The sequence below is a fragment of the Pithys albifrons genome, chromosome 3, assembly GCF_047495875.1.
Source record: "Pithys albifrons albifrons isolate INPA30051 chromosome 3, PitAlb_v1, whole genome shotgun sequence".
In the NCBI taxonomy this organism is placed as follows: Eukaryota; Metazoa; Chordata; class Aves; order Passeriformes; family Thamnophilidae; genus Pithys; species Pithys albifrons.
The window spans coordinates 91,811,211-91,933,106 of NC_092460.1; the positions used below are offsets into that span (position 1 = coordinate 91,811,211).

The following is a 121,896-nucleotide window of genomic DNA, read 5'->3' on the forward strand; positions in this document are numbered from 1 at the left end:
CAATCTACAAACTCTATCTCCTTTGAAATTTAGACTTAAAACAGATTCAAAGCATTTCCAGTGTTGAGATCAGGTTGTATAAGGCAATACCTTGATGACATATCAAATATGGATCCAGAGAGGAGAGAGGGAGAAGCATAAGTGCTGGGAATGGATATGAGCCTCTTTTTCTGGTAGAAAAATTGTTAAATAATTTTATTGTTCCCGTATCATTGCTCACTTCGGCAAATGGGACATAAATGGAAGGAGACAAAACAACTGGTCAAATGATTACATAAATGAAGAAATGCTTTGTGCCTACAGCACCTCAGGCCTTCAGGATGGAAGTATCAAAGCTTCCATGTGGAGCCAGTAACTACCAATGCATCTGATACACAGGTCTGTTGGAACTAAGCTAATACAAAACAAGTGAGCAACAAGGCAGAAACACTGAACAGAAATGTTTCCTCTGGAATATTAGAATAAAGTAGATACAGAATGTGGTAGGACCTTATATTTAAGAATATTCTCAGTTTTTCTTACTTAGTAATATTAAAAAAAAAAGTGCAGCAGCAGGAAGCATCGCTTCAAAGCTCAGCAAATGGTAAACAAAGTTTTCTTTTATAGAATTAGACCAAAAATCATAAGCAACAATCAAAAGTAAAAAAAGTCTTAACTATTTAAGCACAAAGTATAACTTAATTTCTTGCACATCAGATAAATTGATACTTGTGTGTAATCCTGTGGGGTGATGTTTTAATTTATAAGCCTTTGCTTTATTTACTTTTTCCCCAAAAAATTTGTTTATATAAGCAACACTGGAAAAGAAAATCATAAAAATTTAGATTGAAAGGAACTGGCCTTCATAAAAACTCGCACCACTACTCTCCCAGGGGGTAAGTTGTGACTGAGCAGCCAATGGTTTCCTGCATTTCCCTTGTCCCTCCTGAATAAGAGCAGTACATTTTCTGTGACCTTAGAAAGCAAGTCTTCTGCATCGCATACCTATGGGCCCACATGGTCTGCTCTTTGCAGCTAATAACCCATTATTTTGCCCTTAGCATCCTTCACTAGTTCCAAATCAAACCAAACCTAGGTTTAGCCTTCCTAATTCCATCCCTATGTGGCTGTGTGATCCTTCTACATTCCTTATGGACAGACCCTCCCTGCTTCTGCCCTCTCTGCATTTTCTTTTTGCTTTCCCTCTGGGATCCCCCATTCAGCTAAGCTGGCATCCTGCTGTTCTTCACAGGGAGTTTCTCATAAATAAACAGTTTTATACTACAATAGACTGTTTTTCACAGCTTTCAGTCACAGGAGTAGATACTGACATCAGTTAAACTGCTTAACTCTGCTGAGTTCAGTGAAGGTACTTCAGTTTGTGCCAGCTCTGAATCTGGGTCATTCATAGAGTTTTAATCAATTATGATTCACAGTGAAGAAATTGTGTTGTTCATGAAACACTGTGCAAAATGAATTTGCAATGTCTTTTATGCAGTACTTTGGCATAAGAGTTGATACACTGAAGCAATGAAGTAAGACTATGTGATTTTATGAGATACATGATTGCATTTTGCAATATGTTCCCTAGGTTGCATTTGTGTGTGTATGCGTGTGTGTGTTAGAGGATTATTGTATTACTGTGGAATACAACTCCACTTATTAATATAATTATTTGTATTTTAATTTAAAATTTAAAGTTTGGTTTATTTTAAATTCATAGAGTACCTGTAAATTTATCCTTAATATGTACACATGTGCTACTTCCTTCTTAGCAACATGGATCTGCATGTGTCCATGGGCATAGATATGAATGATCTCCTCAGCATGCTCAGAAAACGGAAAATAGCTACATATCCTCCACAATAATTTTTTCAGTCTATAGCATAATATAGTATTACAGCAATCGTGGTTTTAGCACACAGTTTTTCATTTGAACAAAACAATAATGGTTCACAGAATTTTCCAATTGTAAAATGAAGTATTCATTGGTATATAATGGATCTTTATATGTGAGAAAAATACTCAGTGTCTCTCCCTATTAAGTTGTTCTATAAATTTCTTTCTGTTCTTTGCAAAACCAGGGAAAAACAGAACCTGAAGAGATCATATTCATACTCACCATGTCTAATTGCAATTTTACATCATACTAATTTTACTTCTGTAAAAGTTTCAGTATTATTATTATTATTCCTCTATTAGCTGACATCACAACATTGATTGTGTTGACCGCAATGGCAGCCTTGTGTCTGTTGGGATCAGATTTAATATAAATACTCAAATCTACCACTCTGGCAGTAAAAGAATACTGAGATCCAGTTTCATTGCTCAGTGTAATTATTATTTATATGTACATAGCAAAGTAAATAACTGTATATTTCTACTGAGGCAGATTTAATTATGGACTAGGATAAAAACGTACTAATTTAGCATTTAACATAACTATAAAGTGCAACTTTGATAAAAACTAGTTTCACCGATTTTTTTTAGACCATCATTTATTGTTATAATTAGGTAACCAGTTCACTGTATTAAATTAAGGTGTACAGTAATAGTTTACTTCAGCTTACTGAAGCTGGTCACTTCTGATATTCAAATACCAGTTTCCCAAAAAGGGAGTCTGTGCAGCTGTTGTCAAAAACTTCTTTGTGTAAACACTGGTAGTCTGTTCATTAACACAAATCTCTTTCACAATAAATGCGTCAGTACCTGTGGAAAAGCAGGTCAATATATAAATTCATATCATGCTTATACATATCTGGAGGAAGGACAATGCAAAACAGAGAAGAAATCTGAAATAAATTGATAGATGGGTGAATATAGAAATAATATGAATAATAACAATTTTCAAAATTGCCTTTGCAGCTTTCCAGTCCTGAAAGGAGAATGGTTGTTTATCTCCTGCCTGCTTTTCTCCCAGATGTACCTTTATGCATTTCTCTGAACACATCACATCTCCTGCCCTGACAGTGGTAGCAGCACCTCCCTGTGCAGCATGAGCCTGTGGGTGTCCCTGGGGACAGATTCTGCATGACAGCTGTGGAGCCTGCTCAGCCTCAGCCCGGGGCTCAGCACAGAGCTCTCTGTGACACACTCTTCGAACAAGACTAATGTTGCCAGAGTTTTGGCAGCTCGACCTTAACACTGTAACCTCTCAGCCTGCACTCCTCATCAAAAAAAGACCCGAAAGTGCCCTAAATTATCTAACAATTGCCCTGTGTCCAGAACCATTTAGCTAGTTTAAATCAAAACAATTCCCCCCCCCCACCACCAAAAAAAAAAAAAAAAAGAGTCACATTAAAGTAATGGATGCTTTGCTCCTTATTATATATACAAGTATATTTCCAGGATTAATATTCTGCAAAAACATATCAGCAACTTACATGCTCACTAGCAGGCAATTAGAGTTGGGGTACTGTAAAAATACATCAATAATTTTATTGATCCCTGATGTTTGCCTTTTATATTGTTATTTAAAGTACTTGCCTCAGTTGGGAACTGTCTTCTTCCACAGTCTGGGGGAGCGTGTGTGTGGGAATAATGCCCTTATGCTTAAAGGACTTTTGTGAACAAGATTGGAGCATAGTGGTTTATTCCTAGACAAGTAACTGAGGGAGGAACCTAGAAGAAAATGAGTTAATGAATGGACTCAACAATCAATAAGTTAAAGAAGATGATAACAGGAATTTAATATTCTTTTAGATGGTATACAAAGAAAATTATGATTAATTTGTGAGTTATCTTTTCAACTTGCTTTCCCACTCACACAAAAGAGCTTTGGGGTTTCTGGAGTTGTAACTCAATGACTGCCACTGTTTAATTTTACATAAAGGTGCAATAAGTGAACCTATTTCCACCAGCCCTGTTGGAATCACTCCATTTGGCTTATACTTGAATATTTGAAATTCCAGCCAAAATGCAAACTTAGTTTTCCTTTTTAAAGTGGTGTTAAAGACATTACTATTTAAAAATCTTGTATTGCTATCATCAGGTACAGCCTACCTGTGAAAAGATGGTACCTATAAATGTGCTTATAACAGGGAAATTGAATTTTCTACATTGCTAACAGACTTTGGAGAAAAGTACATTTGGTCAAGTCGACCAAGAGGATTTGGCATGAAATACTATAGGATTTTTGAGGGGGAGGGAGAGTGAGTTTTGTTGATTTTTTTTTCATACCAGGTGATATTTTTCACAATGGGAAAACTCTGTATGACCATTCAGCTGCAAGGAGGGACAATTTACATCCTCTAATTATTTCTGAGGTTTGCAAATTACTTGTTTGTAATAGGATCCCTCTGTCAGATAAATAGATCATCAGTGTATGTTAAAACTGCATCATTGCAAAAGTGTCAGAATTGTAATTTGTTTATACTAAATATTTTGCAATAATTTAATCATATTCATATTTTATTCAGACATTTAGCACTTGCAGATTATTTTGAATAGGATTTGTACTGGACTTTGAGGTGGGCTATGTACTGACTTATATTTGAAAAAAATGCAGAGTTTACTCTCCTTGCATCTAAATTTCATCAGATAGATCCTACATGAGAGACCCCACTTCTTCTATTTTGAAAAGCTTGCACCACTAATACATACTGTAAGGTCCTTTCTTCTACAAAGGCAGTTACAGACATGCTTTATTTTGCTCAGCTTAAATCTGCATCATTTGACTCAGCTGGACTATTTACACAGCATAAGTTTAGATAAACATACAATTCTTTGCCAGGCTTTGGTTTAACCAGATACATAAGTTTCTAATTCATCACAGTTTTAAAGTTCACTTACTTTAATGAGTTACTTGTAACACTTAAATTATAAAAATAGACAGAAAGCAAAGAAGTGAAATCCTTCAGACTTAGGCAGCTGCTTGGCAGGGGCAAGTTGCAGCAAACTGCTGAAGTCTGGAAAAATTATAATAGGATGACAAAAGTTCCCATGCTTTCAAACATTAGACAGTGTTGAATGGATTTTCCTGCTGCCATAATGATAATTGGTAGATAGAATAGGTTATCAGAAATCTGTAATATTAAAATTATATTATTATTCCTCCTCTTTCATGGTTACAGGAAAACATTTGTTATTGATGATAATACATTTAATTTAATGGATTATTTTGGAGTCAATGTAGAAGTTATGGATATCTAGGAAATGATCAGTTTGTAATTCCATATGTTTAATATTAGAACAAAGTGCCTCACACTGGTACTCTGGTAGATGTCACTTCACAGTGAATTAAAATTGCTTCAGACCTCAAGAATCAAAGAAGAATTGAAAATTATTCAGATATATGGTCACACTCACGGATATAATTAAAGGTCTGTCAGCACTTTCATTACATAAAGCAATTTTTAAGCCATTTATAAGTTGGCCATGACATTTTGCTTAAAGTTGGAAATAGGCTGTGAGTTTCCTGCCTGGAAGTGAAATTTTGTTTCTTATGAATCTAATTGGAATCAGATTATTTTCTGGTGTTTTCTACCCACTACAAAGGGGTTAAAGAACATTGCCTGGCTTTCACATTCTTCCTACATATGAAAACCAGCTCTGTACTTCAATTCAGCACCTTGCAGATAATTAAGCTCTACCAGTATACAGGCAAATAAAACTCATCCAGGGCACAGGCCAGATCACTGACCCACAGACATGTCTACTGTTTAATGTACAGCCATGGAATGGGTTTTTCCCACCTCAAGTAGAGCTTTTCCAATGTTCAGAAGCACTTCTGGGGAATACCACAAGTTAAGGGCAGTTTGGACTTAGCTGTGCCATTTTGCAGGTTTGGGGGAATGAGTGTGGACATACTCTCAATATACTTTGCAGAGTCACATGGATCAAATGTGTTTCCAGTTTAGTGTGAGCTCACCATACTGTCTGGTACATGGGGGCCTAGGACCACTTCAAGATACCAGTCTGGTTTGAGCTTGATTATAGATAAGAAGAAATCAATTTCAACAGGAGGTTCAAAACACAGAATAAAATTTCTCATCTATTAATACCAGGATATATCCAAAACACATTATTAGTTAGGCAGAGTTTCAAGAAAATCAAAGTGTGACATTATGACAGAATTATTTAAAGTAGGACAGGTCACAGATATGCTGCTTATTTGACTGTTGTGAGCTTTGGAGTCCACAGTCAAGATGAATGTATGCACAATCACTGCCAAGTAATGCACTGAAAGGAAAGTGCTTGCTCATTCCCAAAAGAAATCTTGAGATTGTTCAAGAAGTTAAAAGATCTCAGCATGCCCATTTTCCATCTAGACAAACCTTTTTCAGTGTATGGAGAATTTCCATCACTTCTCTCATCACCTTGAATTGCATCTCAAGTGGAGTCACAACGACTGAAAGATAAGCAGTACAGCCTTTATTTATTTATGAGCAAGTGTCATCACAAATCAGGAAATATGACTGAAGCATTTTAATGTCATTAGTAGTCAGAACAGTTTTTTAATCATAAAACTCACAAAGAATTAAATCTTTGGTTAGAAGATTACTGTAGTCTGTTCCATCTCTACAGCTGCATAAGGCAACCAGGTGCTCTCTGAGAGAAACCGTTGGGAAGGTCAACAATATATGCTTAAATAAGACAGTCCAAAAGCTATCAAAAGCAAAAGATTGATCTGTCTTATAAACATATGCACAGTTTCACACTTGCTAACTAGAAAATAATAATTAAAATTGATACACTGTTACCAGGTAATCTAAGATAGAAGGAAATTATTTGATTGCACTGAGAATTAATTGCTGTACATAAATTTCAGACCAGAAATAGAACTATCATTGTTGCTACCGGGAAAAAAAAAAAAAAGAAAAAAAAAGGAAAAATAATGGAGCATGCTCCTTCTGAAAAAAAATAAGGATAGGCACTTGCTTATAAATTGGGAACAACATAACAAAAACATAATCCAACAAAATTATGCCAAATAAAAAAAAAAAAAGCAAGCTAGAAAAGAACAAAACACATTACCAAGGAACCCTGAAAATGCAGCCCTTTCCAGAGATGCTTTACCCCCAAGGCATAGTGCAAATACCTCAAGACTGAGGAGGACTGAGTTAGAACCAGAAGGATGACAAGGAATGTTTTGCCTTGAGAAAAACCACATTAACCTGGATACACCCTTACGGAGTAGTGGTGATGTCCTAGAGGAGCAAACAACAGAGCTTAGAAGGGCAAATCTCCATTGTGGATTACTTTGCCAATGAAGCTCATTAAACAATCAGTGAAATACGAAAATTTGGCTTAAGACTGTCATTCCAAGTTACTGGAAACCCCAGATCTAGTGAATTATGGTTCCATCTGCAGTGATTGACTCTCAGTGAGTTGGAAGTAAATAAAGTGTCTCTGTCTTAGGCAAATAAGCCATGTAGGTTTTTTGCTATTTTTCCAATTTTCACAAAAACACTTCATGCAAAATGCAATGTTGATGTTTGCCTGACATTTTGATGTCACATGTTGATTGTGAGGTGACACAACAGCAAATTTCTGAAAAGGAAGAGAAAGATTATTGTCTGCATTGTTTGAAATAACAGGTAGTTTTGCAATGGAAGGATACATTTCTTGCTGTCACTGCCTCATATTGCTGAAGCCCTTTGATGAGGAGAAGCAATACCATCATAGTTCACAGAGTCTGTGATCTAATAGTACTTCAATGAAAGCCATTATGAATAAATAAATAAATGAGTACATAAACCAGAAGAGATATTATTAAAAATTCTTTTGAGATATCCTGTACAGAGACAAAAACCAAAGCATAACACTAGACACAACGAACCATTGAAATGGAAAAGGTCTACTTTGATTTCCTCAAGACGAATTTCTGGAATGAGGAAAAAAAATACTAAGGACATCTGAGATCTGGTCCTGAGACTACTTAGGAATGCAAATGATCCATGCAAACTGGTCTTTCGAGTTTGGAAGAAAACTGACAGCAGAGGAATCTTAGGAATAGCATGGCTTCACCTTTCCATGGCGCAACACTTCCAGACACATTCTCAAATGATAGTAGAGACAAAGTGAGGAAAAGGAATATGGCTGATGCTGCTGGAAACAAGCTCTTTTTTTTTTTCCTTTGGCGTAATAAGAAGCTAGCAAAACTCTGTTCTACACACAGGCAGCTATTTTGGCCTCACATCATTGAGGAATAGAGTAGAACAAGACAACAAGTTGAATTTTGAATTCAATATTTTTTTCTGCATGCATTTTAAAGAAAAAGAGGAACATTATTGATTCCAGGAATTGCTCTTAGTTTTTTCAGCTCTGTCCTTTGGAAATTAAAAGAGATGGGGGCTGTAGAACAGAGTTCTAGCCAGTATGTACTAAAGCCAAATAGAGTTAAACTTACTGACTAAAGAATCATTTGTTTCTCCATTAAGCTTACGAGTCTAAGAGTTTTATGAATTTATGATGGGGTTTTAGGAACCACCCAAGGTAACTTAGAGAGTCACGTGTGCATTTACCATGGTACTGTGAAAGCAGACACCTTAAAATGTGCAGATTTTGATTTTCAAGTAAATTGTTCTGAATTCTACCTTTGGGAATATATATGTTTTATTACTTCACCAGTTCTAGTATTCAATGAATGTAACACATTACTCAAATAATTATTTTTTAACACAGTTTATAGATAATAAGATTTCAGGCTCTTAAATTTCTATCATGTGAAACAGCTTAGGAAAAAAAAGGCATGTTTTGACTCTGTCACAACCCCTGTGACACAGTGATTGGACAATGTTTTCCTTTTAAGTCTCTATAACTTTATCCCAAGTATGATATTACTAATACTACCATCTTTAATAAAATGAAACTTCAGCTTAAGCTTCATGATGGTGTATTCCAAAATAAATCAGTTGCATTGCATATTCTTTCTTAAAGTAAAAGTTCAAGCTACTATAGAAGTAATACCCCTGTATTGCTGTTGATAATCAATTATTTTCTTCCCCAGTCCTTAGCCAGTTTAAAGCTATTTTCTTATTTTTGGGCCAACAGGCTGATTGGCAAGAAAACCACACAGCTGCAAGGCCTTCTGGCTTCAGCTTAAACTCTGAGTGTTCAACTCTTCTAAAAATCGGGTCAGACAGCTGAGGTCAGAGTCTGGACTGCTATCAGTTCCCTACCTTCCTGGTATGGACTGTGTTAAAGAAAAACTCAGACTAGATGACTGAAGAAGTCTTCTCTGGTTTTAAAGCTTGTACAAGTATTGCTAACAAATTCTTTTGTTGTTTTGGATTTTGAGGATTTTTTTCAAAACGCAAAGACTCGAATTATTTTCTTCAAGGAGGAAGCAAGTGTAAATAAAAACAGCATTCTGACTTAATAAACTGATTTACATTTTCCAGGTTCATGTAAATGATATTGATGTGAGAGGTCATCCCAAGGTCATTATTATTATGTACAACTAATAGGAACTGTTTTACCAGAACACTTATGAGCAAGGGAAGCTTGTTCCGTTTGTACAGAAGACTTCATTTTCCTGAAAGCTTTATTTGGGAAAATATATTTGTGAAATAAAGTGATTTCACTTGGAAAAATGGGAAATTTATGCTTTGTTGTTGTTGTTGTTTCTTACTTCACTTATTAAATTAGTCAGACACAAGTACGGGGAAAATAATTTTAGACGTATAAACATGAGAAGTTTCTCAGATCTGTAAATATGTCCAAAAGCAAAAAGCTGGGATTCTTTGCTGAATAAACCATGCAGACTTTTCTGTCAGATAACCTAATATTTTTCAGGCAGTACAAAATTTTTGCAAAGCAGAAATTATAAATTCCAGCTGTTCTGCTCAACATTTAAACTGTTCTCAATTCATGAGCTAAACTGAGATACCATCCAGTATTCTGCCCCTCAAGTTCTGATTTCTAGATTCTACTTTCATTTAAAACATAGCACCACTGTGAGATGCACAGCAATATGGGAAATACCTTGATGTGTTCTACATCTTCAAAGACTACCGAGAGGGCAGAATCATATTAAATTTCTTTTTAAAAAATGACTGCTTCATTGTAAAGACCGGATACTTCTTGTTTAGCTAAGCTAGAAAACTTGAAGGAATAATAGGCTGCTTAAAACCAACCAAGTTTGGGACTATTGCATGTAACTTGAAGAAATATATGAAAGAAGGCCTTTAAAGTGAGCTGTGTACCAAGAAAAAGCAATAATCATTGGGATTAGATTGTAGGTCATATCACATGCATAATGTACTTCAGATCCACTAGTCTGTTTGTTGAAAGTGACAGTATCTACCAAAATGCAACACAACATATGAGTTCTGACTAGATAGTTCACCTTCTCTTCCCAAATTGCTCTCCATGTTTAGTGTGTACGCATGCATTTCGTTACAGCATTCTCATAAATAATTTTTTCTGTGGGATCTTAATCTCTGTTAGATAACTGCAACTTCAGATTTACATTTGCATCTGCATGTTTGCCCACTAAGTTAACCAAAAGTAAATAAAATAATTCCAATTTCTTATTGTCTTAGCAGTTTGAAAAACACCGTTGTAAAACCAGATAACATCTCACATCCTGAAACAAAATAGATGCTTGTTAAAGGCAAAGTAATATGTTGAAAAGAGTGGTTTTGAAGTAATCTGTGAAAATAACACTGAGATTATGTTTCATCTCTCTATCAGGAAGAACTCCTCAGGCACTAGGAAAACCAGTCTTTCTCATTTTAGTTTCACCTCTAAACTCCAGAAGCATGAACAGGATTTAAAATGTCACCTTTAATAATTTTTTCCTTTGGTATTAGTTTTTTATTGTAAATAAATCTTCAATTTTTTCAATATTCCTGGCCTATGTGGTGATAGATTGAACTTGGCTGATCTGTTTCCTATTGATTTGGTCTTATTGCCTGTCCCACTCCTGACCATCTGACCTGCTTTATTCACTTCTGAGGTTTAGCCTTATTAGCACAGCTTTGCAGCACTGCTATGCATATCACTGGCCAGCACATTTGAATTAATTATGTTTTCCTGAGAAGAAATGGGACAAGAAACTAGGCCAATTATTCACTGTTAACCAACAGAAAACATTCACACTAGTGGTCCCAAATGTTCCCTGCGCCTCTGTTTAAAATTAATCCATCAGAAAATCACAGGGAGGATGCTCAAGACCCTCCTCCAATTATTTAAAATCATGTCATTAAACCAGACAAATGCTGGCACTGCAACTCAGCAGGCGCTAATTTAACCCATATGCTTTGGGACTGTTCCTACATCCTTTTGTCCTAGCCAGAATTTATGCATGAGTTATTTTTTTTTCCTATAAAATAAAATAGTATTATAAGATCACCAAATAATTTTAAGCCCAATGGATTCTAAATGGAAGCTGGATAAATATGAAAAAACCTTTAGCTCAGCAAAACACATAATGACTTCTTGGAGGCTAATGTTATAGAAAGGAAGATCCCAAAAGTGCCAAAATTCTGAGGACTAGAACACAAGCATGGAAGTCCAGTCACCATGGAATTATGTTCCATAATGAAAACAATCAAGATAAATTCTTACAGACACATGACAATATTCTGGAAATACCCTACTAAAAATATTAAATGTGTGCCTGCATCTCAGTCCTACAGTTACCTTACTTTTTTTTTTTTTCTGAGCAACTATCTTTCATTTATTCATGCTATTTCTTTTTCATTTTTTTGTGCTTTGTCACTTTTTTAATATCTTCCTATATTTCCCCTGTTTTCTTTCTCACATTATTTCTCATTCTTTGCCATGTTTAGTATACTTCCTTTGAAATCTGTGTATGAGAAAAGGGGCAAAGCATGTTAAAAGTTTAGCACCATTTGGATTTGTATAAAATTATGTTGCCATTATGCAGAATGTGGAGTGTAGATAATCTATACGTCAACTTTTCATACTGTGTTAATTACAACAGGAATGTTAATTAAATTATTGTTTATTTGTATATGACTTACAAAGGGCACTGAGTGATTTGTGGTATTTGGAAAAACCTTAATAACGACTAAAAAGCATTAAATTTTGTATTTATTAAAACACTGATTAAAAGAAGAAGAAAAAAAATTTTCCAGTGTAGTCATGGCAGTGACACTGCTTTGTTGGCCATTTTAAACATGGTTAAACATGTTTCAGTGCAGTAATACCAAAAAGACGATGTGGGAAGAACTTACCTGCATCAAAAGCATTTATTGTTTTTATTTATGTTATAATTGTGCCTGTGCATGATATAAGAAGTTTATATGGGTATTTTTTGGGGGAGTTATTCTTTTTGTCTCTGTCACAGCAACTTACCATCTGGAAATGCTAAAAGTGCATAAAAGAAATAGAATTTATATGCAGAAACAATAACTCCTTCTTCAAACTTTCATCAATCTGTGCTATGCTTTTGAATACAAGTTGCTCTTCTCAACTGTCATTTGCTTTTTGTTTTTGTAGTTGTTCATCACCATGAAACTAGTACATAAATCTGTGAACACTTCTGTGTATTAATGAGCACTTCAATTGATTAAAGAATAGGTCTCTTTACAGGAAATTCAAGGGATGCATTCGGAATAAAATAGCTTCCTTTAGTTTTGCAAGCAAATTGGGAATTGTAAAAATATTTATTTAAGAAAATTCAAAATTGCATACTACTAAAGCAACCTCATGCCTTGGACTATGGAATTTTCTATGAATATGACACACATATCAATGTCATATAGCTGAAAATAACAATGAACTTAATAAAGGCTTGGTTACAAAATACGATGTTTGAGTCCAGAATATTGCTACCTCAAGGGAGAAGTTCCCTCAGACACAGACTTTGGAATCTCATCTTGGGATAACCAGTCTTTCTTTTGCTGAAAGAGTTTCTAAGCTCTTGCAGCCTACTTGCCAGTAGTACATTCCTGAAGCCTTAACTGGCTGCCTTTACAAAGCATCAGGTGACCATTAGTCTCCTCTCACCCTGATAGTTATGCCCTTGCTGGTTGACATGCAGGTACAAAAGGCAATGACAGAGGAGACAGGAACTGGACTTAGAGTAATTAACAGGTATTTCCAGTCAATTCCATAGGAAATCCCCAGAGGAGGACTGGCTGAACCAACAGCATGGAAAGCTGAGGAATGGAAACCTTACAGAAGTGGCAGAGGGGGCAGAGGAAACAGTTCATACTAGTGGAAGTTTGGAGGCTAAAAGGGCACAGACTGTGTAAGTGACACACTGTTGATGGATGGATGGATGGATGGATGCATTTGCAGAGTTCCCAGGAAACATCAGACAGAACAGAGAACACCTTTAACTGCAGATCTGCAAGAATGTTTAATGATTTTTTTTCTCCTCCACTATGAGTCACGGGTGGAACAGGATGTTGGGTGTGATCTTACCAAGGCTCTCCAACATGTGTTCCTGCACAGTTTTTCTGCTCAAAGTGTGGTAGCACTAAGAGACCTGTGCAGTTAGGAACGTGAGGATACAGACCAGCACTGAAATAGTCCATAAATGGGTCCTACTGTGATAACTTGAAAGTTACTGATTGCTTTAAAGAGGGGAATACACTGGGGAAGCAAATACTCCAGGTCTCAACCAGGCCAAACTATAAACCTCGACCAGATATCCATTTTCCTTCACAAACTCAGGGAAAGCGTATGTTACTAACAGGCTAAAGGATTTCCCTATAGAAGTGTTTTCCCCAGGTAGACCATAACAGAAAAAAAAAAACAAACCAGCACAGAATGTTTTATTCTGTTAGTTAAACCACAACTGAAAATGTGCGGAGCTACCAGAGCAATTAATGTGGTATAAGAACCCATACAAATCAGAATAGCAAAGCTATGTGATAATTTATACAGCTTTTCTGAAAATATTTACATTTCTCCCCTCTCCTCTGAGCAGCTGTAAAGCATTCTTTCATTCCCTTCCTGTGCCTAGTGAGATCCAGGAGGGAAAGCATCCTCAGCTTTGCCTCAGGGGACACATGGCAAGACACACTTGTGTGATATGCATATCTCCATGAAGATTGGTATGTATTATCTAGTCAACAAAAGCTCCTTTCACAATTAAGGAAAAGAACTAGGCACCCCAAAAATGAGATTAATGAAATAAATAGGTTATAAATCTTACAATTTTGTATTTCACTTCATTGACTATAAATAAGGCTCGTTAAACTCAAAATCTTAAAATCAGTTGAACAGTTCCTGTCATGTGTTTTCTTCTCCCTCTCTGCCTGGTACTTCAGGTTTTTGGCAGAATCCAATTAGAGGTGGCATTGAATGTCTTATGGCTCAGTTGGAATCCCAGTGAAATCAACTGAAGGTCTCCCTCTGAAATTGTATTTTGAATTTGTTATAGTAAGCTGTTATTTTTCCAAAGAATCTCCTCAATTTCAGTTTTAAGGACTTTCACAGTAAAAATGCATGTTAGTGTATGGTTCTGGATTGAGAACATGCTTATTAAATATCAAATTCTGTTGTTTTGCAGCTTAGCTGCAAAGTAAATTTCATATAGAAGAACAAGCTCTGGAAATCACAGGAGTAAAATCTTTCTGAAGACTTGCCACTCCTAATGTTGAATCCTCTTTTCCACAGCTTTTATTGCACAATATACCTTAAAGCAAAAATGACCTTTAAAATCAATAGAAAGAAATAGGAGGAGTTCAACAAACAAACCATCTTTTTGTAACAAACATTGTTCACAGACCATTTTGTAGTCTTACTTTAGGGTTTGTTTCATAACTCAAAGCTGGTTCAGAGGTTCTACAAATCATTCACTATCTGGATCCACTAAAAAGAATGTAGTTGTTTTAGCTAAAGAATGCAGCAGAGAAAAATTAAAAACAAAATAGTTAAATGAGCAACATGATTTTTTTTCCTTATGCCTTATAAAAAAGTACTTTTGAAAATAACATACTGTGAGTTAATATTAATCATATGAGGAGAGATCACGTAAACAAGTCTGTCTAGTGATCTAGTTCCAAAATTCAGAAGGACTGTGAATCCTGTTAAATTTTCATTTTTATACATCCAAACCATTTTTATAATGTAACATTTATTTTTTATAATTCTCAGAACTATAAATCATTTTAGTTTACAACCCTTGAGTCTCAGGATTTATGGATACAGAAGAAAATCTGTTTCCTATTTGTATCCCCTACTGTTTGGAATTACATGCGAGCAGCAGAAAATCTGTCCTCATACAAATGTGATAACACAACAATATATGAAAGTGCCCTTGCTTAGGTATGACTAGTCAGGCTCAATTGGGCAGATCTGGTGTGTTATGTTATTTGAACTACATAACGATAAATAAAGTTCTTGGCTCACAAGAAGACGAATGTTATTACAATGTACATGGGCCATATACTTCATTCTGTTTCTGATTTGTGCCTGTAGATCATGTAAGACTCAAAGGTTGAGGATCAAGTGTTCCAAACTTAAATTTATATTACCTTTATACCCAGTGAGTTCCCAGTCTGGGCACAATTTGACTTAGGGTGTAAACCCTTTTTTTGGTTCAGACCAAAATTCTATTGTGCACCTAAGATACTGTTTTCCAAAAGAAACAGCTAAGCATTCATCAAGGATTTCTCATTAAAAAAAAAATCAAAAGATTCTCAGCATCCTATAATTGAATGCAAAGGAGCTTGCTGCTTTTTAAATACAGCACAGAGTCACAAAGTAAAAGTACTCGCCTTTTCTTCATTAGTGCAAAAAACCTCCAAACAGCAATGGACCTAAATTATTAAAAAGTTTTATTTCTATCCTTATGAATTTAAAAAGAATATGTAATTTGGAAGAAAATGTGTGTGCAGTTTCTTCAGACTTTGACAGAACTAGATTTATAGTGTTATACAAAATCAGGATGTTTCTGCAATCACTGAACTCCTTCATAAAGACATGTGATCTTTTACTGGCTGAAAATTTAGGTCCATGAGCAAGTAAGATGCCAATAAACATAAAAAATCTATTAGGTTCAAACAAGTGTAGTGAAGACAAAATTAATCTCTGAAGGCAGCAACACACACAAGAGAATGTAAGTCTCATTTTACAGTCTCTTTTCCTGAGGGATTTCATAGAAAAAAATCCGAAGTGGATATTTGAGATTTGTCTCAATAACATTTCAAGACCATATCTTTAGACTTAGACATATCAACCGTCCTCCTGCTGTGAGCCAAAGCAGTTTCAGAAGAGCACTGCAAGCTTTGTGTTATGGGTTTAGCCAAGTAGGCCAAAAAAATTAGGCTTTAAAGTTCAACTCAGTCCTGATTGACTAGGTCAAGGGAAGAAATGTAGGAATACATGACACCAAAAAGAAAAGTCTCCTGGTTAGGGGCATTTTCCTCTTTTAATAAGAAAACTAATACCTGCCAGGAATGTTAGCAGGATTTACAAGGTCGTGACCGTACAACTACTTCTGTAGGGCAGTTCCATGTGCCTGCAGAAGTGCTACTGAAGGCCAAGAGTTGCATTCAAGCACAAATGTCTATTCAATTGTCACTACATTGCAATTGCAGTATCTTAACAGAAGAGAAAATTTAAATGAAAAATGCCCTTTTTTTCAAACATAGTTAAAATAATTGACATGTTCATTCATCCACATACATAATTAGCCAAAAATCGATTCTCAAAGCACACTTTATCTTTTGCAACATACACCCATTATTGTGTCCCATGCTGAGTGAATGCCCTAATACTTACATTGAAATTACATTCCTCTTCAATAATCCATCTGCTCAAATGAGGTGCTCAATGTTCAGATGGCTCTCAAGTTCATTCTGAGAAACGTAAACAGCTACAACATCTTTCCAGGGATATCCCCCTTATTGTTTACAACAAGCATTTAAATGGTCTTCTGTTTATTTGCAGCTTTTCTCAGGGAAAATGGTGGGAAAAGGCCATGTCTGAGCTACATAATGTGCACTACACAGACATTTTGAAGTCCAGAAATCCCTTCTAGAGAAGGCTTATATCACATCAGCTTAGCATTTTCCCAGGAGTTCTCCTTCCAGGCATTTTCAATGAAAAATCACTGCAAAATGTGGAGTTCTGTTGATTACAAAAGATATTTTTTCAGCAGTTTTCATAACTTATTTCAAGACTTTCTTCAGGATATGGATCTCTTGCAAGAACTGTACAGACAGCTACTGAAATGGTATACATTTCAGGAATTAATACTGATATGTCTAGGCCATAAAAAAAAAGAAACAAGTTTGCCTAACTTTTCAAAAGATTATTACGTTATTACATTAAAGTTGTCAGCACTGGCTATAAATATTTTTTTTGCAAAAGATAACAAAACTTCAGTTGATTTCAATGAAATTAATTTAAAAAATGGGGTTGCAAGATAGGTTTAAAATTACAGCTTGAGATTAAAATCCGATTCAGAACAACCTGTGCTAGACTGTTTCATTCATCTTCAATCCAAAGCAATGACATGTGATCCTTTTATTGAGAGAAAAGGGAAATACCTTCCCTTTTTAGCCCAAAAGCCTTCCTTTGATTAGTACAGTGGACTTATGCCTTATTCTGTTTAATTATGTTTCACAGAAAGAAGAAACATTAATAAACACCCAAGCATAGTTGTGTATTGTCTGGCAAAGGCTATAAGTGATTGAAAAATATGAATGTATCAAGAAACACTTAAGAGCCTGAAGGCAAAACTTAGTGTTGTATTGAGTTATATTCATTCCCTGAAGATCACTGGAATTGTTTCACCTTAATGTCTCTTAGGACACAGTCAAAAATAGAACAAGAAGGAGGAGCTAGAATGGACCTTCTAGATGCCTACTGGAAATTAAGAAATGGTCCTTCATGTACGCCCTTCAGGGTAGATGAATGTGTATTCAGTCTGAAGACTCATCCTATTCCTATTTTTTCATATATCTCCTTTAGATAATAATTGTTATAGAAAATTTTCCTACTGACTACCATGCTGAACAAATAGTTTTTCCCTGTGGCGTACCCTGTGTCCATAGCCTTTTTTTCTTATCCCAAACTGTACTCTATAGCTCAGACTATTTTTTTGCCCTTGGCACACTGACACACTGCTATTTTTGTCCACTCGGTCAGGTGCTATTAATGCAAGATTCATCCATTTCATATGAATAAAGATACACTCTGCCTGCCCAGATAAACATTCTTCATTCATGGCAGTGAAAGAATTAGCCGAAAGCATTCAGATGATATCACATTTACCAAGTGGCAAAGACCATGTGAATTGTGCAAATAAAACAGAAGGTGCCTATAGTGAGAGTTTGCATAGCATACTTGTTTTTTGCACCCTAGAAAAATTCTCCAAGCCAGATCTACATTGGCTGCTACAGGAGCTTGGCTTAATACCTAGAAAGAGAGGCCAGGGCATTTGTTCAAACATATCCAATACCCCTGGCTCTTAGCACAGCTACAGAAGATATAGCCAGGCCATGTTTTGCAAAGCAGCTGTGAAGTGAGCGGTTATGCAAAAGGCATGTGTTCTGACTCTCATCTTGGCAGGGTCGATTTCCAGATCCTCAATTCCTTTGCACTCCACCTAAATAAATTCAAGCTACTTGAAATTGATGTGACTAGACCTAATTTTTCTCAAGATACTAGCTGAATAGTCATGATGAAACACAAGAGTAGACATAGTAGCTATAGCAGCATTCACTGTTTCTTCCCTGCCTTATAGCATGCTATGGGATGTGGCCTTTACTTACCATATTAACACACCATCCACTACTGATTGTGTCATTTCAGCTTTACTGTCTATAACACAGGAAACACAAAGCTTATATAACACAAAAATAACACAAAAGTTATATTTTATAAATTTTATCCTCCTTGTACACACACTTCTAATTTTATCACACTTTTGTTCTACCAAATACACTTTGAAGTTCAATCTTAATTTGCCTGCTTGCACAGAAAAACCTTGTTTACATTCACATTATTCAGAAATATCATTAGTCTGAGGAAAGCAATATAGGTATTTAGATTGTCGCTCAATTTTAGAGGCACGGAATTGACTTTGGGCTTCTCAAGACTGTCAAAGAGGATGAAGAAGCATGATTCTACTTCTCTGGGTATTTTAGGGTGTGCTTTTGTTTGCCTGGGGTTTTTTTGATATTTTTTATGAAAGGAAAATGAGCAAGATTTCGGTGAAGCACACTACTACGATGGCAGCAATTTTAACTTTCCCAGAAATTTGTAAATAATACTTTATCACTATTTACTTATTTACTTAGCTTAAAAAAATTAGTAATATTGGCTTAAAATGTCTTATGGAAAAAATCAAATTCAGAATGTGGCTTTTAAAGAAAAGATATTAAATACAGAAATCAAAGATTTTTTTTTAAGTAGTCTCATTAAAATCCATCAGAACTACTAAGAATTAAAATAAAATTTATCAATAATGTTTATATGGAAAGAGACATTTCAAGCACTGATAATGAATGTAGTAGGTCCTTGTGTTGCACAATTCTGCATGACAACTAAGATTCTTTCACAGTGGAGAAATTTCCAGGGAGTCTATAGTCAGTGTAGATGTTTTATAACATTTCCAGACTCAAAGCTGAATATTTGCTAAAGGTTCTAGTTAGGGAGTGTATTGTCGTAGGCATAGCCAGAGGCTATCTTCCAATAATGTATTTTTGGAAATAATTGTAAGCATAAAACCCAAACATCTTCACATTATTTTTGCCAGTGTTCTTTTTTGTGAAATCTGTGTGAGTCTCAATAGCAGTCAAGTATAGAAACAGGTGAGCAGATGAAAACAGTAGTATTAATTCTCACTTCACTAGCAAATTTATTTTATTACTGAAGTCCTTAACTAAAATTTATTTTATTAAAGCACTAAATAATTTTCAGAACAGAGGAAATAATTTACATTTAAAACCAAGAATGTGCTTAAAAATAATAATTTTATCCTTGAACCAAAATCAAGAAAATATTGAGTCAAAGTTCTAAAATTGCAGATCTAAAAACTAAAACATTCCAGAGACTGGGATGAAAATCTCATTTATTTTGAAGATAGAAAGACACCGGAGTAAAATAAGATTTGAGCTGGCAGAAGATTTCCAGACTGAAATGAACATGTGAGGAGTGACGTAAGAAGAATGAATAGCTGGACTGAAAACATATAGGATGAACAGCAGCTTATAACACTGTCTTAGAAACAGAAAAATTCATCTGGGCTTCAAAGAATCATGATGAAGAAAGGAGACAAATTTAAGATTTGTTCAGAAGAAATGACATTTCAGCAATGTTCTGAGGTGGTTCCTCAGCCACGATTCCTCCTCATATTGTTCTAATTCTGCTGATTTTCAGCAACAATAAACACCTGCCAGAATCAACCTGAAATCTATTTTGGACACAAAATATAAGATTCCCCATGGAGTTAAAAGAACAAACCCCCAAAAATGCTTTTAAAATTTCAAGAACCATGATATTTTGGATTCTATCCATAGGAAATGCTGGTCTTTTTCAAATATGTGAGAGCATTTACTGGTATTAAAAAGCTCTGGGAATTGTCACTGTCACGAAGGAGATTAGTGTCTTGTGCTCTTCTTATGGTATTTTCAACTTCTGAACCAGTCTGTGACTAAATTTCTGTAATGAAAAACGTTTGCAGTACTAATGCTGACCTCATTTGTCTCTTAAATGCTAAATGAACTTTAACCTTATGAATCTAAAATTTGTTCTGTAGAAACAAAAATCTGATAATTTATACACAGAAATGGAAAGTATTGGACTTACTAGTATCCAAGTAAAACACTGTGGAGCAGAAAATGAACAGGTGATAACACTATTTGCACCTCACTTTTTTTCCCTTTAATCTTGTTACAGTCCTTCCAGCAGATTGATTTTCAGTTACATTAACAGAATGCAAAAGAACAGTTTCCTCAGTTTTATTTACTTTAGAAAAAGAACCAGAGTTTTGCAACTAGAAAAGCGTGAACCTTACCAGGTAAAATGAGGCGGGTTTGAATATGAAATAATGCCCTATTCTGCATACTTCATATTTCTTAGTAATTGTTATCAAAAATGCCTTTTAGAATTCAAGATAATGTGGAAGGATTAATTAGTTCCCCCCCAAAAGAACTGCATTTTTAGTATTAAAGCTCCAGTCATCCTCTTGACTGTTATTGAAAATGTCTGTGCACATACATTATTGAGAGATGTGACCAGGCACAGTGGGTACAAACAGAAACATAGGACGTGTCACATGAATTCCAGAAAACACTTTTTTCTTGGAAAGATGTCTGAACACTGGCAGAGGTTCCCAGAGCAGTTGTGGAGTCTCTCTCCTTAAAGGTATTCAAAAGCCTCTTGGACTTGACCAGCCAATGTTAGGTGGTCCTGCTTGAACAAGGAGTTTGGAAAAGATGACTTTCTTTGTGATTCTTTATGATTTTGGGTCTATCCTGCGTTTATACTTCTGTTTTTCCACCCTTACTGCAAATTTCTATTTGCTCTCTGTTTCCATAGTGCTTTAAAGGGAGTGCATAGCTAATAATTTCTTACGGCAATTCTTTTTCAGACATAATACAAAATTAAAAGACAACTCACTCCCTGTATCATTTATCTGTCACCATTTTCAATATCACAAGCTGTATTGAAAAGCCTTTAGAATGAGTAAAAAGTGGATAATTCTCATTAGGAAATTCTGGTTTACTTTGGTTTGTTTTTCAAATATACTTCATAGGTCCTAGAGTAAAATATGAGCAGTGCAGATACAGTTTTATCTGCCTCTTGTTTCTAGGTCTTCTAAAGCTCTGCTTTGAAAAATGTTTCAGAAGTTCAGTCCCAAAGGAAAATATTATTCAAAATTCTGGTACTTATTTTAACATTTTGCATTGGAAATCCTTTGAAAGTTGATCTGGACAGATTTGGAAAACTGGCCAAGCTGTAACTCTGAGGTTTTCCTCTCTGTTTGCAACATGACAATTAAATTTTTACCTTAGTAGTTGATGAATTTTGATTAATGCTAATCAATCTCATTCTATTGTTAATTTTTTTTTAAATATTTTACACCAATCCAGATTTACCCTTATCTAAAACTTTAAAGAATGGACAAAAGGCCTCATTTCCATTCAATTTAGCTTTAACTGCTATTCATTTATTAGGTTCTGTCCTGAACTGTTTCTATAGCAATAATAACTGTACAGAGTTTTTGATATGGTTTTCCACTTACCCATGCAATATTATAGCAATGAACTATGCAATAACATAAACAATCTGAAGTCACTTTAAATTAAATCAGTAATCCAGGAAAATAACTAGTCATCTCAGTTTCTTCTAATTCTGCTGCCAGTGCTTCATTACTATGAGCATTAACTAACTGAAAGCCTTTTTTGAGCATTCTCAAAGGCAAGTCAAAATCTGGATGCTGATTGAGTCTGAAGTTTCTCCTGTGCAGAGAATAGGTCTCAGTGGGTTATGTTTGAGATGTGCTAGCAGAAAATGAGTGGGATATTTTAACACTTTGTCTTACCACTTCATTAGAGTTATAGACATTGCAGAAGTGCCCCTGAGACAAAACTAATGACCAAATTTTCACTTCTATACCTAATTTACCTTCAATAACACCCTCCTGGCCAGGATGTATACCCAGGGAAACCCAGCTACACTTGCTACTAAATGTTAATACAATATTGTCCTGTGACTGACTTACAGCATCCCAGACAAAATGCTTGCATAGGAACATTCTCAGGGCCCTGTCCTAAGAAAGTCCCTTGATCATTTCTTGAAAGGACATGATATATGTGTCTCACAAAAGGCAGGCAGGGTTTTTTCCTCTCAGAAAGCTCTCATGATTCATATTTCACCAGTTACAGAGAAAAGGATTTGGGAGGAAAGGCATCACCATTCACATGTTCCTTCAATGAATTAAGGATCAGGTGCATGTGGGGTTTTCAGAAAACTCAAAAAATATTTTTTGTGAATTACTTTCTTTTCCCATGAAGAAATCATTATTTCAGGTTTTCAGTTCATACCTTTCTATGCCAGCTTCAGAACTGAACATGTTGTTATTTGTAAATACACTAGCACCCAAAAAAAAAAGCATAAATAAGTGCACTTAGAAAATTTACAAGCTTTCCTTGAGAACTGAAACATGATTTTCCTTTATAACAGTATTTGAAAGGCTTTCATATGCATGCCAGATATTTTGAAAGTTCACACTCAAAGATGTAATTTCTGTGGAATATAATTAAACAGAATAAGGCATACGTTTACTGTACTAATCAAAGGAACACTTTTGGGGTAGAAAGGGAAGGTAAATTTCCCTTTTCTCTCAATAAAAAGGTTACATGTGATGGCTTTGGATTGAAGATCAATGAAATAGTCTAGCACAGGTTGTTCTGAATTAGATTTTAATCACAAACTGTAAATTCTAACCTATCTTGCAACCTCATGTTTTAAGAAAGTAAAAATTCAGGAAGTAAGAAAGGCTCATTAAGGGAACTTTTGTCTATTTCTGCTGCCAATTCTGTGTAAACATATAAAAAGTTTGCCTTACTGAAGTACATTGTGGTGGAATAAGAACATGTTCTGCTTGATCATGCTTGTGGAATGTTTTTTTGGGTTTTTGGTTTGGTTTTTTTTTTTTTTTTTTTTTTTTTTGTAAGAGAAACTATTTTGGAAGCTACATTCATGGAATGAACACAGATTCCAAATCTGTCTCTGTCCAGTGAGATGCTAATCAGAAATATGTTTAAATGATTGATTAGAAAGAAAATCGGGAAGTCTCTCAAGTCAGTGCTAAATTCTTGCAGATTTCCAACAACTTGCTAAGATTTTTTACTGCCAACAGCAATAGGATCATAAATTTGGCTTAGTTCTGTGGCAACAGGTTTGATCTTACTGAGATTCACTGAGTTAGTGATAAATACAAGTTCAGCTGTAACCTTAGAGAACAAGACAAACAGACTGGAGCAAGTTAGCACCCTTCTAAAGGCAGAGGAAGGTAATGACATCTTTGCAATGTAACAAGGAACCTGCCCATCACTGTTGGAAGCTCTTCCCTGTAGCATTACTTGAGTCCCTCAGATGAATATTTTATTGTGTGCAAAGACACCTTACTTTGTCACTCATTTTCAGATTGTCCAGCAGAGTGATAAGGTAAAAACTGCCTTCACCAACACAGTTAGATCTACCAAAGGTTTTGCCCCTGATTTTTTTACTGACTCTTTTAAGTCCCCTTAATTTTAATCCCTTTTTAATGTACCACTTTTTGTATTGTTTTTCTAGGTACATACATCAGTTGTGACTGCAATTTTCACACAAGGTTCTGATGACAGGACAACAAACAAGAAAAGAAATTTCCAATTTGATTTATGCAGAGCTGTTCTCTGTTCTATTACAATAAGGAAATTAATAAAGACTCTTTTAGTTTGCATATCCTGGCAAACTCATTAAGCCCTTTATGACAATGTGGGACAGAGTTGTGATGTTTATATGCTGTATGTTTGACCCTCATTCAGGTACAAAGAAGTTAACTTCCAAAAGGGAGACTACCTAGCCCCTCTCAGTTAAAAGTGAAGACATACACCAGGGACTTGCAGCAGAAAGAGAGCAAACTGAAGCTGGTTCTGTCGTCTCCAAGACTTTTTTTTTTATTCATTCTCGGAATAGCTGCACTTTCATAAACAAGATCAGTTATATATTCAGGGACTTGTAGCCTCAGATATAAAGCACTTGGACAAAACGAAGTACACTGAGCTTGTGTTTCAAGGAAACAATAACAGCTTGGGCCAGCTCAACATGTACTATTGGACATTTTTAAGCATAAGTTACATTTTTGTTTGGAGAGATAGTTATTTTCTACCTTCAAAGTGCAGCTAAATGACCCTATTATTTTCAGAAGGGGAAAAAAAAGGTTTAAAACTGTATTCAAACCTTTTCCTGCATGACATACTCAGAACAGATGAATGAGAACTTACATTTACTCCTGCTTCTTTTATATGAAATTGCTTAGAAACAGAATACAGTTGAAACAAACACTTTAGTAAGCTCCTTGAAATGACCCAAAGCCAGACTTTTTTTGCTAAGGGGCTGCAAACACTTAGGTCATATTACAGTTGATAGCAGTTTGTTTTGTTTGTCTGCCATAGCTGCAGATGACAAAGATCCAAAAGCCATTGACTTGAAAAGGTTTTGGATTGACTATGAGGAAAGGATTTCCACTGTAGATAGGAATGCTAGAAACATAATCATTTAAGGCTCCAGTTTCAGAAAAATTATTCCAGCCTCTGTCTTTCTCTCTCTCTTGCACATGTATACATTTGCTCAGGATCAAATTCTCTCTCCTTTGTTAATGGTAGATAACTGTAAAACCACTGAAACCATTCAAAGAGCAAGGTGTAATACAATGTGAACAAAGATTTAAATACGTGCCTAGAGGTGGAATTTTCCCCTCAGGCCTTGTTGAAAAACTATCAGGCACACTCTCAAGTGAGGTCAGCAGATTACGACGTGTTTTTATGTACAAGATTGTCATAAAAAACCTCACTTGTATTAATATCATATTAAAGACTGTAGTCAGGCTAGAGAGGGCTCCACGGCTGGAGTGTGCCAGAACTGGCATTGCACTTTCTTCCCCAGAGAGAAACAACCTAGCCTCAGGCTGGCTGCACTTTTCCAGACTATAACTCACATGTGCAGAGTGACTGGTCCAGACAGCACTCACCAACACATGCATGTCTCAGACTTCCTGAGAACAGCTGAACACAGGATTAATTCAGTTACCAAGAAAAGAGGACCGAGGCATAGCAGCCAAGTAGCATGCTGCTATCATTTATTTTAAACTTTCGAAAGAAAAGAAATAATTTAAGAGAGCCAGGGGTGCATAAGAGGAGTAGAGTGATGGGGAGGAAGAGAGAAAAGGGAGAAAGCAAAGGGAGCTCTGGCACAGTCAGTGAATCACTGGGGTTTTTTTCCTCTGAACAGAAGTTCAGACTTACCATTAAAAACTTAAGATCTTCTGAACTGATAACCTAAGTATCCCAAGGAGACGAACAGTAATTTTCAGTTTCTTTTTTAATTTTTTTTCTGTGATAATTCAAACAAGTTATAGTTATGGGTTTCATTAAATCCACAAATTTGTGTTAACCAGATATAATCTATTAAGATAGCACATAAATAATTTGCAACAGGAAAAAAAATAGAACTTAAACACATTTGACAAGCAAAAAGATGAAATTTCAAGCTGAACAAAATAAATGCAATTTACCGAATTACCTTAGGTAAAAGAAATTGAACACACATGAAGTAATTGAAACCCTAACAAGGTGTCTTGGTGCATCCGTCAAACCTTGCTGGGGACTCTGGACAGTCAGATGCTCTTCCTGGCTCTGTCGCTTGCTGGATTAAGATGGCCTAGCCAGTTCTACTTGTGTCAATTTACTAATGCCATTTAGCACTGATGGCAGAGAAATATTACACAAGATATTTTTCACTGGAAACTTTAAAATATCCGTTCGCAAAAAACAGCAGATGAAATGGATGTTGTTTTATTGTGCACGAGCCATGTTGATGGACATGAGGTACATGACAAGCACTGAAGCAGACAAGCAGAGGAAACCAGAGGCTGAAATCCATCTCACAGCGACACCTAGATTTTAATGCTAAAATGTGAGTGAGGTAAATAAAGATCTAGTAAAAGGAATCTGGACAGCTATTTGGGATGAGACTCATGCATACGGATAGGGAAGTAGTGCCGTTGGACATATTCTGGGGTAGCTCACCTCGCCAGAATGATATGGGCGTCCCAGAAGTGCTGCATCATATCTGCCAGCTCATGCAACTGACAAAGTGACAACATCACATGTCCAAGTTTAGTCAACTGAATCTTGCCCTAAATAAGGGTTTAATTTGAAAGATGAGTTGAATAGTCCCTAGCTGTCACTGACTACATGGTATAAAGACTCAGTTCACCTGTCTTTATTGAGGTGTTTAGTGCCATATAAGGTGCCTTAAGGTGTCCTCCTTGGACCCCAGCTGATGTTCCCGAAGGGCACAGTGTTTCCAAGAGTCCTGTATCTTACCTGTCTCATCCATGTATGAATTTGGGAACCAGGGCAACCATTCTAAATCGCACTGGAGGCTTGTGTTACATTAATAAATGCCAGTGATGGCAAGAAATTTGTGTTTGAGATGCTGATCTTAGATGAAAACTTGTACATTTAGATGCCTCAGGCTATGAGTAGGTTCTTATTTTCCAAAATCCGGTAGAATGTAAACTTGGGACAGGTGTCAAGTTTCTCTGCAAGGACACTGAGGCAGGCCTGTGAAAGTGAAACATGAGGAACCTGCAGCATTAGGGGATTGGAAATCAAAATATGCAGCTTGTGGCAATCATCAGTTAAAAAGCAATAAAGCTGTAGTTTACAGAATTAAAATCATGTCTGCAAATTTTACCTAAAACCTCAACATAGCGGCAAACTAATTTTTCATGTCGGAACATAATCAACTCATTGACTAATGACAATTATTCTTTCATTAGGTCTTTTAATCAATTCAATTAGAACTCAAAGTAAATAAGGTGGGAATGAGTCTCAAAATGTTACAGTTTACATACTTTAGTTCATAGATATTTTCCATAATTTTAGACAGGTAATATTTCTTTTTATTCAATGAAAGCTTCTTCTGAAATATGATTTCCCACAGCACTTTTTTTCCATTTTTGAAGTTTCATAAAAATGTATGTCAGAAGTGTACTCCCATTCTTGTCAACTGTCTCAGTAAAATAAAGAGAATGGATTGAGAGAACTTTAATAACTTGTGCTCTTATTCTAGACATTATTTTGGGAAATAACACTATTTGTAACCAAGGCCTTCTAATTAAAAACCAGTGTATCTATTGTATCCTGGTGATAGTTATATTACAAAGAGACATGCTTTCAGTACTATGAACTACATGCGGATTAAACATCTGCCTAGTATTTATTATAGCATTAATAAAAAAAATCTATTAGACCACCAAATTATCTTCTTACAAAGCTGAGAGATTCATCCCCTCTCTAGGGATTTTCAGATATTAGACTGATGCAATATTTGTTCTTGGCCAAGTAAACTCTCTGCTCCTTTCTTTGTTTCATTATGTATAAATATGTACATGCAATGTTTACAGACTGTGTACAGTAAGCAAGGCCAGGTCTGATTCACAGCTGTGAAATTAATCATGCTCTACATACAGGGGATTTCAGAGAAAATTGTTTAACATCAGTACTCTGACTCTTCACAGTGTTTCTTTTCTTGTGTGATAAATCTTTAAGGCCAGGCAGCACGACTGGTAAATTAAATCCACGATTATATAACAGGCTCAAAGAACAGAAGATTAAAAGGAAAAACAAACCAAAAAACAAAGCAAAATCCAGGCACAGTAACTTAAAACATATATTGAAACATAAACATAAGCATTCAAAGCATAAGTTAACAGCTTAATGTGTTAACTATTTAGAACAAAAAAAGGCATTTTTTCTTTTAACTATTTCTTTTGGCAGATAGGAGTGCACAAGAATTGAAAGTTTGAATTCCTGCCTGACATGTGACATGAAACATGTGACATGAGACATGTGACAGGAGCCCAAATGGAAAAAAGGTCAGTTGGTACCTCTTAAAGTGTGAATCCAGATTAATTTGTGAACAGCTTCCTTGCATCATAACAGCAGAAAATTTTTTTTCTGGTTCATAGCCTGAATTGCCATTTTTAGAGTTGAGCCATTACTGATTTTCTAAAATTACTTTGACTGCAAGGTGGCACAATAACAAGGGTTTAAAATTTGTCTTTCTTTTACAACTCAGGGATCTGAACACAAAGAGAATTTTTCCGTAAAGTAACATCTATATCTTTCAAATGTGGAATAAGTTCTACTTCCAGATATGTCATGTGGTATTACTGAAAGGAAATCAACAATCAACATGAAGAACTAATCAGTGGGATTTATTGCTAGCAGCTCATAACACCATAGAAAATACAATGCCACCGGACCTATGGGACTGACATACCCCCAAAAAGAACAGGATCCCCACAGCACTGGAATGACACCAGACAATGAAGACAACTGCATCCTCCAAATTGGTTCTTCATTTTTTGCCAAAGAGATCTTGAAAGACCTCTCCAGAGACTTCAGATGCAGAAGTGGTGGATGGCAGAGTCACTGGCAACTTGTGCAAAATATGTTCTTCCATCTTCTTTTTCACCCTTCCACTCAGGAAAAACATTGCTCAGAAGTCCTCTGGATCAGGGGCTGTGCTCCAGTAGCCATCATATGTGAGACAGGATAATAAGATTGGGAGCTTCAGAGATCTAATTTATCTGTATTGCCCACTCAGCAGGTTAACTCAGATTTGATAAAATGAATGGGGCCAGATCCCTCTGAAAATTCTGAACACTTGTGTACTGAGCAAAGATCCTGAAGTCACAGGGCTTTTACATTCCTCTGCTTGAGATCTACATACTAGGTCTTCCCCAAGACCCACGTGGTTAGCAACTTGCTAAGAAATCCTAGGAAGAGATCAGGCAGTTCCATCTAAACCAGTTTGTACTGACTACTGCAGTCATTCCTCTCCTTAAGAACAGAGTAAAATTTCTTCTGCTGAAGAGGTTACCAGAACATGGGATCCTCTCAGACCTTCATTACAGCACTGTCTTTTACTGAAAACAAGTTGGGCATAGAAAGACAGATGTGAGTGTCCTGACTCTGAGTATTATGTAAAATGGGGAAAATCACTTCTCTGACAACTGTGTTTAAGGAAAAAGAAACACCAAAATTTTAGCACCTAAGTCTGGAAAAGAGTTTGAAGGACTAAACTGTAGTTTCATATACTTTCTTAACTGCAACCTTGAGGTGTACACCAAAACACTCCTGTGAAAGAATCTCACAGAAAACTGCTGCTTTGGCACCTCCTACCAACAGTCTTAGTGCTGTTGAACCAGTTTTCAGAGCCTATCTCCATCTGAGTACACAGGGTAAAGAGCAGAGATCTAACCCTCATACTTATGGCCCCAAAGTTTTAGGCAGTGCAGTGCTAAGCTGAACTAACTCCTAACTCTTCCCTGAAACTTACCCATTGAGCACTGGACTTTAGAAACTCTAAGCATTTTAATAAACTAAAATTTTATGAGTCCTCTTTTTAATACTTATTTTACAGGAAAATTGAGATTCATGGTTGCAAAATAGAGTGGAAAAGACTTTTAAAAGAAGAGTAAATCATAAACTTAACAGCTGATATTTGTATAACTCATTGTTCTTTCTGAAGGCATAGGCCCACATAGGGAACAAGATATCATTAAAAATAACTTTCCATTCCATCTATCCATACTACTTTCAGAAGTTATTGCTTCAGACTTTTTCAGCCAATTTGTACAGAAATGATGATGTGCCATACAAAACAGCAATTGAAACATACTTATGTTTTTGGATCTCAGAAGTTAAGTAGGTGAAATCATCCTGTTTTAATTACAAAGCAACTCCTCCTCAACTATGTTTCTTATGGTTAATGTTTTCCCCTAATAAAATGCAAAAGATTATTACTAGAAAAACTTATGTCATTTCTTGACAAAGGAGAAATACATTTCCTGTCTACCATGTGTCTAAACACTGCTCACTTGTCTTGTTCAACAATACCACTGAGTCAAAAGCAGCTTTGCATAAAGAAGGATTTGACCTTATTTAGGTTTCTGTTGAAGAAGATATTTAGAGAAAATGAGTAATATGCTAAGAAAAGTTAGTCTGAAGTCACAGGAGAAAAAAAAGTGGCTTGTAGCAGTCATCTTTATGGTAAAAGTACATTTCATTTTATTTAACAAGAGTAAGATGAGCGACTCAGAATCACATTATGTTTCACATTACACCAGAAATATCCCTATAAACTGAAGAACTGTCCTGCATCCTACATGTCAAGCACTCATTACATGTTCTTGATTCACACCTTTAAGTGCCAGCTGATAGAGAAGACATCACGTCAAATGTTTCTTGTAACATTTGTAAAAGCTCGTATCCTGAGAGTGTCATTTTTGGGGCTCAGAAAACACATAATTTTGCTTAGAAGTGCTGACTTCTCAATTGCCTGACTTCACAAATGCCATGGGCATTCATTCAGAAGGACAGCTGTCAGACATGAAGGAGTTATGTTCTTTTCTTGACGTCTGTCTTGGTGCCAGAGCATATATTCAGAGGCAAGAAACTTAGTTTTAAAGCTTCTTAAAAAGAAACTCCACTAGACATTTCCTTTTCTCAAGAAGAGGGCCTCACCTACCAAACTCTTGCCTGCTCCTCCTCGTGGAGCTTTTGAAACAGCCTCTGTTTGCAGCTGGAGCAAATAAAACTTACTTCTCTAGATTCCTTCCTCTTCTCCCACACTGTTCACCTCAGAAGAGTCTCTCTGCCTGGTCTTACTGCTGTGTTTTACATGATTCCTCTTTGCATAGCAGGCAAAAACAATCCTGGAGAAGGAAGCAGAATTTGTAAACCTTTGCTGATGTTCAGAGGGGAAAATCATATTCATGTCTTCACATAAAATAAATTATTGAAGATTTCTCTGAAAAACAAAATGTTAACACTTCCAGTAGTAGAAAAAACACTGATCTAACTTTTCATAATACCAGAAACAAAGCTTCAAACATGGTTTTGCTAATGACATTTTAATCACAGAATCATAGAATCATTTAGGTTGGAAAAGAAACTTAAGATCATAAAGTCGAACTATGAATGTTTGTCTTGATTCATTTTGAAAGGGATAGCTTAAAGTTTTTCAAGCTGTGAGTCCTAATCTCAAATACGGTAAAACATATGAGCAGCTGTACCACAAAATCTCTTTTTCCCTCAAACATGTTATTAACAGATGTCTGCCTCCCGCACATTCTGCAAACTGCTTACAGGTGGCAAAGAAATTGTTTTAAAACACTGTAACAAAGACTGTGAGTAAGCTTGTACCACCTACCCAAAGAGATCTTTACAGATCCCCAGAAAGTCATCACAGAAGAGTAACACGGGGTATTAGAACCAGAAGGTCATTCTTCAAGAAGGGAAAAATGCTTTCAAGTATGAGAGGTGGAATTAAGCATAAACTCTGGCAAGTCAAGAATAAGATAGGCCAAATATCACTTTCTTATATAACTGCACAAGGGATAAACCCCATGAATAAAACTTCCTTAAACATATCAAAAGCTGGAAGTACAGCCAGTTTGTCTTCAGGGTTGATAGTTCACATAAAACTTAAAAAAAATGTCTACAAGAAATATCTACAAGATGGAGTCATAACAGAAACACTAAGTGAATTATTTGCATTGATGTTCACTATAGAGTAATGCAGGTAAGCTCTGATGCTGAGCCTTTCCTTATGGCAGACAAATCCAAGGAAATAATTCAAACTGAAGTTTGCTTAGAAGAGTTTAGAGTTCTGATGAGTTTTCTAACATTGATAACATGAAGAAAGCAAAATAGGCTTTCCCTTGAAAATTCAAGATCAGATTATATTTGAGATTTTCAGAGTTGTTTGCATCAGCTTGGTTGCTGAAAGAATGAAGGTGCTGAATGACATGGTGTGTTTTCAAAGAATCTAACAGGAGATATTCAGGAAAATATATGCTACTAAGTCTCTTTTTTTTTTCTTGGACCGAGCAGCTGAACTGCATAATAAACTGCATGAATAAATACAATGTAACAGGGAATACACAGTGTGAGTTTTCATGGGAGAAACTGTACTTTGCTGTACTTACTTACAGTGAGGGAAAAAGAGAATTACAGGTGAGCTCCTTCATAAACTACACCTGGATTTTCAAAGAACCCTCAAAGTTCCTCATCAAAATTCTTACCCTAACAGAGAAGGTTTCATCAGAGATTAAAGGTCAGTTAAAAGCTGGGAAACAAATAATGACAGCAAACAATCTGAAATGTCACTAGTGCCAATGTGTGAAGATCTGCACTTCAATGCATATGGCTAAACATAAATGGTCTGGGGTGAAAAGGAACATAAAAACTTTGTTGATAACATCTTTTCAAGACAATAATACCAGAAACTGACTTTGGAAAGTTGAATATGTTAGATGATACTGGATGATTAAGAGGTGAAATAAAAATGAAGCTTTGATAAATACAGAATATTTAAAGTTACCCATGGGCTTTAAATAAACTGCTCTCAATGAGGAAAGCAATTTTTGGATCACTGTTATTTCTCTAGAATCACCAGTTCAATGATTATCAGCAATCAGAAGGAAATAGAATGCTATTAAAGACAAAAGAGGAAACCATGTATGACTGTAGAAATCAAAAATGCCTTCCATGCTGTGGAAAGTATTCCTCACCACTCCACTCTCCAAATAAATATAGTAAAGCTGTGAAGGTATAGAGAGCTGTGACAAGGATGATGAGAGGAAAGGGATGCTTTCCACATGAGAAGATTTTAAATAGTCTAGAACTCTTCTGAGAAAAAATGGGATCAAGATTGGTTTGACAGGCTGTAAAATCATGAATAGGCTGGAGAAGCTGTCTGGGGAATAATTCTTCTCTATGTTTTATAACATGAGGATGAGAAAGGACCAGGTAGAATTATCAGGCAGTAGGTTTGAAGGAAGTAACTGAAGCACTTTTTCACACAACACCTCATTATACTGTGGAACTCACTGCCACAGAAAACTCCCCATGCCAAAAGTGTAAATGGGTTCAAAAACACATTAAACAAATTAAGGACTGGAAGATCCATCAAAACCTAATAAAGCTGATGATGTGGTGTAATCTTCAGTTTGAGAAACCCCGAGAAGAGATGGATTGGAAGTTGCACAGCTGTGCAGTTACCAAAGCATTTGCTGACCAATATCAACAATATGATATCGGTACAGATGAGTTTTAAATCTGACTAAAACCAGATGTTTTTAAATTCTTGAGTTTTGTCATGGTTTCTAGTGAGTTCCCTCCATCCTGAGCACAATTCCTGAGGTATCTTACCGCCGTGTCTTTAGAGTCTGTACCCATCTGACAATTTATTTGGGTCTATGTTTTGCATATGCATGCCCCCATTCCTCTTTGATGCTTGAACTGTACCTATGAAGGGAAATCAAAATTCATTTTTTGTCAAATCAGTCCAGTCAGGACCACATTGCTCCCTCTGGAAGTAAATGTCCCTTTCCCTTGACTACCTAAGTTTTTAAATTAGGCATCTTAGTTCCATCATAACAGAAAGATATATCTTGATTGCAGAGTTTTATTTCCTTTATTAAAAGAAAAAATAAAAAGAAAAAAAAAAGAAAGGGATGAGAAGAAAGATGAGAAGGTATCTAGAAACAGAAAGGAAGCTATGAACAGTAACTTATAAAAGAAGCCAAAATAATTTCTTATTATTGTCAAAACTTGAACTGCTCAACAATATCACGATGTGGCACTTTTTAAACACGTAACACATTTCCACGCATGAAAATTGCAGTCCTTAATTTGATATTTAACTCACCTTTTTCTGCCTTCTATGTTTCAATATATGAGTAAAACACTGAATTTTTTTTATCCATTAACCCATCTGAAGAGAAATGCTATAGAATGGGGAGGGAAAAGTCACAGTTTACAAGGAATTTAGCTGAAAACACAAAAATGTTGGGGGGGGGGGGGGCAGGGGGGTTGGAAGGGGGACATGTTCATATTTTGTAGAGAAGATTGAACAATCAAGCACTTAGGTATGCCATCAGCCCCATCTTTTCCTTTTTGGTCAGCACACCACTGTATTCCTATGCAAGAGCTCAGAAAATCATATGATTCTGTCCACCAACAGATTTATTAGTCAAAAAAGTATTCTCTATGAATTAGAGTATCTTTTAGCTTATTGTATTTTCAAGAGGACTAATCTAATTCCAACCCCACTTCATTAGACAACTGGTGAATCAGTGCTTCAGAAAATGTAATTTTTCTTCACAAAGAGCCCTACACTTATGTCATGGTATTTCTGTCAAGGAATGCAAGAGAGGCATAAGCTTTTGTATAATATGTTGTCATACTTCATAGGCAAGTCCAGCCTCATCCAAAACAAATTACATCACTCTCACAGACTCTGGGTATTCATACCCACTGAACAATTTACCTGTATCTAGAATTGTGGACCTACAGAAGTCTCTTTTTGGCCCTAAAGCCAGTTCCCAAAATCTGTCGCCCATAAATCAGGTAATATCTTAAATTATTTCATGTATGGTTATAATTTCAAACTATGGGGAAAAGCATTTATTTACAGAAAAGTGTCTGGATAATCACAGGCTCTGTACTATAAGCTTAGATATAAATTGAAGGAATTCCCCCAGACTGGGGCAGATTCTTTAGATGCTTCTAAAGAAGCTAAAATGATCTATGTTTGAAAATTTTAAAATGTTAACTTTTTTTGTTTGTTTTTTTTTTTGTTTTGTTTTTTTTTTTGTTAAGGAGATTGTGTGAGAGACATTCTGCCTTTGCTATGTCAAAGTGAAAAAAGGTATGCTTTGATAATAACCTGCCTGTTTTGTTACTGGGATGCTAATACTTTGTGTTTCAAAGAATTTGAGATTGAGAAAAGGTGTTCCCTTTCAGTACTCAAATTTCATGACACTCTTCTAACTTTTTTTCCCCATCATATGGGAAATCCCACTCAAGGGAGAAAATATATATGACTACAACTTGCAGTTACTTCAAGATGACAAATATCATGGTGAAACAGAAGAAATTTCCCATTAAAATAAACCACATGTCAGATTTCAGCTCAGGTTCAGCTGGATCCCAGCAAAGGAAATATGCCATAGTTGTAGATCATGGAATAAATACATATCTGCTTTACTCAAAGTGGCCCATAGAGAAACAAACAGAAATATGAGCCAGCGCTGACTATGAGAAAGAGCAGAAAAGCCTTCAAAGAGCAGGTCATCTCATGCTTTTACCAATGTACCCCTAAACGAAAGAGAACGAAAGAGATGCACCCATCTCCTTGTCTTAGGCAATGCTTAATTACCCTATACCAAAATAAGCTGTGGAATTCAAGGCCAAACATAGCCAGTGAATGCTGGACCTCATGGTGCTTAGGGTATTCCCTGTCATCGGATATAAAAGTGCTAAAGAACTGAAGTTTACCACAAGGTCCAGCAAAAGACAATGTATTTCCTTTGCCATGGCTAAACAGACTTCTGAAGACCTTTGTTTATCTAATTTAAAAAAAAAAAAAGTTTGGGTAGCAATAAAATAAGTGGAATTAGGGAAGAAAAAGTAATACAAAACACTCCTGTCACAAGTTTTTAACTTTCTCCATTCTTTAATTAGACAGAACTGGGAGAAAAACTACATGCTTAGTGTTCAGGTTAGCCCCCTTGGACTGACTGTATCCCCACAAACAAAAATATTGAAGTGCTTAGGAATATTTTGATGGATTTTTTTTCCCTAGTACTTCAATGTTTCAACAAAAGAAAAAAGTTTTTTTCAAAATGTATTTATTAACAAATTTTCTTTGGGCAAAATTTCATTTCTATCAGGAAGAAAACTGAGAGTCTAACACTATTACTGCTTCTACCTCCTCTATCTTTCTTTCACTCCCCCTTAATCATCCTCCATTCTCAATTTCATAAAACCTGATTTTGTCGTGACTCAGACATTCAACTAAATCTATACAATGATTGGTTTCAGGTCTGCCTGCTTTGGTGTAATTCTTTAGCTGCACACTGGGGAATAAAGTATTCCAGAAAAAACAGGTGAACTACCCTGACATGAGAAAAAGTCTTGAATGGCTGACAGGGTTTCAGGCCTGATATTCAAAATAACCTGGCCCTAAGGTTCATTTTTTCCTTCTTGTGTGAAAAGTCAAGATTAATATTTTTCCAAAATATTCATTTCATGGAGTTCAAGCCCTAGTCATGAGTAAATTATATAGGCCTTACAAGGTCATCAAATGTTCTTTTCTCAGCTGAAGTAGTCAAACAGACTATAAGGAGTTCTCCTGTGAATGGCACCATCATCACCCACACACGGTTTTGCAAAGAAGTAGGAATGGAATGCTGAAGGGACTTTAATCCATATATAAAGCTTCCATTCCAGTTAGAACAAGCACAATATAGTAACAGAAGTAACAACAATTCTATTTGTGATCATCCTTAGAAAAAAGACAAAAACGATAAAAAAATCATCCTGTGTATAGTTATATTTCACTGTAAAACTAAATAAAATAATTTCTGGCAAAACTGAGTTTAAACAAAAGTCAGATAAGTCAAAATGACTATTGGATATACAGTGGTTCTTCAATACTCACTGACATTACTGCAAAGCTATGCCTGTCAATAGTTCGATGATGATGAAAGTGAACACTTTTGTTATGATGTTGCCTGTCTATTTCTTTAAAAGATCCATTTGATAACAGTTTTACCATTGGATATTTTTGTCACAAACATACACTTGCAAGAACTTCTATCGAGATATCTTGGGTTTAAACTTAAATGGTAAATGTTCACTTAATTTGTGGAACATTATGTTTATTACATTTTAAAGCATACACATGCAATTGCTGAACCTTTTTGGATCATGACTGGACAAATCTAAGAGCCAGGTTAGATTTAAATATAAAATAAAAAAATCAAGATTTTAAAGTCAGGAGCAATAATAAAACACAGATTATCATATTGCATTTGTCCACACACAGAGATCTACTTCTAAATAAATTGTAGATCTTGCTGAACCATGAGTGTGTAGATCACTCTGCTCAGTGACTTTCCCCTTTAACATTACTGCTCCCTTCATAAAACCCTTTTAAGCTGACTTCCAAACAAAAAATACGCATTCTTTTATTCTTGTAATCTATAGTTTCACCCTATCTTAATAAGTAAACATTTAAAAACTGCTTTTACTCTAAAGTCCATAATGCTCCAAAAGACTTAAAATTATATACTGACTGAAACCTGTTAAAGAATGAACATAAAGCTACATCTTTCAGCTTTCACTGCATTCCATGATTTTCTGTATTTCCTGAATATTATGTGTGATTTTATTTCTAATATTTTTTTGGAAAATTAGTATGAATATCCTGCCATAATATTTCATTCTCTTCCATATCCCACAGACAGTAGGTCACCTGTCTCTCTTTATTCTCTCCCATATAACTTAGCTAACTTAGCAGTTATGCAAATACCTCCTTCCTTACCCTTGTTTCACAGTTAATAGCTATATTTTCTCCCCACAGCTCTAATTCAGAACATGTTTAGTAAACCTTGGAGCAATCTCTTTCTGACTTTGACCATTTGATTCCTGAATAAAGTCTTCTGTGTTGAAAATCCTGTTTATTCAAACTATCTCAGCTGCTCTAGTAAAGGCATTCCCTTACAGGAACCTGTCTGTCTCAGTGAGGACATGAATTTACTAATAAATTATCTGAGTTTTGTTATTCATTAGTTTATCATTTGTTTTTAGTTCACTAATAAAAAAGAGATGCAATGCAACTAGAAACTAATATAGTGCTAGTACAATGTGGTTAGCACAGTATGGTTGGCAACTAATCACATACCACTAAGAGTAAGTAATTTGTGACTTTGAGAATAACCACTGAATTTTAATATATTCACAAATATAATGATTGCTGGTAATTACAAGTAAAACCAGAAGTAAACAGAAGTATACAGAAGTTAGTAAAAAAAAAATTAGAAAAGAAAATACTGGCTTTTTAATGAACTACCCAGCTGAGCTTAGGCTATATCAAAATGGAGGCATCACCATTACAATTGTAGATGGAGCTGTATGATTTCACCTTTTTCAGTATTATATTTCACAAACCCTTTGTTGAAAGAAATGGCGTGATGGAGACAGAAGTGATGAATGCATTGAAAAATTGCTTCCTGTCATAAATGACTTTATAAACCTACTGGGAAATTTTTCATGTCTACATCTGGTAGATGGTGACTAATGCAGGATAATCAAATTAGAAATCATTCAGCCAGTAGGGACTAGTGACCACACGAAGGTCCAGTGACTAAAGCAAGATTAGAAGTTGATATGTGTAAATCACAACTGATTCTAATCAGAAGCAGATGCCTGATTTCAGACAGGTCTTCACAGACAAGATGTCAGAAAAGATTAGAAATAAGTGAGTAGATGGAGACAATGAAATGCAGACTACATTATAGTGCAAACAACTGACAGAATTCTATGCAAGTAGGTATGCATATTTTAAATGCACAGTGTCCACAAAGAATATATATTAAAAATAACTCTTTTCTACCTGAAGACAGTGTAATTTAAATGAATAATATTTAGTGCATACAACATCTGTAAGCACATTGTGAATATGTGAAGTAGTTGAATTAATTTGCCATATGAGATAATATACTCATTCTCTGTTTTTCTTTGGGTTAGAATCATTAGATTTGAGCATTTGTTATTAATTTACAGATTCTAAATACACTTTCGATTATTGCATGTTTATATTTATCCTAAATAATTCTAAACTGTGTTACTTTAAAATGTCCCTACCAGTGAGTATCAATTAAAAATCATAGATTAACTTCCAAATAAATTTGTTATTTATTATCTCATTATTTTGTTTCCTTTTGGAAATTTTACTGCAACTCATTGAAATTATTTTTATAATTATTGACATACATTTTTGTTTTTACTTCACAAGTCCTATTTAGAATATGTATAAGAACCTGATAAAGAAAACAGAAGTTAAAAAAGGGACAGTATAACTTTTTTGCATTTTAATAATTTTAATAATTTTAACAATTCATTGTCGTAGTTTAGGATTACTAGATACAGATATGTTTCTCCATCAGTACATTGAAGAACAAATGCTAAACATATAGCAACTTCTTTTATTACCTTATTCACATAGGCACAGAGAATGAAATATAATGAATTGTATGTTGTATTACACAGGTTTGAATTTACGAAGTGCATCTTGCATAAACATTGCTTGCAACTGTATCTGGAAGGAGATGTTTTGCAATGGAAGTGTTCCAAGTGCTAGCAAAAGACAAAGTACACTCTCTACAAAGCCATGACAATACTTTACCCATAACAAGCACCACAGTGGGCACTGAGAAAAGTTTTACTTTCAGATAACTGAGAGATTTTAGAAAAGTGATTGTGAAAATCCAGAGCATAGGTTAATTTTACTAAATGACATATTTGTATGATTCCCCAATTTTTAGTTATTTGATGTTTTTGATTTGGTGATTTCTCAGACTTTGATCATTTGCCAGCTTCTCAGTCTGAATATTCATTTGACTCATTGCAGATCTCACTTTTTGATTGGCCAGCTAAGTCTCACTTGGCTCCATCTCTGTCTGGACTATTTTACAAATTACATTTGCTGATACTTATTTGTAGTTGTCTACATAAATTCTGCTCTGAATAGAGACCTAGACAAACACATGCACAAACACACTACACTGACATAAATGGTCTTCTAAGCCAAAGAACAATTTAGACAAAATAAGAGCTGGAGGATATTAGTAAAAATGTGAGTCAGAGGCTTTCCTGCAAACTGGATGGGTGGGTAAGGTTAATGGGAACAACTGAGCTTACAATAGTTACACTTTTACTTTCACTGACTGAAAAGGGCTATCAAATCCACCATCTTTCACAGAAAGGTTTTTTTATTGATTAATAGTATGATCTTCAACATGGGTTTGGGCATAACACAAAAGTTTGTTTCCACTGTCACATTTATAATATGCCTTGATTCCTTCTTGCAGGTAACAGTGATGACATTTGAGTAACAATTCTGCACAACTAAGAACAATGTCAGTAAGAGCAAGTTTTAAATGCTGGCTGCTGCTAGACCAAATATGTCATGTACACTAAACATAGTGTCACTAATCCACGGATGAAATCATACCCCAGTGCAGAAAAATAGGAACTTTGACTTTCCCAGATATATACAATAGTTTCCTAAAGATCAAGAGAAATGGTTGTACTTCTAATGTTGGTATAATGACTGATAGAAAAAGAAAAGAAAGAAATTTGTGTAAGTGTATATAAGATATACTTAGAAGGATAAATTCATGACTCAAAGCACATGTGTAATTACCATCTAAGCCCTTTTCAGCTTCTGAATTCAAACATCAAGAAGCAGGATAAATTAGCAAAGGCAGAAAGTATATAACACACACTCAGCAGACAGGATTTTCAGGCAGGAAAAAAACTCACTCTTTTGTTAATTCTTTGAATCAACAACATATGTTGTTTACTTATTGTTGCATCTTGCAGAAAAAATAAAGTTGGCTTCAGCAAATAATGAGCAGATGAATTCTGAAGAAAGAGGACTCTGTGGCTAGAATTGCGAATACCAGACAGTAACGCCATTATACTGTGGGCTTAAGGTTTTTCCACAGCAAAATAATAGCCTGCCAGGCAGACAAACAAATTAGCTGATGATGGACCTCCCTTCCACAACTAAGCTTTAATCCAAGACAGACAGTTTAACTAATGAGGAATCCTCTTGTACTACAAAGATAATGTGAGAGTGGTGTGGAACTGATAAACAGTAAAAAAGTCAAGTTTTTGACCTTTCTCAGGAGTGTCTTTGACATCAGCTAGATGAGAATGTGAGTGACTTACTTTTGAGTAAGTCTCAAGTGATCTAGCCCCTAGAAAGTCTCAAATAACTTCCTTAGTCATGACAGGCACTTCAGCCTGACTCACAGAACAGACTAGCCTGTAAGTTCAACTCCCACTTAAAATCATTAGTGGTTTGAGTTCATCTCACTTAGTTTTAACCAGCTTAAATGTAGGGGTCTAGCCTAAAGTAGACAATTCCATGATCACCACACAAGCTCTTAAAAATCTTTCAGTTACTCAATTTTCCTTTGGAAGTCCTTAGAATTTTGCTCTAAGACATGAGCCCAATTGAATAAAATATCATATATTATCTTAGTGGCTATCTCATATTTTACTGTTTTGGACTCACAAAACAGGAGTTTTCCATCAGCTGGCCATCAGCTTCAGAACATATACAAATCCTCATGGAAGTGCTGAAGGATAAAGTGCTGCCCTTCTTATACACAAAAGTTTTGCTACTTGATCACTAGGATGATGGAGCATTGAACAATTTATTTCACTTCCTTTACATTACTGTGACTAAGAATTAGTAAATGTTCTAAGTATGAAGCTCTTTGAAGAGAGAGCAAGAAGAGAAGGCAAAAAGAGAGAGTGAACAGAGTCTTTCTCTCATCTTCCAACTTTTCCTCAAGCTAGTGTAATTACCACAAAAAGAAATGAGTAAGTCAAGAAGTAGGAGAGGTTTTTTTGCCCTGAAGTCTGTGGAAACATGTGTGAAAACATATCTTAAATGTAATGTAATTCTACTAATCATAATTTGCATGACAAAAGTACATTAGTACTGATTGAAAACAAAATGGACAGATTTGTGGATAGAAAGTACATGTTTTGGGGCAGATGTGATTTTTACTTCAGTTGCCATTGCATGCAATTTTATTTCACTTTGTAGCAGCTTTGTGAGAGGACTTACTTAAAGAGAAATTACATTATATAGAAAAGCTTCTTTGCCTGTAATTTTTTTTAATTCCACATTATAAGACATCGCAAACAAACAAATGAAAGAAAGAAAACAAAAGGAGAAACAGAGAATGGATTTAAAATAAAGACCACATAATCAGAATCTTCCTTCCAAATCAGCCCTTGTGTGACAAATGGCTTAGCATGTCACTCATTTTTCTCATGGAGTTGTGGTGGATCTTGACTGAAGAAGCTTCACATCCCATTCTGATACTTGGGGAGGAACACCGTGAGAAAGCAGTAATAGTTGCTTCGTACAAGAGATTAACTGCTGTGATGACTTTACCAGTCCTGGTTTGCATGACTTTGCTTCAAATTTCTGAAGACATGTTCCAAGATTCCTCTTAGCCTGCTGCTTCACTCTCCTTTAGATCTTGTGCTTATGAAATTTGTGAATAATTGTGATCTGTCCTGGCTCACAGAGGAGGCACCATATGATTGGAAATTGGTGAACGTCACCCCAATCCACAAAAAGGGCTGCAAGGCTGACCCTGGCAACTGCAGGCCTGTCAGCCTGACCTCGGTGCCTGGCAGGGTTATGGAGAAGATCATCCTGAGTGCAATCACACAACACCTTCAGGATGGACAAGGGATTAGATCCAGGCATCATGGGTTTAGGAGGGGCAGGTCCTGTCTGACCAACCTGATCTCCTTTTAGGATGAGGTGACCCACCTGGTGGATGAGGGGAAGGCTGTGGATGTGGTCTATCTACACTTCAGCAAGGCCTTTGACACTGTCTCTTATAATATACTCCTGGAAAACCTGGTAGCCCATGGCTTGGACAAGTGTACTCTCTGCTGGATTAGGAGCTGCCTGGAGGACCGGGCCCAGAGAGTGCTGGTGAACAGAGATGCATCCAGCTGGAGGCCACTCACTAGTGGTGTTCCCCTGGGATCAGTGTTGGAACCAGTCCTGTTTAACATCTTTATTGATGATTTAGATGAGGGGATTGCTATCATCATCAGCAAATTTGCTGATGACACCAAGCTGGGAGGGAGTGTCGACCTGCTGGAAGGCAGGAGGGCTCTGCAGAAGGATCTGGATAGACTTGAGAGATGGGCTGATTCCAAATGGGATGAAGTTCAATAAGGCCAAGTATCAGGTCCTGCACTTTGGCCACAACAACCCCCTGCAGCGCTACAGGCTGGGCACAGAGTGGCTGGAGAGCAGCCAGGCAGAAAGGGACCTTGGAGTACTAATTGACAGGAAGCTCGACATGAGTCAACAGTGTGCCTGTATCAAAAATAGTGTGGCCAGCATGACCAGGGAAGTGATCCTTCCCCTGTAATCTGTGTTGGTGAGGCCACACCTTGAGTACTGTGTTCAGTTCTGGGACCCTCAGTTCAGGAAAGATATTGAGGTGCTGGAGCGGGTCCATAGAAGAGCAACAAGGCTGGTGAAGGGACTGGAGCACAAGCCCTATGGGGAGAGGCTGAGGGAGCTGGGGTTGTTTAGCCTGGAGAAGAGGAGGCTCAGAGGTGACCTCATCACTGTCTATAACTTCCTAAAGGGAAGTTCTGGCCAGGTGGGGGTTGGTCTCTTCTCCCAGGCACGCAGCAACAGGACAAGGGGGAACGGGCTTAAGCTCTGCCAGGGGAAATTTAAGTTGGATATCAGAAAAAAATTGTTTACAGAAAGAGTAATCAGGCATTGGAATGGTCTGCCCAGAGAGGTGGTAGTTTCACCTTCCCTGGAGATTTTTGAACTGAGGTTGGATGTGGCACTGAGTGCCATGATCTAGTAAATGGACTGGAGTTGGACTAAGCACTGGACTTGATGATCTTGAAGGTCTTTTCCAACCCAATCAATTCTATGATTCTATAAATTAAGTTAAAAGTATTAAATAGTACAGGCTGGAAGAGGAATTTATGGTGTGTTCATTATTAATTGAGAGGAGGTGATAATGTGTATCCCACTTTATGATTTCCAGGAAAAATGTATTCCCTTGCAGTTACAGAGGCACTACTTGCCCTTTACTTCTTCAAGAATTTCCAGAGAATATAAAGTGGATGAACTATGACAAGAAAACAAAAATGTAGTGTAGATATATGGTAATTTTTTTTTTTTTAAGAAACCACCTACTCAATTGAATGTGATTTTAAAGGTCAGAACATGGGCTGTTGAAAAAAAAATCTACTTCAAGATATTTCAGACATAGACAACAATAAATAAAACAGCTGAGGGCCCCAAAATATAAATGGTTTCTCCAATAATTGAAAGCTTAAGTGTTTTGAATGACTGAAGGAGAAAAGTGTCTTATGAGTCTAAGGTAAAAAGTTTGGTGCAGACAGACCGTAATAGTAAAACCTGGGAAGAAGTAATTTTTTGTCTAGAATTCCCTAAAGAGCACCAGATGAACTGCAAATAGAAGAATTTGCACTAGAAAGTGGCATACATGAAAAAGAAAAGTAGAACTTTGTTCTCAACATATATGCCTTCCCTCAGCTTATCTGATGTAATTGGGAAAAAATATTTTTATTACGTTTTGATCCACTGGCCTTCGAGTTCTGAAGCTGCCTCTAGATGCTGTACCCTGCTGTGTACAACTGAATTAAATACATAAACCTAGTCAGCTTAAATCTGTCAAAAATGCTTCTAGAAACAGGCTGTGCTTGCAAGGACAACAGATGGAAAAAGCTTTCTATTGTAATGAAATAATTTACGCCCAAATCATTCAATCCAGTCATTCAGTTCTGCAGCATCATTTTTCATAAGACACTTCAAGATGGAGTCAGTCTACAAAGGGGTTTAGAAATGAATTATTATGGTTTTAAATAACCTTTTAGAAAATGCAGATTCTTCCTTCCTTCCTCATATATACATATTCTGTGTTCTGCTGAAATTCTGCCATACTCTGAGGCAACAGGAGTTGGCTGTTATTGGAGGACAGATACAAATGTTGATTGTCCTCTAGATGGATAGAACATGACAAATTTTGTTTTGATCTGCCTTGGGGCATAGGAGATTTCAGTTCTTGTCTTAAAAGGATGAAATGTGAAACTCTTGATGTGAAATATATTGGAATAATTACAATAACTGTCTAATTATACACGACACGAAATAAACCTCAATTTCAGTACAGTTCAGAAAAATCTAATGAGGTCTGATGTTTACACCTATTTCCTGGCTCCAAGCCAAGTTAACGTTCTCATCAAATCTCACTGAATCAAATCTGGCAGGATCAAAATAACTGGCATTATAGTAATACAAACAGTGACAATAAAGTTTTGTAACACAGTATTGTTATCCATATTAACATTAAAAGCAAAAAGTTTAGCTGACTTTACTATTTTTTTCTACTGCTTATGGTTTTTGCCCATATTTGAACAATTTGGGTTAATTCCCTCAGCAATGTTAATACACAAGGATGTCTTACTCAACTGGAAAATGGAGAACTGTGGCACAGGGTGAAATAAATAATTTCATTGAGTTAGGGAAATCATAGAATCCAGAAATCTAAGTTTTGCTCAATAGTATGGTTTGATGCACCTGTACTCATCACTGGCACCTGACAAACCAGAATTGTTGTATTGGCCAACAACCATATTCTGATGGGGAAGGATAAAAGAAGCAATTACATTGCCTCTCCCACGTAAGCACCATAAGGCTATCTGGTGCTGGTAATACAGGACAAATCAAAAGCAGATGAAATCCTACTGTTATAAATGCCATATCAGCTTGGACCAAGATCTCTAGAACACACTACACCCAAAAGAGTAGCTCTGTCTTCCAGGCAGCTTAATCTTGTTTATGTAAATTCATCTCAGGTTGATCACAAGTACTTCTGATCATATGGTAGTCTTGTATATACCAGCTAAAGGTCTGCTGCAGTCCAGTTTATGAGAAACCACACTACAAATCTGTCTAAATGTTTAGAGAAATCTGTAAAGTTGTATCTTGTCATAATTGAAGCCGATTTTGGTGGTGGACAGATATCTGCATTTAGATTAGGTAATTATGATCATTGACTGGTCTAGGTCAGTGCCTACACAGTGATTCAAGCATGAGATCAACTTCTCAGGGAGGCAAACACTCTCTTGGCTATTGGATTCTATCCTGAGCAGAGCTTGGAGTCCTGCACATATGAAGTCTTGTTTTGTAGATTTGGATATTTCAATTTCTATTTAGAGGATACCAGTAGGGTGCATCCAAAGTTAATAGGGGAGACAAGTATTTCCTGTTATTTTAATGTATTCTCAATGGAAAAAGAAATACATGTACCTTAGACTAGACTATTCCCTGGTGCTACCTGTTACAGGTCACACAGCAGACATTTGATTTCAGTAGCCTGGAACATCACCTGTAGGTCTCAGAAGTGTTTATTTGTTTCCAAAACTGTTCAAGAGATCCAAGTAATGACAATAGAGAAGCCTAGATTATCTTTCTTCCCTTTGCTGGGGCCAGTAATTTCAAACTGGAAAGGAACCAGGGCCTAAATGAATAGACTAGGCACCACCCTATTATAGTATTACACAGGAAATCCTGGAAGGAGGAATTCAGGACTTCGGTTTACAGAGAAGGCTCAGGGTCCTTCTCTGGGAGGAAAGTTCCACAACTGTGGATCAACCTGCCAAGTCTCAGCATAACCAATGCCATGTCAAGAATAAGCATATGCATATGAAAATGGAAAAATCGGTCTGGAAACAAACTAGTAAAGTGATTTTATGCAGAAATATGAGGAAGAGGTTAAAGCTAATCCTAAACTTTCCATGGGCTGCCAATTCCCCCCTCTCTGTTAGAAGGAAGTATTTCTTTAGGATTCAATTTCAGAGTTTAATACAGGGATTCAGACTTGATCTGGGTATTGATGCATTCACAGAAATGAACCCGAAAGAAAACTGTGCTTCTGTGTAGTTGTGCTGACCCATTGGCAGATGTGTGTGGATAAACTGTGAGGAGATTACCTGTAATAACCCAAACCCTCTGCTTTGCCAGCCTAATCTTTCCCACTAGATCCTTGCCCCTGTCTCATAGCCAATAGTGAACAAATACTTAAATCCCAGAATGGAGTACTGACATTATTCTGTAGTTTCAAAGTCAAGTATCAGCATAGGCTGTTGGAAGTACAGCCTGAACAGGGGCTGAGCTTCATTAATGTCCAAATTGATTTTCAAGGGAAAATATGCTGTAATCCCAGCAAAGTTGATTGAGAGTTGAATACAAAAGTTAATTTTGGACAGAAACCACGGAGGAGGTGGGGGGGGGAATCAAGCAGAATAGAGACTTTTGCAGTCAGAAGGGAGGTTTTTAGCTGGGGTAAATTTATTACCCCTTGGAAATCATATGCACTGTTGCCACTGTTTGTCAACTATATCTTTGGTATTGTAGACTTGATTTTTCATATTATCAGGAGATTAGTTTGGGAAACTTATATGCATAATATAGACATTTTAAGAGAACTGTGGAATATAATTCATAGTTACTGGAGGCATCATTCTTGACCCAACAAGTCCGTGGAGAATTTTAAGACTGCTAAACACTGTTTTATAAACAAAGTGAGCATACTGAAGATACACTACAAATTGAATTAGTATCTTTTCCTGTTTGCCATATTAACTAAAACACAGAATTAAATTTACACCAGAAAACTTTATAGAAGCTTGGCAGAAACATCGTACAAAACCCAGAGGGATTCAGAGTTATTGTCCTATGTAATACAATGAAATACATTGGTCATGATTCAGAAAACATGATAGAAGACTGCACTGACCATGTAATTCAACATATTTAAGAAAAAATAAGAAGCAGACAAAATAGTACTCCTCAGTGAGGCTAATTTTACTGTTCCAGACAGTAAATGGGAATAATAGATCTGTAGAGGCAACAGTAACATTTTCATAACTTTGAGTGAAATCTGACTGTTACACTGTTGGAACTAAACCATAGTTTTATGAACACAAAGATCTCCATGGATTATTTCTTCCAAAAGACTACTGTATGTTAGCCAAACAAGATTTCTTCAAGTACTGCGTTTTATATCACTGTGTGTGCATGTTTGTGCATATGAGTGTCTGTGTGTGTAGCTTAGATTTTTTTACAATAGTCTCACTGGGAGAAAAAGCTCATTAATAGTATCCCAGACACTACAGAACATCTTACAAATGAATAGGTATTGTTCTCTTTTGACTAACAGCTGCTTTCAGTTTAAGTAGTTTACTGCAAATAAAAGCTCTGACAATCCAGATACTTTTTGCTCTCAAGGTTTATCTCAACCTGCTGAAGACTAGATAAGGGGTTGCCAGTTTTTCTGCTTCAAAGGAGACAAGAGTAATTGGAACTATAAACTGTCCCATTCATCATTAAAATGCACATTTTTATAGGACTACAGAAAGCATCTGTATCTTTGCTAAGACAGGGCATGCATTAGACAGATTTAAAATGAGACTGCTCAATACAGCAGATCACTTGTCTGACATTTACAGATGTTAATGTGCAGATACTTGCTTCAGGAGAGGAGAAAATAACACATGCTTAATCAGAAGATTATTTCACAGAGTGAGGTCCTCATCCTGCATTGCTCTTTCCTTTAGCTGAAGCCAAGGGCCCTTAGTCCCTCAACAGAGTCATTCAGCACCTTCCATGATCAGGCCCTATAACATTTTTCACTACAGCTTCTCTCACTTGTGCCTTGGCATAATGACAGTTTTGTACAGCTAGATCCAAGACCTACGCAATCCTGAAGATTATTATAAACACTATGCCTTGGCCAAGTCTGCCAATTTTTCATTTCCACAGTCCATTAACAAAAAGTGAAGAGTACCAAGTGACTAACAGCCCTGGTTTGAACCAGATGTACATATTTTCTAATGGTCAATTTGGTGGAATCTTCACTTCCTTTTTAATAGCTGGAAAATTTATCAAAGAGTGAGACAGTTTTAAAGTGAGTTAAGATTGCTCCTAAAGGCTGGCATTATCATCAGAATTTATAAATTCTTCAGGTTTTGCTGGAGACTGAGTAAAAAAATCAGTTCCTTTTTCTTGTGCTCAATAATTCTAAAACTACTCCCTGCTCGTTTCCAGTTGAATACTGTTAAGAAAGTTGTCTGATAAGATGTCCATTAGTTCCCCAATAAAAGATATTTTAGTGTTATCATAAAAGATGATTTTGGTTAACAAATCATTGACAGATAAACCTATGGCACTTGTAACAAATCTGGAGTTTTCTGACAAGTTTTTTCCATTCAAATGCTCTCTCTGCATATTCTACAAATAGTGGACTTTGCAGGACATGTGAGTAGCCTCCAGTAAGCAAAATTACTTGGTTCATGAGAATGAATAAACAAGAACTAGTTCCACAGATATTTTGATGATTTCATATACTCATGTTTAGGTGAGTTTTCTAAGGAAACAGGATCACAGAATCACAGAATGGTTGAGGTTGTAAGGGACCTTAGGAGGTCATCTTGTCAGCTTCCCCTCTCAAAGCAGTCACCTACAGCTGGTTGCCCAATTGCTGTCTGGGCGACTTTTGAGTATCTTCAAGGACGGAAACTCCTCAACAGTTCTGGGTAACCCATTACGGTGACCAAGCACCCTCACAGTCAAAATGTGTGTTACTTTACTCGTGTTCAAATATAATTCCCTGTATTTCAGTTTGTGCCCATTGCCTCTTTTCCTGCCACTGGATACCACTAAAAAGCTTCTCTTTTCATCTTCTTTACATTCTCCCACATTCACTGATAAGATTCCCTGTGGCTCTTTCCTTCCCCAGGCTGCTCAGTCCCAGCTTCCTCAGCTTCTCCTCGAACATCAGATGCTCCAAGACCTGAAATGTGGTTTTGTCCCTACAGCACAAGAGGCTATTGATCTGCTTTGCTGTGATGGTGCATTGCTGGATTGTGCTCAAATCCCAATGTTCATGTAATCTTTCATGGTCCATCTTTCTCTAACAACTTTTGATTCCTCTGATCATATTCACTTTAAGGAAGAGTAGCAGTCTCCAAAACAATTACGTTTCAGCACACACAGTTATGGATCACTCTCATAACTGCTCCCTGTTGTTTGGTGAGGCAGATTTGGTGTTACCACATAAAAAGATATTTAAGGGAGACACATCCATAGGAAATCAAGCTTCTTTATTTCCTCTGTTAACAGAACACCACCTTGTTAATTGCAATTACATGGGCTACAGCCATACTAGAGCCACACTTGCCATATCACTCAAGTCTACAATCCAAGAATACGTGAAAATAGCCTTTAAAATTAGAAGACTCCTGAAAGCTTTAAATAATACTAGGAAACTGCTCCTAAGTTATTCTGTAATCAATATTGCTGCTTACACTTAATAATATTAATGAGCTCAAAACCCAAAAGAAAATTGTATGCTTTACTATAAGTTTCCGATAGCCTGCTGTAAAACTCTATGTACCACTCTTTATATTAGAAGTCCTTCTAGATAGCTTTGTCATCAGGGTTTTTTTAAAATGTTTTTCACCCTCTTAGACTCTTTATGACAAGAGTCTATTTTATTTGGTTTTCTTGTTTTTATGTTTTGTACTATTTGCCTGTGTGAATGTGGTTTGACTTGTTCCTTTTCTAGACCCCAAATGTATTAGTTATTTACATACATACTGAGACCAAACTTTATAATAGCCTTTGATACTCTTACCTGAGCCTAGAATAGATTTTGGCTTTGAAAAATCATGTAAAAAGAGAGCCCCTTTCATTGTTCTGCAATTACTTTACAGATGTACAAGGCCCTACATGTGCCTGGCACTTCATATATCTAAAATCTTGGGAGTGGTTTGTTGAAGGATGCTAAAAAAAATCCATGCTGAATTTCCTTTCTTCAAAGAGCTGTTGCGTGGTAAGATTGAATGAATTTTAAAAGTCATTTTAAGATCTGGCAATATGAACAACATTGGCATATAGTTTTTCAGCAAGATGAAATATGCATGTGGAAGAATAAAGGAGAAAACCAAGATACTTGCAGTCTAATCCATTTAGCAATCTGTCTCTAATTTTAATGATGTATTTGTCATTTTATTACTCATGAAATGTCATTTATATGAAACTGTCACTATGATATTAGAGAGGAACAGCTTGTGTTAAACTGTACAACATCTTTGCCAACTTTCGATGTTAGTTTTATTCTACCTCTTTAAAATTTCCCTTACGCTTTCAATTCAGCTTGGATATATTACTTCATGTACCAAACTTTTGTATATAATGACTTTAAAAAATATGTGCATTTCATCTTGGAGTGGATATATCTACTACCATGTTTAGTTAACAGTAAGGAAATCATTCTGAAAATCCATGTGTTAAAATAGCCCAGTGTGAAACAAAAAGCCTACAGGATCCTGAAATATCTATCATAATTTTAATATTAATATCAAATAGATGAATTTGTAATCACTTACAGAGATAAAGAATAAAACAAAAATATAATAAATCAATCATAGTACATTTCCTTTTCTATTAAAGATGATTTAAAATCACTATCTTCATGTCTGGCAATCTCTGAACTGGAAAAAAGGTAGGTTTATTTTTCTTGGTTTTTTCCATATATCAGCAACTGTGATATACTGTCCATTACAGTTAAATCCAAAACAATCACACCTAGTTAATAAATCCAAAATTTGTAACATTTTCTTCAGGAAATACAGACAAACATAAAGGCAAGACTTACTGTGTTTTTACACATATAGGGGACTTGGGGTCCTGCACCAGTTTTCTCATGTTTCTCATGTTCTGTTCAATATTTTTGATGTAAGTAGCCAGGAATAAATAAAACCTTACAAATCTTAGAAGCATGGATTCCCCTATGTCTTCTTTAGTAAAATGAAGGCAAACATCTGCTAATTACCTTTCTGTGGTCTTGTGAGGACTCAGGAGAAACCAGTATCTTGAAGAGCATTTTGAAGCATTACTTGTAATAGAGCTTCAGCATTGAACTCAACACTGATATCCAACTGCAGAGGAGCGGACCTAAGAATGTTTTGTCTCAAACCCTGTGTTACTACAGGAAAGGTGACTGGAGCAAGCGGTCCCCTGGAGGTGGGACAGTGCTGTTCTGACCCAACTTCCTGGTCCACCTTGAGACTCATGCTCAGACCCCACCCAGCCCCAGCTCACTTCCTGGAGAAGTGCATATGTGAACAAAACACCTGAAAAGTCTAATTTACATGAGAGATGTGCACCAGGTAAACTTTAAAAGAGAGCAGACCGAACCCCCATGCTCTCTTTTTCCCTCTCTTTTCTCTGACTCTTTCTTTCCTCTTGCTTTCTCTGTTCTTACAACCCCAACTCCAGACCATCCATGCAGCAGGACCAATGTGGGATCTAAGGCCTGGTGATATTCTTGTTTTCTGCCCTTGATTTGCCTGGGCAAAGTATGATTAGTGTACCCTACCCCATACCCCCTAGAGGAATTTGTTGTGGAAGTGGGGAGTTTGTGGCTGGCTGTTGTGACTTGTTAGCCAGCAGTGTGTTGTGGCTTGTGTGCCTGCACTTTTTGAGGAGTTTACTGTGGGAATTGAGAACTTACTGAATTGTACTTAATTAAGGGCTTGTTCGCCTTCACTCTTATGGAAGTGTGTTGTGAGAATTTAAGGGCTGGTTAACCAGCACCTTTGGCCAGGGCAGAGAAGGACAGGCAGCAGGGAAGACAGGGCAGTCTGGACATCAGGCATCTTCTTGGGTATGAGCCTGATACTGGGATGGGCTAGAACAGGTGGAGACAGTGTCCTGCAGCCTCCCTAGGACAAGGACTGACAGTTCCAGGTGCTAGAGTGGTGTCCTGGGCTATGGGCAGGATATGAGGAGTCCCAGAGACAAGTAGGGACATGAGGGCTGCTGAATGTGCTCAGGGTCTCAACAGACAGTCAAAGATAAAGTGACTCTTGTCAAGAAAGAGGCAGAGAGAACTGAATACAAATCAAATTCTAGTTTAGTGATTAAAGGAAAGAAAATCTCAATGGTGATAAAATTGGTACATATATTGATTGCGAATATTTAAGAACTTATTCTTCCTCTAGAAAGGAGTATATCCTCAAGTTCTTCTACATGAATCCTCACTTGTCATCATTTGATTTAAATCCACAAATCTTTCATGCTAATCTCAAAGCAATTGCCTTGTTTGTTAAAATGTGGAATTGAACTTCACTAAAATGACTTAGCATAACTTCTTGAATATAATTCAATTGGCTTGATCAAATAATTCACATAACTTAGCTATTTGTAGTTTTGTTTTTTTTCAATAGTACTTTTTGAGCCTTTTTAAACCTTCAGAATTCCTTCTGAGGATGGACCTGAGTTTAATGTACAGAAAAAAAAAAATTGAAAAGTCAAGATTTTAGGCTTTTGCACATAAACAGATATACTATTACTCTCTAATGTAATCATAAAGGGGTGTTGACCCTGCCACATGTGAATGTTTTGGGCTTCATTCTGATCTTAGATGAAGCATTTATCAGATACAGTTATCGTCATGTTATAAATATATCTCTATATTCAATCATATAAATGTCAGGCCTAGTATACATTCTGTCATTTGTAATTCTCAATCCTGAGAGATGTGTCTAGACAAGTAATATAGATGCTGCAGAGATAGAAAATCTAAATTCAGCTCCATAGCACAGGCCAGTTATAGGTGCTCCCAACAGACTCTGAAGTAATTGGACTGAATGCCATTAAAATGCAACCATATTAAAATGTGCTCTGCATTACCTTTCAATCACACAAATATATGTAATAAGGCATCTAATAAGACTCTGAAGACTAAACCGTGAAACCACATCTATTTTCACAGGAGTCACACAAACTCTGGTTAAAGCAGAAGTAAATTTCAATGTGTTCTGTCCTATACGGTTGCCGTTGTTGAGCCTTTGAGTGTCATTTTAGGCTGTTATTTTGAAAAGAGGAATTAGTGGCAGTCACTGACATTTTTAATGTCATTTTTGGAAGTCTTTTTTATGTTTATGGTGTTTCTGTCTTAATCACTGTATAAACAAATCTCATCCCTAACTGGAATCCTTGCCCACATTCAGCCAAAGTCCCAATGCTTTATAAATTCACTGGATTTTTTGCATCTTCAAAGGCAGGCTTTTGTCAATGAGTCTTAAGTTTATGCTTGAAGTTAAACATATGTTTAATTATGGTCCCAAATGAGGACCTAAGTGCTTTGTTACAGAGTTATCTATCCATGTTCCTATTATGGTGCTAAATAAATCATAAGTGACAGTCTACCTATTGTTGCTGAATTTCTATAGGCACATTTGGTGCTTAGGAATATTGTCCATGCAAGAGGTTCTTTCTCAGCACTTTGAACATTATGGCAGAGTTTGGAAAGCATGCAAAACATGTTGATGTGATATGTGGTGATAACATGTACAGATTCATCTCCTGCCACAAATTTGATGGTTCCTGCTGTGAATTTTTAAAATTGGGCAAAACTAAATGTGTTATTAATCTGGTTCAACTATCTTGCACACTATAAACTGACTGCTTTCTCTCATGCAACTTTCCTAAAAAAGAGTTATGTTAATATTCACATCAAAGATACGCGGATAGGATAAATGCCCATTGTTTGGAAAAAAATCCATTTTATTCTTTTGCTCTTCCATCTACCAAAGCTTTACCCAACTAGCAGTCTCTAAGAAAAACATCTTATTTTTTTATTTATCTTCATAATTTGACAGACTGCACTGCATCTGCCCAGACAGAAGAATTAATCAAAAGAAATATCTTTGTCAAAATTTGCCATCTGGTTTTGACTGCTACATGGCAGTGGAAAAGTTCTGTAAATACATTAATTGAAGACATTTATGGCAGCTCTGTATCATCAGAGCCATGTAGCCGTGACAAAATCCAGTGCTGAGCAAGACCTTGAAATATTTCAGCTTATTTTTATTCTTCACATCATCATGAAACTGTTTCTTACAGAGATCCTAACTACAGAAATTGCATTAAGTTTCAGATTGGTAGTAGCCTCCATCCTTTATGATTAAACTGACCTATCATCTGTTACAAGAAGTTACATGATAATAGAATCATAGAATTATTTATGTTGGAAAACGCCTTTAATATCACCAAATCTTAAGCAAGGTAACAATCAGGTACATTCTATTTCCTGATATTTATGTCAACTGAATAAAAATTAATTTTGGAGGGAAAACCAAGTCTAGTGGGTCATACTCTAAATGGCCTATCCTTCTTTGCAGATTCAGATTTGTGCCAGATGACAGGTATGAAATCTCTGTTGTGCAAAAAATCTACAAAATTATAGTTCTCAATAATGTGCAGTACTGGGCAATATCCTTTAGGCTATAAGGTGAAATGTTAGGTACATAAAGCTCTTCTTAGTGTCTATATTCCATGAAATGTTTTCTTTTCCTCAGAGCTCATATTTTATTTGTTTTGAATGTAAGACAAAACATTAGGAAAGGCCTGGAGGGAAGTCTAACACACAAGTGACTATTAACAGTCTAATCTCCTTTTACTATTGGAGGAAAACATGTTTTGGTTTCTTTCTTCTTAGTCAAGTAAACAGATAAATATATTTCCCCTGGCTTCCATTACAGCAAGTTGGCAGTTACAGAAGAATCCTTTCAGTTTTGATTTCCTGTCAACTTTACTAACAAATGACCGCAGAGTACAGTATTCTCTTGGTGTGGTTTTTATAGACTCTGTGCCTTAAAAGAAGCATTTTTGAATGAAATCACTATATGTTCTCACTTGGAGAGCTTGGTTTGTTTTCTGCATGAGTACATTTCTCCTTTTAATGAATGTGTCAAATTGGGAAAATGATGGGAAGGATGTGGCTTGAAAGAGAACATTTTTTATAAAAAAAAATCTCTTCCCTTGATCTTCATCTTCTAAGCTGGAGTCAAAAGACTGGCTAAATTCAGATACAGACATAAACTGGTTCAAGCCACTTTTTCAGTTTGTCTGTAGCAAACATTAAAAAACCAAACCAAACCAAAGCAGCTCCATGTGCAAAGGGCATGCACATCGGTGGCATGCTGCTGAGTGTTTTCAGCAGAGCTTGCTGAAATTTCTCCCTCAAAGTTACATTTCTTCTCATAGATTGATCTTTCAAAGAAAGAGACCTGACAACAATATGGCTCATGAGTTGTGGTCAGAAGCTATGTGGTCCCTAAGCTCCTCAGTGGCCACTCCTATGAACTGGGACCTAAAATTATTGCCCTGCTTTCTCACACCTAAAATTCCCTGAGGATAGCTCCTAAACCTTTCATTTGTCTCTGCAGAATGTCTCTGATTTAAGCCAGACATCCATTCACTGCTCATGTGCAGGCAGAGCAATCAAAAGCCTACCGTATGACCAATACTCTTTTTTAACAATTTTCCTCTTTTCCAGTGCAAGTTTTCTTTGTCTACTCTCTCACACACCACAGGACTCTGTCTTTGCAGACATGGTCTCTGGAGAGAGAGAGGCAAATGTTGTAGAAATGTCACTCTACTCAGTGCCTTTGCTATATTTTGTTCTTTCATACATGTATGCCCAAGTACCCTTGTGCTTCCTTCCTCTGTATTCTGCAAAGTGAAAATGTCCTGCAGTGAGTGCTCAGTTGTGTTGCTGAATCTATGCTGAGGGACACAGGAACCTGAGGGGTGGAGGGTTCCAAGGGGTAATGGGGGAGAGAGACAAAGTGACTTCATCACTTCCACGCATATAGAGAAGATAATGAGGAAAGCACTTTCCAACTAGAGAAAGTGAAGTGTCTTCAGACAGAAAAGGAGGCCAAGAAAACTTCCAAGAGAGGAGTGAAGAGAACTTTCCAAAAAGCTGTCCTAAGCAGATCATAAATCTTACCCAGCAGACAGTTCAAACATATCACTTGCACCAGCCCTACTCTTCCCTGTTTATTTTCTTTCTGTCAGCATTAAAATAAAATAATAAAGTATGAGACAAACAAACAAGACAAAAAAGAAAATAAGCAAGAAAACCCAGTAGAGAAGAAAGAGAATCAGAGACCTTGTCTGTCAGCAACGTTGAGGAGTCCCTTGGATCACACTGTGCTGCAGTCTCTGCAAACACCACTGCCTCATCACAGCTGATCCAAGAAAGGAATTCACAAACTCTTCTTAAGTGTCTGAAATAACCATTCAGAGGAATACAGGAATGCCAAGACTATATTTAAATATTTAACAGGGAAGCACATCCAAAGCTTTTGTTTTGTGTGCACGTGAGGTGTTTCCCTGTAAGTTTTGGCTGTTCAAGATCACATCAGCTTCACAGATTCTTTCCTGCATTTAGTTGGAAATTGCTTTAAAGGTAAGGAGTATTTTACTCTCCTGAAGAATATGAAAGGGAAATGGGAAGAAAACTCCATCCTCCCCAGGGGAGAGTGGGGAAGATAGAAAACTTTGCTGCTAATTTTGAAAGGGAATGCACAACGCATAGTCAGGGAAATACCTCTTTGGGGGAAGCCACACAGAGCGGGAGCCTGGGGAGGTAAGCAAGCATGCTGGAGGGAAAACAAATGGATTGCAGTTGGAAACCAGCCTGGTCTCTGTCAAGCATACCAATAAAACTGACATGTTCCTGCAGACTGAGTTGGTAAGATATGCATGTCTTGATGGGAAAAAAGTACCAATAACAAAGTTTAGCAGCATTAATTGTAAGGCTAGTTAAAGTAAACTGAAAAGCCTATTTTTTTCTCTTTTATTTTCTAAGCATGTGTATAAACCAGGCAGAAAGGTAGGGTTTAAAAAAAAACTTCTGTAGAAATCTGAAGGAATTAGTGTTAGAGATTAGCTCAGAGATTAGTGTTAGGGAGTTATATGAACTAAAAAATTACTAAGTGGCATCAGAGGGGATTAAAAACTGCAATGCAAGAAGTCAGCCTGGGAAACACATCCAGAACTTCAGAAGAGACTCCTAAACAAAGTAAATAAGATAATAGCCCAGAAAAAGCTCCAGTGAGGAAGCAGGTTTCTACAGGAAGAATATTTGCTTTTAAGAAAGCTTCAGGATTAAGACCATCCTCTAGTGATACTTACCAAAAATTAAAGTGGAATAAAAGGAAAAAAAAAAGGACCTAGAAGGGTTTCCAAAGGCCTGTGCCCTATTTCAATTAGCAGCTTTTTAATTTCTAATTTTTGGGGCCTTCACACGCAGGTTATAGTTATACTGATGTGTGCTGTCTAGAACACAGACAGCTGAACATTTATCACGTCTACTTGTCTACTTCCAGGACTATAAACAGCAATGCAGGAGCTTCTTCGTGGCTCCAGGAAGAAAAGATACAAATGTATCCACACACATGAGCACACACACATACAAAGAGGTATGTAAACATGCAATCGCTACAGAACCGAGTGGGTTGGTTTGATCTAGCTAATCCAAAGGATGGGCAGAGTATCAGAGGTATGTAAGACTTTTTATCCCAGCTCAGACTTGCAATCCAAAAGTTTATCATCATAAATGTGCAAATGCAGGATGTGAAAAATTCATAACCCTGGGCTGTGATTACTAATCTTCCCCTTGCTATTCTTGGTTAGTTTGGAAATTGTATAAGTGCTCCCTTGTCTAATGCTGTCCTTCCCCTGTACTAGGGCACCTGAGTTAGTACAGCACTGGGACAGGGAAAACCCCAGGTTGTAGTCCTTTTCCTGAACTATGTGTGTAGACCAAGAAGTTCTGAATAAGTCAGCTACATACCATTGCAAAGGCATGTCTGTGAACTCGTATGGGTGCAATGTGCGCTTGTTTCTTTGTCCGTGTGTAATTTGTGGGCTTTTAATGCTCAGCCACATCAAGCCTCTGGCTATGTATAACTGGTTTGCTATAGAGGGCTGTGGAGCACCTCCCCAGGCATAGCTAAACATTGCTGATGTGGGATGTGTAGAAGCCATCTCGTCCACTAGAATATTTCTTTCCATGAGTTAATGTTCTTGATGGCAAAATGGAACATCAGGGTGGATAGTTCAAGGCTGATATCTGACATTTTCAAGTCTGCAATGAGTTTTCACCTTCTAAAGGTATTCTCAGTTGTTGTTCTGAATATGTAAAAAAGAAAAAAATCGAGGCTATATGTGGACTTTGCCAACAGAAATACAGACTTCAAAGAATTACAGGATCAGGCAATAATTGGGACTCAGCTGCCTCGTGAGGATGCACAGAAATGGAAATCAGAGACTTTCAAGTGAATATTTAATGCAAAACTTCCACAACTCACACTGCTGTGAACAGCAAATTTTCCAAGCTTTCATTTAATAAAAGGGAAAAAAATAAAAAGAAAAAAGGAGAAAAGGAGCTCTGTGATGGCAGTTTTGTAGCTGCTTCGTGAAGTTAGAGCACTGTTCAACACAAAGCTGAACAGCAGATGGCATATTTACGCCCAAGACATGAGACTCTTGTTGACATGGTTTGTAATAGCAATGTTGATGTAAATGCATATTTGCTCAGTCTGTGTATAATGCTGACATTAATCCTCAAGAAAAGAAAACCATCTGGAAGATTTTCAGTTAGTATAATATGAACTGAATTAAATACTATAAACTCATATATTACTGAAGGCAAAACCTCTCAGTTGAAGAGAACTACATCCTTATTTCTGTTTTATATTAGCCTCATCTAATACAATGTGTACTTCTAATGCCGTATTTCTTGCCTTATTTTTGATAAATTGCTATGAATTGTATATATATATATATATATATATATATACTTTCTGCCAGTAGGATATATCAAATAACCTAGTTGAGGACAATACTAACTTTAACAGACACCACTTGAGATATCTCAAGCAAACCCCATCACTTGGACTCTGAAGTGGTATATTTGTTTGCTCCAGTGGTGAGTTTTCCCCTAAAGAAATTATTATGTGTCTATAAGCTACGTTAATAGTAATCATGGATTTTTAAATTATTCTTCCTATTATTATTTTTTTAAAATTATTCTTAATACTACTAGCAGTACTATCATTAGTGTTTTAATTAAAAAATTGAATATTGAGCAAATCAATCTATTCTTATATTCAATTAGACTCTGACTGAGCAAAATTAATAGTCTACAGTGGAACTTTGATGCCCAGTTTTGAAATTAAACATACGCTTTTTTCTTCTGCCACTCATTAATGTGCTCTGACTGCCTTCCTAAGTTAGGATCTGAAAAAATCTCATGACAAGGTCCAAGGGGTTCAGAAGGAAGACTTAGGACATATTCTTTAGCACTAGATGGGGCTAAATAGTGATTTAAAATAGTGTTTTGACAGTGATGTCAATGTAAATATGTTCAGGTCCCCAGACACTGAAGCATGACTTGTCCTGTAACTTCTGTGACCATATGGAGAAGTCGTTGGAGCTTCCCAAGTGTTCTGAACCAAAGTGAAGCAGATTTAGCTGTTAAGCTATTCTATTGCAGCTTCTCACACCATATATCCTACATTATAAAAACTGAGACAACATGAAAAAAAGAAATCTTTTCATTTTAGGGCTTATTTTGGTAATAATCTTTTTATGGTTCATCTTTTTCCTCCCAGCTGTTTTCTTTCCTATTTATTGCATGTGTTTTTTATTGGAACATAGATATCCAGAAATCGGTGCCTTTGAAAGCAGAGGAGATACACAACTGAACTCTACTAAATGGCCTGCTCTGTTTACATGAGGCTTGTTTAAAAAAAAATCAAAGCAGAACGTGAGCACTAGAGAATCGATGTGGGTTTCCATCATTTATCATCTGCAGATTATAGTGTTTCTGCAACTACAAAAGATAAAGTCAGGACAAAATGCAATATGAAGGCAATATCCCTTTATAGATCTTTGTGGTGCAAATTGCTGTACAAGCAGTTAATTCTCATGGCTCCCAGAAGACAGACAGGTCACGTGAACATACTAAACATGTAGAATGTAAAACTGTAACAAAATATGGTTTTGACATACGGAGTATTTCTAGATTTTTATAACTTTAGGAGCATTCCTGCATGGTTGATGTTATTGGCAAGCTCTCCACTGATTTCAGGAGCTCCTGACAAAATCCACTGATTTTATGAATCAATTACAAAACCCTATTTTTGCACTAAAAAAAAAAAATAAAGTGGCTTGACATGGAAAATTCAGAAGCAAACTAAAACCCTCTGCACATCAGTTTAATTGAAGAATGGTTCACTGTTGATATAGTGGGAGCAAATATATGTTTAAATCATAAAAATGGCAGTATAACCAGAAATACTTAGAACTTTGAAATTTCAGCTGGAAAATGATGAAGTAGTGAACTTGCTGTCCCTTATTTGAACTTACCAAAATGCTCTGATGCTGTAGAAGCTTGACAAGACTTGGCTGGACAAAGACATCAGTCTAGCAGGGTTAGTAAGGGTGTTGCTTGCCTCCTTCTTTTGGTAGCTGCTCGCTGGCTGGTGGGATATTAAGTGCAGCAGCAGCACCTATGTTGTTGGAAGTTATTGGTCTCCTTTGCATCATCTTTTGTACCATCAGTAGTATTATGTGCTACTGTGAGGGGACCCTTTCAAGAAGTGTAAAGTTTATTTACATAAATAATTAAAATTCCAAGCCTTGCATGCTGAAATTGTAAGAAACTACAAAACTCTTGGAAAATATTCATGTTTAAATTAAGCACACCCTTTCCACTACAAATATACTCTCACCCCAACATGCTTAGGCCATTCTCAGTGCAGAATTTAATCAGAAAAGTCTTGGGAGAATTCAGCAGTATCACCATGGATTTAGCGCTATCTTTCATTTTATTTGTAATTCTACTATGGGACACATGGAAATCTTTAAAGCACTAGTCCCCCTAACACTGCACACTAAAATCCTTCCCTGAAATTTGAACTGGAAGCCTAGCAGTGGCATTCCACCCTTCTTCTTTAAATAAGAAATTTAATGCTAATTAAGTTGTTGGGTTTTTTATAAAATACTTTATTAAGAATAATAAGAGTAAACAAAGTTACAAAAATACCAACTTTATTAACTAATGAAGATCCCATTAATTACAGAAAATTTGTAATACATGTTATAACCACAGTGTTCCCTTTTCACTAGGCATTCAACAAATTGTATTTAATGGGAGATTATTTTTCCCTCTTAAATATGAAAAAATACTCTTATCATACACTAAATTCCACAGGCATTTCCCTGAAGTTAGATCCCATGCAAAGAAACACCACACATAAATGCCCAAGAGTATGTTTTAAAAGGAACACTGCAAAATTTTAGGGTGAAAAGCCAGTCAGTTCCTGCCAGGAGCCTCAACATTCAAAAACAGTAATACACAGTGCACATGAGGGAGGAAAAAAATATTTGATGAGGAAACAAGGCTAAACATCCAATCCAATAGGCTTCATAGAGTCTCCATGGGGGTTGACTGGTTTACAACCAGCCTTCCAGAAGGATGATGATAATGCCTCAACTGCTGCTACAGTTGTCTTGGAGTTGAGAATCTCTGTGCTTCTCAGTGTACAAGGTGCACGTGGTTCAGTGCACAGCACCTGGGGAAAGCACTGAGCAGCTCTTGGGCCCCGCTGTTTCGACAGTCCCATTCACTGAATTTAAGGGACACTTTGCCTGAGTAGATTTTGACCCTTGGAATTATATTTGGACCCTCATCTGAGAAGCTCTAACTCAAGTGAGTACCTCTGTCAAGTACATTGGCATTACCTGCAGCAAGGGATTGAAGAATGCCTCAGAAAATTTTAATCTTAAACTAAAGAACATTTCAGCAGTAGCAGCAAAAATCTAGACCAGTACATTCCCAAAAAGAGCTACAGTTTCTCTGAGGGTCATGAGGTTTATGATAGAAACATGGGGGAAAAGTTTTTTTTAAAGGGGAAGATGTTTTCATTAATAAAAGGAAGAAGTGTCAGCCAGTTCCAGTGCCCAAAGACCAGTAATTAAGTTAAACTAACTTCAGTAGCAAAAAAATCAGCTCTTTTATCTTAATTCCAAATTTTTATATCCAGAAATTACACATTTCAGAGACCAAGAAATAGTTACAGCAAGGAGAAAGAGGATGAAATTCAATAGAGTTAAGAATGTCTTTAGATAAGAATTTAAATTCTGTATCCTTTATTCTAATATGAATAAAATCACATTTATGAAGTAAAGTCCAGTTTTCACTGAAGTTAGTAAAAGGCTTTCCAGCAATTTAGATGGGCACTAGATCAGGTTCCCTTGTTATAACAAAGAGAAAAATATTACAACAGTGAAAAAATGTCTATAGAGTGTCCTTTCTTAAGAGAATCCTGTAGTTATAACAATTGCCTGGTACGGTACCATTGGTACCAACAAGAAATATTCACAGGAATAAATGAAGTACAAATTCATTACCACATATCATTATTCTTCTCTTCCCTTGCTCTTCAGGGTCACAGGTGCCCTCCATACTGAGATAGGGAGAGCAAAAGTACCTGGTAAGCAAGTACATACAAACTTGTTAAGTTCTGGAGCATCAACTCTGCACAATTTATTTTACTGAGGCACTGCCCAGAACAAACAGGTAAAAATCCTTACACATTGTCTAACAAAAAACAGTATTTTTGTCATATATATATATGTGTGTGTGTGTGTGTGTGTGATATATATATATAAAAATCACAGCCTTCTGCACAGCAGAAGCTTATAACTAAAATATTTTAGGATTCAATTTTTTTTTTGGATAGACATAACAAAACGCCTGCAAATATAATACAATGAGCACATAACAATTCTTAAAATACAAAGAGTGAACATGAAATTGTATATTTTATCCACATTCTGCTTGTGGCTGGAAAAAGAATTCACTTGGAATTTTTTAAAAGTCTCTCTTAAAAAGTTAATCCTTTCAGTAAGATATGGTCAGTATATACTTAGCAAGAATACACTCTTCACATACATGGCAATAATTAACTGTAAATACATCTGGCTGAATCCTGCCCTTTTTAGGCCTGGTAATTAAGAGAAGCCAAAGAGAGCTTAAAAGCCTTCAGAGGTGGCCAACACAGACCAAGACAGACTGTCTGTGCAGCATCCACAACCTCGACTCTGCTGTACAGAGAAGTCACATCTTGTCCAATGAGACTATTTACATCAAGAGGAATTTTAGAAGCTCTGCTTGCTGAAAGCCTTCTTCTGTGTGCCAGTAGAATCCGCTTGATGCTTGACACAAATCTCAGCAAGCCCAGCCACTTAAGTAAGGGCTGAAACTCATCCCAGTTCACCAGGATATGTAAGTGTATTTGAGTTCCATTGAAGTCAAAGTGCACTGCTGAAAAAAATTTGGTGAGTCACCACAGGGGCTATCTCCCAAGACAGCTCCCCTGAAGTGGTTACTTTCTGACAGAATTCAGGCCTGCATTTTCTACATGAAATGTCCTTCTATACATCTACACCACGATGTCAGCTTGGTGGCTATGCAGATATGACACACATATCCTCTGCTTTGCTACTGAAAACAGTTACAATTTATGCAGTCACAAGGGAAGTAACAGTGCCATTACTTATGCAATGACGTGTACAGTAGTAAAACTAACAATTGGATGTATGTCATATCAATTTTCCAGAAATTAGAGGGTAATCAGTGCCACCTATAACAACATATTTGTACAATACTTCCAGCCATACAACTAAATGCCTAAAGGACAAGCACTTTTCATAGAGGCTGAATTTTTTTGTTCTGGTTCCCCATCAACATAAAAGAAAATAATGATTCTACGGACAGGCAGAAAACACAAGCTACTAAACTATTGGTGATGTTGCCCATAATGTATACAAGGTCATATCAACCTCTGCAATAATTTTATTATCCTGAAAGGAATTATAAAAAAGATAGAATTTTGTCCAAATCTAGGTAAGGTGTTAGCAAAGAAGTCAAGTCTCTGAAAAACTATTAATGTATAAATTACTTTTCCCAGTCTTAAATTTCTCAACCAGGCACCAGATTTACCTGTTCTTTTTCCTACTATTAATACAGACTTACTGTAATGAAATAACTAGAATCAAATGAATTTTTAATACTAGTCTGTTGAGAAAGATTTGAGCATTTTTTGAATTGAAATTTCTTTTAATGTCCAAAATCTTCCAGTAGCTAATCAAGATTACATTTCAAACTAAGAAATGCTGTCTTTAGCATTGGAAATTCACAGTTATTTCTGGGTCAAACTTTAAAGACATGATCAATAGTTTGTTAACCAGAAAGGCTTTTTGTGACATGTATTAGAGGGCCACATTTACACTGAGGGAACCAAGTGCAGAACTAAAGTCTACATGCATTGTTAAAAAAACCCCAAACTGAGAGTGATTTCTAAGAGAACTCTGCTTATGGCAGGCTTGTCAAAGTCAATTAATTACTAAAGAGATTATTTTTTAATGAAATAACGCTATCTTTGACCTCTTATATATATAAGGGGGAAAGAGAAATATTATCATATATGCTGTCCTTGACTGATGCATATATCTCTCAGTAGGTCTTAAGTCATAGATGAAGAGAAATACATGGCTCATGGAAAGAACAAAACATGTTAAATAAAACTATAATTTGTTTCTCCTTCTAAGATAATCTGAAGAGCAGCATAAAGTAGATCATGAGATCTATTTCTGCAGAATCATTTATCATCCAGTAATAGTGTCATTGCAAAATTGTTTACCCATTCAAGTATCTTCAGGAGATATGCCACCATACTTGCCTGTACTGTAAGTTACTCCAACATTTATAAAACAACACTGCTAGACAAACAAAAACACCCATAAATATTAAAAGAAACTCAATAAACTTGACTATCAAGTAGTTAAAAAATTGTCGATCTTTACATTAGACATTAATTCCTTGCTGTCCAAAATCTTTCAGTGGAAGTTGTTGAGTTTTTCAGGATTTTCTGTAGGTCATCATAATCTTATGTATCCACTGGGAATAGTAGGAGACCCGAACAAAAATCCCAGGACGATTTCGAATGGCACATCCACGGCCAGGAACGATGACACCAATTACTATCTTCAGCCTGTTTTGTTCACAAACCAAAGGACCACCGTAATCTCGCTAGGAAAAGATAAACATAATGAAGGTCACTTCTCAAAATGCTTCAAGAGACAGCTGCCACCTGCCTCCTACTGACTGAGTTGTTTAGGAATGACCCTGCTCAATGCACAAGCAGTAGCATTATCCTTGCCGTAGAATATAAATCAGCTTCCAATGTCTTTTTCATAGCCAGAACTTATGAGAACCAGTGTCAAAGTTGGCCTCTGATCTTTGGTTCCTTTCCATGTAAACTAAACAGTGCGATACCTCTTTACATGTAATTCTAGTGACTTCAGACTACCAGATCTTATTCATCTCTTTCAGCTACCTCCAAGCATAATATTTGTTTATGTAAATATAATCCAGATGAGGAGAATATGAGTTGACTGATAAATATCTTTGTTGTGATAACAGGCTCTGCATCAAAGACTACTGACAGAGTCTGGTTAATATCTTTCAGTCAATCATCTTGCAGGGCCCTAGAATGAAAATCTATGTGTACTAATAGGGAGGGGGGAGGATCCCAAACATAATAAAAGATAATAGTTTTTAGACATAATTTTGAGACATAACTTGTTAAAGTGCTCCTTTTTATTATTCTGAATGAATGAGATACCCATGCACCAATGTATGAATTCTATGAAAATTTGGAGTATGACCTACTGAGATCAGGAGCTTATTTAGCACAAAAATACATCCAATTTTAATTAGATTGAAAGAGTAATTCAGATACATTCACATAGATTTGGGACTTAAACAGAGATACTGCAGTTTTTCTTCTGGCTAAAGGTAGACTGAACCTAGCAAACTAGCTGCAAAACTAGACAGTAAATGTTCATATCAGATAGAGAGACGTTGTTTCAAAAAAATAAAAGCAGACAATCAGTATTGTATTCTTTCCTGATCACCAGAGAAACAACAATGCTTGACCTTTATTTGGTTTGGATTTTTTTTCTGACTGACGGCAGACTAGTTCCCACGTGAACAATGAACTATGTCAGTGCCATCAGAGCGGCTCATAAAACACTTTCAGGAGTGAAGTTTCACCTGCCTATCTGATTTTGTTCTTCTGCCTGTTCTCTGCTGAGGAAAGTAGCTTCAAAGAGGAACTCAGAGAGCAGGAAACCACACAGCGATTAAGACTGATTGCTAATATTAATTCAGTCCATTCCCCTTGCAGGGGAAAACAAAGTGCAGGATCCCCAGCAGACTTCCATGCAGATGTTTCATTTATAAGCCTTGACAACTCTAAGACCTCATTTACAATTAAGTATAAAATACTAATTTTGAGGAAAATACTTTGCAACAAAAAAATGATCCAGTGGAGTAAGAATAATAAATGGAAGAGGCCTCAGCTTGATGAAGATAACCTCTGTTCCCAGGGTTTGGTAGTACCCTAGAGTAGGGAAAATTTCACTACATGGTTAACATCAGTATTAGTAAATCAATTATTCTACTCCAGATATTAAATACTTAGTAATGGTTGTGACTGTCTCCATCTAACAATCATTTCATTAGTAAGATTTTCTAAAAAAAAAAAAAAAAAAAAGGATTAGATCTTTCTGTAATAAATTATTTACAATGTTTCTTCTCTGATTTCTTTTCTCCATCATCCAAATGAGTCCCAGGCAAAACAACTGTATCAAACTATATGATCACTGAAGTAGTTCTCCTGTCCTCACCCATATGTTGCTCACACTTGATTAGGGAGACCTAATGCTTCAGCCTTCTGACTAATATGAACCTCAGAACAATTTCGTATCTGTCTCCTTCCTTCATAATTTTATCAACTTTACTGAGTACTGACTGTTACATATTTTGCATGAAGTTCCTCATCTTACTAAGAAGCTAAATTTGCTCCAGTATTTGCTTTCTACTCAATCAAAATACATTGCTGTTGCCAGCACTCAGCCCACTTTAGCCCTCTTTATACAGAACATAAATTTGTTTACGACTAGCAAACGGTTTAGTCATATGAGTGTATTTAACATTGACATACATCTTTGACCCGTGTGATGGCACGGTCAAGTTGAAGCAGAGGAACCCTTTCCTGCACTCCAGCAGAAAATAGAACACTTGTAACACAAATCATTTTCCAACACAAAATATGACAATAATTTCTTTTTGCATGAGTGCAATGCAGAGAGAATACTTATAAAAAACCTCCAGTAAATTATTTTTGGGACAGAAATTGCCAGGCTGATAGCTCCTAAGAATGTTTTAAGAAGTGCAATATTTACCTCACAAGGCCCAGCACCTATGGTTTCGGCCACAGCACAGATTTCTGACTCATTCACAGTGATCTTCCCTTTTAGATATTGGTTGCATTTCTCATTTCCCAAAGTGAGCAGGTTTGCTACTCGAAGCAGGCCATCATAGTTAACTACTAGGATTGAAAAGAGAATTAAAAAAATATTCTATTTTAAAGGGAAAAAAATAACGCAAGATGCAGTCTGGATAAACTTGCTCATGTAACTGGAGTTACTGTCCTTTCTCTCCTGTACTAACATTTTTGTCCATCCCCATGGTTATCATGCTTATGTATTTTGGATTTCTGTTTTTTTTGGTTTGCATGTCCGTTCAGTTCTCTGAGAATATCTGGATAAGTTTTTAGTATTAGAATAGAGGGCAAGGTAACTGGGCTTACTCTACAGCTCACCATGTTGTCATCTCCAAGAAATCAGAAAAATAGATCCAGAAAATGTTACCACTGCCGTCAGTGGAGCAAGGATTCTGCTCCCTGCCTTAAACATGAGTTAATGTGTAGCAGTGCCTGCCACGGCCTAGAGAAGGACGTTTGACTTGAGAAATTCTGTAGCAAAGTAGAGTTTTTCTCATTCTGTGCTGGCTCAGCTACACTGAGTGACTTTGTGCCCGCAAGGGCAGAGCCACAGCCTTGTGCAATCTCCATTCATCAGTGTGAAGGTCAGGAAGCAGGAGCCCTGTGGAGCTTACTCTTGTTCTACATGTTGAAAGACAAGCCTGTACAAGCTGCAAAGATAAATGAAGGGTCTGGACCTGCCCATTCTCTGCACAGCCATCAAAAGAAAATGCCAAGCTTGCCTTCCACTGACTTATTATCCTGTTTTCTTGAAAAAATGGATGTAACACTTCTTCCTTCCCTGATGGGGATTCTGTGAGGATTATAATAAGCAGTGCATAAAATATAATACAAAGTCCTTCTATGACAGATGTTATGTATTTACTGTATTACATAACTCCAAAATTGCAAATTCCTTATCAGGTCTCTTAAGCTAAGCTTTCCTGTGATGCTGTGCTCCAGCCTGATTTCCCTGTCCCCCAGACAGCTGATGCCCCCAGAGGATGGCTAATAGGGACATGCTGGGAACATCAAAGGCAGTCATTTGGGAGAGGGCTGGTACAGATTAATTGCCACACACAAAGAAATGCAGAGTAATGGCTACAAGGAAGAGAGACTCAGAATTCCAGTCTACTTTCTGCTCTGCTTCCAGGATAGTGTATGTTGCTGCTGCTTGCTCGGGGTCTGTGGTAAAATAACTTTTAAGCACAGTAAATATTGGAGTAATTATTGTCAACTGGCAGCTATTAACTTTATTATCAACACATAATTAGCCAGATATAGCATTTACCAGCCTAAATAAATGTCTGTTCTCTCACATAGTTGTATTTTCTTCACACAAAAACTGTATTTAGTAAACATTACTAAGGTTCCAAAGTCAAGTACTCAAAAGTTAGGAAATACCAGATAGGGTTGCCTGTGCATCCCTAGTTCAATGTCATTGTGTATGGTAACAAACTATTTGATTGCATGCTTCTGTATTAGTTTTTCCACAGGCCAGCCTGCCATTGGATACAGAAAGAGGCTGCTCAAGTAAATGACCTGGAATTTTTCAAAACACAGCTAGTACTCTGCAAAATAATTCTGCTAATATTTCAACATGTAGTTCAGTGTTTTTCTCTAATTCAGTCCTTGAAATATTTGAATCATTTTTGCCTGTCACTGAAACAATTACAAAAAGAGGATAGACTAGTAGAAAATATTCCATATTAAATGAACTTAGATGAAAAGCTCAAAGACTTATAAAATTCAGGGTGGTGGGGGGTGGTGTGGGGGAAGAAACTGTATTCTATAACAAGAAGTGTTGGTCAACTGTGGCATCAGGCAATACCGGCAGCCTCACCTATAATGACAAGAGGAAGTAAGCTGTCAACGTATTCATTTAGTTTTTAAAAATAGTTTCTTACATCCAGTGTATCCCCATCCATAAACACTGCAACTGGTCTTCTCTGGAATGGTACATCCAGAAATGGGTAATCGAATTATTTCTACAAAATTTGTCAATATAGCAGGTCTGAAAAGAGAGAAAAAAAACCTCATAGCTACAATGGATTTTACTTAATCTTCTAAAATTTATCTTAAAAGTGGCATTAACTCTATTACAGACCACAGCGATTAAAAACTCTGTCAATTCTTTTCCTTTAATTTTCTGTCTTTAAAGAATATGATGTATTCTACCTTTTTTTTGTGCTGCAGCTGCTAACTGTCAAAAGATTTCTTGAAATGCTGTCACCACTTTTATGCTATTTAACTTGGGTTTTATTCTTAAGAGTAAGTAATGATGGCTTTTCATTTGAATATATAGTTATGTTAATTCAGAGAAAGTTTGAAAGCTTGTATATACACAAGGATTTAAGTTACAATCTGGTGCTTATTCTATAAATTAAAACCAAATACTAGTCCATATGGGTACTTTGCATGTTGTTGTTTGTTTTAAATCTTCCAACAAACCTAAACATGGTTATAAGGAAAGAAAAAACATAGTCACAATTTCTCAGAAATAATGTTTGCCTTCTTTCCTTAGGTAGATGGATCTGTATTTCTACATATACCAAGTAAAGTTTCTTTGAATTGGAAGTTTAGCCCATGGAGAAAACATTTTTAGTGTTGGAGATAGTAAAGCAATGAACTTGCAAATCATGCTGAGGAAGAATCTCATCCATCAGATAAAAATCCTGGAATTCATAATAGCATCTACTAACCTGCTAAGTTTCAGTAAGACCAAATCTGACCCGGCAGGGCCATATACCAACTGGGAGATATTCCGGACTTGTCTGTGCTTCTCCTCTCCCTTTCCTTTGATATTATGGACTCCAAGCCAGGCTTTGTAGTCTTTTAAATCTTTGTACCTAAATAAGGCAAAATTGGTTTTGATTTTGCTGAGTATACAATAAAATAACTCAAAAAACTCTGCCTAATATGATTATGCTAGAAGATCTTAACTAATGCTCCTCAGCAGAAAAGGCTTCATACTGCCAACTGCTATTCCAAAATCAACATGCTTCAATGGAAGTTTCTGGCCTGAAGCCATTACATAATTTTATCTTTAACTGTTACTAAAATCTAATTTTTGTTTCATAATAGTATCCAAACATTTAGATCATTGGACAGTTTGAACCTTTGAACTATTTGAGATTTGCCCAAGTTTTTTATTTTATTCTATCCAATTAAGCAGAAAGCATAACATTATTCTCATAAAGAGGCAATTGTCTAACCATGACACTTGGAAAACCTATTTATGCTTCTATGTAAAATAGCCAGAGCTCTTTTAGATTTACAACAATAATAACAGAAAATACCAAGGTCCCATGGGCCTTTTATATTAGAAAACCAGTATTAAAGCCAAACAGGAGGGAAACTGCTGCATTTAAATTGAAGTGTTGTGCTCATAAATTCCAAAAATAGATAGATGTTAATATTGCAAAGTTACAGGCTACTGTACCTAGAAGGGAAACACTGCCTTGCTGTAAGAACCCACTCTTCCTTTATCAAAGTACCACCACAAATGTGCTTATTCCTAGGGGGTGGAAAAAGAAAGAAAGGTTAAAAAAAAAAGGCAATACTATTAGTTTCTACATAGTCAAAATGTTTAAAGAGCACTTTGCTCCCCAAATATTTTTGCTGGTCAAAAGTGGCAGACTGACAAAGCGCAGAAACATATCTCTGTCCCTTTACTGTACAGTTTAAACACTTACAGCAACATGACTTAGCACAGGTTTACTTAAGTGTGTAAAAACCAGACAGAAAGACCTATTCAGTTACTCTGTCCATTTAGTGATTTCAAAGCCAAATTTATAATAAGAGACTTAATTCAAAATTAAAATAATAATTAAAAACCAATTTTTTGGAACAGGAACTGTATTCAGGCATTCAGGCAAGTCCCCAAACTGCCACCAGATGTAAACAACATTTGGTCATTATTCATGTAAGTATTATTCAAAGCATTGACCTCAAGGTGGAGAGTTCCTACTTGATTACAAGCCCTATGAGATTCATGTCCCCACATACTTCAGTTGGAAACAATCTGCATTGTATGACATTCTACATGTGATTACAGAAGAACTGAAGCATAATATATCAAGTAAAATTAAAGCAATTAAGCATGACAGTTCTTTCAAAAAAGAAATAACTACGGAATGTAGATTAATTAGTTTCCTTCTTTGTGACTCAAAAATCACATTTATTTTCTACAGCAGTTTGGAAAGTGAGTAAGAAGTGTCAGCAATTTCAGAAAATCTCAGAATCTCACAATTTATAAATTCAAATCACACAAAGAGTCAAAACTTTTCAAAGAACTGCTGGATGGATACCAGATTCTATATGGAGTTCAAAGATAGGCTAATAACACAAATTGTTGACTTTTTTTTTTAACTGTATTTTGATTGAGAAGCAAAATATCTGGTCTAAAAGGCTGGAATCTTTCTAAAATATAGATTCTACCCAGTTTTCTTATAAAAACATCACAACCAGTAATATAAATGTGTTCTTCCATGTTATGTTTCCACCACTTATTATTATTTTACTATACAAGATTTCATCATCTGTTTTAGAAGATTAATAAGTACACTTAGAAAGGTTAACTTCTTTTTTAAGTATGAGACAAATTTAGAACTGGTTCCATGAAGCAGATGAAATTCATCAAAATATACTTGAATATACTTGATACCAGAATCTTGATTGGGTATATAAGAAAATTTCATTGATTAATTTTACATTTGGAGATATGCTTTGGTTGCCAAATAAATATAGTTTCTAAGTATCTCTAAGCCTCCACCATTCAGAAATGGTAACTCCATTTTACAGTGTACAGTTAAGTTTTCTTGCAGAAAGTTCTGAAGTCAATAAGATTTTGATTCAGACAATACTGCATTTGCTTCCTTGGTAACAATACAAAATAAAACTACATTTTTATGCCCACATGTAATTGTTCAAAATATATTTTGCTGCTGAAGTATTCTAGGAATCTCTCATTCTTAAAAGGATCTGCGATCATTTAAGCACTCATCTATTCCATGGAATTTTGTCACATAGCAAAAAATCCAGGTTGAACTACTCTAACATTAGCTATTTAAATTTTGAAAACAGCACAAAGATGAACTTTTCCAGAGTGATTTAGTCCACTGATCTGGTTACTTAGTCAAGCAATGTAGCAATGTTCCTCTAGAAACATCTTTCTGAACTATTCACTACACTTCCACAAAGGTATTGTTCTGATAGGATCTCATAAGATACAAAGATTACCAAGGATGAGAAGGACCCCTGGAATTTCTCTAGCAATGAAGCAATGTAGAAAATGATTTTTTATCTTTTCCTTTGCTCTCATTTTTCATTAAAGACGTCTTTTGCAACATAGTTTTAGAAGAGGTGATTAATCATAAGCTAACAGAATTGAGCTTTACTTTAGTATGCATCAGCAGACAAAAGGCTTTTAAGTTTGGTATTTTTTTCATGATAGAAGACACAGGCTGATACAGGAGATATATCCGCTTATAAATTAATGATTCACACTTCCAGCTGATGAGTTATGAACTTGAATGATGAAAATAGAAAACTGCAATTCTATGTTCTGGCTTTTATACAGTAGCAAAGTAAGATCTGCCATAATGTAATACCTGTGTTACAAACAAGCTTTACATGTTACAGTCTTATTTCACATAATGAAAAGGATTTCCTCATAATGCCTATTTTATTTTTTTTTAATACCAAACAAATTTTATTTGCATGCAATTATATAAGGAGAAAGCTAAATTTGACAGGAGTATAAATCCTAAATCTGACACTTCACAACTAAATGCTCTGCTGTTAAAGTGAAAATACTGAAATGAAATTCAGGTTTTTTTCTAATGGTCTCTAAAATAAACATTTTCATGCTCAATGCTAAGCCAATGTTATGAAAAGGTCAGCAATAGCTAATTGAAAGAGCAGAACACTATGAGTGCTTTACAGGTTCATGTGGTTAAGTTAGTAAAAATGAACATTTAAAACATTTCACTAGCAGGGTGAATACTATGGCTTCACCTGATATTACAGAAATGCTGTTTCTCTGCTTTTACAGAATATAACTGCAATATAGAAGAATTTTCATTACAGTCAACATTTTCTAACATTCCAAAACAAATATCCAAGTATGCATTTTGTCCTTCTAAATAAGGTTATAGTTACCTGTAGGTCAAACTAACCACCCATCCTTCGTTAGTTTGTGTTGGGATTCCGTTTACAACTCGCAAATGTTTTGTTGAGGCACAAGGAATGGTAGTATCTGAAAGCAGGTCCAGAGATCACATTTTACTGAAAACAGTGGTACAAAACCTGCACAGTTGCACATAAGGGCCACAAGAAGGTCAATATTTATTAAAGATTATCTTTCCTGTGCTAATGAAATATATTTCTAGACCATCAAAATTGCTTCAAAGCTGAGAAGGTCTATATAAATATCCATAGGGGATATAAAATACATGTATTTAAATAGGTCTTTTGAGATTTAGATATTTAAAAAGCAAACACGAAAAATCTCACCACTGGCAAGACATGACAGTAAGGATAGATAAAGGAGTACAGTAAAGCTATTCCTCATTTTCCTCTGGTAAAAACAATTTTTCTCAGACTGTACATTTTTTTATGTAACTAGCTGATCTTTACCTTGTTTCCCAATTGGAAAGAAATGGTTAGTCTTATCAGATACAGTCACACGCTGCACAGTATATGTACAAACTTACCATCCAAGCTGGTTGTAGTAGGAGTTGTATCACCTTCACCTAGACAGACACATAAGATAGCCATAATACAAAATTAAAACACATTTGAAAACTTAATAGAGTAAAATTCAACAGCCAATTGCATATTGTTAACTTTAATGGTTCATAAAGTTTTAAACTTCAATGATTCTTTAATAGTCTGCAAAAGCACAATTTAGTAAGAACTATCAAGAAGGCACAATTTTATGCCAATGGAATGAAATAAGAAATAAACATTTTGCAACAGGGTTTGAATTTTGAATACATCAGGCTGCCTATCATGTTCAATGAAATGTTTTATTAGACGAAGAAATTGCTGAAAAATGAAGCTGTGTCTTTTCTACAAGCTTTCAGGAACTATAGAAAGCATGTGATTAAATCCAAATCAAACTGAAAGAAAGTCCAATTTCTTTAATAAGCTTTGAAACTTCAAAGGTCCTTCTATGTTCCTATCAGAAAAAACTTATCTTTGTCAAAACAAGCTCCTCAAAATGTGGTTCAGTCCTTCAGTCTAGTCCAAGTCAAAAAAACCAGTTCCAACAAGGTTGCTTAACCTTCACTCAACATTTTTGCCTTCAGTAAAGTCCACAGAATGACCCAGCACTATGAGCTGAAGGTCCAGATGTAGCTACTGAAAATTTGCACAGCAAAATTTAAACGGTCTCATGCAACTAGATTTCCATCATTAAGCAAATGGCTATATATGTATATATATGTGCATGTTTGTGTGTGTGTGCATGTGTGTATGTATATATATGTATATATAGGTATGTATATGTGCATGTGTGTGTATGCATATATATATGTATGTATGTATAAAATATAAAATTATATATACAGAGTTAAATTTATATATGCATATATACATACGTATGTATAATTACATATATATAGTTCAGTTTGAATAGACCAGTTAAAGGGACCAACAGAGTTCACTTGGGACCTGTCAGTATTTTGTCTGTACTGGTTAAGCTGGTTCTTAAGAACTAAGTATGTTACTAGTAGTTTAATAGTAGTTCATATGAATTACATTTACATAACATATTCTCACTCTGGAGTCTGTTGGCAGAATTTGTAATGCCCACCAATGCTGTATTATCCTACAGATGTTTGCTGTGGATATTTCTTCAGGCATTCATAGATTCAGGTAATGAACTCAGAATCAGTGAGCAAAAAATATATTTCTTCAGCTGTTATTTATTTATTTTTTTATATTAACAAAAATAACCTTTTGCACAGTTTGTTTACTCTTCGCATAGATGCCAAAACATCACCTGAGACTTCTAATATCACTTCTTAGAGATGCAGGAGTTCAGACTATAAGGAAATGCAGCAGATTGCCACTAAAAATGAGTGCAACATTATGATTAACCTCTAGAGAGACACGCATTCAAAAGCCTGATTTACCATTAAGTGTTCTCCCAGGATACATAGCAATTTAGAAATAAGAACTGAAGAGAAAAGAAAGACTTTGAACATAAATGTGAATTGCATATTTTAGCGTGAAACTATTTTTTTCCCACGTATCATCATTTTATTACTGAATTCCTTAGGATTTTTAATTCTGTTTATTTAATCCGCCTAGATTTAAACATTCAACTTCGGGGGCATGTTTTTCCTAATTTTTGCCAGGAGTTAAATCATCCCATAAACATCTGAAAGGAGACTCTAATCTGTATAGCACATACGCACTTCAGCATATATACTTAGTGAGTTGTCCTAACTACAAATACAAATCACACAAAGAGACACTGAAGCTTGCAGCTCAGAAGATAACTCTGTTTTGGTTTCTTCAGGCCACAGCCAGCATTCTGACCACTAGACAATTCTTTGTCTCCATCCAGCCCTCATTCAATTGCTAGATCTGCTGGAAAATGTTTGACCATCTGTAATAGCCCTTTTGTGCTCCCACTGCATAAATAAGCCTTGAAATCTCCAAGCTCATCAAGGAAAGGAACCCCTTGTTCATATATTGCACAAGCAGCTTCTGTCTGCTCCTTCTCAGTCACGCACAATTGATTCTTGATAGACTCGCACATTTTCCACTGCCACAAGTGACAATAGAAAGGTGTGCATATGCCTGTGACACTATGGCTTCACCGGGATAGCACAGCTGACAATGCCAGAGGCATACCAAGTACTCACAGCGAGAAATAGGGCAGTAATCCCAGGGAACAAGAGGATCATCTGTGTAACACCAGGGACCATGAAAATCATCATCTGGATTGCGGCAATAGTTTTTCTTCAGTTTACTAACATCTGGTTCTCTGAATATTTGTATATGCCTACAGGGAAAAAAAAATTCAAAGTGCTGAGAAGCTTTATACTATAGGCCAAATTTTCAAAGGTTAAAATGTTGCTTTGCTCCAAATTCTAGTATTAGCTGATTGAGAAGCCTACAGGTCAGGGTTTAGGGCTGGTTGAAATCAATGGGAAGATGAGACCCAGATATTTGCTGGATCTGGATTCGTTTCTTCTGGTTGGTATTAACAAGCACTGTGTCCACTGGACAGCTGGGAGGTTTCTAGATCTCCCACTCAAGCTAAAATCTCTAGATACCCTCAGGAGGGACCATTACAAGAGTGCCTGTGATGCCCTCAGCAAATCTGCAATCTTCTCTGGGGAGCACAGGTACCTTCTCCTTGCAGGTTAACAGCACAAGGGTGCATTGAATCTACAAAGCTGAATCATGGGCAAAGGAAGAGCAAACTGAGAAAGTTAGCAAGACTGATCAGCAGGCAAGGGGAAGGATGAATGGCTCAAACAAACTGCAGTGATAAGTCATCTAGCTTCAAACCTACATGGGACACTTTAAAGGTGAAATATTTGGGTCAAAATCTGAAGCAGAGAAAGCTGTTTACTTCTGGCTTGCCAGAGACAACTACACAGGCTTCCTTGGTTAGAGCTGTACTGCTCTTTTAGTTCATAACCAACCACGCATGCTGCCTCTAGCACACCCATAACCAGAGAAACTGCTACAGTGAAACAGATAACTCCCCAAAGAAGTTCCCAAATGGAAACTGTGTGGGAGTAAGAAAAAAAAGGCTGATCTGTGCTCAATTAGATGAATGCAATTGCATGAAGCATCCAGTAGGTTTATGCTGTCTCATTCACAGCTAACTGAAGACTTACCAGGTTTCTCAGAAGTCATGCTTCCATTGGGACCACTAGGATGTGTGGTATGTAATACATAGCAAAATTCCCCTATTTGTACTTCCTGCTGATTCACTTTACTTCAACAAATGAATTAAAGTAATTTGCGATCTCCACTCTTTGAATATGAAGTCAAATTAGTGATAAACAATAGAAATTGCAAGTCTTTGTAATGGCATTTGTTGTCAGTATTATTCAATTGTAGACTCAAGATTTAGTTTCAGGCTGTAAGGGACATGAGGTGGTTACAAGTCCAACCTCATCCTTGAAGCAGCATGAGCTATGAGATTAGGCTGATGAGATAATAATTTCCTGCCTCATTCCTGCTATCCTCTAATAACACAAAACTTTCAAGGACAAAGATGGGGTAAAACAGGCCAGTAAACTAAACTCTATGTACCATCCCAAAGCCTACAATTAGTGGTTAGCCTGAACAAAGTCATGTTGTGTAATATGTTTAAACACAAAGAAAGAAGAAAAAGGAAAAATATAAAGATTTTTAAAAGATACTAAAAGCTCTAGGGTATAAGGGCCTTCTTTAGAATCACTGCGGATGAGAAGGAGTTGCCATCTGGAGGCAGTATTTATTCAGGACTCACTGAACCATCTCTTTCTGTTTCATATATACACACCTACGTAAGTCTTCAATATTTTTGTCCCATGTGGAGCAAGTTAGACCAAATCTTGTCTTGGATAGATTCCCCATGTAACTCTTGCCATTGCCATGATAACAATCTGAAAAAAAGAATGTTGAGACAAAAAAAGTGGAGGATGATTGTGCAACATTGAGAAGAAAATTATTCCTTTCCATCAGTAATCAAATTAGTAAAGACAAGTGTTCTATTTAGCAAATGCTATACATTATACATCAGACAATTGTATAAATTGAAACAGAAACAAAATTGGAGAGAGATTTTCAAATGTAGATACATAATCTGTTTGTGACCCTTATTCTCAACACAGTAGCATTTTAAATTTTTCTTACATAAACTAGGAAAATTTCTTTCATAAATAATTGGTTTAATATTAATTTAGAGGGGCCACACAGAATATCTTGAAAGTTGTCAGAAGTGGGTTATACAAAATAAGGCAAAAGCGCTCCCCTATTCCTCCCTCCTCGAAAAATAGGCACTCAGCCTATTTGAAACAGCTTAGCTCTGTGTAGATTCCAGATACTGGCAACAGTATATAATTCTAGACTTAAGTACTACTTCAGCAAAATCAAAAAATCAACATGACTTTAATTTTAATGTAATTCAAAAACTTGTCTGTTCACTCCAGCAGAAGTCATGTTTAATTCATAAGCTTTTATCACAAGCCTTTTAAAGATTTTTCAAGAGGATTGTTTAAAATTATCACTACTATAAAGACTTTAATTTCATATTCATCAGTAATTTTACTTTTTGATAATTGATACTTTACAAGAAACATGGACTGAAAATAAAAGTTAAATCCTTTCCCTGAAATAACTCTTGCAACTGCAACTTTTTCAAATTTAAAAGAAAAATTGGCTTAAATTTAGAGACGAGATGTTAAAGCAGCCTGATGAAGGGTCTGAGGTTTTAGCCTCAGTTTATGCTGTGATTGACATAAGTTCTGAGGATGCAATAATACTTCTTAGAGTAATACTAAGACCCCATGGGAAAAGCAGCACTGGCATGAAGACTCAGTGGACCTCACAAGCGGAGGTATCTAAGAAGATCAATTCCTTTTAGACAAGGTGGTATGGGCAAAAAAAAAAAAAGCTTTTGGTGGCCTCATATGCAAGTATAAAAAGACTGTGAACCAAGAAAATCATCTCAGCTCTGGAAAAAGGCCTTTCAAACTAAGAAAGGTAAAGACAGTGGAGCTGATACACAGATTCACCTTGTCTAAAAATCAGATCCAATAGGAAATATTTGATGGAACTTTCTCTGCTGGAATAGAAAACAACCATGAAATGAATCTCAATTACACCACAGTGGGTCCCAAGTATCCAAGTAAAGTCAAAGCAGAACTACACAGGTGTAATATAGATACAACTTCTTCAGTTTTCAAGCCTGTCTATTTGCTGTTTGGAACAGTATAGCATTTGTTTAAAATCATGTTATCACCCTTTCCTCTGTTACCTTGTTCATTTGATACATCGCACTTAGGAATCTGGGAGCAATAACCAATACGGATGTTTGGGTCAGTGGTAAAACACCAGGGTGATTCAGATCCATCTGGATTTCGGCAGTAGTTCTCCCTCAAATCCCTATAAAAATAAATATGTTAGCTCACAGCAAAAATAACTTAAACCCATTGATGCATTCCACTGTTTTTTATTATGAATTACCACTAATACGGGCTCCTTCAGGTCTTTGTGTTACTGATCAGTGTCAAGTGCAAGGAGATGAGGAGCCAGTAAGAACACAGTGTCCAGAAAAATACAGTAATTGTAATAAGAATATGTTTATGGGAATTCATTTTCAGCAGACATAAGTTTTGACTGGGTATGAGATTTCATTTGAAGATTAACAATATTTTCAGTATAGCTTATTTTCATTCAGGATTCTTGATCAAACTTTGCATGCAACTGACATTGGATACACCTGCAATCCATTACAAGTGTTTTTAAATACAAACATTACCAAAGGGCTTAAAACTCCCTGTACTTTAAATGGTTCTTCTGAGTTCAGAGAAACAGAGTCCTGCGGACTATCAGTGACTCACTGAAGAAACTGAGTCTTGGAAAATAAAAAAAGAATGTATATTGAAATTCTATAGAGCTGTTACCTTTAAAATAAAAGCTAGTCACAAGGGAACGTCTTTAAATGTCTTTTGCAGCTTGCATGAAATAGCCAAACCTCTTAAATGTGAGTTTTATTTTCCCATCTCCTGACAGGTTTTGCCATGTTCCGTGCTTCTCCAGATTTCATTGTAATTTTCCATCTGCAGCACTTACTGATAACAGACTATGGAAAGAATGGGCCTAATATTGTAATTCTTACTGATATCTACCCATCGATAAAGATACTTAGTACAAACTGGGCTGAGGCTCCATGTTGGTCAGCAAGGTTTCCTCTTTGCTCATTTGAAAAAGGACAGAAAGAACATTACTAATGTAACTGCCTAAAATTAGTATATTATTCACATCCTGGGAGTTTATGAACTTCACAGAAATATTTGATGACCAGTGGTCCCATAGGTAAAACCAGTCCTATTGGTGCAAGTACATTTAGTAATGAGACAGAAAAGGAATTTAAAATATGTAAAATAAAAGAAGGGTAGTCAAATATTATAAATGTTAAGTTTACATGTAGGTAATACTTAGGACTTACTAAGTTCAAGTCAGCAATCAAAGTGTGAACAAGTATTTAGTTCCATGAAAGAAAAAACAGTGGTAATATACCAGCACTACTGGGACTCATGTCCCTGTCTGGAAAACATCCAAACACTTCACAATCAAATTGTTAAATACATGTTTGAAGAAAAAGTTCATAAAACCCCCTAAGGTTTCACACAAGTTCATCTAGAACTCCCATTTTGAGATCTGAAGAACTGACTTTCCCACATTCAAATGGTTTTCAGGGCCAGCAAGTAGAGTGAATGCACCAGGACGCAGAGCCTGGTTTACTTCAGTGGCATGCAATTTTAAGCATTTTAAAACTAAGCTCCTCTCCCACTGCAGTAATATTACCCATGCGTCTCTACTCACTTGCATTTGAAGTTCTCAGGAGTGATGTTGTGCTGGTGAGGAAACTGGGAGTCCCACCTCTGGCACTGGATTCCACTCCATATGGTGCTGACTGTGCCACGGTAACCCTCACCCTGCCCCTGGATGCATGTGGAAGTCTCAGCTTCTGCCTCTGTGCTGTTGACGACACTTTCGTCTGCAGATCCAGAGAAGAAGTGCTGTTTCATTCTCTTAAGACTGGCTAAGGATGTCAGGTTTGAACTCTATGTTGCAGTTCAAATCATGATAATTGGACTTCTTTGGTGAAGTTGCCAATGTGACCACAGAATAATTTCCTCCTCCTCATATTTACAACCACCACAAAATCAAAATAAGAGCTAGACCTTACGCTAGTTTATCCACTTACATGCAGAAAACCTGCAACATTTAATAGCTTTTGTTCCTTGAAACACCTGGCCTATGCTGTATCATTGAAGGTCAGAAGATATTCCTGATTACTTTTTCCAGTTCAGCAAATATCTTCTCATTTGCATAGCTTTACAAAACTGAGTGACCACCCACATATGCACTATTACACATGTAAACACATATTTGTAGGATTAAAATACAATTGGTTTTCTCTAATGAATTCACAGAATATCAAGTCACAGGAAAGAAAAATATGCAGATATGCAGATAAAAAATTAAAACAAAAGAAAAATCTTGTTATAAAGTAATGTGTTAACTTCTCCTTGAACTTGTTGTTGGGGGTTAAAAGAAGGGAAAAAAGTCCAGCTTTTGAAATCAAAGATCAGTATGCTCTACAGAGAGACAAATGCTTTAAAAACTAACAAATTCATCAGGCTCAAGATCTTTTACAGATGTTGATATACTCTGCACTCACCCTGGTGTGGGCTGTCTTGAACTAAATTCAGAAAAACAGTGGTTTTCAAATGACTCATTCACATAACTTGAAAGTCTCTTTTTATTTCTTATGCAATTTTCATAATTGCAAATTAATGGCACAGATATTGCATCAGATATATACAAAGTAGTACAAAACAAAATACACTGCAGTAAAAGCAACACTACTACAAAGACCCCAAAAGTTCCCAATACAGTATTTTGTAACTGCCTATCTGTTCATAATTACTATTGTTCACAAGACTAATTTTATTAATTACTTTTCAAGTATTAATTGCCTACAATAGGTATGTCAATAAAGTTTTTTAAGTTTTCGTCTGATGGTCCGATGAATAGAACAATATTTGTGTGTTACTCATAATATAGTTCACTCCTGGTAACTTGAGCCAGTTCTATGAACTTGGAGAGAATATGGATCTTAAGGAAACCAAATGTCATAACAGATGGTTTTGGCTGATTTGCTGACTGATCTCTGATGCTAAAGATCACTTCCCTGTCAGATGACAACATCAAATTGTGCAGTTGAATTATACATTTATCCATGCAGTGCTTTTTCTCTTCATCTGGTTGATGTTTTTAAATCAGTGTCTCATGGTCAAATTCATTTCCTGTCCTTCCTTCCCAAGGCACTTTTTCTCCAAATGTTTTCCTGTTTCATTGGAATTGTGAGTTCCAAGCTCATTCGAAAGTCAAAAGGACATGGCACTGCAAGTATCACAAACAGGTTTCTGCAGGTTGACAAATGCTCTCTTTCTAGTGGATTCATCAAACAGACACGCAGCTAGAAATTATATTTTTAGTCTTTATAGATCACTTTTTAAATAATTGGACTTCAAAAAGATGTATTCATACAACTGATAGAAATAAATGGCAGCATATTTCAGTTTTCCATCATAAATAATATATAAAACATATTGGAATTGTATTCTAAAATACTTTCTATGCTGACTAGAGTGAACACATTCAAATATGTTTTAATGTCTTCAAAAAATAAATGTAATGCTCTTATTAAAATTGAAAGAGATGTAGTAAATAACTTGGGCCAAAAAAGAAAGTTTCCTAATATTAGAAATGTGAGCACACATTCTGGCTTCATAATATTTTCTAAGTAAATTAATAAACTATAACTACATAACTCTATCAAAAAGCCTTCTTAAAAATACTAATAAGGCACAAACAATCAACCCAACAAAAGCTATTGCAAAACCCATATTTTTCCACAGGAAGATACTATTATGAACTATATAGTACATGTGCTTTGTATTCAATCATACTAGGGAAAAATAATTGCGCTGGCATTTATGCATCATTGTGTGTGGGTTTGTTGAGTTTGTTTTGTTGTTTTGTTTTGTTTTGTTGGTTTTTTTTTAAATCACATGCTTGAAATTAAATAAGCCATGCACAAATATATTTAAGTAAGGTCACTGATAAACCTTACACTGAGTGTCCAGGTAGTGACCTCTATCTGTAGATCAGATTTTACAATTTGTCCATGTCAAAATGTCCTATATAAAGGCATCTAACTTTCACATTGTCGTGAATAATTGTGCAGCCAAGCCACCAATGGAAGGGCTTACATTATAATGACTAAAAAAGAAATTACTTCAACATCTACAATGTGATTATCTGCTACTACTTTGTGGCAGCTCTCAATAAGAATTCTAGTAATGAAAAGGACCACTACAATGTACTTATATTAATTAATACAGCAGTTCCTTCATTCCAAAAAAAGCCCACAGAACCCTCCCCAAACTCTTCTTGCTGTGCTACCTGTGTTTCCTACAAATGTCTCATTTTAAAACCTAAGAAATGAGACTCAAGAGTATTTCTGAAATTTAATTCTGAAACAATTCCCATTCTAGCTGTTGAGTCCCACAGAAAGCTCAAAACTTACCAATAAAGGCTTGAGAATTCCTTCATTCAGCTGGTGATTTCCACAAACAGGCATGATGGGAACAGTCTCCCTGTTCCTGTTAATGAAAGTTGGGCTGGATGTGCACAGGAACATGCAACAGCTTGAGGAGCAGTGCCTGCCTCACCAGGCATTACAGAGGGGCTCTGCAGACTGTAAGGCAGTTGCCAAATTTTAAGTGCCCAGTTAAGCTAAGCCTAGAATTTATATAGCTGTGTCCATTCAATATTGGTCTTGTTCTTGGGGCTAATTAGTCATCACTCACATAGCCAATTTTCTAAAGTTTAATAATTCTGAGCATGAACATCAGATGTGCATAGCACTGGTGAAAAAGCCTTGACATCACACTCACCAGTTTTCTTACAAGGCAAAATCACGATCAAGATAAAAATCCATAAAGCTCAATTCCCATTCTTATACCAAAAATTCCTCTAAAATATAAATTAAGATCTACAAACCAAGGGCTTTTTCCAATGAGAAAGACATTTTGAATTAAGATAGATCAATTTAAATTCAATAACCAATCTTTATTTTGCAGCACTTACTAATATTTCATAATATAAATTCCCAAGATTTTTTTGCTTCTGTTCAGATTTTATAGTTCTGAACTGAGATTAAAAACTGAGATTAAAATTACTGTTAAAGGAAGATCGCACAAAATATTGTCTTATTTATAATAAGACATAAATACTGCTATTTATGATTTTTTTATTAAATGTCACTTCTTACTCCTGTACAAAAGTTCATGATGAACTAAAGAATGTGGTAATCATTAGCAGCTACTTTTGAACTTTGTGGGTGTTTGTTTTGTTTTGTTTTGTTTTGTTTTCTAATTCTGGATGACTAAGATTAACCAAGCAATTCAGACAGCTACATGAGGGGATTTCCCATTGGTAGTATTTCCACCTTCACATGTTCACTCTGCAGTCCCCAGCAAAAGTGCAATAATACAAAACTATCCTTTTTTTTCCATAAAACTCTCCCTATTTTGATATTTCCAAATACATAACCTTATTAATAAGGGCCAGCTCATGCATTCAGAGAAGCTTATGTAAAAAGATGAAACATTATCCAGAGTTTCATGTGGAAAGCCACAGATAGTCTTCTCAGTTCTAGTTCTCACAGTAACACCAGCATGAGGGAATTAGCAGGGGCCTTGAGTCATTCGACAGCTGAAGTAACCAGTTAAGAGTGTCTTTAATCCCAATGACCCTGAAGAAAATCCTGCACAATTTTTAGGTCAGTGGTGAAACTCCTACTGCCTTAAAAGAAGGTAGGGATTTTGCTGGCGAATTCATCTTCTTTCATGACAATGCAATTTATGTAGTTTTGGAAAAAGACATAGTTGGAAGAGTCCTAACTAACATCATGAGGAAAATACCTGCTTTTGCTTCTAATCATGTAATGTCTTTTCTATGGAGTCAGTCAACAGAAAGAAAATGTGCCGTGATTTGCAACAAAGTATTTTTAAAAGTAGATTTTAAACATGATCTATGCAATTCTGCAGCTGTCACTAAGAAAGCTGAGGGATGTTATGAAGCTGCTCATGCTCAGTTGCACTGCCTGCAAGCCATCTCTACCTCAAGCAATGGCATGTACGGGTCTGGCAGTAGGTTAGTGGCAGTTCCTTCCTTTCCATGTTTTCAGTGTGCCATCACACAATACAAGAAACATGTAAAAGAACGAAACACACTGATTTCTAGTGTTTTGTTGGGTTTTTTTTCGTAAAAACATGAGAAAGTGAAGAAATCAATTAAAGACAAGATCAAGAATCAGAGTACCAAAGAACTCATCTAAAACCTGCACATGCACAGTACATTTGTCCTTAAGCAGAGAGGTTTTTTCCAGGTTGTTCCAATGTCTACAACAAGGGTTTAAATTCAAATTACTTTTATTTTAAATCCATTTAAAAATCATAATAAAAGTAGTCTTCTCAGGTTAAGAGTTCTTAAATCTCACTTTCAAAACTATAACAGAAATTATGAAAAGGACTTGAGAAGGATTTTTTTTTTGAGAGAATGCATGAGCTGATGCATAAACAGTGAACATTCAACCTATTCTCTGTCTCCATGTGAAGCAAGATGAAAGGTAACATTTTAAAGAGACTAATAATATCAGTCTCTTTTCACTGCATCATTTCTATAAATATCTTTATCTTACACAAATATAAAGCTTAAACTGAGTGTAACTTTTATTTGTTTACATATGATGATTCAACAAATAATTTTTTAATTAGAACTTCAAATTCAAATGGGCAGTTGAAATCTCTATTTCTAAAGAATAAGTTATTTAATACATCTGGGGTTTCTGCCTTCCTAAAAATTGTAGGCACGCTGCAATGGTTCATTTTACATGTAGAGTCTCAACCTTGCTGTTTCATTACTTGTTCTTTCTTAAAAACCCCAGACCTTTATTGAATTCTCTTAAGGCTTTTGGGGCTCCAGTTATCCTTGCCTATTGCTATGAGTACTGACATAAAAGGTTAAATACATAATAAATGCATCTGAGTCAGTTAGAAATCAGGTAGGAATCAATGGAACACTGTCCTTACCAAAATAATTCCTATAGCTCTGCAGCTCTCAAATGACTGACATATGTATCTTTATTTCTGGGCCTTATTACCTCTCTTATAGCCCTAGAGCTCATTAAGAGTTGTCATCTATTATTATTATTATTATTGTTATTATTATTGTTATTATTATTATTGTTATTGTTAAGCAGTATTAGTTCCCTACTCCTGTTTTCTCTGTAGTTCACATCCTCATTCATGCCAAAATAACAGTCATTTTCTTTTGTTCATGTTTGCTGTCACTGCTTCCATTTCTCCATTTCATCCTACACTTCTTCAGTGCTGTTAGTTGTCCTTTTATCCTCTCTTCTAACTAAAAATTTTCTCAAGCCAAAACCACAGACACATATGTGAGCAACTTCAAACCAGTCTTGGGGTCCCTGAAGTCTTAATCCAAATCCAGTTTTTGCAGTTTGAGCCATCTCTAATTCCTAATTGCTCCTGTCATCTCTTTCTCACAGCCCTGGCTGTAAGCCACAATGTTTTATTCTGCATTCTGTGCTTGGAAGTAAAATTACAATGCCCTCTCTCTCTTCAGTCTTAAAACCATATTTATTTTCTACACGCTTCCTTCCACCGACTTTTTTGCTGAAAATTTTGTATATGAGCTGTTGTCAGCATTTTGGCTATAGAGCACACTGGCAGTCATGACGTGTAGCAAAAGCCACAAGCAGCATGCTGCCTTGTGGTCACTAACTCAAAGAGAGGACACCTACATTTTTGTATAGGGTCCAAGGACTTGGATTTGCAAAGCATTTTTCCTAATTAGAATTTCTTGTAAATTAAATAAACAGTCCTCAACACAGGAATTAAAAACCTGTGAGAGAATCCAAACCACAAAGCTATAAAGACCTATAACTCATGATGTTCTCTTTTTAGTGCACTGAGATTGCAAACAGCCACAGCTTCAAAAACACAGAACAGCCACTGACACCCAGAATAGCCAAATGTTTTGGGCTCCCTGCTAGGAGGTGGGAAAACAGTTTTTCTATGTGCCTCAAGAAAGATAGAAAACTGAAAACAGGGCTTCAATATTTTGTGCTGGTACTTTGCAATAAATTCCCTTTCTGGGTTCTAAAGGAAAGTGCTGAGCAACATTGCATTTTATGTAGAGGACAATGCCATATGTCTTTTCAAAATACATTTGAAAATATTTGCTGGATTAACCACTTTCAAGACCACTACTTTTGTATTCTTTCTCATCTAGATTGCTTTATCAGTTTCCAAAGATCTACAGTTTTCTGCAGTGAAAATAATTTCACATGTAAAATTTCCACTGATGTTATACTTTCTAATGGAAGATGAAAGAAAGAATCTCATGTTACTTCAGTCAGCTTTTGCCTAGAAATGAGACAAAAGGCTTTCATCACAGCATTAAAATCATTACATTGTGGGGTTTGTTTCTAAGTTAATTTTGATCTTTACATTTTCTTAGGGACTCTAACTGTGATTTGGTAGACAGAGGTGATAACCCAGTATTTTGCAGGAAATCTCCCATCCAACTATTTTATAAAGCTTAGACTAGAGTGCAGATACTGAAAGTTGCATGGGCTGTAAGTTTACGTGACCAACAAAGCCAGATGTGAATCCTCAGAACACTGACACATCAGCTCAGGAAATGCCAAAGGATAAAGGTTTATAAAAGTTGCATTTATGAAACAGTCAGCTGTAACTTAGGAATATTTTTTTTTCATAATACAAACATGTCCACCAGGGGAAAACAACAGATCTAGTATGCTGCACATGATTCATATGTTATCTAATAACTGGAGTAGTGTAGGAAGCACAGTTTAATTTTTAAAAAACCCACAAAGTAACACAAAGCCCAAACCAACACGAGCCAAAACCCCAAAGCAACAGCTCCTAACTTAATGGATTAACTAAAAAATTGAAAGATGATTCAGTTGTATAGCTAAGCAAACCTGTGCTCACAAAGGGAAAGACTGAGCTTTCCCTATTATCAAAGATTATCAGTAAGTCTCAATACAATGACATGACCTTGTATTATAGTTCACAGAGAGGACTTTCAACATGGGTGTGACTTAATGGGTGCCTGACCCAAAACAAGCAGTAGTCCTGTTATGTTTTTACTGTCTCTGGAGAATCTGATTACAGACATTGCATAAAGTAGCAAATTAACCTTTTTTATAGTGGAATAATTTTCATAATTTAAGTGACTTATATTGGATTTACAATGACATATGATAGGGTAAAATAAGTTCAATTGCTTCACATCAGGAAGTACATTAAGAGTATTCTTACTCAATCCTTGGATTTCAAAAACTGATGAATTGATTAGAGGTGACTGAATCTACATACAGACATTAGACTGGCCTAAGTTGAGAACAACCTAGGAGAGAAAATTCAGATTTACTGGTGGTGGAAGCAGAAAATATGGCATAATTTGTTCAGTAAAAATCTTCACTTGGTGAGAATCCTAAGTGAAGATGGAGAATCCCATGCTTCCCCCTTTAAGTAACAATTGCTCACATGTACAGCTTCATGCCATGGCCTTTACCTCCTCTTCCCCTCCCACCTGTTCCAGTATTTATATATCTGCTAATATAATAGGGAAAATACAGGTTATGTTATGTAAACTGACCTTTTGTTCAACTCACGCTGTCTCTATTTTATCTGGATACCCCAGGAATGATTTATCTTGTTTCGTATATCAACAGCCACAAAATATAGACAACATCAAAAATTAAACAATTATTAAAATGACTCTATGTTTGAGATTTTTTCCCACTTTTTTTGAATTCTTGCGTAAGACCAGTTTCAGGTGAGCTATATTGTTCTTTTTGAGTCTATTCTCTTCTTCTACCCTCCTCCTAAGAGAGACACAAATAATTTTACAATGACATAAGCCTACTGAAGTGGCACTTAGAGCTAGATAAAAAGCAGAGCGTCCGGTGTTGAGGACAATTTTTAACACTTCATTTTGGTCAAAATTCAAGAAGGACAACAAAATAAATTGTAACTTCCAACACTGCAGTTCTAAGAGAAACTGACTTTCTCATGAGCTAACATGTTACTGAGTTTAACTTAGCAGTTTTAGAAGCTTTCTTTTGCCTCTACTTTATGGAAAAAAACCCAAAAATATTGTTTTCTCTTTTCTGCCTGCTTTCCTGGGGGCTCTGGCACAGAGTTGAGGCACATGAAGTTAAAAGGTTTCCACAGTGTGGGTTCAGTTAAAGCTATGACTTGTGTAAAGAAACTGCCCTTTTACCCCTGAATGTTAAAACCACTGAATTTTGAGCAAAGAGAATAAAAAAAAAATCATTGTAGGTACTATGACACTGCCTTTAATACAATGCTTGCACATGGATTACTTCACATGTTGTCTATTCTCAAGGGGCAAGGAAATGGCCCCCAACTATGGCAATGAAAGTTACGGGAGGTAAGATGGAACACTATAGATCCCCCAAGCTGTGAATGAGGCAAGGAATTTCAGGGATGCAAATCTTTCCCAATTCAAGTATGTCTCAACAAAACTTAATTCTACTATCTCCCTTAACCCCGGAACTACCATGAAAGTCTAGACAAGAGTTTTCAAGAGTTCTGATAGTTTTACCTTCCTCATCTTCCCTGCTCTTCTCTAATTATCTATTTAACATCTAATTATCAGTAAAACAGAGCTGTCAGAGGTAGCACCAAAGTTAAGATGATCTGGGCTTTGATGAGAGAACATGCTGCAGGATGCTCTAAAAATGCTGAACAAAAGCATCTCAAAGAGGTCACCTGATATTTGTATACCTTAATGTCATTTTGATTCAATTCCTTCTCTGTAAAGTGAGGATAACAAATGCCATTATCTTGTAGTTGACAGATGAAAAGAAATTAATTGCCTGGGGAGTGCTTTGATATGGAGTGCTGAATATAACAGAAAAAAACCACAGGGAAATTAATAATTCTGTGTTCAGCACAAGGGTGGATAGTGTGCAGGACACAAGGCCTAGAACTGCAAAGCGGTGAACAGCTGTTGGCAAAGAACACTGCATAGGAATGGTGTGTGTATGCAGCTACTCCCAAATGATAATGCAAGTGCCCAGCGTAGCCAAACTAATACTGTGCATGAGGTCTCCATGATTTTCTTGCCTCACTTCTTTAAACCTCGATTTTCCTGCATTTTATTGCAATTTCCAGTATTTAAGATGTACACATATTCCAGTGTAAGCAACACACAACTCTTTCCTGTCCAGATTAAACAGAAAGCGTTTACAGGAGACCCTCTTTGAAACCTATGTTTTAAGAGCCAGTGAATGGCAATGAATGAACTTGTGGTGGTCCTACACTGCTGGAAATATCTGTGTCGAGATTTTGGAAAGGAAAAGGAAGTAATAAATTTTGCTTGAACTTACCACACGTTTTAATTGCACAGAACTCCCAGGGGGTGTTAGGGTCAAGAGTGTAGCACCACGGTCTCAGCTTGCCATCAGGATTGCGGCAATAATTATCATCAAAGCCCTTGTCAGGATATCTGTAAACCACAATGAAAAACGTGTCAGGGAAGTCTTCCTGGCAACACTGCCCTGGCTTCAACAAGGTACTTAAAGGACAGACTTCAGCAGAGGCAAACAAGAACCGGTTCCCGTTAATCTTGAGTCTGATCCTGTAAAATGGATGTAAATACTCTTTTAACACTATTAGAAAGTTAATAACTATAAATACTTTACAAATACAGAGCAGATTCAGACCTCCACTGAGGGGATTCCCTGCTGTGCTAATGCACAGGATACCGGATGGGGTAACTCCACTAATTGCTGAACTCTTGCTCTTGTGTCTGTCAACTGATGACCAGACTCTAAAGCTGTTCATTTTTTTGAAACAGCCCAATTAAATGTGGATTATATAAACACTGCCTGCCATGCTGGACTCATTAACAAAACAGGTTCTTCAGTGCAATAGCCCTGGGTTCAGACTGGAGGCTATTTTGAGTAACTATGTTACTAGTGATAGTTCCATTTTTGTAACAGAGCTTATTCTTGGTCATGCCCTCATTTCAAGCATTGGAGGAAAGAAGGAGAAAAATAAGGAACTAACTTCCGTCTCACTTTATCTCATTAAGATTTGATACTATTGCACTGTTTAATTGTTTCCATATTTCTGCTGTCGTTGTTGAACAATCAGACAGATATTCAAGATAACTACGGGGTTTTTGCCATAAATTTACGATGTAATGTCGGTAAACTTGAAGAGAATGAGATAAATGCATCCCTTTTTTTTTTTTTCTCTAGTGAATACAAATTGTCTTGGCTTTCCAATTTTATTGAAATGTGTTTATAAAAGAAAAAGAAAGTTGATTTGTCCCTGAGGGAATCATGAATAGTACGTAAGAGAACAATAAAGGTAACTACCTGGGAACTTGAATCTATTTACAACTGCAAGCAGATGTATTTCACAGAAGCAAAGGAAGATATGATTTACAAGTGTGTGGTTTTGCTATGATGTTATTTATGTCAAATGATCATGCTAATTTTGACTCATGTATTGCAATTTTGATCTCCCATTCCTTAGGGAAAAACAGGTAGCTTGAACTGTACAAGGGACAGGGACAGGATTTAAGTAGAATTTTTTAAAAAAATCACAACAAAGCCAGCAGGGAGTTGATTAGAATATGTTCCACGTCAAGCAGCATGGAGAACCCATGTCATTACCCAAGAACTGAGGTGGGTACAGGAAACAACAAGTGATGTAAAGAATCCACTTTCTAGAATAGAAGTATCTGTCTTAGCACTGAATGCTCTGTTCTTCCTAATATTATATGGTATGTTCCCAGAGTATGTCAAAAATGTTCTCTTTACTAAATAAAACTAAGGTAGAGATGAAACAGTTCTTCCAGGATGAAATTGACTATCTCTGAGTGGAGTACTGTCCATGAGTTGTATGATTTTCACCTACTGTATCTACATGTCTTTTTCTAGAGCAACAGCACCTTCCCAGTCAACTGTTCTTTCCGCAATATTCAGGCATGTTTCTGCCTTCCTTCATACCCATCAAACAACATTTCCTTTAAAAAAAAGTTAAACTAATACCTTTAAAACACAAACATAAGATAACACCTGGGCTTCCGGTTGTTCCATACAATTCAACAGTGAGGCTATGGAGGATTCCCTGAGAGTTCATGCATTTGCTCTGCATTCGCCTCCTTCTTCCCAAGTGAATTTTGCACAGACCACTTGCTTAGATTCAACAAAGAGCCTGAGGTCTCAGAAAACTCTACATATTTCTCTTTTTACCCCGCCTTGAAACACCAATAGCTGTACTTTATTTATGAAACTGAAATGAAGCATCAAGATACACATCTGGTATCAAAATCAAGACATTATCTCAGTTTCTAGAGGAGAGGGAGGAGATTATTACCCAAAGAGATAACATTTATTCTTTTTAAAGAGACAGATAATTATCTATAGCTATCCTGGAACTTGAATGAAATTTAGTATCTAAAGCTCTTCACCAGTATTTATTTTCCCCTTTTTGTTTTAAAACACATGCATGACTGGAAACTTGATGTTTTAAAAAGTAAATTTTCATACAAGAGATATAAACCAGGGTAGTAATCAAAGGATACCTGCACTTCTTATGCTACCCTTCAGCCCCACTTTATGCCATGTTATAATTATTTTCACAGAATATTTGACTTTGAGCAGAAAATACAAGCAGAAAAGGTGATAAACTTTTCCTCTCTATGCTATTGTATGACTAAGTCATTATCCTCAATTGTCTTCCTTCCATACTGAGGCATAAATGGGCCCATGAGGAGTACACAAGAGAACCTGGGCCATGCAAGAGCTGTTGGGGGGGATTCCTTCTGCTGACTTCAATCAAATCTGAGTAGGGAGGGGTTGTTTATCAATTCTCATCAGTAACTGACTTTTGATGGGAATAAATGTGGAACAATTCATTGAGGTGACAAAAAAAAAAAAAAGTGGGATGTATTCACCATGAGCTGAAACCATTGTCCAACCAGAGGTAGACTGCAGCATTCAAAATGGTTACAAACTTTACTTCCTTATCTTCATCATTACAACGGATGAAGCCATAAATGAAAATAGGTTTAAATCTGCCCAGACAGTTCTTCATGGTTTTCAGGTTATTCACACTACACCTCGGAGATAGATTATAAATGTGTCTAGAGATTGCTGTATTTTAATGAATTACTTGTTCCAAACCTCTTATTTTCAAATTACATGACTATTAAAAAGAAAAAAAAATCACATGAAAAGTAAATCCCACATTTTTAAAATCTAGTATAATCAAAGTATAATTGGTACTACCTTTAGCGACCATTCCGTGTAGCTAATTAGAAATACACTAGACCTCATTACTCTTGTGAAAGCTCATACAGATAAATTCAATCTGGACGAGTTGCTTTTTGATAAAAAACAAACAAACAAACAAAAACAACCCACCACTTATTACAGTCTGAAAACTCTCAAGAAGACGTTTTCTGAGGGAAATATTTCAGGGAGCAAGATGATTGTTCCTAAGACTGCTGTTAGTCTGAAAAGTCACTTTGCGAGCAATCCGAAATCAATGGAAAAAAATTTCCTCCTGCCAATAAATTTATTACTATTTGTAACCAGAAGTCCTATAAGTGTTTCAATCCCAAGAAACAAAATTCTTTCTATGACTTCTTCTAGAATGCACAGTAAGTGCATGACAAAATTCAGATTATCTTCAGCCCCTGTCTGCTAATGCAAAATATTTATTGTAGCAGAACTATGGGATGCCTGCATTAATTCAGGAAGCAGATCATCTGAGCCAAGGGAAAAAACAGATTATATCATGTAAACTCCAAAACTGAAGAACCTTAATGTTTTGCTGAATAATCATGCTTCCTAAAACCTACTAATGCCCATCTTTCTGAGTATAAAAATAATGCTTTATTTAGTAAAACATTTAAACATATATAAAGATACTTTCACTGGAAGGTTTTAATCATTCTGGATTTCTGATTCTTGAAGTCTTCCTCTGCCAGTTTAAATTAATTTAATCCAATTTATAAATGGAGTTAATCCTGTGTGGCCTAACCCCCAATCACTTCCACCCTCCAAAATCTTTCCAAAAGGGTGCTTTGTAGACAACCCTTTGCAGCTGGGTGAATTTTACCCTCTAGGACAAACCCTAACAGGGATGAAATTTGTCTTGCTATTTATAACTCAACTTTTGGCATTATGCATTTTACCTAAATTAAAAAATTAAAAAAGTGTAAGATAGAAATTCAAGTTCATAAAATGCTTAACAGAAAAATTAACTACTTTCCTGGGCTCAAAAAAACAGAGGCAGTGCACAAACATTATGGTCAAATAAATCAAGTACTTAAATGTGCTTACAACAGAAGATCATCCAAAGCTTTAAAGCTGTTCAATATTTTAAAAAGCACAATACTGTTACTTGACAATATTTCAAGTTTATATTCACAGTTGTGTCAAGAAGGCTAACAAAAATTTATGACTAATGATCATTATTTACTTTGTTATTACTTTAAGGTATTTTAAGCTGACTGAAGCTGCATATCAATACATATAGAAACATTCAGGGGTTAATTTTTTACTGTCCATGAAGCTCGGGAGGAGATTTTGATCAATTAATGGAACACATGCTCGTCACTACACTGTACAGGCATAGGATGTAGCCACAACCACACAAAACAGCCTCTAATCCCCATCCTGCATCTCCATTGTGACAATAGCCAGCCTACATCATGGGCCAGGAGCCCAAACATCTAAAACTGGTGAACTCCATAAATTTCAGTTGAGTTAATGCTAGTTTTGCTCAACTGGTTTAAGAATGCATGTAATTTTCAAATTATGACCACATGGTCTTGCTTAGGGGGGAGGAGAGGTTACCTCTCTGGTCGAAATTTGTGCTTGTGTGGTCTCTGAAGATCCCAGCGCTGACACTCCTTGCCTGTCTCAGTGTGATCCATTGGCCCTCTGTAACTCTCTCCATTGCAGGTCATGCATTCAACTAGAAGAAAAAAAAAAAAAAGTAGACACTAGTCATTTATTACTCTGATGACCTGTACCACAAAAAAAAAAAAACAAAAAAACCACCAAAACAAAACAAAAAAACCCCGAAACCAAAAAACCCCAAAAGCCCCACACCAAAATAAAAAGTAAGAATAAATAAATCATGTCCCTGATCCTATATATTGAAATCAACCTAAAAAGTACTGAAAGAAATTATACCTTTTTGCCTTTTTGTAGGTTGGTATGAATAATGCCCTTTGGAATAGAATTACACCTCTTTCTAAGATCTAATCCAGGTGGTTAAATTTGATATCACTGTGTAGGACACTATACAGTGAGGCAGGTAGGAGTCAGCTGCTAGCGGCATTCATCTTTCTAAAAGGTTTATAACCTTACCTATGGTTAGTAACAGACTGAGTCACATATCTAAGAAAGAAATATTTTTTAAAGGTGATGTTTTTCAATTAAGCACAATCCATTATTCTAAATCACTCTAAGTCTAGTATAATTACAGCAAAAGTTTAAGTGCAGAATAATGACTGAATCCCAGTTTCAGTGCAGTACAGTATAGCTTTTTAAATTCCCAGCACTTTCAGCTACATATATTACTGTTTCCTTTGATGATAATTATTTTTGGAAGTTTAAACCAAGATAGATTTTCAGCCCTCCTTTGGGAAAGTGAAGAAAGGTAGAGAGAGAATGGACGAAAGTTTCCAAAGTGATTTGGAACTGCTGTTGAGCAAAATTTAGAATGAGAATTCTGAAAATATAAAATAAATTCACCATAATTAATTATAGACAAATTTCTCAAGTACTCCCTAATTACAGTAGTTGTAAAGATCACTTAGAAAATACTATTTTATGCAATCACAGATGTCACTCTTCAGTCAAAACATCCGCTACCAAAGTCTTCATCCTGTAGTGAGCTTCAGGTCTTAATACATTCAAAGCTCATTTAAAATTTTCTTTAAATGCTAGGCTTTAACAGATTTTCAAGCTCCTTGTAAATGATTCTCTTCCTCCTTCTCTTTCTCTCTCCCTCTCCTTTTTCTTCCCAAACACCACAGCTATTGCACGTGACACTTTAGCAAGAAAATTAAAGGCATCCTATCTTGAGGATTTAAACAAGTTGATTGACTGGAACTGAACTGGCTGATTAGCAAGATATAAGAGCTTAGTTTGGAGGTTAACAGAACTTAAAAATCAACAAATGCAATGGTGCATGTGAAGTGCCTTTCAAATTTTGTGATTTGATAGTGAAATGGAATTGGATTTTTAAGGAGTTACACTTATTTACAGTATTTATTTGAAAAACAGTGCATGCTTATCTTGAAATTTAATCTTGTAATTCAGTATGTAAATTTTCATCAAAAGGAAAAGTAAAAGCCAATTTTACTGTGGAATGGCACTAGGTGATTTTATCACATATTAATACTGAAATTGTTAATGGATTCACTATGGACTAGACAAGCAAAAAAAAAGGGTCACATTTGTGTGATCAGCACAACTGCATTGTTCAGGCTCCTCCATGACCTGAAAAAAGCTGCTGAGCCTGAAATCTTGTTTAAATATTGCAGCATACTTGAACATAACAAGAGCTCCTCTTCCTCTAATACCTTGCTATGTGAGTTATTCTTGCTGAGAAATCACCTATTCTCTATCCAAAGGCTGTGAACAGGTGACTACTGGCAATTCTGTGCAGCTGCTGTCAGTAGAGTGAACTCAGCTTTCTGCAGAAGCTGTTCTGGGTTACCTTCTGAGCACAGGGGGATGTCACAGACTTCATGGCGCATCTCTGGGCTGGTGGTGAAACACCACGGACCTCCCTCTTCCCCTCGGGGGTTTCGACAGTAGTTTTCTCTCAGGTCTTTTCCCCGATAGCTCGAAGGCAAAAAGCTAGTTTTAAAATGATAATCATTACAGTATAAGAGCATGCAAACTTTGAGGTTAATCATACTATTTTTACAAATAGTTAGAAAAAAATAAATCACATTTTTGCTTCCTTCTCCCTCCACCCCACCTAAACAAAGGCACACACGCAAATACCTGTCCACACACAAATGCACATCTTCAGTAGGGATTACTCAACCTAAATATCCTAAATCCTGGACAATTTGTCTAGCCTATAGCATGCTCTAGTTGGTTTTACTCCCACCCTGGTCTGTCCAGAAGAAACTACCTGCCACAGAATGAGAGGCAGCCACACACTCCCTGCCAGCCACCACAGTGTTCTCCCTCACGAACTCTGGATGCATAGGGGAAAAATTCATTGGGTCCATAGCAATGTCAGACCTGTCTTTCCTGTGAGTGTTGGCACAAACAACAGGTCCATCTGGGCTTAGGCTGTGCACCCTATGTATATTCCAAAAGCAGAGAGAAGCCTCTTTACATCCCTTATCAGGCAGCAGCTAGAACTGATGATAAGGAGCACGTGAGCATGACCGAGTGGTGTGATACACCTCGCCAAGAGGCTCTCACTGCATGAAACCATAGACTGCTTTGCTTTTTGGCATCAGAAATTTCCCCAGATGCTGCTTTAGCTGTCTTGCTTCATGTTCTGCCACATACCTCACTGTTTTCACTTTAGGGTCTGTTACTTTTAGACCTATTCATCATTACTATTGTATAAATTAAGGCATTTAGCAACAGTAGAGCTGACCTAAACTGTCCAGGTCTTGTCTTCTCAGCTACTTGTAAAAGTGTTTGTTTACCTCTAGAGAAACCCTCACATACACACTGACATATAGAGATGTACATAAGGATAGATAGATAGATAGATAGATAGATAGATAGATAGATAGATAGATAGATAGATAGATAGATGATAGATAGATAATAGATAGACAGATAGATGATAGATAGATAGATAGATAGATAGATAGATAGATAGATAGATAGATAGATAGATAGATAGATAGATAGATATGGAAATATATTTACACATAAAAAGTACTGCTAGTTAATTTTCTCCTCAAACTAAGGAATTGCCAATCTCATAGTAAGGAACTGAACCCCAGAGCTGTTCTGTTCAATGCCACTGCAACAGCTCACAACCACAACCAGACTGCACATTGCCGACAAATCCAGTGGCATTTGTCTGCCAGTTTCACTGCAGTGATGTTTAAACTGCAGCTAAATCTCTGTAATTAGAAGACATCTTAAATTCAGAGTTCTGATCTATTCCATGACTTTTTTTTTGTTGGTTGGGTTCTTTTTTTTTTGGGTTTTTTTTTTTTGGTTTTTTTTTTGGTTTTTTTGTTATTTGAAACAATGAGCAAACTTCATAGGGAATCATACAAAACTTGTAACTAAACATAATTGATTCATTTTTTGAGTTTTATAAAATTTGCTCCATTTTTTTCTGTCAGTATATTTAAGTGATTAAATTTAAGAAAATTGGGACATGTGACATTTTATTCATATTTTATTCCCATTAATGATATATTTGAAGTGAGGTGAGAAATACCTCTGTTAATCACACTGCGGTTCTAGTCAATGTAATGTAGAAGCATTATATGAATGTGGGTTTTAGTTTTTTAATTTTTGGTGCTTGAAGAGAATAATTTTTATGTCATTACTGCTGCCTATAAAATTGTTGTTCCTGTTTTTCCTCTGTGGTCTTGTAATATAAATATCTTAAACTTTTTTTTAGTTAAAGGCAGCCCTGGGAACACATTTCTGATGGGATATTTCAACCTGCATACCTGTTAAAATAGTATGTCAGTGTGTATTATAATATTTTATTTACCTTTCTGCTCAGAAATTATGGACATTAGAAAACATAAGGAAAAGACATCTCAAATTACATGAGATGTGGCTATAAGAACATTAAAAATAAAGTCTAAATTAATAGCATTAGAAACACAAGATGAGTCAGATATACAAGTGGCTTCAACAGGTACTGAAGCAACTTTCTTGAGAGAGGAAAAGATGAGTTGCAGTAAAGACCCACCCAGAAATGAAAGAAAGGGCCACTCCTAAAATTGTTTAATGACTTAGTTCAACTACATTAGGTAAGGAAAAAAAGAAGAGAAGCCAGAAAACTCAAGCCAGTAAGAGTAATGGTAAAAACAGATTCAACCACACAGAAGTAATGGAAATTAGCCAAAAGCCCAATGAAGTACTGGTCTACTCTTTGACTATTTCTCTTTGAGCCTTTTTTACATTGGCTTTGTCCATTTAATACTCTTTGAGAGTCTTACATTCTATTCTAGGATGGAGATGAAAATAATAGAACCCTGGGTTTTGCTGGGAGTCTCCAGGTTCTACTGGAATACAAATAAATAAAGTATGACTCATTAGATTCAAGGAAAAGTTTAAAGCCTGAAGTTATTTCAATTCTGTCTAGAAAGATAATTAAAAATCATTAAATCACATTCTCCTTTAAATATGAAATAGGGATTTATTTTCCAATGGCACATTGTGATAATCAGATGTTGAGAAAAACTGACCTAAAAATCTGAGCCTTTTGTACTAATAAGTTCCAAACACACCACTACTGTCTGCTTCTTCCCATCTCCCTCATGTCTCTGATGATGAAATCATATTTTCTGATGTTGAAAAACAAAATTAGCATGCAGCCACCTCATTTATCCGGTGACCTTTAAAAAATTAAACTTATTGCACAAGGCAGGAGAAAAGTCATTCTCATAAAATGCATCATAGAAGAGTGGCTGTCCAAATGTATTTGATAAAACTGTGCATGTTGTGTATTAAAATGCAATTTAGTGATTATGTGTACTATCCAGACACTTTCCTTTCTCTAATTACATAAAGTCATATGTATATTATATAGAGTAAATGCTCATTCTAGCTTAGGTTGTAATTATTGAGAATTCTTGCAGTTCTGGAAGATGAAGATTGTATACTACAAGGTGTTAAGTCTCAAGAGGTCACTGCAGTGGGATCTGGTGGTACTTATTGTGTGCTCCCGGTTAAGAACAGGTCTGGTCCCACACTGAAAATCAGACACACTGCCATCGATACTGTAAGCAGCCAAGTCCAGTAAGTCCAAGCCTGAGGCTCAGCTTTGTAACACATCATAAGAGGAGAGAACTGAAGTATCGTTTGCCTTTTAATGTTGTTCCAAGATATCATCTTGTGCACTGGATTGATCTGGTCAGGACAGGATTAGGCAGTTCCTCAGCTCAGTTCCTCATTAGCAATCTCCAGTTTGGCTCCTCCTAAACAAAGTGCTGATGCAAGGAGTCTGGAGCAAAAGGCACCAACATGGGTAGGAAGCATAGGGTTGAGAGAACACTGGTTTTTGACTCTTAAGGGTTTATTCTATAAATGTATAAAGCCAATACAAAATGTTTCAAAGAGAAATAGTCAAAGAGTAGACCAGTACTTGATAGTCCTTTAACTGGTTTCCAGCAATGTTTGCTGTGGATGAATCTATTTCTATCATTACTCTTACTGGTTTCATGTTTTGGCTTTCTTCTCTTTTCCTTTGCCAATGGAATTCAACTAGTTTTACTCTCAAGATGTAGATTTGGGCTCAGTTTTTCACGGTATCAGGTCTTAAGCTGAAAATTTGAGTCCTGTACCAGCTGCTGCATCAGTCTTTAGTTATTGCTGATATGATATGAAGGAAAGAATTTCAGTAGTCTCTGTTGCCTGGCCTAAGTGCTCTATAGAGTTTAACATATTCTACAAATAAAAGAGATTTTACCGTAACTATGCAAAATATAATAACAAAATATAAATTCTCTCTCTCTCCATATATATATAATATATGTATATACACACTATATATACTATATAAATACTATATATGTACACACAACAAATAGATGGGTGAATATCCCCCAACTTTGTAATAACAAGGGTTTTTTTTAAATTGCTCATACTCTGGGAGATGATTAGAAAATAGCGATAAACTTTCAGACCTCAAGCTGAAGTTATGCAGATAGTTTTTTTCTGTCAGTAGTTAAGAGAGATCAAAAGGATATAAACAGCTAAAAAAAAACTGACACAGGAATGGTTGGGATACAGACACACAGGCTGGCATTAAAAGAGACTTCTTTGGAGAAAGTCCAAGAAGCTAAGGATTTGCTTGGATCTGTAGAATGACATCTCTTGGAGGAAGGCAAGAAATATCTAAGAGATTTTGTTGTCTAAGGTTAGTTTTCCCATAAATTCTTATGCTTTATGGAAACTGTCTGGACACTATTCCCATTGTCTCTGCTCCTGAACTCTTACCTGTGCTCATGGGGGATCATTGAATTCCAAGCCTGACACTGGATGCCACTTTTGGTAACAGATATGGTTCCTTTATAGTCTGCTCCTTTTCCAGTGATACAGTTCCTGACATAGTCTGTTGAAACAAAGGAGAAAAAATTTGGAGTTTGGTTAATGTATTAAAAATTAAAGTTCATCATCTTTTTTCATATAAAAATAATATAGTTTAATAGCCTTTAAATACTTAATTATTCAAAATACTGTTTAGCTGTTGTACATTCCTGTCCTATTTCTTTTTTCTTTTCTTTTTCAAACTACTGATCTTTAACTGACCTAAAAAATCCTCTGGAAAGTGTTTCCAACATGTCTGATGGAACAAAACTGTTTGTCTGAGGGCTTAAGTCTTCCCTTCATTAATGAAGTAAATAAGACTACTATTACATTAAAAAATGTTCACACAAAGTTGAGCTACTAAGTAGTAAGCCAAAGTAGCAAGTCAGACAATATGCATGACGGTAGGTGAATAGGTATATAGGAAAACTGATCAAATATGTAGACAAACCTGCATGACAGCAAACTCAGGATAAGTGTAAATAAAAGTGTAGGATGCAGCTTTCAAAATGCATAAAACCATCCCATGCCCAGGATGGTCCTACACCCAAAAATCACTGACTGACCTCAAGGATTTTTCCGCCCTCCATTGCTGAAAAAACAAAATCAGTAAATAAATCAGTTACCCTTCTTTTCATACAGATCAAACGCATGGTCTTGCTTCTTTCTCACACCATTTGTCAAGCTGTTGAAGGATAACCAATGGCACCGTTTTGTAACTCTGTCATAAGCAAAGGCCCTGCAAAGAAAATCTGGATGAGAAAAAAAATCTCTTTGTGGTTTATAATAATGACACATGGCCTGCCAAAGAGCATGCAATGACATCAGATTTATTTTTACTGGGAAAGTCAGAGAAACAGTCCAAATTACTATTTAAACCCACAACTCTGCTGACAAGAGCAAAGAAACAAAGAAACTAAATTGATGTGACCATGATGTGACCATTACATTAAATACCAGCTTAGTTGTTCACACTAATCTTAGAGTTTCCTTGTCATTACAGATCTTTATTTTAAAAGTGAGATAAATGTGACTGAGGCAGCATTTGTGTCCCCAGTTCTGCTGTTTTCTTGGGAAAAAAAAAAAAAAAGGAAGAGTCTGAAACATCATTTTTGCTATGCTTACAATATGCCTCTGAAATAGTTCAGTATCTCACACTGATGGCTTGAGCAATAAACAAAATTGTAATAGTGCACCTACAGTCTGTCCTTGTTTTGCTTTTGTTTTCTCTTTTTCCCTTATTCTAATTACTTTCAAGGATAGAGTAAAATGTGTGCTGAATTCACTGGATTTGGGGGAGGGCAAGAAAGATAAACAGAAGTCAGAAGAATAAAACCATATTTTTCAATATTTGAAATGAAACATGCAGACCTTTTTATCTTAATGTGATTTTGAAAGGATAGTCTTTAAGTGTAGGCAAAATATTTTAAAGGACTTAAGGAATACAACTCACTGCCTTAGAGGGGGAAAATTATTCCAATAAGGAAGGATAAAATAAGGAAGGGAAAAATCCCACAGGTGTTTTTCCTCTTTTTTTTTTTCATTAGAACCAAATAACAAATCGCCAACATCATACTATTGCCTCTAACCTACACAAAATCTACATTCCTATCAGTGATCCCATACCTTCTCAGAAATTTTATTCTGATCTGAGAAAGCATTTTAACACTACTTGGCAATATTGAAAAGACACACAGATTTCTTACACTTCAGCCATACTTTTGCTGTGCCATATTCCTGAGCACGGCATTCCTAACAAAAAACTGTTTGATCTTCATTTAATTCACCGTACAAGCTTTCTGTGTGAGATCTTGCTGGCTTTACTTAAAAATATTACAAGATCCAATCCAATCTCTCCAGTTTTCTCACTTTCCAACATCTTCTTCATTATCGTTTCCATCACCAAACAGATTTTTCATCCAACTGCTCTCTCTACTCTGTTGACTTCAAATGTTTCCAACCTGCTAACCTTCATCCTTCTGCCCTTGTGCAGCCTTCTGTTCTCTTCTGGCTGATTCTCAAATACGAGCATATCCAAGTGCCTCTAACTCCATCTTCACAAAAATATCCTTGACCTTTCCTGCCTTTCCAATTACATTCTCCTTTCCACTCCTCCCTCCTAAAGTGGGAATGCAGAATGCACTGTTTACAAACAATTCTTTCAGTTTTTGCCTTTCAGTTGCCTTTTGGTTTCTTTCCAGTTTGGCTTCAACCACTCCTGCACATAAAAGTTTCTAACAATCTTTTCTTGGACCCAAATCTGAAGGGTTTTTGCACTTCCAAAGTCAACATATTTGAGCAAATTCTTGGACTTTCTTCTACTGATAAAGCTGATCACAACAATTTTTTTTAAATTGCTTTTTGTACTGAAATAGTTGGTAGATTTTCTGATCAGGTACTGAAATTCCATGATCTACACTGGAATTCCTTCCTGTGTAAATACAGACACACCAAACAAAAAACAAACACTGAGGCAGGGACAACTTTGTAGCTAAGGAGGGGACCTACCTGCGAAAGTCACCTGCATAGACAGTAAAATAGTAACTACATTGGGTTTTTTCTCATCCATAGGAAACATAGGGGGAAAAACTGCAAAGGTGACTGAAGGAAAACAACGGAAATAATGGACTGCAAGGGGTGATGAAACAAAGGAATAGAAGAGCTTAGCAGCAGCAGATTGATAAAGCTAATAGGGAAGGCAGAAAAAGATGCACAGATATTTATGAAATCAAAAAGACAATATAAGTGAATCTAAGGAGTTCTTTGATGGAGGATTTTAGGAATAATGTTATGGAAAAGAAACAAGACCAGATAAGGATCTTGTAACTTAGCTGGAAATGAGCAAGATCTGAGCATGCATGACAGCAAGGGAATAGAGGAAACATCTGTTCTGAAAAGTGACATGTATTAGTTACAGCAAAAAAGTGCCAGAGTTAAAAACATAATGATGAACAAACACTAAAAATTTACTTGCAAGTGTTGTAGAAACTCATAATAAATAAAAAGTTGTCCTTTTTTCCCACCAGAAAAATAAGGAGTGGCTGATACTTTGTAAGTCTATAGTGTCTGAAATCTACTACTTTATCACTTTCTGGCAGAAAAGAAACCTAATCTTTTTCCTGCTTATGTACCTCACAGTGTACAGACCCAGACGTTGCTGCTCCCAGTGTTATTCTCACAATTATACTACAAGGTAATTCTATTTCATTGGATATTAATGCTTAAAAAAATTGAGTATACATCCAGAAAATAAAACGTCAGTGCTGTGGCCCAAATGCTGGAGAATGGATATGGAGTATGAGAATCAAGTCATGAAAACATCAATACACAAAGGAAAATCCAAGTCTTACATTTCAAGTGTTTAAAATGTCATTTTGTGTTACTGCTTATTTTAGAATGCTCACTCAGCAAGGGGTAACCAATTGTTTCTCATTTAACTTGGCAACAAATTTCACCTTGTAGTAACCAAATGCTGGTATGAAATTAAAGACTATGATCCTAGGAATAAAAGGGAAACATTAGTAATCACTTGTCCTTTAAAAGGGAACACATGTCAAATGCGTGTTTACAGTAGCATCAAAGAACTGTTCACACTACAGTAGGACTCATCTAGGGCCAAAATGAAAACCACAAGGATGTTCTGAGATCCCAGAAAAGAAAATTCCACTTGCTCTGCTGCATGGCAGAAGCATAGAGAAGACCTGATCACCCACACCACTTCCTTTCTAAAATCATGACAGGAAAATGGGGCATTCAGAGAATGAGGCTTCAGATTTGTAATTATTTTTGATATTCAGTGCAAAGCAGTTGCATGATAGATTGCAATTTTGGTATCTGTGAGCAGGAATTTTCCAGGCTGTGTTCTCAAAGTCTCTCATGGCTCCTCTATGTTGCTGTATTGACAGATTAAGCCAGGGAGAATTTGCCCCTTAAGGAATCTATCAGAGACTAAAATCCTCAAGGAAGGGGAACAAATATGCAACAATCTCACCCAGGACAGGAGAACCACGAACAACCGGAGGGACCAGGCTCTAACCACTTCCCACCAGCTCCTCAGCTAAGGAAGGGAGAGAGCAACAAACCACTCCCCCTCTGCTACGTGGAAGACACGTGTGGAATACTTGTAACTTCTTTAGATACAATGGTTACCGAGGAAGCTATGGGTCAAACTATTACATTCTGTCCCAATAGAAAAAAAAATCCAGAAAAAAAGAGAACATTTTAACAATTCAGACAAATTCTAGATTAATATTAATGTAAAATAGAATAGGCAAATATAATGATTAAATTTTTATTTTCAGAACACAGAAGGTACCATCCTGACTGGCCACAACTAGTTTGAGACAAATTTCCTAAGCTGATGTTTTAATATCGCATTGTTGTTTGCTTGATATTATTCAGAATTTCTTTTACACTGTGAAACCTAATTTTGTAATTCTCCTCACTGCTTACCATCAGAACTCAAGGATGTCTTGCAGTATTGAATACAACCTGATCCCCTTGGCAGTGACAGCAGTGGAAGCTCTGCCAATAGGAAAAGGAGTGGCTTGCACCATGTGAAAAGTATTAGTGCCTGGAAAATATTTTCTATCAGAAAAGTGTAAATCTTGTTCATTGTTTACATATACAAATAGAGTACAGAACAGTACAAACTAGATCTTGAAACACTGGAATTAAAGGCTTACAGAAGAATAAGATCACAAGGAAGAGCTTTTGTTGTAGCAATTGTCAAAACTTTTTTATGTTTTAGGTTCATGCTCACATTTGGCCCGGTATTCACCAATACAGAAATCATCCATTCTCTCCAAGATTCTCCTGCATTCATGGTCTTTCATTTATTGCTAATGGTCTAGACTAAGAGAGGCCAAGGGGATCATTTAAGTCTAATATGTAAGAAAAATAATAATGATTTGTTCCAAAATATAGTAGAGCATATGTATAAGGCAGAGAAGCAATCAGCTGCATGATGTATTTCTAAGAGACAGCCGATGCTGAAGGATAGCTATCCACAGCCCAGAAGGACTGATGCCATTATATCATATTCATAGTATTTGCCAGTGAACTTCAGCAGTGCATGTATCTGTGCTCCATGTGTGGGGTTCTCATTGATTTCAGCAGGAGTAATGTGCAAAGAATGAAGACAGAATATGGTCTGAAGTGGTGCTGAAATACTGCAGCTGTGATGTGTGACAATAACCATTTTATAAGAGACATAAAAATCTCAGAATTGCTCACCAAAGTCTACAGTGCAGCCCAAGTCATCCACATCTTAACGTGAGTAAATTTTTTTAGCTATGTATGGAAAGGATCACAGATTGGACAAGCTAAGACAGAAAGAAGAGAATGACACTCTCAGGATAGGTAGAGCAAGATCACTGGAATCAAAAATCACAGTCTTTGAGTTATTCTCAATACACACAGCTACTGACGATAACTACAGAGAGACCTTTGGTCAAAGGCTGTACATGCTTCACTGGGGGGAGGCGAGGGAGGAATAATAGTTACATAACTTACTTGCAAGTGAATGAGAGGCCCTTGTTCCTGCTGCATCTCTTGGCACACTGCTCAGTGGTATTTAACAGCTTAGTTTTCACTTCCAATGTTTTGTTTACTTTAATGAGCATCAATTCTCCTGTTTTTTTGAAATCATGAAGAGAACTTCTCCTTTTTCCTTTACCCTCTAAAAAAGAAGCAAAGAAAAAAATAACAAAAGAAATTAAAAACCCCACACTGAAAAGGGGGTACTATGATTAAACATGGCATTAGATATGGATAACATTTAATAGGAACTATAGGATCGTCATTCAGTATCTAAAGCATAGAGAATGCTACAAAAATAAGGTAAAAGCAGAAAATGAAGAATTGATTATTTTAGATGGTGATCTCAGTTCTTAAAACCAGAAATAGTAGGAATTATAGCAAAACTAGTTTTAAATAAAGATTGCAAAATGCTGTAAAAAGGTAAGAGGAAAGTTTTTCACCCTTTGTAAATTTTTTTTCAGAACTACTAAACTATGCCTGATATAATCTGAAATCTTGTAAATATTTCCATGAAAAACTAAAGAGAAAAATGTTGTCACTAGCTGAATGGGATAAACTGTTCTTAGAAGAGTAAACTTATCACAAATTGTGAAAAGAAGTGGATTTTGGAAGTGACACAAAATAATCATTGGTCCTCTCTCTGCTCCAGTGAAGTCTCAGTGTGAGTGTTGTGTCCAGTTTAAGTGTGACTGAACTGGAGTTGTTAGCTTACAGAAAAGATTATGAGGTCAAACAGAGGCCATACCATGGAAAGTCTGTACTGTTGCAAAGATTTCTGCAAAAATGAACACACTGATCTGGTTTCCATGCCTCTGTGAAAGGCCCAGAGGAGGAGGTATAAAATTCTGTGAGGAAGATTGGCTAGAGATGTTTGGCTGAAGTGCAAGAGGAAAAATCTTTGATATTTGCAAGAAAACCCCAGAATTTTCTCAATATTTATTTATATTTTTACCTTGCATTCCATAAAAGAACAGTCTGCCAGTGTAGCCTGCTGTATCATCTGTGAAGGCAGAGAAGTACATCTGGAGAGTAATTATCCCTATTCTGTCAGATGAGTAACATAGGGAAGATGTATTGCCATGGATCTATTTTTTCCTATTTTACTCAATGATCCAAGATAATCCTTTTGGATTAGATGGCTAATCCAGGTAAGGTTAGGTGAATAAATTCCTCCTTAGTTTACAAAGTAGATAATAGCATTTTCCATAACTTATTTCCATATAGCTGTATTCACAGATGTCCTTTTATTTTTCTCTACAGAATCTGCAGCAATAATGGAACACTAATGCTCAGGTTCAATTTATTAAATTTTGCCAGAGTTTTCCAAATATATAAAAGCTGAGCCTAGTGCTCTGTTACCCTGAATAGACAGTTCCTCATGCAAGCATAGAGTGCACTTAGGCCAGTGCATTTTTGCTTGGTGCACTTTGCAGAAGCTCAGAGTAACTGTAAAGTACAAGAACTGATGCTCTGGAGGAGCCACTGACAGCTCCACATACTCTAAAGCCAAAGAGGGCTTAAGGGTGTTCCCCTTGCAGAACTTCCATCCTGATCATTAAGTGAGTTCACATTTTCACTGGATTCAGCTAAATCACACCTCTCAGTGGTGAGTTATGCCTAAGACACTTAGAAATACACCAAAGACATTTAAATCAGATCTCATCAAATTTCAGCTTAAAAAAAAAAAAGGAAAAAGAAAAAAAAAAAGAAAAAGAGCTGCAATATCCCTATAAAATAATCTTCACTCCATTCTACTCTCTTTCTTTTTGAACTGATGAAGGCAAACTGGGTTATTTCCAAGCATCTAATATATCACAATTTTAATTCCAATCACAAAAATTTTAAGAATAAAAGGAAGTTATTTTTCTTCAAATCCATGTTATTATTGTATGAAGAAGAGTTTGATGAAAAACTCAAATGCTAATAATTTTGGTGTTGTGTAAGGGACTCATATCAGCTCTCTTAAGCATTTTCAGCCTTCTATTTGTGCAGTGTACATGTACCCAACATGAATCACTATGTTTGGATCAGCTTCCTGTTATTGGAAACTGTTGTGTCCACATTGAAGCTGCTTTATTTTTTGCTGTACCTGTGATAGAGCCAAAGTGCTGCAAAAAAGGATTGCATTTGTTCTTTAAGTCAACCACAGCAAAACAAGTCTTCCATAAAGCTTTTGTGGTGTATTTCTCAATCTATTATCTTCCAAGACATACTTGTCAGTTCTATGTTCTCTCAGCCAAGACTTTTATGTCAAATGGTGGTAAGAATCTGTACAAAAATATCAAAGTATTTTCTTTCAGTTGCTGATGTTAACTTTTCCCATCTACTGATAAACGTCATTATCTTAATTCCCAATGATAACAGCTTCTTAAACTCACCAGCTAGCATGCAAGAAAATGATTTAAAAATCAAGAAATTCTGTTCTGCCTGAAAAACATGATTCACAGTTCTGCTTTTTTTTTCCCTTCTTTTCCTAGCAGTTGTCCAAAGAGGATTATGGGTTTGATCTTGCATTTAGCAATTCATAACAGCCTGATTTACTTTAGCTTTCAAACAACAACATTCTATGTCTTGCCTATAATCCAAAAGGCAAAGGGCCAAGTGCATCTGTGGTGTGACTGTTAGAAACATCAGAATAATGCAAAGCATTACTTTTGAAACTCTCACAACAAAATATATAAAAATAGTGGTCTTTTTGTGTCAAATTAGGTGCCTTTATTATTAAAATCTTAAATCAAATAGTACCTTAGACATGGCCTACATTAAAGTTTAGCATGCAATACACTGTAACTAATGTTACTGATTTCTGACTACCATTCATTTCAGTTTTGTAAACTTTGATTAATCAGGAATTTTGGTATTTTGTGGGCCATGTGCTCTGATGTTTCTTGTAGTTGAATATCATATTACGAAGGAAGTCTGACATTCCACTTAAATTTGAAAATAATAGCAGTTGATTCAGACACAAAGGAATCCAGTCAAATAGGAACCAACATTTTTGCTTCAGCAGAAACAACCACTAACTCAAAATATTTCTTCAGTCAGCTTAAAAACATCCTTAAAAAGGTGAGTGTGGTGCCTTTTTCTATTTCTTAAAAAGAAGTTGAGTAGAAAAGAGAGGTGCTCAGTCAGTGCCCAAGCAAAAGGGAACTGCCACATTTGCTCTAGTAGGATGCAGCACTGGACAAGTACACCACAATCTCATTTGGGATTTCCACAGTCTCTCTGCTGGAGCTCTCCCATTTTCATAAAAGGCTTTAAATATTTACTTAAGAAATAAGATTCCTCACAGGCAAAGACATTTCCCTGGTAGCTACCAGAACACACCTTTGGGTTCTCCTTCTACATTTTCAAATGAGTTTTGTGTAGAATCTTCTCAGATAAGAGTCATTTACTGAGACTGCTCAAACTACAGAACACCTGAGGGAAAAGATTTCCAATAATACCTTTTCCTGGGGCAATCCCAGTCGGTGCCAAAGCAATAATCAGAGATAAAGAAAACTGTGATTCTGCAGCGTTTTTGTAAGAAGATTCACCAGGAGGCTGCAGTGCCTGTATTCCAGAAGATATTTGACTGTAATTTTAATTATATTTATTCAAAACAGCACCAATAACACAGAAAGCTGAGAGTAATGGACACCATAATATACAATATCATAAAAATTAAGACACTTCCTTGATTAGCAAAAGAAATAGATTTGAATCAGCTAAGGTGTTTTGCATTTTGATGTCTTCTGCTCTCCAGGTATTCCCTAATCATTGAGCTCATGAGAAAATGGCAGCAAAGTGGCTTCATTTTTTTCTTCTGGCCTTGTGTCCACACCAAAAAGGGCTTTGACCTCCCACACCACCACATCACTCAGTCCTGAAACTGCCTGATTATGTTCTGCATCTCAAATTAAAATTCACACCTTGCAGAATAAAATAGATCTGATACTGAACTATATGAGAGTCAAGAAATTCAGTATAAATCTAGTTTCAGGTTATTTAGAGTTCAAATACCTAAGCAAGTAGGGTTTCAGACCCTCAGGTCTTCATCTGACCCTCAAAAATTTTTTTGTTCTGCTTTATCTATTAAGTAGTATAAAACCTAATATAGCAAATACAGTACCATTGTTGTGGTAATCAAATAAGCATACAGGATATCAACAGGCTCAAAGATCACCTTTGTCTATTATAATGAGATCAAACACTTCTATGCTCTCTGCAGCAAAATTTTGCAAGGAGACTATCTGACTTTACCTACTTCATTGGTAATCCCTTTCTCCGTCCTCCAGTTTTTTTCTAATACAGATGTATATTTTAGGCTTTAAAGTTATGGTCTTACACAGTACAACTGGAGCATACTGGCTGCCTCTCCTAGAAAAAAATCTCTACTTCTATGGACTTGTCACAGACTCTACAAAACTTTTATTAAATACCAGTTGTGATGCATTCAGCATGTCAGCTTCCAGGGTTTCCAAGTTTCATTCCAGTCTATGCAAAAGTTTGTACTTTCTTAAAGAAACACATTGTGAAGGCTCCTTATAATGTGAGGAAGTTCATTCATTTTGTTTCTTTCAAACTTTGCATCCCACTTTATTATACAGAACAAGCACATAAAAACTCAACATTCAGATTTTCTGAATGACAAGATAAATACACTTATATTAAATGTTTATGTTTAAATTGAGATTCTTAATGAAAACTTGATAGTTTGGGATGGAGTTTTATTTCCCTATTCTGTTTGTTTAGACTTGCAGACTTTGAGCATTTATGAAGCAGTTATTTGCTTTGTTGTGGTAAACTGTCAACTATGTGGCATAATGAATCAGCTTATTTCCTATTATCACATTTTCTAATACAAATAAGCTGGTTGCAGGTCTTCATATCATGGATGAAAAAAGACCTTTTATAATGTCCAGTATTGAAAAGAATATGGACACTCATATAATAGCACCACTGTTGTTTTTTTTTTGTTTGTCAGATGTGAGAAATTAACTAAATCTATGGGGAAATAAAATAAATCAAGAAAATTAAGATACCTGAAGTCCTTAGGCTAGCAGATGCTGTCAAGAGAACTGCAGGAATCCACTGCAGTCCTTCCAAATGGAGAATGAAATACAAAATTAGATGGCATGGGGATAAAATCATAAGAGGTAAATTTTTCACACTCTGTGCCAGAAGCTCAGAGAAGTTGAAGATTCAAAATATATTCCAGTGAATAAAAATGTCATATAATTTGACACAATTATTTCAGAAATATAACAGAGACACAGTCTCTTTCTCTAGTATCAACTGGCATTTGAGATGTTTGTTTAATATTTTGTGTCATGTTTGTAATGAAATGAAGTCACTTGACCTTGAGCAGTTAACAGATGGACTAATTACAGATTGAATTATTTGTGTTGTAATTGATAATCAGGTCAGAATGTTAAGATGGCATTAGCTATTAACTTAATTTTGCAAACAATCATCACTGGAAGCCAAAGTAAACCAAATTTCCCTAATGAGTTAGGAAAAGAAAAAAAAAAAAGACAGTTGAATTTCATGTGATTTAATACTTGGGAGGAGGAGGGTGGGAAATCAGAAATCTACCATAGTATGAAAGACCTTCAAGAAAAAAGAAAATAAAATTTACCAAACCCTAAACACATCTGAAATGAAGTTAGAAAAGCACAGTCCAACCCAATAAACATATCAAAAATTTTTTCAGGGAACAGCAAACTTGACAAAAATCACAGGGTAGTTTATATTTATAAGTGTGTATCTGAATAGGAAAACAAAATACAAATAGGCAAATAAAACAGGAAAAGCAAAAATCCACAAAACTCTGTATTATCACAGTTTCAGATTATGAAAACTGAATGCTTATCTCAGTACAAACAGTGACAATTTAATATGAAAATTAAAAATAAAGTATTTCTATGTGCATAGAACAGCATTTGGCAAAATTTGCATGAGAATCAAAATCATTGAGTAGGGTTTGAAATAAAGCAACAGTTGTTGTCATGTATGTATTGAACAGTATGTAAATCCAGTGAAGTGTTTGACTTGTCTATGAAACATGATACAAGGGATACTTTTCATTAAATTTAATAATGTTTTTCCAAGACAATGCTTTTCAAAGGATATAAAACATCAAGGATAAATTGAATACTGGTGCATGCCTCAGTATAATGGCACAAATATATTGGCTTCATTAAGTAAAAAGGAAAAAACTACCAAAAAACCCTAAACTTGACCAGATGGTGGAAGTCGTTGTTACTAAATGCTTTCAGATACCACATGCTTAAGTTAACAGTATGGTCACAGTAATAAGAGAAAATGTGTTAAAGGTGAATGTTGGTACTAAGATCGTTAATAGGGCCCACAAAGTATTGTCATTTATGTGAACAGTTAGAAAATATTTTTTGAACAAATAAATTCAAGGAAACTTTCTCTCTTAAATCAAATACTACCAGGTTCATTCTGACAGAGGAACTTAATGCTCAACACCTTTAACTTGCTTTCATTTACTTTGAATTTTCCTTATGCTTGTTTTAGTATCAGAAATGTCCAGATTTCTGGCTAGAGTGCAAAGTGAACACCTTTTTCAAATGACTTCTAATTTGGGAAAAAAACAAAAAAGGAGAAGAGAAAGGCAGACCAACATAATGAGAAACTGAAACAATCTGAATTGTGCCTAAGAAAAAGAACTTTTTAGATTGGAAAGACTTAGACACCAGATTCAGTTTAATGTGGTTATTTATGTAAGACAATAATTTGGCGTGAAAGAAGTTTACCGACCATACCCATAAAATCTGCAGTCAGCTGTGTAGATTGAAAGTCACCAAAAAAGAACCAGCTCTCCAAGGAGGCATTTCTAGCTTGTCACAACTAAAAAGTTTTTCAGAAAGGTACCTAGAGAATGATGTGACTATTTTAACTTCTGAAATCTACTTTCTTGGCAGAAGAGCCTCATGGTAAAAAATCTACAATTTTTAGAAAGTAGTTTGAAATACATATGACTATCCATATAATATCTATATATAATACAGAGATAATGATTTCCTTATTTTTACATTGGCTCTCAGTCTAGTTGTTAGGCAGATTCAGGAAATTCAGGAAAAAGATATTTCTTTTTGGCTTTACATTACATATTATCACACACACACACACACACACACACACACACACACACATCCCTTATTAGCAACTGTGATGACTGGAATGTTATTGAGAACCCAACTTCATGTTTATGCTAAGTCCTGCCTTTGAAACCTACTCCTATAGCTGGTACAAAAGCTCAAGGAGCTAAGAAGAATGCTAACAACTGATAGTACTTTCTAAAGTTGGGTGGCAGCTGCAGAAGGAGAGCTCTTTTTCTTCCAAGAAAAGGTTATCTGCTCAGCAGGATGCTGGGACCCATTGGCAGAAACAAACATGCTGCACTTTATATTCTGACTTGATGTATCTCACATCTGGCTAAATCGATGAGAGAATTTTCCCTTGTAAGATTTGTCTTCTTATGCATTGTGCCCAAGAATTAAATCCCCACCATTTCCCATTGCATTCCACAGTCTTCACAAGCATTTGGTGCCTCCTCTGAGGCACCCAGCATGTTGTGCACTTCCTTTGTGATGGTGTCCCAGAAACTGGATATCTGGCCACGGAGTGAGGGCTAAGGAGAAAAGCACAAGTAGGAAGGGCAGGGATGGGTTTGGGCAAAACAAAGAATGACAGTTGACTGAGGGAAGCAAAACAGCCCCTGTGTGGAGTGATGTGAGCCTTGCTGCATGTTGTATACATAAAAATAGTGCTTCTAGCCAAGGTTGGCAGTCACAGGAAGAGCTGGAGCTGAGCAGGAGCAGAGGCAGCAGCCAGTCCCCAACTGGGCCAGAAGCAACGAGGACTGCCAGGCATGGCTGGGTTCATCAGACAGCACATGGGTGGAGGCCCACAGGCCATTGAAAACTCCCACAACTAGATTTTGCCAACACATTTGACTAATCTGAAGCACATTCCCAGCTCTGCTTTGCCTCAGTGCTTCTTTATGTGTAGGTACTATGTTCAAGAACAGCTCTACATCCTCTGTGGGCAGTGCCACAAAATCCTACAGAAAAAGATGGGGAAATAGTGAGGATGTCCTTACCCCTACCCAGTTGTTTGCAAATGCCATACTTCCCCCCTGCAAGGTTCAAACATTGCTAGCATTATGTCAGTTCTCTTACTACTCCTGCTTCCCAAATAAGAATGGAGATCAATCCTTTCTCACCTCTATGATCAACCCATTCTCACCTCAGTGCTGTCTTCCAGCCTCTACTCTTCCACTCCACCTCAACACTGACGGGAAGGAAGTGAAATTCCACCACTATCCAGTGCAAGAAATTAGAAAACATTCAGGGTATTTTTTTTTCTCTACATCAAGGTTTTACCCAACAAGAGGCCCAGTTATCCTGCTTTCAAATCTCCTTGGAAAAGTTTGAAATACTTAAGTGGCACACTAATGTTCAGCATAAAGATCCAAAGGGGAGATAGTTCATTCTCTGAGAGAGACTGTACATTTCTTTTCCAACCCTGGCCTCAGTTGAAGTATTACAATAATGACAGATGAGCTCCTCCAATAAGAGGCTTTCCTTTCCTTGACTTCAATGGTTGATTTTCCAGAGTTTTACGCAACATTTTAATCTCATGTCTTTCAACTCTATATTCTCCTGCTATGTTGCTTATGAAAATGGCATTAATAGAAACAGAAAATCTGTTAAGCAGGGTAAGTGCTGCATTACAAGTCAGAGCAAAACAAGCAACCCATGGCACTGAGCACCAAAAGGATTCCATTAAACAGAAGGAATACACTCTTCCAACTGGCAGAGTATAATTTTGCATTGTTGACAGTATATAGCATAATAATTATCTACAGCTGGGATGGGAAAATATAAATCACATTAATTTTTTAAAACATATTTAGCTATGCAGACCAGAGGAATACACAACATTCATACATAGATTATGGCTATGGGATTTTTTTATTTTATTTTTTTAAGCAATAATTATATATAGGAACTAAGTACAACTCCCACATCTTCACTAGAAGCTGCTTGACATCATCCAAACTCCGGAAAGTGCTGAGAAATTAAACACACTTGGCTAACAGTCTTTTCACAGAAAAACATATTTTTAATTTAAATAAAACTTTATCATTCACTCTTTTGCATCATGCCAATCTACTCATTGCTTTGATTAAAAAGTCATTCTTAGTTTCACTAGATGAACATTATTAAAGAGATACTGTCTAAGAATACTGGATTATAAGAATATCTGAACAAGAAGGAAAACTCCCTGATAAAGTTATTAGCTAGAGATTAATTTCTCTGTGGAAGTGACAGACTTACAGGATATTGATAATGACTAGGCAAGTACTCTATAGGAACCACGCACGTTTATCTTTCATCAATCACTGTCTTATCTTTTACATATTAAAAAGAAACTCAGAAACTGATAGTGCAGACAGCTTGCTGACATATGTAGGCAAATCTTAATCTTTCTTTAAAACATCCCAGTAAAAAAGAAACCAGCATCCCATACAAAGATAACATGTTTGCTTAGAAAGCAATCACTGTATTTTTAGAAAGAAATGACACAACTTTCGTTTCCCTACACAGAAAATATCCAGACATTTTTGTTGAAGACCATATATTTTTAAAAAGAAGGTAAGTACAATGGCAGCATGTGATAAGAGTCATATTTCTTGCCAGTAAGGCAAACAATAGGATTGATTAATATTAAGACAGGTGGGGAAGGAAAAATTAAGAAAGGGAGAGTTGCCAAGAAACCGTCACTATGAAAGTTGGCGAGAAAACAAGTTCTACTCTGAAAAACGCTGAAGTTTTGGAAATCTAATTTTTCTCCTCATCAAGATAGACCATCCATTCCAAAACTGGAAAGCCTATTAGTTAGAAAAAGAATCTTATTCATCAGCCCCCTGATATAGGGAGTACAGACCCGGTCTCTCACTATCTCCTGTTGGAATACTAGATAGGTCAAATATTCATTGAACTTGGTAAACTACAGAGCAGTGCTAAGAACCAACAGTCAGGGAGAACAAGGACTTTCATTCAAGAAAAGCATCCTGACTATGAAGAGAGCAAAGCATGACATAGTTTCTTATGAGCTTGGCTATAACCAGTTTTGTATCTTTGGCTCCTGGAATAATGTGTGGGTGTGGCTATGGATGTGTCTGCCGTGTTTGTTTTGCTTTTTTTCTTCTAACTAGCATATCAGTTGATGAGTTTCTGTCACAGGTGAGAGTTTCTTAACAGCAGGTACCACAAGTCATTGGATATGTTTCCTGCTCCATATTTCGCTTTCATTTGATTTGAGGGAAACAAACCAAAGGCATTTCCTCTTTAACAGGAATTAATTTTTTAAAAAGTTTTGATTTGCCAACATTTTCCAGGAAAAAAAATTCTCAGAAAGCTCCTAACCATCTCTAGTCACCACTTTTCAGAGAAGTTTCATGTCCAAAAAATGGAAATTGCAATATACATGGAAAAGGAGTTCAGAAAGCGTAGTATCACAGTGTCTGTATCTCTGTGTCACCTGCTAAGAATGCCTGTGAAAACAATATCCTCAATGAGCAGACTGAGCACAGAAGCTCTAGTGAGATTGCTCAGCATCCTACAGAACCACACTCTTACTTGCAGGGGGAAAGCAACAGATTTTACTGCATGTGATGCTGCTAATCGTTTTGTTACTTGCCCACTCAGATCACAAAATATTCCACTTTGAAATCCTACTTTTAAAAAAATATTTTTTTTAAGCAGAAAATGTAGTTACATCTTGGAAGTCATCAGCATTCCTTGCCATACATATCATCTGATGCCCTCAGACCTTGCCCCAGGATTCAGCTGCCACATGTCCCTGTCCTTCCTTGGCCCGCTCCTGGCAGATTCTTTCCCTGAATTGTGCCTGTCCTTTGTTTCTGTCTGTGCAAAGGTCTGACCCTAACAATGTTGCCGGAAGGAAGGAAAGGTTTTCAGAAACCTTTACAAACTTTTTTTCATTAAATGTCTTCCCAGAGGGCCAATAGAAGGACAGAGTTGGCTCTTCAGATATCCAGTTCAAGGGGGACACTTCTGGAAAGAAATTCAGCTAAAGAGCATCCAATACTTGATTACTTATTGTTTGTTCCTTGCCCCCCTCCACCTCCCGGATTTCATCGGGAACATCTAATGAAATTACAAGTATTTCGGTCTGGAAATAGCATGTTCATGCTGCTGAACTTCAGCAAGGTCATGCCCTTTAAGCAACTCACTGTCCTCTGTTTGGGGTATTCCTTGTCAACTTCTGTTAACATTTATTCTACCCCTGGAAACTGAGGGTACATGGTCCTGCCCTGATAACGGTCGGGAACACCTTTTGGGCAAGGATGAGATATTCTTCTCCTCTCTCCCAGCTTCCAGGTCTGCCCGTCCTGAGCGAGCCCCGCGTCCCGCTCACCCGGGGAGGCGGTGGCGGGAGCACTGGCCGCTACGCAGACCCCGGGACGGGACGACACGGGACGGGACGACACGGGACGGGACGACACGGGACGGGACGACACGGGACGGGACGACACGGGACGGGACGACACGGGACGGGACGACACGGGACGGGACGACACGGGACGGGACGACACGGGACGGGACGACACGAGACGTGCCTCCCGCAGAGCTGACTCGGACACCCTGCGCGGCCGGAGCGCGGCTTGTCCTGACCACCGCAGGCTCCGCTCCGCTCCTCTCTTCTCCTCACCGCACCGCCCCGCACCGCTGCGCTCCGCGGACGCGGGGCGGGCACCGGCGCACCCAACCCCGCCCGGCAGCGCAGGTGGAGCTGCCGGGTGCTGAAGGCGGCGGGGTCTTCCCGTTCGCTCGCCCGCCTCACCTGCGGGGTGAACCCCGAGCACCCACCCTGCCCTCGCGGAGCGGGGGAGAAGGAATGTGATGCGCCTGCGAAGCGGACGGGGGGTCTCTAGCGAAGTGATAGAAGGACTGACCTGCCGCGGGGATGGCGGTGGGCAGCAGCAGCAGCTGGTGGAGCAGCAAGGCTGGCAGGAGGTGGGTGGCCCGCATGTTGCTGGCGCCCCACCTGCGGCTGGCGGGGAGGAGAAAGGGAGATGGCTCCTCGGAGGGACCCCGTGCACCGCCGGTCACTAGAGGAGGCAGAGTGAGCCGAGGTTTTTATTGCGATGATCTAAGTTTGTTGTGCGATTAACTGGGAAGATCTGGGTCCCAACTCCCTCTTACGGTAAGAAACTGTTTAACATCCCCTCTCTGCCTCTTCTCCTCCCTTCCTCAGGAGCTGTCTCCCCTCCCTCCCGCCCCTCAATCAGCCCAGAGAGAGGGCTTCGACCGCCTCATCCCTCCCTCCATCTTTCCCTTTCTCCTCCCCCCCACCGCCCCCGCCCCCGCCTCTCTTCCTCTGTCGCTTGGCGGCTCGAGAGAAGTAGCCGGGCCGGCCCCCTCAACTCTTGCCCCGGAGCTGGTGTCTCTTGCTGCAGTTTCCCGGAGCATCCCCTCAGCCCTTCCTAGCCTCACAGCTCCCATTGCTGTATCACCTGTAGCCAGAATAAACCTCTCCTTCCCTGCAGAGATCTCCCTCCACAACGTTCCATTTCCTCCACCTGCCCCTTGGTTTCATCCCCAGGCAGCACCATCCATAGCCAGTTCAGTGGGACTCTCCCACCCCATGGCCATTTTCTCTGTAAGGAAACACCTTTCCTCCGACCTTCCAGTGCCTGCCCCCAGCCACTAGCCTGGCCTTTCCATCACCCTCTTTGGCTATCTGACAACTGCCACTTCCCCAAAATTGTGGCAACTCTGGGGAATTTAAAGGTCAAGTATCAGCTCCTGGCATAACTCCATGGAGACAAGCTTCAGTCCAAAGTCATATCTGACCTTCCTTCTGTCGCAGGCAAAGTCATCGTAATTTCTCTCTTGCACTTCATTTTAACCTCATGGAAGCAATGACATTGGGTTTTGTTTAAAGTCATGAGACTGGCCTTCATGACACACAAGTGTTCAAAAATAAACACTTGAGGAAAGGATTTGCCTTAATTTAAACTGTTCCTTTCTCCCATGCACCCACCTACTGACTACAGCACAAGTGTGTGACAACAGAGGAATCCATTTCCCTCCATTTTCCACGAATAAAACAGAGACCTGCATGTGGCCCCATGCCACGTGAGTCTGAAAAATGTATCTCCTTCTCCAGCCCAGACTTCTCTGCCCATACTGCTGATAAATACCTTTTGGTGAAACAGCTTTTCTTAAAAAACGGTTGTTTCCCAATCCTTAAATAACTTTTAATCAAGTATTTCTAAAACATTTATATATAGGGGGTTTTTACACAGTGCTCAGTGCTCAGTGGCAAAACCTAAAATTTCCGTTTGGGAATTACTGCCTTACTAAATGAAAGTAAAGGGCAAAAGAGAGTTGAGAGAGAGACTGTGAAGCAAATATTTTGAACATTTGGCATTACAGGAAAAGCACATTTATGTGGAAAAAAGTACTT

At 36.5% G+C, this 121,896-nt stretch overlaps 1 protein-coding gene across 1 annotated transcript; it reads right to left on the reverse strand.

Annotated features, from left to right (window-relative positions):
- Positions 1–65,382: 65,382 nt before the first annotated feature.
- Positions 65,383–120,604, reverse strand: HGF (hepatocyte growth factor). Its single transcript, XM_071552726.1, has 18 exons — positions 120,380–120,604; positions 108,355–108,520; positions 103,467–103,579; positions 102,751–102,865; positions 98,300–98,442; positions 96,424–96,544; positions 91,933–92,051; positions 82,209–82,383; positions 80,638–80,765; positions 79,162–79,264; positions 77,522–77,661; positions 75,359–75,397; positions 74,805–74,901; positions 72,085–72,159; positions 71,345–71,491; positions 70,550–70,656; positions 68,563–68,708; positions 65,383–66,343 (listed from the first exon to the last, which is right to left on the reverse strand). The coding sequence occupies exons 1-18, from the start codon at positions 120,453–120,455 to the stop codon at positions 66,173–66,175; spliced, it is 2,181 nt and encodes a 726-aa protein (XP_071408827.1). The 5' UTR covers positions 120,456–120,604; the 3' UTR covers positions 65,383–66,172.
- Between the last annotated feature and the right edge of the window lie 1,292 nt (positions 120,605–121,896).

Bases quoted from the DNA above. Each gene is read 5' to 3' on its own strand.
- HGF (XM_071552726.1), bottom strand. From the start codon at position 120,455: ATGCGGGCCACCCACCTCCTGCCAGCCTTGCTGCTCCACCAGCTGCTG. The intron at 102,866-103,466 runs GTAACTGATTTA...TTGTTTCAACAG, and splicing joins TGATCTGTATGAAAAGAAGG to ACTATGTCAGGAACTGTATC. The intron at 75,398-77,521 runs GTGAGTACTTGG...GTGTCTGTCTAG, and splicing joins TTACTGCCCTATTTCTCGCT to GTGAAGGTGATACAACTCCT.